Source organism: Cryptotermes secundus, unplaced genomic scaffold (assembly GCF_002891405.2).
Source record: "Cryptotermes secundus unplaced genomic scaffold, Csec_1.0 scaffold22, whole genome shotgun sequence".
NCBI classification, from domain to species: Eukaryota; Metazoa; Arthropoda; class Insecta; order Blattodea; family Kalotermitidae; genus Cryptotermes; species Cryptotermes secundus.
The window spans coordinates 1,557,110-1,701,288 of NW_019742961.1; the positions used below are offsets into that span (position 1 = coordinate 1,557,110).

Consider the following 144,179-nt stretch of genomic DNA (forward strand, 5'->3'; position numbering starts at 1 on the left):
AATAATTGCGCAATTCACAGTAAAAATGAGGAATCGTTTAAATTGTTGTAATTGAAAGGAAAGGAGAACAGAAAGGAATCGTGACTTTTTATGTTTGTTCACGGTTCTAGCTAACGCTTTGATGTTTCATGAAACTCCAGTCCTGGTTAGCTAATTGGGTCTAATTTAGTGTAAATAAGATTTTAAATATTGCATGCACCTCGGTGACTACACGATCAAATTAGATTTACCGCTTCAGCGAATTGTAATGTCCGTACATCGAAGGAACATGTCACCTGTGTAAATTCAAATTAGAAATGTTTTGAGGAGTTTGTATTTCTGTCATTTCCGACAAGATCTGAACACAGGCGTACTCTTTAGTCTGTGACCTACCTGTAAATTGAACACGTTATAATCAGTCTAATATTGTGTTTGTTTCGAATCTACGCAATAAAATTCAGTGTTTTGCTTCGGCCCATTTTGAGTCTTGCAGTTAAATTCTGCTTTCTCTTTCCTACCCTCTGCTTCGTACATACATATTCTGACAATAAAGTCCGCGAACTTATCTCGGTAAAAGTGCTACATGCCTCATTGCTGAATATCACTGTGGTCGCCTTCAAAGCACTCCCCTTGGAAAGACATGCACCGATATTAGCGCCTAGTCGCCTAGTCCACCCTTCAAAACAATTTTGGAACTGGTTTTTTGGAATGACCTTCATACACTCAACTGTTATTTACCTGTTTACCCCAGCGTGGTACTCCCTCTCTCAGCCGAAGTGAAGAAGATAGACGAGGGTGTTTCGAAACAAAATGACGAAGAATCTTTGCAGCTAAGGGAATGGAAGTCAAAAGGCGTAAAGAGAAAATTACACGACATGCAGTTGCTTTGTATTATATTGTGTAAAAGAATTGTTCCTGTACTTATATTAATTAAGAATTATACCATGAAAGTATATGGTGGAGTGGATGTATAGCTCCACCATTCTTGACCTCGGCAGCTTTACCCCTAGGAATTTACCCCCGGTACCCATATGATAGGAGGCTGCGTGGGCCTCAGAGCCGGTGTAGAAGTAATGGAGAACAGAATAATCTCTCCTCTGCTGGGAATCGAAAAAGGCCGCCTAGCTCGTAGCCTGGTCGCTATGCCAACTGAGCTCTCCCTACTCCTCATGTATTGTGATCTTTGTCAAATATTGTTACTGTGATGCAATCAGGGAGAATGAGGTGGGCAGCACATGTAGCACACATACTAAATCGTAACCAAATTTTAATAGGAAACCTGTAAAGAGTAAAAGACAGGGAAATTTAGACGTAAATATGATGATAATATTAAAAGAGCCTAAAATAACTATAGATATAAGTTGTGCTATGTTCTCATCTGGTTCAATATAGGATCTGGTGTCGGACCATTATGAATATGGTAATGAAATTTCGAGTTCCTAAGAAGACGAAGAATTTCGAGATCGACACCCAGGCTCTGAGAAAGAGTTCTGCTCCGTGGAGTTGACCTGAGTCTCCTCCGAGCTTTGTTACTCGTCAGTATTCGAACCACCAATACTGAGACTTAATCAGATGATATCTTAGCCAGAAGTGTAATGCATTCATGGGTTTCGGTCGGCGGCTGGGTGAGACTGGCTTTCCCACTTTCTGTAAAAGACTGAAGGCTCGTAACTGTTAATGCAGTTTATTGCAGGATAAAACAAATATTGTTTAATTTGGAAAACAACATCCGACGTTTATTTAAAAATATTGTAAAAGTAAAGTAAAAGTATCCCTGTTGCATGCCGTAGAGGCCCATAGGGTTTTCAGAAGTTGAGGCTCTCACATTTTATAGGCAATCGGCTCACAGATGGCGGTGAGGTTGTCAAACTTACGCGCCGGCCGCACCTTTACCCCCATGAATATTCCTGGTACTCATTTCTGTTAGAGGCTAAGTCGACCCCAGGGCCATAGCGCAGTTGGAAGGATTAGATCAATTGAAAAAAAAATCCCATGTCATCATCGGGGATTTAAAAACATTAATTCATTTTTAAGATAAATGAATACAATTCTAAATTCATATTTATTTAATTAAACATCCCTTTATTTCGACGACAAATTTGTCTTCGTTTATGATTTTTTTTTATTTCTGTAAATTATTTCTTCAGGATATTATGTTGAACAGAATGGATTTACAACCGCCTGCGGCTTCACACCCCCCCTTCCTATCTTCATGTACCCCTTCCTAAAACAAGATGGAAATTTCTTGCACCTCAATCCGCTCTGGCTTACGGCGTGGTTTCGCAGAAACATTTTCTGCATAATCCTAACTTAATGCGTTGAGTAACCAGGGTGGGATTTTAGCGTTCGCTTCCCAAGTAACACCCCCCGTCTACAGTCCAATCTGTGAACATGGGTGAAGATGTAATTTACATTAGTGGGGCTTAAATGAGATCAAATTATTGAGTGTGATAGTTCCATAGCCACGAAGTTGATCGCTGGTTAGTCTGCGTTTATTTATACTGAGGATTAAATTATTATGCCAAGATTTGCCTTAACTTGGCGAATTATTATTGTTATTGTTCTGATGATATTGCCGTCATTATTTTTACTCCATACGAGGTGGGTCACGTGTAACTGCGGAAAGACATGTTTTCATGTTACGGCCGGAGGGTAGCTGCGAATATATTGAATGAGCAATCGTGGACAGCTGACAATGGGTGGTCCTACGGCTTTAAATTCGGTTTTAAAACGAAAATTCCTCAGCGAAAGATCTAGCACTTTCACGAAATTTTATACAAGAGGAAGAGGCTCATAGAGTGCAGATTTATTGATTGATTGATTGACTGATATGGACCAGAATAGGTATCAACTGTGGATCCTTGTAAAAACCGCGATAAACTTTTGGGTTCAATAAATGTTTGGGAATATTTTCACCAGCTGAGGAATTATTCATCTCTTAAAACCGACTCTGCCCGTGGAATTGTTTAAGTAATTGGGTAGTTATCGCTGTTCATAGTTAATTAAGCATCACGTCACGAAGACGTACCGGGGAGTGGAGGTATAGATGCACGTATTCTTGACCTCGGCACTAATTGGAGGTGAGTGGTTAATTTCATGCCCCGGCCGCTTTCTCGTCGGGGAAAGGGCTCCCAACATCCATGGATAGGAAGCTGGGTGGGCCCCAGAACCTATCTGGATGTCGTAGAGAGAAAACAGTCTTGTCCCTACTGGGGCTCGAAATCCGACCCCTTGTTCGTCCAGCCAGTAGTCAAACGCTATCGCTACTGCAATGAGGTAGTTATTACCCTGCTATTATTTCTATTGTTATGTTACAGTACAATCACATGTTGTCTCATTACTTGTATAGTTACATAAGTAGGTAGTGAAGTTACATAAACCATGCTACTGACAGAATTATTGGGTTTTTGGACTTTTCCATCGTCCGGAAATCTAGGTAATAGAGGACAAGACGTTGCGGAGACTGGATCTGTTTCCGTCCTTAGGTGAGAAAGGAAGACACCTACTCAGTTTGGCCCCTTAGAAAGAGCTAATATCACTCACTTCAGTTGGGGTAAACTGAAATTGCTGCACGCTGGAGACCTGTTCATTAAAAATATGAACCCAGATATTTTTGACAATACTGATATACTGCCACAGTCAATAAGTTCGTGGAATGGCCGCAAAGCGTCGTACGGGAATTTACTGCCAATATGTTTCAGCAGTGTTTTCGACAGCTATATCAACGTTGGTAGACTTGCTTAGCGGTCAACGGCAACTATTTTGAGGGCCGACATGGATCTGCATAAGTGTATGTAAATACCTTGTAATATGATGCGATAAAACCACATTGCACGAAATTAATGATTCTACCACGTATATTTTTTATTATAGTTCTACAGCACTATGTCGGGCCTTGGGCGCTTTTTTACTTTATTGATTCTATACACAGACGATAGGACTCGTTGGACGGGAGATCAGCCCTTCGCAAGGCCTCTACCTACACACAGAACAGCACACACACAAAATAAACGCACACAATACAGACACCCATGCCCTGAGTGGGATTCGAATCCACGATCCCAGTGTTCCAGCGAGAGAAGACCGTTCATGCCTTAGACCGCGCGGCCACTTGATATATAGGCCTTCTCGTATTTCATTGAATTATCTTGTTTTAATATTGCTCACAGAGCAACATACATTATTGTGAGCTTTTGCTGAATGTAATTGAGAGCAGGGGCAGAGTAGGATGTGAATTGTAACCTGTAGGTAGTATAAAGTGAACGTGAAAATTGTTTGAGAAACTTAGTACAAAATTTGGGCTTTAACAGTTTAAAATCACGAACACCATCAAATATATACATCCTTTAATCAGTAATTAATCATGAATCCCCAGCAAGTTTGAGAGCCAAATGGCCATCCCTAAAGCGTCCAAAAATGGAAGCACATTTTAGATAATTTTACGTCAATTATTTAAAATTTTCTTTCAGTATTGCTTGCTGATCAGGGTTGTCTGTGGCATTGAAATATTTTGGGTTTCTCAATTGATTTTTAATTAAATATTACTTAACTAGATGCTTGTATTAATTCTAATATTAATAGTGTAACGGTATTAATTACTTCTTCTAACTGTTGATAGATAACGATTCGTTACAAACGGATTTATGTCGCTGTCTCTCCTCAGATGTTACCACATAAATATCCATTACATTTCTAGAGTTTTCTTTAATATCCACAGCTTTGAAACATTCTATCTTGTTCACTTACACGTGTACTTTGTGGCTATGCAGTTTCCAGCATTTTAACTTCCAACAAATGAAAAATATAACCAGCTAGTTTAAATAAGTTTGCCATTTATACGTAACGGCTGGAGATAAAAAGGAAGCATGTACGAGAAAATATGACTACAAGGATACATGAGTTTGCAACGTACGAACTACAATTCATTTTCCTTCCTCCAATCCCTGGGGCAGAGGAAATCATAATTTCAAAGTTAAGATTCAGTGATAAATGTAACAGGGTTACTGGTCACATTATAAAAAATGAATACATAAGTAGTACGTAATTTGTGTTCGCTTTCCTGGTTCATATTTTGGGCCCAGAGTATGATAAACATAACTGAGGTTTATGACATTTATTTTAATGAATGTATCCTTGTGAAATCACTTTGCTGCCTATCTGTCTGTCTGTGTATCCGTTCGTGTCTGTCAATATAGCTGTATACCTTCCTGTGATTTTTCCTAGGAGGATTGTGGGTTCACTTGCTGTCTATGTGCCCCCCCCCAAGTTTTGTTAGAAAGCTTACGAGATCGCCTTGCTGTATGCGTGTCCCTGTTTCAGGACTAAATTTTGTTAGGAGGCTTATGATATCAGTTTCTGTGTCTATGTGGCCCTTGTATTGTTGCTAGGCAACGGAATGTTGCTAGTTATTAGTATATCTCATCATAATTATTCGGTATGTCTCTATGTCCCCCCAAGTTCTTTCGTTTTATATGCGGCCCATGTCTATTCAAAGGAAAATAGGTCAATAATTCTCCCCAGAACTTCCTGTTAGTCCTTCCAGACGAGCTTGGATATTATGTAAAATGTACCACAGCCTATTCCTTCCACTTTTCATCATTCGTCAGTTATCTTGTTGTTCGATGCTACATTTTCTACATACTGAATAAAACTTTATTATTCCTTAATAGTACGATGGTTGATACAGGTCTGTATGCCATTTGCTTTCACATTAAACAGCTGTGTCTGCCTTTTATCCACACAATACATTTAAGTTCATTGTGATTTTGAAACAAACAGCAATATTTTGCTATAGATTATGAAAAGGTTTATCATGTAACAGAAAAATATATATATATTTTGTGAGGTACAGACTACATTTCTTCCACATTAATTAGATTAGTTCGTTCACCGAACCTGTGACCTAACATGACTCAGAAAATTATTTCTTCGAAAACTCATTCTAATGAGCATTGCTTAGGCCCTGGGTACCTTCCATGCTCGAAACTGACATACCTGTCCATTTGCTTGGAAACTCTCCCGCTCCGACATTCTCCTCTCCATTCCAAACTTTACATAATTACTGTGGTATATAGACCCATTGCTAGGCAACGACCGCCAAATTAGCAAATATACAACAGCCGTTGCTAAGTATCGGCTCCTCAAGCATGTTTCCACGGCAACAATTGTACTGTAACAGTGGAACGGTGTTTTCTATGTGACCCATGCCGAGATGTTATAAGTAGAACAAGCTGGAAACAGTCAGAGAACTGCTGAGATTCAATCATTGTGAGCCATTGCTGTGAGAAGCTGGTAGCTGAGGCCGGCGATAGTTCGAGGAACGCAAATGAAAGGGAACGTCCACCGTGAAAGTCGCTACCAAGCAACGGCTAATGAAGACTGTAAGAGACTGAAAAATATGTTGTGTCCAGTGATTTATGAAGTGCATAAAACAGCGAAAGCATAATCCTTACTTGTTACGATCTGTAATTGGTCAATAATTCCGATTACCAATCCGAACCGCGTCTATATTCTCTCTAAGATTGTGAAAACAATGTACACGTATGATGGTAGGGCATTGGTAGCTGATGTCTGCTGTGGTAATTGTAGATAAAGAGACATCGCCTTTATAGCAGTTTTGTGATAAGGAAAAAATATTAAAATTGGTACGAAACCGATTTAGACTATGTTGTCTGTATTTTATATTTTTCATTAACCTGACGGGTGTTGAAAAACTTATTTATGTAATTTTGTATCGCTAGATATGTTCTGTGACAGTGCACAACCGCCTGTTATTTTCCGATGTCAGTTTGCACCGTGATTTTAATAACATATAATGTTTACTATATATATTGCTATAACTTTATATTATTGAACATTTTCTATCATGGGTAGCCTTTGTACATGATCTATTTGTTTAGCCCTATTCACGTTTATTGAAACATAATATCTGTTCGTAATTTTCCATATTAATATATAAATTATATTCAAATTTTAAGAGGCGGCAGGAGTAGATTTTCACTGATCGTGTCAAAAACTAAGTAAACTCATATCATTTGGGCCAGTAAAAGTAGGCCTACATACAAAGTATATATATGAGAGAACTGAACAGAAAATATGGTTGGTACGCGATTTATTTATCGAGTTTCTGAATATAGAGCATATAATCAGGAAGTTACAATTACTTTTCTCCTCGGTACTCATGATCAACTTTCTTTTTTCCTTAGTCGATGATTATGACTGATATTATTGACACAGTATCTTGAAACAGGGAGCTTTATACATAAAATGTACTGGATTGATATTTTCCGCAAAGGTTTATTATTAGTTTGTAGAGATAATCGACACGTAGGTACATATTGTTACGTGTAGGGTGGTACGCCTGACGAAAATAACGGGATCTATACCGGAATATTGGATTTATTGGCACTTCGGTTTCCCTCTCCCCCCTTTGTTACAATTAATACAGCGTTATCGATGATTTATACAATTTATATTTCACCGCTGCACACGCACTAGGATTCTCCATCTTTACTATTCGTCTCCTGGCAACGGATCTCAACACAGAAACTAAGACTTCAAATCACTATGAAGTCTTCTTTTTATTTCGTCTTCAGTCACTCTGTACTCCTCTGTCCTAATCTGTACTTAATTAATCTTCACAATTCACTAAGGACACGCTCCATTCTCGTTCCTGTACTCTCAGCTGCTGAGCCCTCCTGGACTCTGCAAATAATCAAAGCTACAACAAGTATACGTTATATAGGCTCCGCACGGACAACACAGACAACGCAGTTCTGTTGCTGCGTAGCGCCGACCACAGAGAAAACAAGTCACGTGATAGTTAAGTAATGTTGGATTGTGACGTCATTGCGCCTGAGCGGAAGTATGTTTACCGAGCCGTTGTTTAGAAGCAGTTTGCATAATCTGGTTGTTCCATTGTTACGTGCGTGTAACGCGGAGTATTTGTCTAGCCGTTGTCTGTCAATTATGCGTTGACATATCACAGTATCTACAAATTTCTCTGATAATTCTGCTAACATTTCATCAGTAGGTATTTAAGAGAGATAGTTCAGAACGTGTGACTATGATGTAACATAGAAGGCCGTGCCATAGCTCAGGCGGTTAGTCGCCGGTTTCCCACCGCGGCGACCCAGGTTCGAACCAAGTTCAAGTCATGTGGGATTTGTGGTGGAGGAAGTCGCATTGAGGTAGATTTTCTCCGAGTACTTCAGTTTCCCCTGTCAAATCTCATTCTACCGATTGCTCCACGTTCATCATCATCTACCATCCGAGGCTGGCACAATAGGCCAGTTAGTGGCCGACGCTCCGAGTGGAACCAGTCACCAGAAACAGAACCGGAGACCTAAGCTGACCCGCCACCCCCTTTTCTCGTGTTCCAGATGTGAATTGTCTGCGTCTCAACGAGGTGCGAATACCGATGCACACTGTGCGTGATCAGAACGCGCGTCTCGAGTGCCACTTCGACTTGGAAGGAGAGGCTCTGTATTCAGTCAAGTGGTATAAGGACGGCAACGAATTCTTCCGGTATGTCCCCCGGGATCAACCACCGGCCCAGCTTTTCCCTCTGCCCGGAGTTACGGTGGACGTAAGTATAGCATCAAAACTTGCAGTTAACTGTTTGACCGATATGTCTCATTTTTCTCCCAGTGAACAGATACTAAATTTTGCCTGGCCATTGTATAATTTATTTTAGTTTGAATAATTGTCAGGGTAACAAGAAAAGGTAAAACTATCCTTGTAACAGGCCGTTAAGGCCCACAGGGTTGTGAGACGTTGAGGCTGCTACATTTTCTAGACAATCTGTTCACAGATGGCGCTGAGGTTGTCAGCCTTATGCACCGGCTGCCTTTTACCCCCAGGACGATCCCTGGTACTCATTTCTGTTAGAAGCTAAGTCGACCCTAGGGCCACAGTGCGGCTGAAAGGATCAGGTCAATTGAAAAATACAATGATCACATCGGGACTCAAACCCGCGATCTTCCGGCATGTAGCATATTGCCTCAACCATAATTATCAGGGTCTAAAATGAATGTTTATATGATCTCGTAATATATATCTCACACATATTTTGATTAACCTTCACGCAGCATTTCCCCTATATTTTCATATGTAAGCCGTTTTCGGTTCTCTTTATATTCACTTTACTTCCGGAGCTAATGATAATTTTGCGAATATCTTTTGAATTCTGGACAGATTTTTGTTCCGATAATACATTCTCATAATGCTGGAATTTCATTACTTTTCATTCGACTGAAAATCAATATCACTTTCTAAGTACAATCAGTGATATATCTCGCGAAGTTTTCACCCGGAACAAACAGGGATACTTAAAATATATGTTCTATATCGTATAAAATACTTATGCTTACATAATGCCTATCGATCTGAACAAATTCACTATCATACAACACCTGTTAAGTTATTGGAACTAAAATCGTTGCTAACTTCATATCGCTTTGTCCTTTTGTAAGTTTCATTTAGAACACCGTGTATATATGCTTATATTTACAGCTGTCAGATATGGTAACTTGCGTTATCGAAACGCAGGACCGCATTAACCAGTGTGATTTATATTCAGTTGATATTCCTTTAGAATATGGACCTATAACTATGTAAATTGATCAGGTGTTTTGTTTATTTTGCTCAGATATTCCGTGAAAATCCTTGAATAGTGACATAAAGTTAACTAGAACCTGTTCCTTCCAAACCCATCTAAAGGCGCGTCCACATTACTCATGCTCGTGCTCGTCGGGAGACTCGTTTAGCTTTTACTTGTGCTCGTAAATCTTCGTCCACACTACTTCAGTTGCTCGCCAGGCTTCGGCGCGTAAGGATCCGTATATTTACTCGTAGTGTGTATAGGCTATAGTCATATTTTAATTTATTGGCTTTAGTTTTTAAATTAAACATTTTAAATTTGCTTGTTTCGTGACTTGTCGTCCACAATACTAACGAGCATAGCGAGTCACGCGAGCACGAGTAATGTGGATGCGCCTTTACACATGGTTCATGATATTTATGCTGTATAACTTCTCAACTTTACGTAAAAGCTGATTAGCAAAATAACTCATGAAGTGGCTACAGAATATAGAAAGCTATTATGGGTATTATTTGCTTTGTCTCTTGTTAGGTCTACACCATTGTCCTTTGTTGTCCAACTCCTTGCCAACTTCATTCGAGAAATCATGCTGCTAAGGTTTGGTTTTCATGCTGTAGTAGTTTCTAACAGCAGAGAAAAGGACGAAGGAACTGAGAGCAGTGCCTTACATGAGCATATGCTGCTAGACTCAGCCAGTCCATGCCCTCTGTTGCGCTTTTCGTATTAGACGAAAGCAGCGCCCTCCATCCTCAACTCTTAGATATGCGAGTTGCTATGTTTTTCCATTTGCATCTACAAGTGTGGTTTAGTCTGGGAATGAAGTTGCCTTCACGCATGGTAAGAGGAATAGAGAAACAGGCAAAGTTCTCACACTGTGCGGCACCAGAGAAACCTAACGAATTCTCTCCCCAACTTTCTGCTTTTCTGAACCTTACTGCATCTATAAAACTACTGTACCTCTTTTTCCGCATATTCTTTTCTTCTTGCCAAGAACTTCTCTCCCCCATTCCATTCTTCTACTTCTTCTTTTCCACTATTTTCAATGTCCTACCTAATTCAATCTGACCTCTTTTAGGCGTATTTTCAGTTTTACACCTCCTTTTGCTTTTATTTTTCAGCCGTTTGTGACAACCCAACATTTACTCTTTCCAAGCTTACTCTTTCTTTCTCTCTCTCTCTCTCTCTCTCTCTTCCACGACTTCCTCTTCCCCTTTACAGTTACGGACAACTTGCGTCACTTTTTAATTTCCGGGAACGGAGCTTCGGCCCCCTGACTCCCCGACCGTCTGTCCGTCCAGCTGTCTGCACGTTATCTCTAACCGAATCTGAGACGTCACTAGGTTAGATATTTTATGTATGCATGTTTATTCCAGAGGGGAAGGGGGGACGGGGTAGCGTAGTTACTTGAAGTGCTGTGCTCTAACCGTCTGCTGGCCCTTACGTTGCGGGTTGCAGCTTCTCCTCTAGCCGTTCACTCTCACCTGTTGGTACTCGGAGTTTGCAGTTTGCTGCTGCGTCCTTGTTGTGGATATTTGTTGTTTGCGGGATATTGGCTACTTGAATGCTGGGCCCCAGTAAGCTTGCTATTCGGGGAAAAGGGGGAATGAACCGGAAACTACATGTGATAGGTACTGCACTCGCACTAGAGCGATGAGATTCAGTCTCAGGGTGCATACGGGCCTCGCGTTAGTCGGAAAGATAAGAGTGTTTCTAGCTAGGCACTACCACACACTGTTTAATGGGCACTTTTTGATATTCAGGTAACAGCACTTGTCCTTAATCCCTTAAACAAACTTGAAATCACTCAAACTTTTGCGATCGGATCCCTGGATAGTTATTTAGCGACTGATTTTTAGTACCACACGTAGAAGGGATTACACTTTCACTTAATCTTTTAAGCCAAATTAAGATTCACACTAATTTTTGCGTCTAATTAATTTGCCGAGTAATTCAGAGACTGTTACAGTAACACACTTAAACATAATTTTTGTTTTTGACTTTGACTTTTGAACCAAACTGCCAGTGACGCTAATTTTTCGGCTGTACCCTTGAAGAGTTGTTCAGAGCCCTTTTAGCAGACTGACTCTGCTTTGAAGCAAGAAATCTTCACAGCTTCAGCTCCGCCTCCAAGTTACTACCCTAATTTCGGCTGATTAAAACAAATTTTGGGGGGAGTTTAGCCTAATTCTCACTGCTCCAATCATCTATCTGTAGTTTGGGACTTTGGGCCTTAAAGTCCTAACGTCGTTTTTGACAGCTGCTTGAAAAATTATACCAGTAAGGTAGGTTGAGGGTCTTCCCACTTTTGACTTACGGGGTTCAAAACCTGTCAAGTGTAACTTTACCAAAGGATCCCGCCGGTCAACTTTCGAACTGAATTTCCAGGAAAACTCTGCAGGGATCTTCCTGCCTGGTCTTTGTAGCAGTGAAGCAGGCCCTATTCTTGAAACCAAGAATCGGGCTAAGACACCCTTGAATGTTCCTTACTACATCCTGTGCGTAATTACCATAAAAAGAAATCTTGATTACAAACAAAGCTGGTGGTGTCAGTAGTACGGCTACAGTGCTACAAGCCGGAAGGTCGCGGGTTCGATTCCAGATGAGGTCATTGAATTTTAAAATTGGGGTCGACTCAGCATTAACAGAAATGAGTACCAGGAATGCTCCTGGGGAAAAAGGCGGCCAACGCGTAAGACTGACAACTTCACCGCCATCTATGAGTCGAATATCTAGAAAATGTGGGAGCCTCGACATCTCACACCCCTATGGACCTTCACGGCCTGTTACAAGGATAGCTTTACGTTTTTATGTATATTCTAGATCACTGTCACTAAAAAACAGTTTGGTTTCGCTGAACGCAGAACTAATTACACCCGCAGGAAATACAAGCCACAATTGGGTGGACTGCACAGCCGCTACAGAAATAACGCTAAACATAACACCGTAGCAATAGAACTGAACAACAATAAAATAACTCGTAATGAACACATGTATGAGACAGTTGAGCCACCTCCCATCATTGCAGCCTGCCCGCCCGCTTAACATCGACCGTAAAGCAGATATCGCATTTCCATGTCGGCCCTCCCTGTCCCCCTCAGAATTCTCTATGAATGCCTCGTGTCCCCGATCATTTCCTTGTGCCCAGTGCATCTTGGGCCCATACAGTCACCTATCCTAAGAAGGCCTGCATAAATCATTATTTGATGCTCCAAAATTCTCAGAATGTGTTAGTAATGCTATACGATAGACTGATGGTTATGATTTCTTGAATTTAATTACTGAAATATTAGATATTAACCAACTCCAGTCCTCTTTCAGAGATATAAGTATTTCACATGTATACTTAGATTATATAATATTTATAATGAATCCGGGATAGTTCAATTGGTATACGGACCGAATACGGGATGGACGGCTGGGGTTCAAATCCCGGCACGGGCAACAAATTTTTCTCTACTCCACAGCGTCCAGAACCTGCCCGTTTGTAGACACAAGGTCCTATCCAATGGCTGCCGAGGGTCTTTTTTCAAGTCAAGAATGTCGAAGTTTTAAATCCAGTCTCCCTAATGTCTTCATGACACAGTGCTTCGACTTTACATATATATCATGATCTTTCTATGGCACCTTTAGTATTTGCAACAATAGTTGTTCTCATGTTCTTGTGCAATTGACACAAGTTACGTGCTCATTCAAATTTTCGTTGTATCACAGCGAAAGTTTGCTGTGTGACATGTGTTGCACGTGAGGATCGTCTTCACGAGGTTCTGAAGTGGAGCATGCGCCGTGTCATCCCACTTCAGCTGGCTTCATATTCTGGCTCTATATCTCATTTTCTCCTTCAGGAATTTGTTTCTCCCATCTCTTATGTAGTTTCAACGTGCATTCACTCTTCACGCGTCATTAACCATATCCAGGCGTCTCTTTGAACATTGTTAGTTGCCACTTTTAGTTTTCCTTTCTAACTCCTTAAGCTTACAGCAATAATTTGCCCTTCATGTAATTGCCATTGTGCTTTTCTGTGTGACTTGATTTTGTACGTGGCACCAAACGTACATTGAAATCTCTTGTACTATCTATAATGCCGAGTAATAGGATTATTTAGTGAGTAATGCGTTTGAAAGGATGAGAAATGAAACGGCCTTGACATAAATTGAGGTACTATTCCAGTATTTATCTGGAGAGACTTAGGAAAACCGCAAGAAACCCCAGTCGGTGTAGTAGGTTTTGTGTCCGAGATTCGAACCGGCCACCTGCTAAATACAAGTCAGATGTCTTATCATTCAAGCCAGCGGGTTACATGAGCAGGAACGTTCTATTCCAGTCCAGATGGCTGGTACGTACGAGATTGACGTATTTCATATTTATACTTGTAGTTCCCTGTAAAGGTACCGATAACATATCCGTATGCTTTCTCAGCCAATCCCCCCCCCCTTGCACTACAGCCCCAGTGGGCCTAGGCCTACCTCCATGAACTTCTCCGTTCACTTCGGTTTTTCTTGATCTTACACATTCGGTAGGACTCCTTGGGCGAGTGATCAGCTCGTCGCAAGGCCTCTACCTTCAGTGGGATTCGAACCCACGATCCCGGTTTCCAAGCGAGCGAAGACAGTACATACCTTAGACCGCTACTGCGACCGGCCTCAGCCAATTCCAATGCACCCAAATATTACCTCATCTCATTCGACCCCACGAATCCTCTGTATACCTAATTTGGAACAGTGGACTACCTTCAAGGAGAAGAGTCCTTCTTCAGGAAGTTGTCCCTTAGCAGGTTAAAAAATTCCCCATCTTTCATGAAAGCAGAAGATCCCTTACTGTGTTCACAAAGACCCGCCAGTGGACGCTATCCTGAGCCAGTTTAAACCATTTCACACACCCTCATTCTATGTTGTTACGATCCCTCTTTAGGCCACGCCAAAGCGGTTAGTCGCTTGCTTCCCACGGCTGCGGCCCGGGTTCGATCCCGGGTCTGGTCAAGTGGGATTTGTGGTGGACAAAGTGGCGCTGGGGCAGGGTTTCTCCGAGTACCTCGGTTTCCCCTGCCAATCTTCATTCCACCAGTTGCTCCACAATCACCCTCACCTATCATCTGGGTCTCATACAGTAGGCCAGAAATGGCCGCAGTAGAAGGGACTCGGTCCCACCCCACTAGCAATAATAAATAATGATCGCTTTTTTAACATTAAGCTCACATAACGTCAATATTTCCCACGTGGTGTCATTTAGAGTTTACCAAACTTTCACTGGGGCTCAAATTCCACCTGAACCACAAATTCTGAGGTCAGTTTTTATGAGGTACATATAGGGGAAGGATAGAAGCAAATTATATCCTAAGGCCGATTTTGTGATATTTATAGATTTAATTTAATTTTAAATTATTTAACAACGGTTTTTGAACTGTATGTGACGTACGGTGCCAAACGGTATGATTGCTTCATGAACATTGGACTTGAAATGATCTGAAAGAAAGAAATTTTAGCCTAATTGAAGATACTATCGTAGTATTTCCCTTGACCTACTGAGGAGAAACACAAGAAATATAATTGAGGATAACCAGCCTACAGACCTGGTTTCGAACACTTGACCTCACGAGTTGTAGATGGTGTCTTCTCTGCCCTGGTGTTCTAGAAACAAGAAAACAACGTTTTGGAAACAGATCAAGTTTCCGAAACGTTGTATTTTCTAGTTTCTAGAATACCGGACGATGGACAAATTCGTAAGAACTTTCTAGAATCCGGCAACACATTTTTAAGATCTAGAAACAGGCATTGCGGACAGCAAGCTTTTTTATTCAGGCTTCGGTGTGAAATAAAATATCTAAGAAAACATGGGAAACTATTAAACGTTATTCGGAGAATGAAGAAAAATACATAGATTTGATAGTTAGGTATATTTATAACAGCCTTCTTACAGAATTTCACAGTCGTGGCTCCAATTCCTCACTTGTTAGTTATCACTGTCAAACGGAAATCGAAACAGACCTAGATCATACAAAAAAGAAAACGACAAAACAACACAGCCTTGAATCTTAGGGGCGCACTAATCACGTAAGTGCTGGTTAAAAAAATATACCTATACTGCATAGGTCTGTCTGACACTGCACACTGGAGGTGACCGGGTTGACCAGTCTTCGGTACAAGTAAGGGTTAGAGACATGAAATACCCCCCTGTTCCTCGTGCATACAGACGATATCTCGCCGCAATAAACTACCACGTCTGAAGCCCCAAGGGGTAGGCGCCGCGTGTTCAAAATGGTGCGCAAAACCCCCACAGGCCTTCCGCAATATCGTGCGGCTTCGCAAGAAGAAAACTTGGTGCTTTTGATGCGAGGAGTGCTGAAATGGATATTGCTTTGGCGGTGAGAGGAACTGCCCTCGCATAATGCAGTCTTAGAATGATTGCTATAATACAAGTATGGTCCCTTTTAAAATTCGTGTTTTAGGAAGAAAAGTCAAGGATTGTGTAATTATTATGACATAAAGTGATAGTTTAAGTTCCCATTTTTCACACTTCACTGGTTCATCGCTCGCAGATTTTTTATACCCAGAAGATGGAGGCGATATTTTCCTACGAAACGTCGGTGAAGATAATATCTACAAGACGCCACATCTCAGAAGACGACATTCTTCATAGTCACCGCTGTGAAAACCTCAAAACTTACAAGTTTTCTATTAAGCTGTTATATAGTTAGTAAACAAGATTTTTTTATTAATTTAAGATCTATGCATGAATATAGTTGTAACATCTGAAATGAGCGAGATTTTGTCATAGTTCTGTGATACTGGCCGCTTCCAATTTGCAATGTTAACCCTTTAAAGCGCAGAGATACCACTACCACTTGCATTAATATTAAAGAATTATGTATTTTGCCTAATTTATGTATTTTGCTTTTAATAAATTCACAGAATAAAATACGTTTATTTGCTTATGCAACTTTAAGCAATTGTATTTTTAATTTAAATGGAGGCGCGATGATTTTCGAAATAGGAACACTGTTTTTAATTATTATATAGGTTAAATTTGTGTTCCAAATAATTAACAAGCACAGTAACTTTACTCTCTTTCATAAATAAGCGTGTAAGTAATACTGTGCTGTACATTAATGTTACGTTAATTTTCTTATTGTTAATCGTTGGATGTTTTAAATAATTTTAGAATCAGAGATATTCGTGTGAAATATATTGTCGTAATATCCTATTATTCTCCTTATTTTAAAGTTAGAATAAAGAAAAACAAATTGCCTTATGACAGTCCTTTGTGACCGAAACATACAACATACATATACAAATTAAATCGACTGTATATTTTTGTGGTGACACTTTTTTTTTTTTCATTGGCACTGCAGCCCCAGTGGACCTAGTCCTACCTCCATGAAACTCTCCGTTTCACTTCGGTTTTTATTAGATCTTAGACATATGGTAGGACTCCTTGGGCGGGTGATCAGCTCGTCGCAAGGCCTCTACCTGTACACAAACACAGAAAAACGCACACAAATATCCATGCCCTGAGTGGGATTCGAACCCACGATCCCGGCTTCCGAGCGAGCGAAGACAGTGCATGCCTTAGACCGCTCGGCTACCGTGACCGGCGTTGTGACAGTTTAGCGTAACTATATATACTTCGTGTATTCTTTATGTCATATTAATTGTGATCTTGCCACTTCATTCTGGCAAAATGAGGCTGAAGTCACGAGATGCTTTGGACATAAGTACGGCGGCTGGAATGCAGATTGTTATTATTGGTGTTTCGTTCTTCCTGATCTGCTTACCTTTTCCTTGTGCTGCTGTGTTACAAGATACATAAGGAAGAGTCACGTGTTCGTACATTTCGAAGTTCCACACAAAAAGTTTTATTTCCTACTTGGTTTCAGAAATAAGGATTCAGTCACGATAAAACTTATTTCAGAAGTAACGAACTGTTCTTATTTACCAGAGCGAAGTGTCTTTTTCTTTCCGAGACCAGTTTTTTAATGTGGCTGCAAAGATGCATGCACTTCGAGAACGATTTAAGCTTTATTTACAAATAATAAAAATACAGCCTTCAATAACCACGTTATATACGGATGTCTTTCCGCTACAATTATTGGCATCAAAGGTGGAAGGAACATGAGAAATTATGCGACATCAGAGGAGGCAGTATGAAGTACGTAAAACTGGTTCCTCTTAACGTAGAACACCACACGTATTAACGCTATCGATTTCAGAGTAGATGCAGGTCTGGGTTTTATTTCCGCTGTGAACTTGAGGAAACGAAACAATATGGAAAAGAGAAGAGAAACTGAAGATATTTTTCCACTCTTCAGTCTATATTTTGTAATATTCGAGCATATACGGCCTACAGAATGCACTATATATGTTCTGGTGAACCGATCTATATGTTTTCGATATAAACAATTCTGTCTTACCTCGGAAAAGATTCTCTTATTTATATTCGTATTTTACGTCTTTCTTGCTTCCATTTTCATAAGTTTTCCCTTCTCTTCCTGCTTTTCGATATGGAATATATTGGAAAAAGAGAAATTGTAATATCATAGCATGGTTTTGTTCATTGATGAATTGGTGTATGTTGTGGGATACTGCATTCAGTTTTGTCAATAAAACAAAATCCTTACGTCATGCGAAAACCAATTCAGATCAAAAAGAACTGAGAGAATTTTGTGTTCAGGGAAAGTAAAAGAGGTAATTGTAATATTAAGATTGGGGAAGCGACCTCCATAATCTAGAGGCAACGTTCCCACCTCATGACTCGTAGTACGCGGGTTCAAATACCCGGCGGAGGTCGTCGAATTTTTAAGGGCGGAAAATTTCAGGGAACAAGTCCACCGGGAGGGACTTTAAGCCGTGGGTCCCGTGTCGTAGCTTTACGGCACGTAAAAGAACCTCATATTTCCAAAGGAGGTCACTGAGCCAAATTACGGACGTTTCCCGCCCAACAGCAGTCTCTAATACCTCTGGTAGATGGGGGAAGCATTATAGATACCTCTCAGTTAGTAGAGCCGGTCTCGCTGGCTGGGCGGGACTGATGGTAAGCACCAGTACCGGTAGGATATAGAGACTGGTAGAAATCATAGAGGGAAGCACAGTGGACCAATACAGGTCTCAGTGCATGGGGAAACCCACCCTCTCCAATAACTAACTAACTAACTAAGATTGGAGATTGGGCTGGGGTGTAACATGACGTTGAATAATAGAACACGCTACTCTAGCAGTAACACTTTTGGCTAGCATTCGCGAGGCGATCGGTTCGATTCTAGGCTTAATATGCCGACTGAATTTCATTGTGATTTTCCTCGATCCCTCCAATGAAATAAAGGTCTAATACTGCGATTATGCCGCTGCCTCTTCTTTCCAAATTGTTTCCACTTTATCATACACCAGTCATCCTGCTATTCGACACTATATAGTGTGGACTTCCTCAGGGTCGTAAAATAAGCCGGGAAGAAGGCGACGAAAAGAAGGAAGGGTTGCCAAGTATTAAACAGAGTAAAGTTGTTTTCATGCAAAGGAAACTACTTCTAGATCAGTGTTTACTTTCTTCGAAGATAATAATTCAGTAATCATTTCAAGCTATATACCACGTGCTTTATGAGTCAAATGGGTTGAGATGAGCTAGAGTCATAGAGGTCTCTTGTGAATGGAAGTGGCTGCGCAGTCTTAGGCTAGGAACGCACACAGCGACATCGGTCGTACGGAAAAAGTCGTACGATTTTTTTCCCCGCACGACTTCCTTTTCATACCAGAGCGACCAAATACATTTCTTTGCTCTCCGACTGCCGTACGGTAGATGTCGCATATCTTCACGTATTAAAGCTAATACTACACCTTATATTCTACTACTTGATGCGACATGAACCGTACGGACGTCGTACGACCATGTCGCTGTGTGTGTTCCTAGTCTAAGGCATGAACTACATTATCTTCGCCCACTCGAATGCTGGAATCGTGGATTCAGATCCCACTCAAGGCATGGATGTTTCTGCGTTTATTCTGTTTATGTTGTCCTGTATGTAGGTAGGTAGCGGCTTTGCGACGGGCTGATCCTCCGTCCAAGGAGTTTTACCGCCTGTGTAAAAAAATATTTAAAAAATTTAGGAAGAGGCTAGGGCCCAACAAAGGGCTGTAGAGTCATTGATGAATGAATGAATGAATTGTGAATAAGTTAATGAACCTTCAGGTTTCATAAAAGGCGGAAAATAACTTGAAGAATTCTGGGATATAATGCAGTCCAAATTCCACAGGTCTTCAACGGCCTGCACGGTGTTATATCCCAAGAGACAGAGCTCTCCCTCATCACGGCTGTGTGCACGTTAAACCCTACATGAGACCATTTGATCGAGTTGATGTTACATTCTGAGTAAAACTCGATTCCATTGAGTTAGATTCGGGTAACCTAACTCTGCAGTACCATGCTACTTAGAATATGCGACAAATTATTTTTATCAAGGGGAAAGCGGTAGTGTTGTTGGTTGAGGCACTATGCTACAGAAGGTCGCGGGTTCGAGTCCCAATTAGGTGGACTTTTACAATTGACCTAATCCTTCCAGCCACAGTATGGCCACAGAAATGAGTACCAGGAATAATCCTGGGGGATAAAGGGTGGCCGATGCGTAAGGCTAACAAACTTATATCCGTCTATGAGCCGACTGTCTAATAAAATGTGGGAGCCTCGACGTCTCACAAATTCTAGTAAATATGGGAGCCTCGGCGTCTCACAACCAAGTGGGCCTTCAAGGCCTGTTACAAGGATAACTTTACCTTTTTTTTTTATTACCTTTTACTCGCTGGATTTAGTTTGTAATACCTCTCTTATGGTTATGTAGGAACGACTCCGGGACATTTCATGTCCTCTTCACTTACTGATACTGTAATTTGATCTCACATAATCTTTACACTAATATGATGCCGTCTATGAGTGTGTTAATACACGGGTGTATTCTTCTTGAGAAACTGATTGGAAAAGTCCCTCCCTTTTGTGGAACTCAAATTCCATTACAGTGCTCCGAAGATACCTCTTACCTTATCCTGAGCCAGATGTGTTCTATCCGCACTTCCTAGAGATCAGTGTTAATATTCTTCTAAAACTATATGTGTCTCCCAAGTGAACTGTTCCTCCACGTTTTGGGAGTAGAATATTGTATGTATTTCTCTTTTCTCCTATACATGCTACATTCCCGCTAGTCTCATCCTCCTTCATTTTTTCATCTTTCCTGGTTTATGAGAAGGTCTCCATAAATCAAATTCAAATCTNCTATTGGGCCGTAGAACTGACCCAAAGTTAATTAAAAACAGAGTAGATGGGGAAGTGAACCTTGTTGATTTTGCATAGAATGACCCATTACACGTAAATTTTCTATCACTCCACCACACAAAACCTTGCTTATCTATTGAAGCGTCTTTCGCACTCCCGGGTCACGCGGTAGCCTAGTTGGCTTAGGCACTATTATACAAGCCGGAAGGTCGCAGGTTCGATTCCCATTGTCTCCATTGGGTTTCTAAATTGACCTAATACTTCCAGCAGCATTATGGCCCTGCGGTCGACTCAGCCTATAACGTAAATGAATACCAGGAACCTTCCTGGGGTTAAAGAGCTGCCGTCTCAAAACCGTATGGGCCTCCACGGCATATTAGAGAGATAGCGTTAGCTCAGCACACACATCTGCTGCCTTCCTGACTGGTGCAGCTTGGCCATTCTTCTCCCAAGTATTTAAGCGGAAGAACTGTGCAACATTTTATATCATTCTTAGAACGTATGCTTATTTTAGGATTTGTAGATACTGAAGCAACACTTGGATCGTACGTTCGAATCCCACTCGAGGCATGGATATCTGCGTTTCTTCTGTGTTTGTGTTGTTCTCTGTGTAGGTAGCGGCCTTGCGATGACTGATCCCTTGTTCAAGGAGTCCTACAGACTGTGCATAAGATTAATAAACTGAGAGAAGCGACCAGGGCCCAAACTGGGCTGCAGAGTCATTAACAGTAGTAGTAGATGGTGAAGCTTAAACGATATTGGGAATGTAGAGCTTGCTGCCGTGTGTTGCAGATCCACAACTCGACGGAGAGCCAGGTTGTACTGAAATCTGTGAACCTGTCTAGTACGGGACGTTACCGCTGTGAGGTCTCTGCTGAGGCACCTTCCTTCCAGACGGTGTCCGACCATGGAGACATGACTGTCGTTGGTGAGTTAAATACGCTTATCTACAGAGTATCCTCAAAAGAATTCTGTACATTCACACCTTACTTAAATCATTAATGTAAAAGACGAATATACGGAAGTTATATCAAAGTTCAGGTAAAGTCATCAAAACTTTACAGCCGAAGTGTTCATCACGTCATCTGAAAATACGCACAATGTGTAGTGCGTGAAATTTCCCCTCACATCTTGAAAGTGTAACTACATTCTATGCTCGTAGGCTGCTGGTGTGCCCCTTTGCCACTCTTTTATGAATGTCACTTCTCCGGCATATCGCGACCTTATATGATCATCATCAGGTAGAAACGTTTACGTAATTCCTTCACTGTAATTCTCTTTGGTTCATTTTTCCAAAAGGAACGGTTTTGTTATGTTTAAGGTTTATATAATATACAGCATGGTATTACGTGGCTTACGTGAGTGCTGCATGGTTACTGAGTTACAAGAAGTTGCACTCCCAAGACTTCCCACGCAAATTAAATCATACTAATATTAATATTGATAATGAGAACACGACTGGAAAGCCGAAACTCCTCTGCAAGTAAATTCTCAAAGAAACTATTGTGATAAATGGAGACGGTGTTATAAGAAATATCCTTCTAACAGGTTGTTGAAAAGTTCATAAATTCTATTTGGAAAATGATTGCTGGAAAAGAACCACGTGTAGTAATTTGTGGCGTAGATCTTCCTCCATTATGTTTAAATCAGTTTTATTCTTTGCATTTGCATTTTTATAAACATGTCATGGCAGTAATGTTTGTTTTAAGATTCTATCAGTTTCAATTTGCCTTTGTACTGTCTGAAGTACGTTTCGTGATTTCGCTAAATGTATGAATCGTTACAACTGACTGAGGCACAGGACAGGCAGGTTTCCATTTGTCACGTCCGAGCTGCCTATACACTCGATCCATTCTTTGGTGACAGGGCTGCCAAGGGACATAGAGTGACTTACGTTTATTACCAGACGTCCTTAGAACAAATAAAACATTTTATCTGTTCCCATTGTATGGCCAGAAGTTGAGACAGCTCAGTCGGTATAATGATGGGCCATGGACTGAACGACCCGGCTTTGATTCCCAGCAGTACAATACTTTTCTCTCCTCCATAGATTCCAGATCGAAAATGGGGTTCACACAGCCTCCTATCCAATGGGTATCGGGGGCTCTTTTCCCGGGGCGTGAAGCTGACCACTCACCTCCATCTAGTGCTGAGGTCAAGAAAGTTTAAGCTATACCTCTATTTCGTCATATGTCTTCATGGCATAGTGCTTAACTAATTAAGCACAGGGACAAATTTTACCCACTCTATGGATTGAATTGCAATATCAGGATTAAAAAAAAAGTTGACGGTGACGTTTTCCCCGTGTGTATGTGTGTGTGTGTGTGAGAGAGAGAGAGAGAAGTACAAGCTAGAAACACTGAGGGACCTACCGCTTGAACTTGTCGTTTATTGTAATGCCTACAATCAGCAAAGCGTTTTTGAAACACGACAACCGCTTGCACGAGTAAATTTTTCCCTGGTTATCGCTTTATAAAACGAAACAACCAAAAAATTGAACTGCATAGCTTTTCTGTACGAGGTCTGTGAAGTCTGTTACATGCATTTCTCTTCTGTGTTTAAGTGTTCAGCATCACTGCAACAAATCAAGCATCTGAAACACAGAACCTAATTACATTAATATTAATATGTGTAGGTGTCTACTTACAGCCATTTGGACACAGCGTGCTCCGGAAAATATTTGGAATTAAGAGGGATGATAGGCATAATTTAAAACCATGGATCGTGGGAACTTAGTGATTTATGCCCCTAGTGATCTATTTTATGGAGGTACAATTTAAGACATCACGATTGGCTGAATGTGTAGCTTGGATGGGAAGAAAATAATCCATAAGTACTATACAAGGGAGAACTTCTTGATATGTAGTTGCTTTTTATAGACCGAGGAAGATAGAGAAGGTCATGTTGTCACTTATTTTAGGAAGAAGCCTTGTGAGGACTGGAGGTTGTCTGGGACGATTGGTTGTATTTTAGCAGGTTCTGATATTGGAGAGGTTTTTCATTTTCTTGAGGATCCTACAAGCATGTTCACATACGTGCCGGATTATTACTGAAGAGATAAAGAAACAGCACGGATGGATACATCTTTACACAGAGTTCAGACAACAGACTTGATTTTAAACTCATTGCATATCAAGCGTTCTCTAAGTCTTGTTGGTCCATATTTCTAGTTTCCTTCCTAGACAAGTTTAGTCACTTTATACAGAAGTAAGCCAGTTCACATGAGAAGTGAGCCATCTAAGAGAAAGATTGGTTTCATTTCTATGCAGAAAAGCTTCACCCTGAAAACTTCTTAACGAATGAAACTGCACTAGACAGAGTAATGGAGGTTCTCATGAAGTTGGATGTTCTGTGAGGGCCACTTGAAAAACTTTCAAATATCTCAGTCTCAATTCTGATTTCATTGTGAAGTTTTAGATATAGAGACAATTTCAAGTATCAAGGAATTATATATATATATGACGTCGTTGAAGTAGCTACATAGAACAGGTCAAACAAATCCCGATGCTTAGTTTTAGCTACAGAGAAAATAAATTCATAACCCATGTGTCAGGAAATAGGAGGAGTGTTGGATTTGTTTCTCTTCCACAATGTTCGAGGTGTCACTTTCTTAGAAAATGTATTCTTTGTGTGTGCGTATTTATGTCTCTGAGTACCGTAATATTTCAATATATTGTGTTCATGTTTAAAATTAGTAAGCATTTACAGCGTTGTAAATGATTTTGTATCGCAACAAATATTCTCCAAATTTAATGGATCCATAATTTCTAAGTGAACGTAATTTTGATTTATTTATCTAGTCCAAAAATATTTTAGATATTAGAATATTGTTTTATTTCATTCCGGTACCTTGAAAGTATAGAACTGGATGTTCTGTTCAAGTCAGGCAGGAATGATTTAAGGTGCTGACATTTATAAGGCTACTGAAGAATGAATTTAATGAGAAGCGGAGTGATAAGAATGCAATCTACACACATTTATGGATATGAAGGATGTGAATTATATAACAGTTTTATTGTTTACAGCCTCTTTTATATCTTAGGACTTGTGACTTGACGTCTGCTATATGTGTTCCTTCTTGGGCACTGAGTTCATAGGAATTGAATAGATATACGTGTTTTTATTTTCGTGAGAATGCAGTTTAATCAAAGAAGTGTCCATGATAATTGCAGTCACATTGCAGGTAATCCAAATCCGTTAACGAATTGTTGATTAGTCATTCATAATTTTGATTAATAATTATAGTCCTGTTGCAGTAGTGAGGGCTTGACAGCCGTGAGGGAGCATGTTCCTCTCATGGTTGGTACGTTCTACCAAAATACATGGCGTCACATTCTAGGAGACAGTGATTATAGTCACCGTTGTGTGGATCTCAGACCTCACACTTTCTTAATTTTATGCAACGTTTCTAAATTATTATTTTTAATCCTCATTTACACAGTAAATAACACCGTCATAAGTGGAGACTTTGTGTGTCCGTCTGTAAACCAGTATGAGCCCCTGAGCCGTTGACATTCTTTCTTTTAATTATGGATTGGAGGCTTCACAACAAGATCACATTACATGAAGAGCTACATGCGTAACGGCCCTCAGTTTGACTATGAATTTCCTGTAACTCTCTAATATTTATCAGGGCGAAAATCGTACCACAAAGTAAGTTAAAGGGAATATTAAAACACAATATAGAGACTGTTAAAAATTGATTAAAGGCTTTAAGGGGGCATAGCACTGACATAAGGGAGCAAGAGGTCCCAGCCAACATATGGACAGAAAGCAATGCCTGCTGAGATATGGAAAATATTCGTGTGAGCTATACAGCAGATGTTGCTTGTGAGCTTCCCATGCGTTCAAACAAAACTTTCAGCTTTCCGCCATACAGAGGTGCGTACTTTGCTGGAACCTCCTGACAGATATTCGCAACCGTTTGTGTAATACCACTAATTAATTTACTGGAACCGAATACACCGAAGTTTTTGTTGTTCGGGAAGACAAAAATCCAGACGATAGAGGTCAGGAGATCATGCAGGCCAGTTGACTTGACATCGGCTTCCTATCCACAGTTCGCCTGAAGTTTGTTCAGATGCTGTCTGATAAGGCAAAGAAAATGAGGTGGTTCCCCATCATGCATGAACAACATGTGTTATCATCGATGAAGAGGCACGTGTTCCAAGAGTACTGGTAAATCGTCCAGCAAAACATGACGGTAAACTGCACCTACTAGTCTCTTAGGGAAGACAACAGGTCCCAGGAGTTGATAACCTAAGAGGCTCATCCAGCAAATGACTCTCCCATATCCCAGCAAGCACTGATTTTTGTACGTACTACTTATGTTGACTAGGACGCTCTTGCTGATTTCAGTGACTACTGTATCCCCTTCAAGCCTGTAACCCTTTCTTCAACATCCTGTATAAACAATACAGTTCTTTCGCGAGTCTTATGGATTTCCAGACAAAGACAACGATTTTCTATGCTATGTCATCTCTTGCCGGCAACTCGGGAACAGCCGACTAATTTTGATATTAAGTATATTGGAGTTTCTTGCATAAATTAATTGGAGGTCATGTATACACTTCTGTCTGTCTGTGACGTAGCACCAGAGCAGAAGCTCTTTTTGGGGAACACTGTCTTCTGGGATATAACGCCATGTAGTCCGTTGAAAGGCAACGGACTTTTAGGAGGAACATATTGCCTCCTTCTTCAGGGTCAAAGAATAAGCCGAGAAAGACACCGGCGTGAAAGAGGTGGAAAGCACTGCTCTGCTTAAGTTTTCGGAACTTTGCATATTAGTAGAATATATTATTCTATGGGTAAAGTCCAGAAATGCCGTTCACGGTAGCCGAGCGGTCTAAGGCATGTACTGTCTTCACTCGCTTGGAAACAGGGATCCTGGGTTCGAATCCCACTCAGGGCATGGACGTTTAGTTTGTGTGCGTTTTTCTGTGTTTGTGTGCAGGTAGAGGCCTTGCGACGAGCTGATCACCCGCCCAAGGAGTCCTACCGAATGTGTAAGATCTAGAAAAACCGAAGTGAACGGAGAAGTTCATGGAGGTAGGCCTAGGCCCACTGGGGCTGTAGTGCCAAGGGAAAAGAAAAGTCCAGAAACTCATAAATCTCATCTAATGCTCCTCTGTTTTACTAGACCGGTTTATGATACTAAAACACGTAACCCGATGAGTATCACAGGATATCTTCATGTAGCAGCTATTACTACATGTTATTATCCTCATATGAATAGCAATTCTGTAAGAGTATTGGGTCTTGTTTTCACTGCTGCATACAATAATGCATTTGCTTTTAATTCCGTTCTTTACAGTAAGGCTAGAATTTTCACTGGCATCTATGTACTTAACCCTAGATACGTAACCAATACCACCATCTGTAACCGTACGCATCCTTCACGGAAAGTCTTATTTGTTTGTAAGTAACGGTTAAGTTTAGCTGTAGGAATGAGATGCCCCGGAGGGATCATGGTCCTCTGAACTGGCCTTTTGTTGCGAGGGACTGAAGGGAGGTTGGTGAGTCCATTGCGTTCAAGGGGGAGTAGGTATACCTTCTTTCGTCCGTGCCTGTGGGGGTGGAGGACCTGTGGATCGAAGCTTCGAGAAACTTCTAGAAGGTGTGCAGACCGGAAGGGGTCCGTGTATTTGGTCATGAAAACCTCCCAGTGGAAAGTTCGAGATGGTTAAGAACGTGATTTCTGGAAGCAGCAGCGGGGGTCAGCGGTTAGTCAGTGAGTGGAAGCCGGGGGAGTTAGTGGGTAGAGGCCAGGTAGTGAGGGTGTTCCTGTGGAACCTGTGCTAGGGGGTTAACCGATCGAGCCCGCATCCAAAAAACGACGTAAGCGAGCCAACACCCGTGTACCCCTGGGATTTAAGACTCATTCCGCTGAATTTAGTCGAGGCATACACCGCGTGAAGTTAAGCGTGTGGGGGCGGGTGTACATCATTCTTTGTAAGAAATGGATTTCTGCTAAATGTCGGAAAAATGCAATGCAATTAGTTTAATTACAGAGAGTTTGGACTAACCCTTTGTCATGTTGTTCTGTTACTAAGGTGCCAGCCTTTGGGAAATGGAGTGGTTGAATCCTTATGTTGCCTTTTTAACTATATCAAATCAATTGTATCGTTCTGAGAGTTCCACATATAAAAGGATCATTTTCTTTTTCTTTCCTCTCTTCTTCTACTTCTTCTTCCCCTCCCCCCTACTTCTACTTCTTTTCTTTAAATTAGGCTACTAGCCTGTTCCTTCCAGAGTATGAGTTACTCCATTTTAATGCAGGTTGCGAGTATTAGTTCTATCTGCAGGAGAGTTGTCTCGTACCATTCCAGCAGCTCTCTCCGGCGCCATCCTCCGGGCATATTAATCCCAATCTTACCTCCTCATTATCCTTTCTTCAGTCCCTAGAAATTTACGTCGAGTCTCTCTCTTGCACCTTGACGGATTAGTCTCTCTTGCCTCTTCCCATTCATACTGCAATTGGGTTTTAGCCCGGTGGCAGTAGTACACAATAGGACACAACAGACAAGTAACACACATTACACTAAGTGACAACACGTTCAAACAAAACACAATACACAAAACAAAACAATAAGGACATCCTACCACAATGAATACAAACCAAATACGATTAACAACTACAACAATTACAGAGAAATACAAACAACTGCAACAAATACAACAACAATTACAGAGACAGAGAGAAAAAATACAACACCCAAAACACAAACAAAAGGAAACCAACAGTCATGGATGCATAATGTCATTTACTTCACTTCACTTCACTTCACTTCACTTCACTACAATTTTTTTTTCTTTTTAATTATTTCCACCCCGACTTCACTTCGCCTCATTTATCACTCTCCTAACCCTTTGCCTAAAATTACTTGGTTTACAGGACAGAGTACCTAAAGCATCTGCAGGTAGTTGGTTCCAGAGTTGTATGGTCCTATTTACAAAGGAGATATATCATACCTCAGATTGAAACGCGAGTCGAGACACTTTCTGCACATAAAAGTGTGTTAAAACGGGGAGTGAGAACTCAGAAATTACGCAGTTTCACATTACTATATCGGGTAGCCGGGATAGCTCAGTCTGTGTTGCGACGGGCTACGAGTTGAACGATCAGGGTTCCATTCCTGGCTGGGGAAAATTATCTTTCTCTTCTCCTAACATGCAGACCGGCTCTAGGGACCAGCCAGCCTCCCGTATATTGGGTACCCCTGTTTCCTTGGGTTGCAGCGGCTGGAATTTGAACTAACCACTCACCTCCATCTAGTGCTGAGGTCAAGAATGATGGAGCTGCACCTCCACTTCCCCATAAGTCCTTAAGGCGTTGTGCGTAATTATGTACCTTTACCGTTTACCAGTCTAACTTTAGCATGAATTCTCAGCGTTAACGCTTTGTACAGTGACAAGCTGAATGGCATGTCACAAAAGAGCGAGTAGTCTTTTATTTCTGACATTTAGTGGCTTTCTCTAGAATCAGAGAGCCTGTAACAAATAAGATGCCTCTGTACGGCTGTCTGTTCAGTTTACCGTTGATTTCAACCGATATTAGTAGAATGAATCCTGTCCATATACGCATGTATTTAATTTTAATAATATTTGGCAAGTAAAAATTAACACGATCTTCGGGGGTATATATTGTCACGACTTAAGGGATGTGCGTGATTAGATTTATTGACACCTTATACACAGCACTCGGAACTCTCTCGGTCAGTATAGTTCGCTTGTGAACTCAAGCCACGGAGTTTTTTATTATTAGAGGGATAAAATAAACAAAGATCAGATGTGTTGAACATGTAGAACATATGTATCGCAAGAAATTCATAAATAGTTTAGCTGAAAACCTGAAGATGAAAGAAACGTTGGGTAGTCTACGTATAGTTGTTTCCATTGTGTTTGTCGTATGAAATGAAAAAGGATTATACCGGTTGTGACATGCAATAAGAACCCGACAAATCATACTCACTCCCTTACTGCAGTTTGACATGTTTAATGAAGCTTACGATAATGCAGATATATGGGAACAGTGTAGTACCTCTTTGTGTACTCTATAGGAACGACGTGAACCACAACAAAACATGATTGATCTATCGTGAGCAATACGTTGTGTGAATTTTGATGCTGGTGTTTCTATGTTTCTTGTCAGTGGCATACTTCCAGTTCACTGTTTTGTAGAGAAGTCTTGTGTGATTGGATTATATCGTTCAGTGGAGCTCGCTGCCATAAAGCGAGCTATTGATTGCTGCGATTTAACCCATATTTGTGCGATTATGTCAGCAGTGACAATGCCACACGTGAGATGCATTCCCGTGAAACTCTAAGGGAGTATGTTCTTTATACACTCTGATGTCAAATGAGACCTCTCACAGTATCCCTGTCGAGAAAGTTGACTCAGCCTTATTCCATTAAAATGTATTATGAAGGTAGCCGTTTCGAATATGGAACGGGACGTTTGATATCCTGACCGAAGTTCTTCTACGCAGTTTCCCGTATTCCCGCGAGCCAAATGCCGACATGGTATCTCAAATGAGGCCACGACTATTTCCAAGCACACCCTTTTTTAATTTCGTTACTTATTAACCCAATAATTCAATGTTATGTGGTTTCATATATCCATAGCTTCGTTAAATATACGATAAATGAAAAAATGATATTCGTCCTTCCAGTTATATCACTTCCCGAATTCCTTTTTTTTTTAACTCCAATAATTATACAATCTATCCATTAAGTGTGGATAATAAGTACAAAGCCTTCTTTCACTGTTGTTTGGTGTGTGAGTGATGTATATGAAAATAAGGGGGAAGATGTTGCAGGAACAACATATTTTTCACGCTTATTTAGAAACCCATTTCTTTTTTATGAAATGGTTGGGACAAGTAATACAAGAGCGAGAAATAAAGTATAGGTCTATAATTTAATTAGAAAACTTAAGGTAAAGCGAGCACTTCAGTGAAAGTCGATAATTATTTTTTTTCCTTTCCTTGGCACTACAGCCCCAGTGGGCCTCCAATATATTACGAATTTATAGCATGTAAGCCCATGTTTAAGTTTACTTTAGAGCGTGTAATATCAATGAACACTGAAATCTTAATATTTATTCCCAATACATGCAGAATATTGTTGTAGCTTCTATTATACTTAAAAAAAATCAAGTAAAATACAGCAGTTTGCATGTAAATGTGTTTATTATAATAAGGAAAGTGTTAATTTTTCATTTTATCTAAAATAAGGTACTTTTCTGAATTATAGGATATAACTTCTCTTTCTCACATTAACTACATTTTCTTGGCTCAATATTAATTTGAAAATCAAGAATTTTAACATTTATTCATAAGATAATTCCTTCTGTCGAACACTCCTATTAAGCGTACATTTTATAATTTCATATCACGCAATATAATGCATTCATCGCAGAGTGACTGATTCTGACTTTAAGCGTAATATGTAATTTGTAACCGCTTGGGTAGACTTTCTGTTTGTTGAGAAATTGTAACTACGTTGGTTTTCATGTTTCTTGGAGCACCGTTACTTCCGGCAAGCAGAACAGTAATCCCTTAAACAAATTCGTTACGATGTCCTCGACGTGAGGAAGTTCTGTACATGTCGAGTTGAAAACGTTTCCCACTAACTCAGCATGTTTAAAATCCTAAAAGAGAGAAAATGTTGCCTTCACTGCTGAAAATCTTTTTGCAGTATATACTTATCTCTAAACCTGCGTATGACATATTTCCTTCGTTTCTACATCATTTGATTCTGATCATTGGTAACATATTCCACTGCTCCTAATGGCTTAATATATCATTTAACTATATTTACAACAAAGAAAGAAAAAAGTATTTTCCTCGAAAGGGTTCACAGCCAGATTGTGAACTTCAGGAAATATATCTTTGGCTTTGAGAGTAAACTAATCACTTTTTAGGCATATATTTTAGTCTAAAATATACTTTTGTATCTCACTGCCAAACATGGCTATCTGAAGGACTGCTATTCCCTGTACTTAATACACACTTGGCCGTGCCATAGCTCAGGCGTTAGTCGCTGGCTTCCCACCGCGGCGGCCCGGGTTCGATCCCGGGTCTGGTCAAGTGGGATTTGTGGTGGACAAAGTGGAGCTGGGGCAGGTTTTCTCCTAGTACTTCGGTTTCCCCTGTCAATCTTCATTCCACCAATTGCTCCACAATCACCCTCACCTATCATCGGGGGCTGGTACAATAGGCCAGAAGTGGCCGCAGTACAAGGGACTTAGTCCCACCCCACTAGCAATAAAAGTAATACACACTTCCTAGGGGAGTTTCTAATGATACCAGAAAAGTATGCGTCAAATTTCATACATATCAGACAATGTTTATAGTGGGAACCCTTTCCCCGAGTGGATTTGTTCATAGAATATATTTTGGAGTACAGGAAGCAAGCGGAACTGGAGAAAGGGAGGGGCTAAGATTAGGGGACGGAAAGGAAGAAGTAGTACGTGTGTGTTAAGGAAAGGAGAAAAGAAAAATTTACGTTCGTTCTAGTTATTTAAAGCCGCTGTTTCAAACGCAGGAGTTATGTGACGTCGAAAGAGATGGAAACTCAATTATGAAGGATAAACAGATGCGGATTTTGTAGGCGGTGAACTACTTGAGGGTACTGCCTCCCCCTGGGAGAGACTATTGAGACCAGGACACCTCGCCAAATTCAAACGTACATCGTCACGGGTAAATCAGTGAGCTAGTTTGTACGGATAGAGTATGAAGTGACGTGGGAGCTACCCTGCAGCCTGGCGCCTTGGCCACAGGCTTACGAAACATACTCACATTTCCATTTTCATTCTGCTCATTTGAGAATGTTGTGGACGATGTTGTACAGCGAACATTTTGTAGTTATGTTCATGTATCGCTTTCCTGATATTTATTGTATCATTATCTTTCATTCATTAGCTATCTTGTTTCTATTCGCCAATAAATGACTGAAATGATTTAATTTCTTATTCATTTATTTGAACGCAAGATAAATAAATTCCAGCTCTTAACTATAACCGCCAATAAACTTCTGCCACAAATTAATATTCAGACTGTTATATTTTAGCGTCCTGTTGCCCTGATTTATGTCCATGATTTATTCTGACCGTCTTACAGTGCATACATTTATTCACCTTATTCTTCTCTCTTGCACTACGTGTTTCGGCACTAAAGTGTGTTATATAGTTTAGTTATTTTAGTATAAAGACAACAGGGCATGCAATGAAGTAATTCGACGTACATCGAAAAGCACCTGAAGATGGCACTTTAGTGCCGAAACATGTAGTGCAAGAGAGAAGAGTAAGGTGAATAAATGTATGCACTGTAAGACGGTCAGAATAAATCATGGACGAAAATTTTGAGACACTTGTGCCTTCAGTTTATTAATGATGTTTAAGTTACGTATGATGTGCCATGGTAGGAGCAGGCCAGTCTTTACAGCCCGAAAATTGTCATTCATATCTGCTGGATATATATAATTTACTTATGCATTAAATAATTACGGAAATCTGGCCAATAGCGTGATGTACTTTAGTGCAAAAAAAAACAATATTTCGGAGGAACCTGCTGCAACTGTTTTCAGGGTAGAAGAAAAGTTAGAATCTACGGCGTTGCCAAGAGTACGTATTCTCCATGTGAACGATCAGCGATGGGAAGTACCTATCTCTCTCTCTGTGATTGTACGGCCCTTTTGAACTTTGGCATCTTTTTTAGTTTCTTAATCCTATACACAGTCGGTAGGACCCCTTGGACGGGGGATCAGCCCGTCGCAAGGCCGCTTCCTACATATAGAACAACACAAACACAGAATACACGCACACATGCGTCGAGTAGGAACCGCACCCACGATTGCAGTTTTCGAACGGGCGAAAACAGTTCATGCCTTAGGCCGCGCGGCCACTGTACCTAATTACAGTAAAAAAAAAACAAACTTTAAAACCTAATTTTCCTAGAAGGAGTATTTGGGCCGAAGCGACACGATGTGCTTAATGAGCAGCTTAATAATTTGTACCCATTAGCTGAAATAATTTCAATAATTAAATCAAATAAGTGTAGATGAGCAGTGCATGTAGCATGTGTGGGAGAATGGAAAAAGTAGGCTCGTACATTTTTCTCATAAATCTGCAGGGAAGGGACCGATCGTGAAGCATATAGATAGACATGGTGATAATAATGTGGGTGAAGGTATGGGCTGGATTTAACGTGCCCAGATCCAAGAAATTATTTTAAGCTTCTGTTAGGGCTATAACGTATCTTTGAATTCCACAAAACAGGGAATTTATTCATCGGCTGTGAAAGTATAATTTTGAAAGGATATCCGGTTCTTTTTCGGATCATTAGCTTCTTAATTATGGTATGGTGACACTCTATTGTCCCATCAAGGACACTGCACTCCTTGTTCTCCACGCGTAAATTTTGTTTCAGTTTGAAGACCTGTTGGAAGGAACAGTCCATAAGATCTTTCGTTAACTCTGAATAATATATAGTTTATAGAGAGTAGGCCTTCAGAGGCGTGGGGGAAGAGAAAGGAAATGACCTTGAAAGGACAAATGATTTCCTAAATTATATAACCAGAACATATTCGTAATAGATACGAAGAAAAAGAAATTAATTTTTGTGTATTGGTAAAGGAAAACTGAACTTTGCAAGTAGAGTCAGCCCCATGGTTCGTATCCAATCAAACCCTTCATGCAGATCTCGGAATACCCTTCATAAAGGAAGTCATCAAAAAAAACCCACCAAATATAGAGATCGCATCGTAGACCACGACAACTATCTAATAAATGAACTCGCTGCCCAACCCCTGGCGAACAGAAGACTCCAACGTCATTGGCCGGAAGACCTAACCTAGGAGACGCGTGAAGACCATCAGTGGATGGTTATCACAACAAGCTACTACGGCACTCGAACATTTACTTATTACTCTGTTGTCACTAGAGTAGATTGTAAATTAGCAACCAAATTAAATAATAATAAAAAAAACTTGGTCGTCGACTTGCAACCACCAAAAAATTAAAAATTGAAAGATTATTAAAATGTAAAAGTTTTTAAAAATAAATTATAAAGATGATAAAAGGATTTGGAAGGTTAAAACTACTGTTAATAAATATGTGGCAGACATACGACCAGTTCGACTTACGACCTGTCAGTCAGAATGGAAGTCGGTCGTAAGTCGACGACCAAGTGTATACGGTTAGTTGTCAAGACAACATGCTACGTGTTGGGACACCGGCTATGTAATTATACATTTATAGAGAAAAAAATCAATGTGTAATGTTATGACGTTTCGTTATATCTGTGTCAACATTTCCTAACAGTTAGACGTTTGCTTGACTAGCAACACCTGTTGGCTCAAGTTTTCGGGATGTCGTGTGCTTTTCGTTTTTAGATTTCAGTTATTGATTTCTTGGTTAAACGAACACAAAGTGTTGTAGTATACGAGTATGTGGCGTCATACCTTCGAGTGACCATTAAGAAGGGATGAAATAAAATTTCCGAACTGCGAGACATTATGTATAAAATTTTTGACGCAATTTTAAACTCAGACTAAATGACTGGACGTGCAGGCAGCAGACGGGAACTACTTGAAACTCAATAAAGATCATTGTGTTAACAGAACATATTTGTGTAAAAGGAGGGTAAGAAAAACATAGATGGCCAATGGATGTCCGTGGCAGTTTCCTTTACAGCTGATAATATGTATATATATATTTTTTTTTTAATATTGAATTCAGTGTTAAATTCGGTGAATTCTGAATAGAGAATTTATACATGTGGAAATAAGTAGCCTAACAAATGGCATTCTTTTCATATTTATGTATTTATGGAAGAGGCCAGTTTAAATTTCCTTCCTCTCGTCAGTGTTTTCCCAAATGCCAGAATATATACGAGTATTTCTCCAGGCCCTCTGGCATTTAACTCAATGTCTGAAACATTGGAAATAACCACCTCCTTCATCAGTGAGTAAAACACACAAGCCGTATCGCGTTAGACATGTAAATATTGGTGTTGTAAATATATATAATAAAGGGAAGGCTTGTTCTGATATCATGATTATATTCTCCGCAGAAATTCTAGTAGTAGTTATGGGATTGCCCGTTAGTTAAACGATCAGGTTTCAGCAGAACCGGCTTCGCTGTTTCCGTGTTTACTTCTTTACATTGAATACATTGCAACTGTGATTCCAGTGAAAAATCGTTAATAGTTGATCATTTAGGCAGTTTTAATAAAGCTTGTATGATTAATTTTTCAAAAAATAATATTATCTGCCTATCACAGTGGCCGCGCGTTCTAAGGCATGAACCGTCTTCGCCCGCTCCAACACTGAGATCGTGGGTTCGAATCCCACGTGAAGCATGGATGTGTGGGTGCTTTTATTCTGTGTTTGTATTTGTTCTGTGTGTAGGTAGCGGCTTTGTGACGGGCTGATTTCCAGTCCAAGAAGTCTTACCGACTCTCTGTAGATTAAGAAACTGAAGATGCAGCCAAGGTCCGCAAAGAATATAGAGCCATAGATAGGTAGGTAGAGGGCTAGATAGATAGATTATTAGACAGACAGTCAGAAAGATGAATAGACGGACGAACAGACAGATTTTTTAATGTAATTTATTTAACAAAAATAGTTGACAATAACTTAGATTTTTACAACACAACATTTAAATGAAAGAAAATAAAATAACATATATTTAAAATGTATACTCCATTTTATTAGCAGTTTATGTGTACAGCAGCATTTAGATCTGATTGTTGAGTATAATGCGTCCCTCTTGAATTCTTTCTACTGTGTTTTTGTGTAGCCAGTGCCTCTCGAACGTCTTGACGTCATCTCAGACAGACACATAGACAGTCAGATAGATAGATAATATTAATTATTTTGGACAAAATCAACTGTGTAAAGCGTCTCATTTCAGTACCCATGGCCCGGTCGCAATAAAAACTGTAAAATGGGCTCATTTTCTTCGCCATGTCTGTTCGACATTCCTTCTGCCTATAACAGCAAAAGAAGGGATAAATTATTTTATTGACATTGTATGCAGAGGCTGTGTACAGACTTTCTTCGACATTTCCCATAATTCTGACTAACTACAGACATTCAAAAATATTCGTGGGGGACTTCATTCACTTCAGCACGCAACTCTCGAATAACTGGCTAAATATTTATCAGAGAAAAACTTGTTCCGAGGAAATGTTGTAGGGAAAGAGTAAACACGAGTGTTATGCCCAGTGCACATTTTCCTCAAGTCTTACGGCTATGGGATAGATAAACAACAGACAGCGAACGGACCGGAATTGTTACGCAGTGCGAATATTTCATAACTTTTCGTCCTGACTACATTAAACTTTCTCCCACCGTAATCCGTTCGTGATACTGATCTGCGGCCTTATGAACCTCGAGAGGAATGTGAGGTTTGGGAGACCACTGACTTCTGTTTCTTCTTTCCTTAAAATAATATGGAATTAATGAATATTCCATCCGCTCTGTTAGATGCTTAATTTTTGAAAATACAGACAACTTTTAGTAAAATGTTGTGTATTTTTTATTGCTAGTGGGGTGGGACTAAGTCCCTTGTAGTGCGTCCACTTCTGGCCTACTGTACCAGCGCCAGATGATAGGTGAGGGTGATTGTGGAGCAATTGGTGGAATGAAGATTGGCAATGGAAACCGAAGTACTCGGAGAAAACCTGCCTCAGCTCCACTTTGTCCACCACAAATCCCACTTGACCAGACCCGGGATCGAATCCGGGCCGCCGCCATGAGAAGACAGCAACTAAGCGCTTGAGCTATGGTGCGGCCCCAGAAATTTTGAGTAAAGTAAAGGTAAAATCATCCTTGTGTTTAATTAATAAAATACCACACAATGAAGACGTATGGTGGAGAGGAGTTATAGCTCGACCATTCTTGACCTCGGCATGAGTCAGATGAGAGTGGTCTGCTTCACGCCCAGGCCGCATTACCTCCGTGGAAACAGTCACAGTTGCCCAATGGATAGGTACCTGGGTGGGCCCCAGAGCCTCTCTGGACTCTGTGGAGAAGTGAAAATTTATTGTTCCTTCGGGAATCGAAACCAGGTCACCCAGCCCCACAGATTATTGCTATAGATTGTATAGATGTATAGAACCACATTTTCTTAACTTCGGCACTAGTGTGAGGTGGGTCGTCAGCTTCATGCCCCTGTGATTTACCCCCTGTACCTATTGGATAGGGGGCTGGGTGAACCCCAGAGCTGTTCTGGACGACGTGGGAAACAGAACAGTCTTGTCATTTCCGGGACTCGAACTCTGAGCCTTCTCTCATCTAGCCCGTAGCCAGTCGCTATACCGACTGTGATATTCCGGCTCATCTTATTCGCATATAGAATATTTATTTTAAGTATTATTCAGTATTTATTATAAATATATAACAAAATATGAAAGGGATCAGTTCTGACTGCGCAATACCGTTGCCTGTCAATAATATTACTATATTTTTAGTTTAGGAATGAGATTAGGCGGTGTCCCTTTAAACCTTGGCGTCAAATGGGCCTATTGTGCAAGCTCAATATTACGGAACATCAGTCGAATAATAATTGGCACGGGATTACAGAAGTCCTCCGAGAAAACAATGTCGCAGCGCCAGTTTATCCACCACTGTCTATCTATTCTATATAAGGCTCTACAGCTCTTTGTTGAACCTTGGCCGCTTTTGCAGTTTATTAATCTTATACACAGTCGTTAAGGCTCTTTAGACGGGGGATCAGTCCATCGTAAGGCCACTACCTACACATAGAACAACACAAACATAGAATAAACGCACACAGATATCCATGCCTCAAGTGGGATTCGAACCCACAATCCCAGTGTTCGGGAAGGCGAAGGCGGTTTTTGCCTCAGACGGCGCGGTCACTGTTATCGGCGTTTACCCCCCACTAGACCCATGTAAACTACCGCGTAACTAAACCCGGTCCTTCGAATTGAGCCGCCAGCAAATAATCACCTGTTGTTAGTTTCATAAGAGGTGATTTGTACCAGCAATAGGTTAAAGTCAGGAACAATGAAATATGGATAATATAGAAATAGCATATGGAGTGCACGCCTCTTCACTCTAATAAATTTTCACTAGATTTTATACATATTTTATCCCATTCCTCGTTTACTACTCCACGTATCAGCTCCTACTCTATCATTGAAATCACTAGCCTGTGTGTTTCTCTGTCCTCCGCATGTCTGCATGGACTTAAACTTTTATTAGATTATTGAACAAAGTAGAATATAATATCAAGTAGTGATCGATATAAACACTTCACAACTCTAACGAGCAGATATAGGACTTTACATGTACAATAGAATTCCAGAGTCTTTGTTTCATTACCATCACTTTGTAATCTGTTGTTTTAAATTGCATCTAGACTAGCGTTTTGCGCAGTGAAGTGCTTAACAGAAATAATTACACGGGGCAGTGCCGTATCTGTATATTGCCGTGACAAATTACGTCAATAATTGAGCAGTAGAATATTGGTATGTTGACGTATTACTGCATATTGCATGAATTGAGTATAGGATTACTTGCCCCAGAAGGGTTAATGCGAGGTTGAATACAGATCGGAGCTCACAATTCCCGTTGTATCTCCGAATTAGAAGTCAGTAGAAACTACTAATATTATGTGACGCTTATGTTTGCGGGTGATGATAATAGTTGAGAATCCTTTTACATAGGTCTTCTTCGGATTCTTAGCTTCGAATTAGGTGCCAAGTAATTGAGTTATGTCGTTATAAAATGTTCCAGACACGCCTCTCTTTTTATTACGGAGCTTAAACAGTTTTCAGCCTATGTCCCTTGTTTTAAAAAATGAAAGTGTCTTGTGAGAACATCTGTCTGTGCATCCATCCGTGTCTATTCATCTGCCCATGAATCCACCCTAATTTTTAGGCTTATGAGGCTTGCGATATTACCTTGTTTTCCTTGTATCTCCCTAATTTTTGTTAACAGGCTTGAGAAATTTTCTTGCTCTATGCGTGCCCCCCCCCAAATATTTTGTTTTTCTATGAGATATTTGTCATATCAAAGGAAAGTAGGTTTCAGTTCTTTCCAGAACTTCTGTATATGTTAGATTATCTTGCTGTCTGTGTTTGTGTGTTCCCAATTTTTGGGGCTTATGAAAGCGTCTTGCTGTCTATGGGCCTGTGTGTCCTTTCTGCCGTTGCTAGGCAACAGGCACACACTGTGTCACTCTGTATGCCCCCAGTTTCACGTTTTCTATGCGATCCGTGTTATATGAAAGTAAAGCAGGCAATTATTGTTTCCCATGACTTCGTGTTGATTAGTGTAATTTCTAAACGTATCATCTGTCTTTTAGTTTAAAAAAAAAGCGTTCAATACTGAAGGTACAATTGTCGAGATGTGACTGGCTTTTGCATTTACAGTTGAACGAAAGAAACGGTCACTATTAAGGGATAGGCGCTGTCACGTTTTCAATATGCAAATCTTGTGCTTTAACAAAGGCGGAGGTTATATACACGTATCTGCAAATGAGTGGGGCCAGGATGCTGAATAACAAGCAGGAACAGATTTAGGAGTGGAGGGACAGGAGGCCGTAGCTTATATGTATTAAGGTACGGCGCGCTCTCATTTGTTTCCGCCTAGAGAGACAGAGGGAGCACGAAAAAAAGTAAGCTGTGTGATTTCTTCATTCTCTAAACGGATATTTGATCATTACTGTACCAGGGAATTTAAAGAGAAAGATATTGCAATTGAAAGGAAACGTGACGTATTCATCGCGGATTTATAGCAAGTGTCACGTAACTTCGAACAAGGCCGAGAGTAACCTTGAATGCGCAGAAGAAAAATTTCAGACAAGGGGGTGGGTTCGAGGGTGTGAGAAGTGACAGGCGGCCAGTTGTGCAAACAACTTGTTTGAAGTTACGTGGCACTTGCTATACCCTCCTGAAGGTCACAGCTACTGTCAACACCTAGGTCGGTAATTTGTTGGGTGTGGGACTGGGTTCAATTCCAAGTATAGCTAGAACCCCAACAAATATGGACCTCATAATGCGAAAGCAAGCCATTATTTTCCGTGTGTACACAAAATGAAAATCTCAGATATGTAAGACCAAATATTCCGATTGGTGAGAAGTTGGAGTAGTAAACAGGAAAGTCGCAATATTTTACATGTAAGTTGGACAATAAAGATCTTCTTGAGGAATTAGATTATTAGTAATTACAGCACTCTTCCACTAATCTAAGATTCCATCCATCGACACTTGCACAATGTGTACAAATACACAAACGATCGTCGTTCAATAGTGAAGCGGCGACTGGTAGTGCGCACGCGCGCTGTCTATGTTTACAAGCTCGGTCTCGTTGGTCAGGTCTTGTGGTTGTGTGATAGTGAAGCCTTACCAGTACTTATTGTATGTCATCGCGCTTTGCAGGTTTGTAAATAAGAGTAGTGATATTATGATCCCTAAAATGAAGATCGGCCGGTCACGGTAACCGAGCGGTCCAAGGCATGTACTGTCTTCGTTCGCTTGGAAACCGGGATCGTAGGTTCGAATCCCACTCAGGGCATGGTTGTTCAGTTTGTGTGTGTGCGTTTTTCTGTGTTTGTGTACAGGTAGAGGCCTTGCGACAAGCTGATCACCCGCCCAAGGAGTCCTACCGAATGTGTAAGATCTAGAAAAACCGAAGTGAACGTAGAAGTTCATGGAGGTAGGCCTAGGCCCACTGGGGCTGTAGTTCCAAGGAAAAAAAAATGAAGATCGAAACAAATTCTAAAATCGGGTTTATTAACCTACGAATTGCTGACAACTTTTCAATGAACAAATTAACATAGATTACTTTTCAATGAACAAATTAACATAGATTAAAAGAGGATGTTTGTATGAAAATCGAAATCTTTTAATTCTGTGAGAAAGTTAATATTCTTCCGTTTTGAACGCAATGGCCTTAATGCGTCTATCCACATGGAGTCATACATACATTTGTGTGCATTCTAGTTCTCAGTGTTGTCGGATGGGCCGTCTGGTTACAGTTCCACCGCCTCACACAGGCAGAATTAGCCCCTTTTTGATATAAGTGTGGGTTAACCCCAAAGCAATTTATACAATGTTCCTCCAAAAAATTGATTATAATTTACTGTAAATACAGCTGGTTCGAAACTGTAGATTTTGGTTGCAGTTATGTACTTTACCTTTCATATATTAAGTTCATTACATCACGTTGAATAATCTTCGCCAAACATAATTAGAATGATTGAGTCAAGAGGATGAGATGGCCAGGGCATGTAGCACGAATGGGGGAGAAGAGGAGTGCGTATAGTATATTGGTCGGAAATCCAGAAGGAAAGAGGCCAGTAAGAAGACCAAGACGTAGGTGAGTGAACAATATTAAAATGGATATTAGAGAAATAGAATGCGATGGTATGGATTGGCTTGATCTGGATCAGGATAAGGATCAGTGAATGGCTCTTGTGAACACGGTAATGAACCTTTGGGTTCCGTAAAATTTTGGGAAGTTCTTGAATAGTTGTACAATTGGCAGCTTCTAAGGAATGGCTCAGCTCCGTAATGAGTGAGTGAGTGAGTGAGTGAGTGAGTGACATAATTGTGAATTGAATGCGTACTTTAATATTGTTATTATAGTCTTTGAGAATATGTCACTTTGTAGTCTCATAAGAGGTTACCAACCTTTCGAAGGAATCTGCTAAGTCCATTTTCACTTCTAAACTGCAAATAGAGACAGCACATTTCTTCACAAACCATAGTCAGAATACCGTAATTTAAATTGTCATGTAAAATTGATGCTTGGATGTCGCCCCATTTACTCCCACAATATCATTTGGATCATTTCAATTGTACACCGTCCACGTTAAGTGTAACCGGATTAGCGAGGGTCAGTATGATTGTGACGTTCGGTCCATTTGCTACAATTTCTGGCATATGATAATGATTTAGGTCACTTAAATTGTACAGTTTGCCGGTCACGGTAGCCGAGCAGTCTAAGGCATGTACTGTCTTCGCTCTCTTGGAAACCGGGATCATGGGTTCGAATCCCACTCAGGACATGGACGTTTAGTTTGTGTGTGTTGTGTGTACGTTTTTCTGTGTTTGTATATAGGTAGAGGTCTTGCGACGAGCTGATCACCCGCCCAAGGAGTCCTACCAAGTGTGTAAGATCTAGAAAAACCGAAGTGAACGGAGAAGTTCATGGAGGTAGGCCTAGGCCCACTGGAGCTCTAGTGCCAGGGAAAAAAATTTTACAGCTTATGCAAGAGGGGTTATGGACTCGATGTAGTGTTCCTTATTCAAATTTACCTTGGCCTAAATTCTGCTTTTCTTTTTTGGAAACTGTTGATCTTAGAGCTCCTGTTAAGTATATCAGAGACTACGAGTATTGTGTATTCAGCACCCTGTTTCCTACTAAAAATTTGTTTTTCTCCAAGATGGGCTTCAGCTGCTGACGTTTGTAGAGTCATTAGTGCGTTTTAACCCAAAACTCTTTCTCTTAATCATATTTCATAATTTGCACCCCTTAGTTATTAATTACGAAAATATTATTTATACCGAAGATTAATGTTTACGTATATTTTTTTCTAGCCGTATCATGGTTGCCATGAGAGCACTAATTGGATAGTTATTGTCTCAACTACATACGTTCCGTTGTTTTGTCTTTTGATTGTACGTTTGATTGTTTTGTTTTTTCTGTGCTCCTGCTTACTTTATAATTTTGCCTTTCGGCTGTTGAGTTAGAACCTAAATAATGAACTTAATTATCTTGAACTACGACTTTTTCATGTGACACCTACATTCTTGTGCCTGCATACATTCCGTGGACAGTGTCAGCGAAATATACTTACGATCCTGAAGGAGAACCTAATGTTGACGTAACGAACACTATGATACGTACATTGGTGCTTCGTTGAACAATGATTACCAGCCTTGCCTCCAGACGTATCGCAATTAGTTTTCTGAGTTTTTGATATTACTAAAAAGCAGTTTTTGCGGTTCGATTGAGACGTAACATGTCAGATGTCACATTCAGATTGTGATTAACCAAAAACACATTTAATGAAAATTCTAGATTGGTTTATTTTTGGAAAATCTCTCACGAGAAGTCGCTTTTCTTGAGTCTCCCAACAAGTGAATCCACAATGTTGGCACAGTGCTAAAACTGACGTATGTATCAGATATGAAATGAAAAATGTGTACTACTTCCCTCGTATCCTGGAGGAAAATTTCCTCCTCCACAGATGCCAAGTTTCCAAAAACTGCTCACATGTTTTGTGTTTACCATACAAAGCACCACGTTGTTCTTGTTATTGCGTTCTGTTCCCGAGAGTTAATGAAAAAATCAAAAGGGCATCAGTTGGTTCGATTGGACCAATGCTGCAGGAAACATTCTTCTTTCTCTCGTAAGGTGAGACTGAGTCCACTTGGTACTGTGGGCACTCTTTTGCCTGTTGCACCAGCCCCAGATAAAAGATTATCGTTGAGCAGTCGGTGGAATGCAAATTCGCAAGGGAAACCAGAGTACTCGGAGAAACCCTACCCCACTGCCACATTGTCCACCACAAGTCACACATGACCTAACCCGGGCTCGAACCCCGGGCCCCCGCAGTGATAAGTCAAGCTATGGCCCGGCTCTTCAGGGGCCAAACTCGAGATTTCATTACATTCACCGTCGTGAAAGCTGTGGGTTTTGAAAAATGGTAACATTTCACTATGAAAATCATCTCACAATGACTATATTCACCAGATCGTGGAAGAGTTATTTTTACATGTGATGAAATTTGCTTGAAAAGGGAGTATTGAAAAGGAAGCTACACAAATTTTCTGAAAATACATGCATTTGAAATAAAGAAATATGGAGTAATACCAGACTTGGAAAAATTACTCGTATATCACGATAAACTTCATAACATTGTAGCATGTAGACTCGTTGCTATGCAACAACCACGAAATAACCAACTTTGCCACAGCCGTTTCTAAGTAACGGCTCTACCAACCAGCACGAACGCAATCATTTTATGTCAGCAATCGCACGGCGTCAGGGGAGCGGTATTTTCTACGCCGTCCGTACCGAGATGTTATAAGCGAGACAAATTAATGGGTCTGTAAATCAGCATAGGACAAGGAGAAGCCATAGAAAGTACAAGAAGTTCAAACTTGGAGGCGGTCAAGCTTACGACCGTTCAAGTGTCTAAGCTGTCGTTACAGCACAAGATACGTAAGATAGACATGACCATCCTCTCGTCAGAGATGTCACATAAGGACTATGACAGCAAGGGTTCGGTTGAGAAAAGAAATTTCTGGTCGTGAGCTTCAAGGGGATCGGCCCCTAAACGAACTGATTGGAAGTAAATCTCCAGTCGTAAAGTAAGTCTGACTCTGACTCTGACTCTGGTATGCAGGCAGTGAGTCAGTCGGTTAGTGAGTTAGCGAGTTAACTAGATAACCGATGGAATTCAGTTGTTTGGAGCTGTTGCTGTTAGAAGCTAGTAGCTGAGGCCGAGGACAGTTCTGCAAGCCAGAGGAAGGAGAACGTCCGCCGCTGAAGCCGGCACCAAACAACGGCTAATGAAGACTAACAGACTGAGAAATTTTAGTGTATGCTATAGTGATTTGTGAAGTGTATAGAACAGTGAGAGCATAATATTTACTTGTAATTACGAGCTGTAAGTTTTCAGTAAATGCGATTAGCAGTCCAAACCCAGACTATAGTCACTCATACACATGATAATGTGTAATCTTCATCTGATATTAGAGTGTTTCAATAAAAATGGGTAGACGTGTGAGGTTGCAATACGCACAGAAGAAACTAGATATGCATGCCCTGAATTCTTTGACCTAGGCCTTCGTAAAGTACATGATTTATGCTAACCGTCTTAGAGTGCACACACTTTTCACTTAACTCTTCTCTTTTGCACTACATGTTTCAGCACTAATGTGCCATCTTCAGGTGCGTTTTCTCTATGCACGTCTAACTACTGCATTGCATGCCCTGATGTCTTCATACTTTAAGATTAAAATATATATTCGTCATATATAATAATAGATTTTAAATCTTAAAACTTTTCAGGATTCGTCATCCTTACGTCGCATCTCAATACGCGAGTCACGCCAATCCACCTCTGTGGGAGCACTCTTCCTACGTGCATGTGTGTATTGTGCTCTGTGTTGTGTCTTGCTCCTGTGACTGCGTGCGTTATACTTTACTTCGTAAAGTGATTTTACAATTTATATTAAAGAAACAGTGTGATAGGTACAGATTATGTCGGTTCAGATTCGATTGCTATGACGTGTTGTTTCGAATATGGTAATGAACCTTCTCAGTCTATAAAATAAGTACATTTTATGACGAACTGAACAAATATCACGGAGCTACAAGTTCTCATTAAGTTGTTTCCCCAGTCTGTTACTTACCTCATTAATTTACCGCTAGTTTCAGGCTACGAACTACCTCTCAAACTTCACCACAACACATAAATACTTCCTAACAAGATATATTTATTTCTTAGTGACTATAGTTGCAACTAGTTCTTGCGTATCAAATAACTCTTGAAGACAACTGTACCATTGTTGGTTATTTGCCGCGTTGCAATCTTGACAATTTATTGCCATTAGCTTGGCACTTCGTAGAGAACGCTGACCACCAACAAATCAAATTTCACGATTACGTATTGGGGTTGAGCCTTTTACTGAAGGGGGGAGTGTTTGATTAGAGTTGCATACATTTTCAGCAAGCAATCAGCGCTTCACTTCCTCTGCGTGCCGCTTAACCAGCAGGTTCCATTAGGGAGCGTCATATTATGGCAATAACCGAGACTGCTACATGTTATTTCCGGAGATGGAATTTGAAAATTTATTCCGTTTATAACCAAGAATGATTGTAGACCACGTGACATGTCTCGTAATCAGGACGATCATAGTTATATTTTTCTGTCTATTGTCCTACCTGTACTCTTTACAACAATTCATTTTATACTCTTTATATAACAAATTGGTGATACGGAAATCACGTTCTTCTGTTCTGTCAAAAATACGGAAATTATTATAATTAAGCATATTATTCTTCACTCACAGTGTAAGCACGATAATGAACTTTAAGTTATTGTAAGATATACATATTTGACCAACTGAGCCACTGTTATCTTATCTGAAAGAAGTCTCGTCCATGAAATAAGTGACTGGTTATCTATACTACACTTCAGCCAGAGAATTTAATTCATATTCATATAAATCAGTCTGCAAAAGAGGCAGCTGTAACGCATTTGATTCAGGCACTATGCTACAAGCTGGAAGGTCGTGGGTTCGAGTCCCGATGAGGTGGAATGTTTTTCAATTGACTAAATCCTTCCAGCCGCACTATGGGCCTGGGGTGGACTCAGCTTTAACAGATATGAATATCAGGAATCATCCTTGGGGGTAAATTGCGGCCGGCGCTTAAGGCTGACAGTTTCACCGCCATCTGTTAGCCTCGGCCTCTCACAACCCTATGGGCCTCCACGGCCTATTACAGGGATAGCTTTTTTACATACCTCTTCATAGTGTAGCGGTTAATTTAGCATAAGGACGATTTTACACTTAATCTCTGATGAGTCCAATATAATAACTAATTGATGTCAGACTCGTAACTGTTTCCCAGTATTGTCTCAAACAGGACCATACGTATGTTTCGTAGTGTCAGTACATAGGAACATCAGCTTTCTCGCCAGCGAGTTTGATGTGCATTTAACTACGTAAATTATAAGAGAAATATGTTCTCAATGTGGAATGAGATTCTTTATGCAAAAGTAAAAATAATATTAAAAAAAAATGAACATTCTTGAAAACATGAAGGGAAGTTGTGTTACGGCGTCAGTAGCTCAGGCTATGTAGTGACGAATGGCAGAATGATCAGTAAGTAATAAATTTTGAACGATGTGAAAGAGAGCGACCATGACCTAACTGGAGATATTTGTCTGGAACTTGTTTGAAAGGATGTATGTCTCTCCTAAGTATGGAGAATACTACAGAGACTTGTAGAGCTCCCGCGTTATAAATACGTGAAGACTACTGAGGATAGAGTGAATAGAATAGTGTGTAGGGTTTGTAAATTGTGTAAACCCGCAACAATGTTATAATTAATTGTAGCTACGACTTGTAGGTTGTTAAATAAACCAATTAACAATCCGAACGGCGTCTTCAGCGGTAAAACACGTTAGAATATTAATGAACCTTCGAAGTCCATAAAATGCTCGTAACTTCTTGATTAGATTGTCGAATATAAGCTGATTTTAGTTTCAAAGTATCTGCATTTATTCCGAGCAAATTTGCTGTCTCTCATAACAGTAAATATTCCAAACATCTGCCAGAAATGGCTCGTTATGTGGTCCGACTCATTATCATTACAGCTCTAAAACCTTGTGACCTGCAAGTGAATACACCAAATTTATTTCCAGTGTAGGACACTTCGCTATTGTAGCAGGTTTAAACAACATACCGAATAATCCATATAAGTTTTATATTTTTGGAATATTAGTTTATTATCCGAGCCAATCACAGTGGCCGCACTGTCGCTCGAACACTGGGATCATGGTTCGAATCGCGCTCAAGACATGGATGTCTGTTTGCGTTTATTGTGTGTTTGTGTTGTTCTGTGTGTGGGTAGTGGCCTTGTGACGGGCTGATCCCTCAACCAAGGAATCCTGCTGTCTGTGTATAAGAATAAGAACCTGAAAATTGTCCAAGGTCCACCCAAAGGACTGTAGAGTCATAGGTATGTAGGTTATTATGAACAGTTTTTTAATAGGGCTTGGAAGAATTTATTTACAGTCACAGATGAATGCAACGTAAATATGAAATCATCTCCGTGTACAGATTCTAACAATTATCTAAAGAATTTCAAACTGTAGTAGTATCAAACTTTTTTCCACTCTATTGGTCAGCATGGTGTCAGTAGGGTACACACTGGCAATAATCTATTATTATTTGTTGGGTAGAGAATGGGACAGTTGGGATATATTGTGACGCATTGCTGCAGCATTTTGAAGGATATGTATCGGCTGTGGTATAGCTGTAACTCGGCCTTCGGCTGGGTACAAATTGGAAGGAGTAAGTATAAACTGTGAACGGAGAAGTTCATGGAGGTAGGCCTAGGCCCACTGGGGTTGTAGTGCCAAGAAAAAAATGTAAACTACTTCATTGCTTCATAATGTCATAAGGTGTCCATTATTCTTCACATTACTACATGTGTATTACCGTGGAAACTTTTACTCGTTTGTAATGAAGGAAGTGCTTGAGCACGCATGCCCGGAAGTTTCCGCCTCGGTCCAGATGGGATAGAGAAACTTGTACTTTTCTTCCTTCTCCTGTCGAGTTGCTGTCAGGAACTGATTTATTTCTTACCTACACCATATGAACAGTTTGACCTGAAAAAACTATAGTAACTGCCGATGTGAAATGGAAGCTTGTCCAGAACTAAAATTTATTTCTTTCATAACAAAATTATTACTGCCGTTGTTATTAATAATCAACTTCATCGTGCCCGCTCAGAATAGGGACTAGTGGGAAGCTCTTGTGAACACGGTAATGAAGTTTCTGGTTCGACAAAAGAGGGCGCATATTTTAATTACTTGAGTCACCAATCAAGACCGATTCTACTCCATAGACTTAATTAATCATCATCATCATCATCATCATCATCACTGCAATCATCGTGCCTTAAATTTACCTCTTCAGACACTAGCCAGTAGTTCTGAGAGAACCGTCCGTTGCCTGATCTTATCTTCCCGTAGTACACTGAGCTATATCATTTTGTGACTATCTGGTGATACAGAATTGTAGTAGATAAGACAACTCACACGGTTGTAACAAGTATCTCGAGCAAAATTTGTCCACACTTCAGCATATGCGTAGAGCAGTAAAAAGAACGCTAAAGAATGTAAGAACAAGGGATACACAGATTCAAGTTCATAAGGTTATTACCTACTGTTTTTCCTATGTATGAAACTGGAAACTGGGCTCTGAGTAGATAGGAAAGGGGCGAACCTGACACGGTAGAATTGCACTTTTAGGGCGTGTCTCTCTATACACACCTACAGAACACATATGTAATACGACAATATGCAGTGAATTCACACACACACACACATACATATATATATATATANAGTCTTGTCACGTCTTAAGAACAGACTCTTCAAACTGACCCACAAAATTAAGAATTGCCAACCAGACGGACTAAGAAACTGTAGATAACCCAGAATACGATTGGTGGAGAGTCTTAAGAGGCAGAGCAGGCTAACGAAAGTCTACCGTGGAGTAGATGATTATGATCCAGGAAAGATGGAATTGAAGAAAAAGAGAATGAATAAAAACGAAAATGACAGAAGATAGTAATAAAGAGGCTAAGTAAATAAGCAGTTAAAGAAAATGTATATACAAGGGCCTAGCCCGACTGTGAATATCGTAGAGTACAGTGCTTGGGGTTTGTTGAAATTCACGAGAAAGCTCTGAAACTGTGAAGCGTCTTCTTTCTCTCTGAACTTCGCTCACTACAAATGGCCTTCCACTTCGCTCTTCATCATTCGCCAGTCTCTGAACATTCTACAGCATTGTCTTACAGTTTCTTCACTCATTACACTTTGACCGCATACCGCAGCGCACAATTTGCGACGGATTTCCTCAGCACTCATGTTTTAGCATGAAGAAAGCAGGTAACAACACGAATTTGGCAGCTGGTGTGATCGTCAATCGCAGGATACATCATATTTCCTTCTGTAGAGACAAGAGCAAACACTTAGTGACCAGTTATGTGATAGTTTACAAGGCAATGAGTCATGTGACGCTAACTCGCATGCGCGAGCTCTCCTCCCCTCCAACATTAACTGCCTAAAATAAATGAATATTTCTTTCCGTATGGCCCTCGTAAGAAACAGGAAAAGAAAGAAAGGGAGGAATAAAGAGAGAATTAAGGAAGACGGAAAATTAATTACCTTTAGCGTTCTGCTTCCAATTGACCTCTTGGCTTTTCAAATATACTTCACTTCGAGATTAGCGATTCATAAAGAATTATCGGTGAACATAGTGAAAGGTCGAAGTTTCTTTGTGGTCATCAACTGTTATAACACGTATGCATATAAATTTATGTTTTACGTACTTTATGCAATTATTCGTTAGACGATAAGCGGTTTAAGAATGTTTGAAAGGAAGGGAGAAAGACCCAACGTAGCCTGTTAGAATTTTTCTCTTAGCTTTGTAAACTTGGTTTCACGCTGTCAAATATCTATAACAAATCCCTGACTTATACAATACAGCGAGCGGTAAGATAACTTTGCTGATTATATTTTGGAAGTCTCATTTTCCATGCTAGTATTCATCAAGGCTGGCTACTTTACTGAGATCTGTTTGGCCTTCTTGTCGGCTTCCGAAGGGTGTCAAGAAACTAATTCTTGCAACGGACCAAGACCGCTGCCTATCGAGTATTTAAATACAACGAAGATTTTAGGCTTGTTTCTTCTGTCTCGTTCGTTGCTTCATGGCTACGTTATCGTCATTTTCTATACACTTACCAGTAATATAATATTTTAGATATTTATTTATATATTTACATTACTATTCAAGAGACCAAAAATCAGTTATAGAGGAAGCATTTGCAAAGAGACAAACAAAACAAACATATACACACAAACAAAAGACAGGAAGACCAGTGGTTCTCAACATTCTTTTACTCGTGGCCCACTTCAGAATTTCATTCACTTCTGTGGCCTCCACCCATCATATTGCTTAATTATAATAACTGTAATATTTATGACAAATATGTATTTTACCAGCTGCACTTTTATGTACAACCTGTATTATTTGTTTATATCATAATGAATACTAATAATATAAATGGGATTTATTAAAACCTCCAAGGCGAGAGTGTGTCGGGTGGTGTGATAATTATGTGGAGAAATGTTTTTCTCATTAGTGCCAATAACCACTACAATATTTTCACCATTTATTACACCGTATTTAATTTATGATTACCACTTGCCACATTAAATTAATAGAAAGGGTATAATATTTGAATTAAAAATTTTACAGTTCCAGTAGGAGACAACAGAAACAAAAAGCGGGACAAAACATAGGTATCTATATGTAAGTGTATATAAACCAAGCTCACTGGTCTATGGGAACAAATGATTTTTGGCTGTTTAAAATTTATTTCTAATTTTTTTAAAGATGTTGACAATTCTGGAAGTGAATATCCATAGAAATTACTTTGGAAGCCATTATATTTAAAATAAATACAAAACTGCTGTAATCAGTTCACAACATTTTTCTTTTGTAGAAGGAGGGTATTCAAATTCCTTAAAAGATAATAATCTATTTGTAATGAAATTTCAAATTTTTATGAAATGTAATGCTTAGTTTTCGAAAAAATAACAGCTCGAGATTGTAACTTACCTCCAAAATAGGGAACTGCCACAATAATAGAACTTACGCAGAAAAATATGTTCTTCCAAACTCCTCGAATATTGAGCTGATAACTCCTGAAATTTACTGAAAAGTGGCGATAAATCTCATGAAAGTATGGGAAATATTTAAGAAAATAAAGGATCATCTTTCCAGTTAACCATTTCGTTATAGCTGTGCCCGCTCCTAGAAGGCGCGTAGTACCGCTTTACCTGTACTTGGAGTACACCCAATATCGCTGTACTGCAGCACACATAAAGTCTTCTAAGTAACACGCAAAATCTTCACAGGCCGGCTTCCTGTACTCTCCTGTACTCCTGGTTTCATTTCGGTCCTCCAGCTTAGACTGACTACGTCAACGTCAATGTCATATCGCGACTGACGGTCGGTCAGTCAGTCTAGGTGTCAAGCCCCATCTGGGACTCATGACCAGATATTTATTACTGTTTGACAGTTACAGTCTTGTTACTGTGAGGCACCCCAACTATGCTGAATTCACATCTCTTATAAGCCTTCGGCACGGGCCACTCAGAAAACGCAGCTCCTCTACTGTTGCAGCGGCGTGGTCACGGCGCTCCTACTTGAAGCATAAGGCATCCATGAACTGCTTTGTTTCACTTCAATTTCTTAATCTTAGACAGTTTATAGGACTCCTTGGACGAGGGATCAGCCCGACGCAAAGCTACTACTTACACACAGGACAACACAGACACAGAATAAACGCAGACAGAGATCCATGGCATGAGTGGAATTCGAACCCACGATCCGAGCCAGGCGAAGACATTTCATGCCCTACACCGCGCAGCCACTGTGATCGGCATGTTATCACCAGACACTCGTGTATCTAAAAGCGTTAGAATCAGTTATTACAGGAGTGTCCATAATATATATTTATTACATGTAAATGAACCTACCATGAAACGCACCAATGAAAATTAGAAAGGTATGTTAATTAGACGTAGTGACTTCTCACTAAAAGTGAGTTCTCCCCTTCATTTTTCAGAGCTTAATGCATGTGATACGTAGAGTTCCATGCAGGTTATGCTGTTTAGGTTGCATTAGTATCCTAGCAAATATATTTCTGTCTTATTAGCTTCGTGACGTGCACGCTCATGAGAATCCTTATCCATACGGCGAAATTGCAACGCAAATTTATGCTTTATCTTCCAAACTGAAGTATCATCACTGCTGGAACGAAGTACCCAGTGGAGTGGACTGTACACACGGAATCGCCCAGCGATTTCGGCCAGTTTACAGACACGCAGTGGGCAAAAAGGGAGGTGGGAGTGGCTTTGTTATGATCTTGTAAAGAACCACTGGTTTGCGGCTTGTAACTGGCTTTATATCGCTTCGGGCGTTACGATTCAGCGACAAAAACTGCACTAATTATAACGGCAGGAACAAAGGTATTCGCGAACCAAAGCTTACTGCCTACTGCTGGACAGGATGCGGACCATATTCAGGACTGCTTTCTGAAAACTCTGTATGATAACTTGTTGAAATTTTAAATAAAAATGAAAATTGCACTGTAATTTGTATTAAAATTTTGCCAACGGCTACTGATCAGCAATTAGTAGTAGGAACTTTACTGTACCATTAATTTATTTTGTATAATTGCCTTTCACAAGTTCCGACAGCCGTGAGTGCATGGCCGTGACCCTACACGTCCATTCATAGCTTATTTTGCCCGTGCACTTGACACGCCTTTATATATGATTATAACAATTCTGTTTAATACATACCCTAAAGCGAACTTTTCTGTGTGTGCTGACTCAGGTGGAACTCTCGTACGCTATTGACTTTAAAAGTGGGACACACCCATAACCCATAAGTTAGCTTGGAATCTGCATTTCCTAGAAAACTCATTGTATTTATATGTGGCCTATGACAGGTGTGTCAATCAATTGTACCTGCGAAAACACTGTGAGATGCAGATTATGAAGACATCCATTTTGAAAAGGTTAATCAACTCCGTCCAATGTGACTGATAAAATGTTCTTTCTTTCCCTTTTAATTTTTCATCCTTGACATTTGTCTGTCTTAAAGACCATCGTCAGAAGGATATATCAATATGGACAGAAACTAATATTACATTGTATCTGGTCAATATGGATATACGAGTATGCATACAATGTAATCACAATGCCATGACTATAAAATCACGCTATGAAACACATTGTAATAGCAGTTTCTTCCCGTATTGATATATCCTTCTGAAGATGGTCTCTAAAGGCCCGTCCACATTACTCGTGCGTCAGAAGCTTACTGCTGCCGGAAAATCAGGATCTGGAGCTGACGAAGTGGACGCCCAAGCTGGTTTGCATACAAAGCCTTCGCATTTCTTCACAACAGATATCAGCTCCAGATCCTCATTTTACGGCAGCAGTAAGCTTCTGACGAGCACGAGCAATATGGACGGACCTTAAGACCGAAATATATCAAGGATGAAAGAACATTTTATCAGTCACACTGGACGGAGTTATACTTTTGTAATATTGCTAGTCTGACGGACCAGTATGAACCAAATAAAAATGTACCGGTTTTGAATGTTATCCTTCTCTTCTCAGCAATAGACTTGGACCTACATTTTTTCCACTGTCATAGAATTAACCGGCAAAATATTCATAACTTAAAATGTGTATGATTGCAGGGGGGAGTAATATTGTCGCATTTGAAGGAACCAGCCCACCCCTTCTCTGTAAATACTGAGGATAAAGTGGCAACCTCTCAGAGCTCTCAGGGCAGTTGGTAAGCAGGCAGATGTTCGCATCGGGTGCCTCTCGAATAGAGGTTCAGATTGCTACTCCTACGTCAACATGCTTGGTGGTAGAAGTAGGAGGAGAAGCGGAAATTAATTCTGCAGTGATTTTTTCTGCAACAAGCACAATTGTCTGTTATCCTCTTATAGTCCTTAAGATCCGTATTACAGCTGTTCTAGTGTTAGCCGAAACCAATATTTCGAGCTGTGTACTATTGTGGACCGATGACAGTGGCCGCATTATCTAAAGCATGGACTGCCTTCGCCCACTCAAACACTGGGATCGTAGGTTCGAATCCCACTCGAGGCATGGATGTTTGTGTGCGTTTATTCTGTTTGTCTTGTTCTGTGTCTTGGTAGTGTCCTTGCGATAGGCTGATCCCCTGCCCAAGCAGTTTTACGAACTGTGTATGGATTGAAAAACTGAATAAATTTGTTCAGGTCCACAACGGCTGTAGAGCCATAGATAATAATTTGAGCACAGTCATGTACTTTACGTTGGGAAATTATTCCGAAATAAAGTAGGTCTGTTTAATACAGCTTCAATGATCTGACAATAAATTAAAATGTAAAATAGAATCCATTATGGATTATGCCTTCAGTTATATTTAGGTATATACTGCATGTACATGAGATCCTCTAGAATCAGTGATCTTCAACCTTTGGCATCTTGCGTTCCACCAGTCATTTTATCGAAAAAATATTTTCCCGCCATAGTAAAAACAATAATAAAATGGAAGGCTAATTGGATTGGTCATATCTTACGCGGTAACTGCCTTCTAAAAGAAGTTATTGAAGGAAAGATAGAGGGGCGGATAGAAGTGACCGGAAGACGAGAAAGAAAACGTAAGAAGATGCTGGATGACCTTGGGGACAGAAGAGGATATTCTCATTTGAAGGAGAAAGCTCTAGATCGCATCAAGTGTAACAATTGTTTTGGAAGAGACTGTGGACCTGTCGTCTGACAGATTACTGATTAATGAATGAAGTAAAAACAAAGCTTCTCCTTTTCGAGAAAATGCATGTTTGAAATTATGAACATTTTAATAATTAATAATCATTAATGGATGTTCTTCAATACTTAAAAACTTACTTTTTTAATATTTAGTTTTTAGACATAATTATTTATAAAAATATGCTTTTGTTTCCATTTTTAGAAATATGATTATATTATATTATTTAATAAAACTTATGCTTAAAAAGCGTGAAATGTTTCTTCTCATTGAATTAATTATTCTTTCCGAGACCACCCAATTGACGGGTGAGACGCGTTCAGAGGTTGAGGAACACCGCTCCAGGTAAGGGGAGAGACCCCAAAACGTGTATTGTGCCTCGAGTTGTCATCTGCTCACATAAAGCTTTCTGTTTTGCCAGGACTTCGAGAAACAGAGGATGTTGCGAAGAGTTGAGCTGCGCTGCAGAATAAAAAGAAAACGTTCCCTGTGTTAGTGGGGAAATATCCCGGAAATCCCTCACTTAGGGGAACCAGATCAAGACGGATATTACGAAGTTGGACCGGTCAGAGATGATTGTAAGGTTGGAAAGGAAGTACATGGAACTATCTCAAGGCCCTGTTCAGCTTTAATGTTAGAGGTGCTGAAGAATCGTATTCTCTTTGTAATGTGAAAAGAAAAACCAGTCGCACTCGACGGAACTATTTAACTTCTTCAAAAAAAGTAAGTCAGAGATATATACAGACATTCATGTCCTCCTCTCATCCGTTACAAAAATGTAACCTGAAGTAGTAACGCATCATACATGCATTAGTGAGGTACCTGCTTCGAGTCCTTTAAACCGGTTTAGTGTTTTCGTAGCCAAGGCTGCTTCAACAATTACAAGCTTAGTATTTCAATGTAGCAATTTCGACTTCTGGTCAGGATTTTCTTGTTCTGCGTGCTTAATCTTCTTCCTATTTTTTTATTGCTAGTGGGGTTGGTCTAAGTCCCTTATACTGCGGCCATTTCTGTCCTTTTGTACCAGCCCCAGATGATAGGTGAGGGTGATTGTGGAGCAATTGGTGTAAGAAAGATTGGCAGAGGAAACCGTTGTACTCGGTTGAAAACCTACCCCAGCGCCACTTTGTCCATCACAAATCCCACTTGACCAGACCCGGGATCGAACCCGGGGCGCCGCGGTGGGAAGCCAGCGACTAACCACTTGAGCTATGGCGCGGCCTTAGTCTTCTTCCTAACTCACAGGACTCTGAACAGTAACTCTACAACTTCCCTAAGTTACACATGATCTCTCCTATCTAATGCCTTTGTTTGATATGAAATCTCTTGTCTGGAATTGTCTCCTTTGGCAGTTAAATAGCGAAAATGTGTAGTTCCACACACAAAACAAAAATTCTTACCCTTGTATTTAACTTTTTTTATGATTTACACTTTTTAGAACACGTAAAATTCTTTCCATACTGACTGATATTGGTTTTCCTATTTTACGTAATATTGAATAGTGCTGAGATGTATTTAGCAATTAGATTGGAAAAGACTTTATTTTGTTTTTCAGTTTCAAAAACATTACTAATATTACTACTCACTCACTCACGGATCTGAGCCCTTCTTGAGAACCAGCCAATTATGCAACTACTCAAGAACTTAAAGATATTTTATGGAACCGGAAGGTTCATTACCGTGTTCCCAAGTGCCCTCCATTGATCCCTACCCTAAGCCAGATCTGTCCAATCCATACCATCCTATCCTGTCTCTCTAAGTTCCATTTTAGTATTGTCCACCCAATTACGCCTTGGTCTTCCCTGTGGTCTCTTTCCTTCTAGCTTCTCCCACCAATATCCTTTATGGACTCCTCTTCTCCCCCATTCGTGCTACATGTACTAATATTACTCTGTTTTTAAAGAAATTGAATTTTCCCATTGTTCAATAAATGTACATAGCATCATCTTAATTATGAATATGTAATTAGTTGCCGGATTTATTACAGCCGATGAGTAATGATATGTTGTATATATTTTCTCTCGTTCTTTTGTCTTTATGCCAACCTGACGGGCTGACTAATCCCGTAGGCGATTTGTTTGATGTTCATTCGTTGTATTCGGGCGAGATAAAGGCAGCTGTAGACAAAGGACCGGAAGCAGGATCCCGTCAAGGATGAGCGATACGAAAAATTTTGAAAAGCCCAGCGAGCTATGACAAGAGGCAACGAAGCTCGGATTCTGTTGTGACCTGCGTCTTACTTCAACACTCAAATCGATATCTGTGGAAAAGTCCTGAATGGGGCTAGAAAATGTTATGGCTAAATTTATTTTGGTGGCTCGGATTATGAAAAGCATGTTTTATTACCCAGCGTATTTTAAAATATGTATGTATTGATGAAAAAAATTGCTGTAAGCGAAGAGCCCAAGGAGGTGCAATTATAAGCATACAGGTGCTTTCGAAATGAGAGTTCACAGTGGCATGTTACTGATAATCAACTTTTCATAACGAAAAAAAATATTATATAAGAATTTTATTACATAAATTCGCCATGTATTTTAAAACTAATGTATATCAAAACACATTGTGATAAAAACCAATAAAATACGTAATTGGAGTTTTAGAAAGAAATTATTGAGTCGGTCCGATGAAATTTTCAGTATATTTACCGAGCACAAATAAGATCCACTGGAATTAGATCGTTTAGACTGTCAGCCTGATATATCCATTCAAAATATTCATATATCTGCACAATATGAAAACCGTATTATTATTATTATTACTATTATCTTTATTATTATTATTATTATTATTATTATTATTATTATTACTGTCCAGCATTTTATGGAATCCGAAGGTTCATTACCATAATCAAAAGAGGCCTCCAGCGGTCGCCATCCTGAGCTACATCAATCCAATCTATTTCATCCCATTCTCTCTCTCTGAGATCCACTTTAAGATTGTGGGAAGAGGAGGAGGAGGAAGGAGAAGAAGAAAAAGATGTAGTAGTAGTAGCAGTAGTATTGCCATTACATCCCTGGAACTTAGGGAACGTTTAGCAAGTTTTGAGCGAAAATGTAGTCTTGGTGTTTAAATCACTTTAGAACCTCCTTTAAGAATACTTCTATACCGATGTGTCTTTATATCTGCGTTTAAAATACTCCGTGGCCTGTAGTCCGCAAGCGAACTTACCGACCGAGCGACCACCGCTTGTCGGCGTAATTAGTGCCAACTTTTGGGGATAGAGGGTGTAACGTGGTCAGCGCAACGGATTTCCACGACCGTTAATCTCGGTTCTCTAGACCGGAGCTGCTATTTACTTGAAATAGCTCCTCAATTATCCTCACGACGCTGAGTGAACCCCGTTCGAGACCCACTACTTCTCAGACAATCTGGTACCCCCCCCCCGGGGATCGAACACGGGACCTCTGGATCTGTAGCCAGGAACTCTGACCACTAAACCACAGAGGCAGTTTAAAATACAGTGTTCTTATTACTTCAGCGTTGAATGGGATTTTCAAATGTTTATTGGGACTCAGTTTACGGTTTTGACATATTTTAGTTGTGACTATGTCAGTATACTGATTAAGCTTGTTGCCGCAGTTTAACAGTTCCGAATGATTGTGGTCAATTTATATGTATCAGTCGAATATCGAAATTCATAACCACATGGTTTGTTGGAATAGGAATTCAAAGTACCACTGCTAGGTTTATGATTGATGAGTATACCGGGTAATTTAATACCCACACTGACACGTTTACATCATTATAAATAACTGCATTTGCACTTACCCGTTGACAAAGAATTCAGCTGGTATTTAGTGTACACAGAGCATATCCGATTGATTTCGTCCGTGGATTCAGAAGTCCTTCAGATCTTCTGCTTTTATGTGCCTTCATGTCCTGTATGATTAGATGCTTCATGTTGATAATTTTATGATGGAGTATGTAAAGATACCGTTTGGAGTACGTAATGAGGAGCTTCATAACTTGCATATTTTCCAAATGCGATTAATTAATTTATTCAACAATGGCCGTACAGCACTTTGTTGAACCCTGGCTTTTTCTCCAGTTCCGTAATGTTCTTACACAGTCGGTAGGACTCCCTGGACGGGGGATGAGTCCTACCCAACACAGAATAAAAGTACACAGACATCCACGACTTGAGTCCGATTCGAACCCACGACCTCAGCATTGGAGCGAGCGAAGACAGTTCATGACTTAGACGACGCGGTCACTGTGATCATCTTCCAGATAGAATTAGGACGATCAAATTAAGGTAAATGGGATGAGCCGGACACGTAGCGCACATGGGATTGATGAAAGGTGGGTTCGGAAAATTATTTGGTAAATATGAGAAACAAACACTTTCGGATGATCTCGGCATAAGTATGGACATAATATTGAAATTTAACTTTAAAATATAGAATTTGAGGGTGTACACTACATCCCTTTGACTGGAGATAAGGATCAGCTACGGCCCTTTTAAGCAACGAAAATAATCTTCTCTCTTTATAAAAATAGCGAAGTTTCCAGGCAAATTGACTACGTAGGATTTAAATTCACGCAGTTGTGGTTATGGACATGGTTGACTTTCAGCTGACTACACAACATTATATTCCAGAAGATATAACTCTAGGCTTCTTAAGGAAGACCATATTCTTATCAAGATAAAAGAATGTGAAAGTAAAGTTGTCTCTGTGCTTAACTAATTAAGCAGTACGGCATGAAGACGTATGTGGAAGCGGATGTATAGGTCCGTGTTTTCTTGACCTCTGTACTAGTAGAGGAGTGTGGTCAGCTTCACGCCCCAGCCGCATTTAACACAGTGGAAATAGCCCCAGTACCCATTAAATCGGAGGTTGGATGCATCCCAGAGGCGGTCTGGACGAGATGGAGAAGAGATAATTCTTAACACTACCATGGCTCGAACTTCCACCCCTCGATTGTCCAGCCTCTAGCCAGTCGCTATACCGACTGCGCTATCCCGGCTCATATCAAGTGCAGTAAAAATTACATTTAAGTATAAGCATATGGAATAATTTGGAAATAATACTATGAGAATTTGTCAGAGTAATTTTACTGCATTTGTGTGCAGGAATTTGTGAATGCCATAGGAAATATTTAAAGATAACCATATATACACGGTGCCAAATCCCAGAAGACTGCTTTCTTTATAGTCACCGCCGTGAAAGCCTCAAAAATTTTAACGATAATTGTTTGGACTCAAACCCTAATTTATATATCGCAGCATAGCAATGCTTTCTGGTTTACAGAGTGACTGTGGCATATTTGTAGAAATGTACTAGTGTAAGCAATTGTGTGATTGTGTCGATGTTGACAACATGCAAAAATGTTTCTCCTTGTGGCCCCCTTACCTTCGAGGATCACCGGACTTCTTATGTAGTTGCACCAGCTCGATAATCTGATAACCTACGAGATCCATGAACTACAAGGGACGACGTATCATTCTTTTAAAAATGAGCCTGTTCACGATTTAGTGTTACAGAAATACATTTCTTTTAATCCAGATTTTAAAAATTTATAATGATCCTTTTCTATTTTTAATGGGTGATACAAAACTGACACTAGTCATATCAGAACAGTCTCTCCTATCTGGCGTCATAAGAAGAAGAAAATTCAAATCAGCCTTTTTCCTAAGTACGAATCCATGAAGACGTATGGAGGAGCGGAGGCTCCATACAGTCATAATCGTGGCACAAGGCGGAGGTTAAGGGTTTCACCCCTGAAGCTAGAGCTCCAGGTACCCATGAATAATATCTAGGGGACCCCAGAACCGGTCTGAATGTACAAAGTTACATAGAAAGTACGCAGCTTCATGTCACACGATAACTAACATTCTTGAATAAAACTCACGTAACCGTGTCGCATGCGTCTGTATTGTGAAGACACGTGGTTCGAATCTCGGCAAGTTACAGGCTATCACGTCTGATACGCTTCATATTCCTTTTGATTAATCTCAGGCAGACGTTCCTGAATAAAATCATACTCACACCACGACCGTCTCCTTTCAAATCCTGCCCACAATTCATTGTCATAATCCTGCCCGATTCAATTCTGTAGATACAGTTGCGTTATATAACCTAAGAGATAAAAGCAAATAATTTAAAACGTGAAGATTTATATCCCAAAAATATATCTCTTCATAACCACCGTTGTGAGAACCTCAAATCATACAGACTAAATCTTGACAAATTATGAAAAAAAAAAAGAAAACTTTTCGTCTAGTGTTGTGTTCACCTTGAACTTCATTTTGTATTCGTAAAATGGATATAATTTCTTCGACAATGGAATTCACTGTCATTCTGCCTTCTACGGTAAGGCGTCATAGTCTGAAGCACTTAACTACAACGTTACTGTTGAATCGTGGATCAGTTCTTGCACTGAACATTAAACAAACTGCGCGCTCAGTAATGTTCATTGGGTACCACGAGTACCGTTCAACGTTAAGCTCACTCAGTGCATAGTAATACCTCGTTTTTATAAATGGTACTCTATGAAAGTCTTAACATTTTGCTGCATAATGCCACATAACCATGCCCGTTTACAATTGATACGCCCTATAGCCATTGAAAGCGATGTTTAATGGGCAGGAATCACTTTCAGATTACGACACGTCGTTTTATAGCTTACTTTCAAGAAGATTCAAGCGAGACAAAAGAGAATCTTGCTTGTTTTATGGTTTAGAAATTATCTGGTTTCCAGAGCTTAGTTCTGTGGCCTACTTCTCTTTTGAATATCGCCGTAGAATCTGAGAAGTGAAGACTTGTAAAAAGAGAAGCAAAACATGTATTATGAGTAAGAATGGCATTGCACAGAGCACTACCATCACACGACAGAAAGATTGCGAGTCTTGATTAATCAAATAAGGTACATAGGAAAGTAAAGTTATGTAATGCGTAAAAAATATTGTATAATATTGTGATATGCTGCGTGAAAGCCGGATTATAAGACGTCCATCACTAATCAAAGGCTAGCAATTCCTAGGCGGCGATGCCTAAAATAACGTTGCCCAGGATATTGTGACAGTCCAAATCTTTTACAATTCTCCATGGGGCGTATGTTCATCTTTAGCCATTTCAGAAGGGTGACTGGTTTATTGGGGAGACCGATTTATTAGCATGTTATGGCTTGCTTTTCGCATCTTTACAGAAACAACTGTATTGTTTTGTTACCTGCAGCTTGGGTGACGGGAATGGGACAAGGCCACCACGGGAGGCAAGTCTGTAGTTTGCCGAAGATGTAAATTTTGTTTTACTGATAAGTGCAGCTGTCATAAAGGTGTCTTCGGAAGGGTGTACTTGGACCCTAAACTAAGAAATAATATGTGGGGTTCCGAGTTCTGTATCTTGGGATCTCTTTATTCTCAAAGTTCGTTATGTGATTGTCTAGTGCCGATTGCATGATGAATTTGGCTAGTTAAAATCAGTCAATAGGAAACTATTCTTGCCTGGGAGAGAGGCCATCGATTCAAATCCTTCACAGGGGATGAAGCGACGCTCCCGCAGGATACCAGTCTTCGAAAACTTGGCGTTTTATTCAGTGAAGGCAGGCGCCATTGGACTGCGCTCCTCAAGTTTATCTAAATTTGTCAGCCTTTAATTTTGGTTTGATAAATCTTTGATAGAAATAAAGGGCCACATTGCTCCGTGATTGTTAATGGAGTTATAGTGTTTCGCTTCTGAAATAAACAATTTGTGGAGAGTGGAAATCGTGTCGTTGATTCCTAGCAGTGGACTGGCTTTAAGTGTGCAGTTTTCCGTTGCCTCAGTCATTACCGTAACACGATCCTGATAAGAGTCAAGTGGTCTACCGAAGCCGGCAAATAAGTACAAAGATAGGAAGGGGACCGTTACAATATGAAAGTCCAACAGTCGGGTTTCCACCGTTATTTGTAAAGAAATGCATTCCCGCGGCAACAAGAGATCGTTGCATAGCAGCGGGCGAAACTAAACCCTTCGACAAAGTGTTCCCTATTCAGTCCGAATACAGGATATAACACTTTCGTTTCCGACGAGAGCTAAGTACAGTTGAGCTCCGAGCAGAGCAGAAGACACTTCACCGAGATTAGCGGTGCGAGAGTGTATAACACTGAATAGGAAACGTCCGAAGATGATATGATTGTATTTGTGAGTGCAAAGAGTGGTCGGCCTATAAATATTCGTCCAAATCCGAGACCCACGTAAATTGTCTTGTCGTGTTGCCTAGGAAACACGCGACAATATTTTAGAACCCGTCAATATACTATATGCACTCCTCTTCGTCCCATTCGTGCAACATACCCTGCCCACCTCATCCTCCTTGACTTGATCATTCTAATTATACTTGGGGAAGAGTGCAAGTTATGAAGCTCCTCATTGTGCAGTTTTCTCCAACCTCCTGTCTCTTCATCTCTCTTCGGTCCAAATATTCTCCTCAACACCCTGTTCTCAAACACCCTCAGTCTGTGTTCCTCCCTTAATGTCAGAGACCAAGTTGCACGCCCATACAGAACCACAGACAAAATTATATTTTTATAAATTCTAATTTTTATGTTTTTAGACAGCAGGAGAGAAGACAAGAGGTTCTTGACTAAATGGTAGCAAATATTACCTGAATTCAATCACCTCTTAATTCCTTCCTGAATCGGGCTTTAATTTGCTACAGTTGTTCCCAAATATCTGAACCACATTTTCAAAACACAAAGTCACACTCGAAGAATGCTCACTGGAGCATTACTCTACCCGACATGTTCTTTCTTAGTATTTAAGTCTTAGATTAAGTATTTCATAAGATGTGCTTATAGTCCTTAATATGAACTGAGTGTACATATAAACGGAGATACACAAAAGAAAAAGTTACTTCTAGGTTGGTGACCCCTCTTAAAGTCATTTTTCCCTCTATACAGGTCTCTAATGTTCTTGTTCTTACTGTTTGTTGCAAGCTCGTCACTTTTGTCTTTCAGATATTCCCTCTTTTTATTCCTGAAATGCCTGCTGATTTCACGTTCTATATTGTTCAGGTTACCCCCATTTAATTCGCTTTGATCCTGTAACCACTACAATTTGGCTTGTTTCCTTTAGTCTAATAATTTTATGCATCGTTCATCTAACCACGACTTAAACTAATTCAATTCAAATTAACATAGACTATATTTGGCAGAAATCTTGATATTCTCTCTGATAGTTTCCCAAGCTCTATTGATATTCACCTAGTGTTTTGCAGAGCTGCGAACCTGTTTCAGATTTCAACACGATACTGTTCCTTACCCTCTACCTCGTTTAATTTCTTGAGCTTGAGCCTCTACATATGAACTCTGTGCCTTGTTTGTTTACTCACTGCCAGTCTCTCTCTAACTTTTGCCACCACCAGGTAGTGATCAGTATCACAGTCTTCTGCCCTGAACGATCGTACATCAAGTATACTTGAATGCTGTCGAAACCTGTTTTTTTTTAACTACATATTTGATTTTAACTTTACACCAAATATTAATACAGTTAAATATGGTAATTAGTCATATATAGCAGAATTTCAATACTTTTTATGTCCTCTAATTCTCTGTGAAATATAACTATCTGTTTGTGTTCTGATACAAACATAAATTATTGTCAGTAATTTTGTTAAAAGATTTCGTCTCCGTTTATTTATATTAATGCATTTCGAGAGATATGATTGTTTGTGATTTTGAGAAACCAAATCCGATATGCGGAAGTTGACGTATTTTTAATCATGGCCTTGTGGAACTATTTGCAAAAGCATAGACCCAGCTTCAACACATAGCGACAGTGAGGGAATAGAAAGGCAGGCAGATTACTGGCGCGTCTTCCCTCTATTTAAAATAAAGTCTTGAAAGAAGCGAGTCTGTTTTCTGGGAAGTTTTTCGAAGAATAAAAGGAGGAAAAGAATGGGTTTTAAATCAATCGGACAGGAAAGCGATTCATCACCACCAACTGATGTTTTCTCATGGAAATGAATTCTTTTTTTCCACACCCCTTCTGTTATCTTTTTTTACAACTCCTTCTCTTGCTGTCGAATTGAAAACTGCTGACGAAAGAAGCCTCAACAAAATTGTGACCATTCAGCAGCTTTTAAGAAATTGAGAACTACAGGATTTACTGTGGCCCGCCGACTGCTAAGAAATGACAAATATTGTTAAAAAAAGGCCTTTTGGAAGCAAATTTACCGTCTACGTTTGTTTCTACTGTTTTCTGAGACATGGTTTCTTAGAGATAGGAACCATTAAGTATGTAAAAAAAACAATACATCAGAACTGCATGAAAGATTACATTTCAGCATCTGTTTTATAAGCGGCAGGGCTCTAAAGTAAATTACATGCAGTAAAGACTTGATGGAAAATATGTGTTCAATTTTAGAGCAGCAAATCGGTCTTTCACTAACGCTGTGAGTGTTATCATGATCAACCGTACAGGCAGTCTGCAGATGCTTTCACAGATGTATTTCGCATCTAGAAGACGAACGCAGAAGGAACCTGCAGCTTCTGTAATATTTCAAAGAAAGGAGAAGTAGTTGTGGATACCCCGTGACACCAACAAGCCTTCAGTACCTCCTACAAACTAAGAATGGCATGTGTAGACACGTGTGAATAATTTGTGCGTGTCTTGATGAACTTCCGCCTTTATTTCTGGAACTCTTTCAACCGGAAGGAAACACTTTTGAAAAATATGCTAAATTAACTAGATATATTTATAAAATTGTGTTTGTTAAGGAAAGAATTATTATACACCACATCATTATTTGCCAGTATCGTGGTCAACACATTCTCTTGTCGGCTTTCTACAACTAGTTATCTCTGTGCTTAACTAATTAAGCACCACACCATGTGGCTGTGTGTGGTGCGGGATATATAAATCCACATATTTTCTTGACCACGACGCTAGTTTGAGGTGAGTGGTCAGCTTGACGCCTCGACTGCTTTCCTCCGGAGATAGAGCCCCAAAGGATTGGGGGTTAGGTGGACCCCAGAACCGGTCTTAACGACGTGGAGAATACAAAATTCTTGACCCTACTGGGACTCGAACTCCGACCTCTCGGTCATCTAGCTCGTCGCCAGTTACTATACTGACTGAGCTACACCACTAATGAGAGGTGGATATTAAAATGGATCTTAAAGGAATGAGGAAATAGATTGGATTAGTCTGGCTCAAGATGGGGACTATTATCAGGCTATTGTGAACGCGGTAATTAACATGAGTGTTGCATATAAGGACCAGAATTTCTTGACTAGCTAAGCCATCATAAGCTATTTAGGAAGGATCCTATATTCCAAGAAGAGGGAAAGTTAAAGAAACAATATCCTTGCTTGTGTTGTATCTGCGTCTGTTTTGTGACGGTCATCTTCCTCCAGATTCTTTTTTGCAACAAACTTGAACAATTTGCACGAAGGCAAATATGAACAGAATGTCACTGGATGTCATATCACAGTCGTGGTTTATGTATCATACTCCAAATAACACGAAAAAAATATTCGCTTGGATTCCGCTCTGAAAAGGACAGCACAGATATTAAGTTATGGGTTTCGAAATAAGGTAATATTTGGACTAACTGGTTTGATTAACAGTATGATAGCCTCTCAAATCAAGTGTTATTTTTATTATTTCATTCCGTAAGAAATGAATAATTGCAACCCTTCATATTGCGGTATTGTTCCAAAGAGATGACTCTGTAAACATCAGCCGTTGCTAGGTAATGCCCTCAAGCAACAATACAGAAGGTGTTACTATACGTGACGTGTACAGCTGTTGCTATGTAGCGTCCGTAGGATACTCGTGCACGGTGACGTCACACAATAGGAGATATGATGCAGGCGGTGTGCTCTGTGGGTCTGCTCCAAGCCTATATGACGACCGACCGTGTTGCGTTCAACTAGTGTGTGCAGTGCAGCTGAGGATTCAGCTGTGGAATGTTAACCAGCGAACAACGGAAGCGGAAGAATCTCCATTGCTAAGATTCGTTACCAGGAAACGTCTAGTAAAGACATTGCAAGGGAATAATCATTCCGGAGTGCTGTTTTCAAGTAAAGACTGGTGGAAGTACACTGAGAGGACTTCCTGCTGAGTGATTTTTTATTGTGAGACTCATCAATAATCTTATAATTATTTTTAGTACCGACCTGTATATGGTCAATAAATCTATTCACCAATCCAAACCCCTTCTGTAGTCACTAATGCGCTTGGCAATATATAATACAATCACGTTACAGAAGATGCAGGCCGCGCTATAGTTCAAGCGGTTAGTCGCTGGCTTCCCACCCCGGCGGCCCGGTTTCGATCCCGGGTCTGGTCAAGTGGAATTTGTGGTGGACAAAGTGGCGCTGGGGCAGGTTTTCTCCGAGTACTTCGGTTTCACTGCCAATCTTCATTCCACCAATTGCTCCACAATCACCCTCACCTATCATCTGGGGCTGGTACAATAAGCCAGAAGTGGCTGCAGTACAAGGGACTTAATCCCACCCCACTAACAATAAAAAAATACAGAAGATGCTCATTTTAATGAGATATAAATATATAGTATGCTCTGCTTTATTGCGTGATGTGGATATTGACAGACATACGCAAGCAGAGCGAGTATGGACTGTCATAGAACATAATTTAAAATGTCGGCCTCGGTTTTTTTTTTCATGTTTATTTTATATGATTTTGCTTTGCGAACCTTGGCTTTGTGAACACATTTGTGTTTGCCATTGTAATATCTGTTCTGTTATTCGCTGTCAATTTATCTTTTAGTATTGTTCCATACAAATAAAGTTTATGCTATTGAATTTTATAATACAGTTTTCGATTACGTGCCCGCTGGAGAATTCTATGTGAATTCTGCATAACTACTCATTGTCGGGCTGTTAAATATTTCCACATTTGTCTGCGTCCAATTAAAAAGAAATGCAGGCTGACAAAACAAATGACACTCACTTACGAACGACATATATGCTTTAGTAGTGTTTCATAACGTGGATAGCTCTAATCAATTTCTCTGATGGAACATCAACATTGATCCATGTTTGAAAACGCAGAGAAAGCGCTTAAGATACATGTAGAGACTACAGACTAAGCTTACTTCACAGTTTATTCAGTACTTCTACTGGTGTTTTTTTTTTCCTTGGCACTACAGCCCCAGTGAGCCTAGGCCTACATCCTTGAACTTCTCCGTTCACCTCGGTTTTTCTAGATCTTACACATTCGGCAGGACTCCTTGGGCGGGTGATCAGCTCGTCGCAAGACCTCTACCTATACACAAACACAGAAAAACGCACACACACCAACTAAACATCCGTGTCCTGAGTGGGATTCGAACCCACAATCCCGGTTTCCAAGCGAGCGAAGACAGTACATGCCTTAGACCGCTCGGTTACAGTGACCGGCCCTAGTGATGTAATAGCAGCTGACAATTCAAATGAAAGTATCATAATTTGATATATAAGGTTTCGTACTGTTAGTTCCCCCACCCCCTTCTATATGTCGTCGAGGCCAGTGGTAATCCTCCATCTCCCATGAATAACGCGGACAAATAGTCAGTTTTAAACCACCTGTTTTATATATTTCATACATCCACATCAACATTTTATCGGTACCCACAGAATAGAAATGATATCCTGAAATAAAAAGATTGCTCTCTCATTCGTGACCTACTACATAATTTTCATTTGTACAATGCATAAATTCTCGACATTTCTCTGCCATATACAACCGAAACTGGGTACTTTCAGGCCTTACTAACTGACTAACTTACTAACTTACCGTTACATTATGTATAATAGAGAGATATATATTATTTTTTACTATAGGATTCTGACGATGGTGTATAACACACAGAGATATTGGGGTTTCGGTCTTTATCCATCGTCCTGGTTTTTTAAGATAACTAAGAAAACATGACGTTTCGGAAATTGGATCTGTTTCCGTCCTCAGGTGAGAGAAAAACTCCTATTCTGTTGGGTCCCTTAGAAAGAGCTAGCCTCAATCACTGGACTGTTTTTCTTAGTTATCTTAAAAAAACCAGGACGATGGATAAAGTCCGAAAACCCAATATCACTGTATATTATTTTTTGCTTATTGATTTGTGTTATTTTAAGTATCATTTATTATAAACTTGGATTAAGCCAGCTTCAGAATGTCCACTGTTTTCTTGATCGCCGAAAATGTCGTCCCCCTGTGTTTCTGTATTAAACTGATTGTTTCGGAATTATTGTATCGTAACATGAAAGCTAGAAGAGACAGCCGTTTGCTTAGTAACAGCTTGATAAGCACGTGTCTGCTGCAACGGATACGTATGCAACAATAGAGGAACTGATGGAAAATGTGTTTGCTATGAGTTCGGCCCAGAGTCTATGTAGCGAGGACGAACAAAGTAACTAGTAAAATTGTAAATATACATGATATGTACTGTTGCCTATGAAGCAAATAAATGACAGGCCTGTCCTCTCGTCTCATCGACAGAACCGCAACTCTCTGGCAATCAGAAAATTCTGGTATTGGGCCCCAGAAATCGCTTTACACCAAGAATGACTTGTCGAATGACTGTCGATCGTAATGTAACTTTGACTTACGCTTGAACTTAGTCAGTTGTGGCCATTAGGAGTTGCAAGATAGTGCCCAGCCGGTAAGGACATGAATCCAGAAGCTGAAGAATCTATATCTTTAAAACCGTTACCAAGCAACGACAAGTGATGCCATAAAATTTGGAGTAGTGATTGTGGAGTGTGTAGATCCATCAAACGGTTATATTTATTTGTAGATACAAGTTATTAGAGTCCAATAAATCAGATTGCCTATCCAAATCCCATGTCTAGTCACACGTGACAATATTTTGAAACTTGTCATTGTGATTACCGCTCTTCATGGAATTTTTAACAAAATTATCATTCAAATTATAATTATAAGTAACTTAATTTCATATTCATTCAACCTATCGCCCCTTATAATCTGGAATTTTTTCCTGCAACAGAATGTATTCGCAATTCGATCCTGATGTCTTCATTATTTATGTTGGAAAGACAAGTTACACCCTTTCTCTGCAACTAGAAAAGTAATATAAGCTGCCCGTGTCCGCTTAGATCCTCTCCTTTATTTTTTATTTAGCCATGTTTTCCATGTTTAAATCCTCTCTCCTGTGCGCAGACTTCACTTGCATACAGCAATGTAGAGCAGGGTACCGTTTAAATCCTCTCCTGTGCCAAGACTTCACTTGCATACAGCAATGTAGAGCAGGGTACCGTTTATTGATCTTCACTTTTTCATCATATTTAAATGTCTGTGGAAACGTAAACTTAATTTGATTTTTTTACAATGGAAAATTTTGCCGTTAGCTCAAGTAACTACATAGAAGTACGGGTCTGGACTCATAATTTCTTTCTAACTCTTTGGAGCTGGACCCTTCTTGAGAAGCCACCAGTCGCTCAGATACTCAGAAATGTCCCAAAATTTTATGGAATCCGAAGGTTCATTACCGTGTTCACAAGAACCCTTCACTGATTCCCATCCTGAGGCAGGTCAATCCAATCCATACCGCCCTATCCAATCATCGTTAAGATTTATTTCAATATTATCCGCCGACCATTATTCTGGTCTTCCTACTTGTCTCTTTCCTTCTGGCTTTCCCACCAATATCATATATTCATTCCTCGTCTCCCACATTCGTGCTACATGTCCTGCCCACCTTATCCTCCTTGACATGATCGTTCTAATTATAATTGGAGAAGGGTACAAATCATGAAGCTCCTCATTATTCAGTTTTTTCAGACTGCTATCACTTCATCCCTCTTCTGTCCAGATATTATCCTCAACACCCTGTTCTCAGACACCCTCAGTCTATGTTCCTCCCTTGATGTCAGAGACGAAATTTCACACCCATACAGAACCACATAAGAATTATATAATTTTCTTCACGGTTCATTATAATATGCACGTATATACCAGGAAAGGAGAAAATGTAGTAAAATCACAACATGAAACACTTATCTATCAATTTAATAATTTATGTGCTCTTCAATTAAATATTTCTTCTTGAAGTTTATAACTAATTGCTCACTTACATGATTATAGAGAAAATGATGGCAAACCTTGAGTTGATAATCTACCCAATAATTTTGCGGTGTAAAACTTACGGTAGTATATATTTATGTATAGTAAGCCCATGATTAGGTTTTCATAGCCGGATAATTGGTTCTCCATACTATACTCAGGTTTTCCCTTTGTGCAGGTTTATTAGGTCAGTTTACGAGCAGATTTCGTGCCTCTAACATTGCATTTCAGGTCGCTAATGATGCTGGTAATAATAGTGTGGAACTCGGCTATGAACCTCAGTGATAACTTTATTCAGTGTTTCATTAACAATCCCCAAAGTAGTTAGCCGTTAACAGGAGGACAAACGTCAGAACTGTATGGGTCAGGACAATTATAATTTGAAATTATCTCGCATTTGTTAATGGAGACTTCCACTGCGGTGTTGATAACTCTGTTTACCAGTTTACATCATTATATCATTCTTATTGGAAAATACTCGTATGTTCTGTTTCATATTTGAAGTGTACATTGTAAAGAAAATCCTGCATTTATTGAAATATAAATTTTATAAAATATGCATTGCTGTATCGTTAACCTCTGAATTGTATATTTTTTTTCTGATTATTGGTCGAATTATTGGAACAAAATGTTGTTGGGCTTGAAACTTGGTCTCTGGTATTAAGAGAGGAACATAGATTGATGGTGTTTGAGAACAGGGTGTAGAGGAGAATATTTTGACCGAAGAGGGATGAAGTGACAGGAGGTTGGAGAAAACTGAAAAACTGCATAATGAGGAGCTTCATAACTCGTACTCTTCTCAAAGTGTAATTAGAATTATGAAGTCAAGGAGAATGAGGTGGACAGGGCATGTAGCACGAATGGGGGAGGGGACGAATGTATATAAGACATTGGTGAGAAAGCCAGTAGAAAAGAGACCACTGGGAAGACCAAAGCATAGGTGGGTGGGCTATGTTGAAATGGATCTTAGAGATATAGAATAGGACGGTATGGTATAGATTGGATTTACCTGGCTCGGGATAGGGACCAGCGAAGGGCTCTTGTGAACACGGTAATGAACTTTCGGGTTCCATAAAGTGCTGGGAAATTCTTGAGTAGTTTCAGAATTGGCGGCTCTTCAAGAAGGGCTCGGCACCATGAAAAAGTTGTCTACGTCACTGATAGTAACGTAGGGCCACAAACAGGTTCACGAAGGCAATTTGTATTAAAGTAAAAGGATAATTACTCCCAGGCTTAATTAATTAAACACCATACCATGAAAACTTATGGGCGAATAGAGATGTAGCACCTCCATTCTTAACCTCTTCACTATATGGAGTGGTCTGCCGCGCCATAGCTCAAGCGATTAATCGCTGGCTTCCCACCACAGCGGCCCGGGTTTGATCCTGGGACTAGTCAAGTGGGATTTGTGGTGGACAAAGTGACACTTGGGCAGGGTTTTCTCCGAGTACTTCGGTTTCCCCTGCCAATCTTCATTCCACCAAATTGTTCATCATCATAATCACCCGGGCAGGCTACAATAGGCCAATCAGTGACCGCTGTGCCGCCAAGTGGACCCAGTTGGACTCGAACCCCCACTAAGCGAAATATGGAGTGATCATCTTCACGCTTCTGTTGGTTTGACTCCTGGAATACAGCCCGCGGTACCCATTTTAAGGGAGGCAGGGTGTGCTACAGAACTGGTCTGGAGAGGAGAGGCATGTCTTGCTTCTCCAGGGAATCTTATTCCTATGCATATATCACATGGACAGAGATCACAGGATGTGTTTAAAGTGACAAGAGAGGGAACTAATATAGTGACATAAAATGTCATAAACATTCGTCTTGAACTTCGTGTACACTTTTATCATTCCCGATAAAACAATTAATAGCGACTCAGTAAACTCCCATTATAATTGATCAATAAAATAAATGATTGTGGCAGAATATTCATTTTTCTTTTTTTACATATCAAGAGTGATACTACTGCACCTTGCTGCGGGTTTCGACGCACTGGCCAAGCGGAGGAACGCGTGTACCAATGTTGGTGGAGGATATTTCAAGAAATAAATGTTTTTTCCGGATTCGAATGGCATGTGTTTTAGATTTCACATCCAGAAGTGGCCGATTTTCTGGCCCTTCCTCATATTCTGAAATCGTGAAATAATGTGAGCTCACTAGTACTCGTCTAAGATGATTAATTTAAATATAAGACTGTAATTATAAGGGTAAAGTGAAAAGGTGTGAATATATTTGGCCATGCGCTTAGTTAATTAAGCACCAAGCAGTGAATGTATGTATGGAGTGGAGTTCTAGCTCCACCATTCTTGACCTCAGCACCTGTTTGAGGCGAGTAGTCAGCTTCGCCCACCAGTCGCCTTGCCCCCGGGGAAAGAGCCCCGGTTCTTTTTGTGTAAGAAGCTGAGTGGGCCCCACAGCCGGTCCGGACGCTGTTGAGAAGAGATAAATTCTCCTGCCTCTGCTGGGAATCGAACCCCTGCCGTCCAGCCCGTAGCCCGTCGCTGTACCGAGTGAACTATGCCGGTTCCCATACTTACAGGGGTAAAATTCAATTTCTCGCACTTGTGGTTATAAAGAGTTCTGTATGCACTGACATAACATTTTGCTAGTCATGACTTTCAATGAACTGCACGGTGTTATATCCCAGCAGACTGAACTCTTTGTGTGTGTATATGTAAATTATGTATGTTGGAATCATGACTCTAAACTTATTTTAAGGAATAGTTTCACTGGTGCGGTGATTGTGAATTACTAACAATTACATGTTTATGAACTAATTGTAGAGTAAAGGTAAAGCTGTCCCTGTAATAGACCTTGAACGCCCATAGAGTTGTGAGACGTCGAGGCTCCCACATTTTCTAGAAAATCTGCTCACAGATGGCAACCGCCCTTTACCCCCCAGGAATATTTCTGGTACTCATTTCTGATAGCAGCTGGGTAGACCCAGGGCCATAGTGCGCCTGGAAGGATTAGGTTAAATGAGAAAATCCAATAACCCCGTCAGGAATCGAATTCGGGACCTTCTGGAACTACGCTACAGAGTGCCCCGCTAAATATAGAGTACCCCCTCTTATAAACTCAGAAATACGATCGAGCCCTAAGCCGGCCCACTAGTTGCGGGCTAACATTGTCTTCGACTTACCGTAGCAGATGAGTTTGTGATATGTATTCGTGGTTCCTCACTACACTGAAGTCGCTTACCAGAATATACAAACATAATGTTAATGAAGAGCTGAAATACTAAACATACATACTGTGAATTCTGACATCTTTACTTTCATTTAAGAGTAACTAATTTCGTTCATTAAACCTGTGTGGACGGTTTACACAGCACATGGTCTGTTTAAACGACACAAATCGTGTTTACCGACAGAATGGACATGTCATTATATATGTAAAGAGAGCTGATTTTGTGACTGTGAAACGGGATTGGGTGGAGTTCCATCACAGGAAACATAGAGCTCCTAAATGCGTTGTTGTGATTATAAACAAATTAAAAATTAAATTAAATCCTTACGTGAAATAGTTACATCAGGTATATATGACACATAGATTGCTTTATATGAATCGATATAGAATTTCCCTTAAATTAGTTGATTTGTTTAGGCGTTGTGGTCGAGAAAGAGAAGTCCATATTCGTCCAGACCAATGGACGTAAAACTTAAAACGTCTTTTGACCTTTGTCGCAACCACTTCCGGAACTGGTCGGGCATCAACTGCGACTTCCGAACGTCTTTGAGATAATTTCTCTACCCAGTTGTGAACCGCTTTACGCGACAGTCTCTTCCCACCGTAAGAGAATTATTCTTAATGAATATCCTTTCCCCACAAAAAACAGAATGCTGCTTTTCTGTAGTTCACCCCTCAAGTACGGTCGGTATTTTGACGACCGAAACCAACCTCTGAACACGCGCATGCGCGTCTGCTGCATAGAAGCTGAACTGTTCTGCTACCTAGTGATACGCATAGACCAAGGGTCTCCAAACTACGGCCCGCGATATGATTTTATCCGGCCCGCGAAAGAATTGTGCAGAAATGCGCCAAATGAACTAATTTTCCAATGAGTACTGGTAAAAAAAACTTGTTCATAGATTTCAAATTCATTAATTAAGATTGTGTTTAAAATATATTGATATTCCATATTATGTTAATATTAATATTATTCACAATTTTACTAATTCTGGACCGTATACTACGCGGTATTTCTTCGTACTTGTTCGGCCTCGATCGGCAGTGTCACTTCGTGGCAATGTAGATAGCGCGAGCAGAATTTCCTTTCTCGTTTGCAAATTTAGTCACTTCAGATTTGAAAGAACAATTTCGGAAGCGATTTCCTGATTTGGATGCCAGGGCTCATGATTGTTTCAAAATCCGTTTGACTGTGATGCTGCAATGTCCGAAGTCAAATTCAAATGGAAATTATTGAACTTCAGGAAAATTATCATATTAAAGACAAATACAAGGAGGGAAATTTGATCGAATTTTATAAATTTCTGAACTCTGAGCAATTTCCAAATTTAAAGAAATTTGCTTGTAAATTTATCTCCATTTTTGGAACCACATATCTGTGTGAACAAACCTTTTCCCAGATGAAGTACATCAAGTCGAAATACAGGGCAAATTTATCCGATGAACATTTAAAGTCGCTACTTGTGATTAGCGTTTCAAAATTTGAACCTCAATTTAATCAGATTTTAAGAACGCAAAAAGAGTTCCATCATTCACGTTAATTGTTTTATTATAATTTGTGATGAAAATATGAGCATTTGCTGCTACTGTCTGTTGTCATTATTATATGATAATTTGTTCTCACGTACTTTGTATTTAGTTTATGAAATTCTGTGCTTTCAATAAAACTCATATACCTAGAGTTATTAATTTCACATTTTATCCGGCCCGTTGAAGGTGCTGAATTACCTAATGTGGCCCGAGTTTTGAAAAGTTTGGAGACCCCTGACATAGAAAAACTTTACGTCCGTTACAGCTGTTTAACTTCCATTTGGTACTAATTTACTGACTCACCCTCGTATTTAGGACGTCACATTAATGTTCCATCTAGAAGAATCCAATGTATTGCGTAATTTGTGCGCAGTCTCTCGTGCTTTGTGCAGTTTCCTCAAGAGGCAGCACCGCATAATTTGTTGTAAATTGCTATGTACAGTCAGGAAGTTGTCACGCAGCTGCATGGAGCAGTATCGTTCTTAAGAGGTGGACATTCACTCAGGTGGGCAATACTATCCCAACCTTTCCTAGAACCAGACTAGTTCCTTCCCATGTTCAGAAGGGCACACATCCTCACAAGATTTCTTTCAGCACCATTTAAAATGTTGACCTCCCAAATTTTCTCTGTCCTTCAGTTTGCCATACAAAATTTTGTGTGGATTTTAAACCACTCCAATGCGTGCTACATTGGCCGCCCATATTCCTTCATTAAATAAGCACCCATCTTATCCTATGTTTTTCTGTGTACTGTGTTCCAAAGTACGCACAGTCTTTGTTCTACGCTTAAAGCGAGACCCTAATGTTCACATCCTTATGAACCAGTATGTAAAATTTTAATGTTCGTGTTAAGAGAGAAGACATGACGACATTCTCACAATAAATATCATCTGTAACATAATCTCAATATACGTCAGGTGTTATATGAACGAGGACAGATCTTCAGTTAGTGACGTAGACATTTAGTCATCAGTAGAAAATTACAGATTATTTTTCCAGTATACTTTCTTTAGTCACACACCAATGCGAAATCAAAATATGCCCCTCTGTAAGATTTGAGGCTTTCACGGCGGTGACTATGAAGAAATCAGTCTTCTGGGATTTGGCACCGTGTATATGTGGTTTCAACCGACGTTTCGGAGGAACGTATCGCCTCCATCTTCAGGNCTCCACCCCCCTCCGACACTACTGATTTCACTTGTAGACTTTCCCTTCCCCCTTTCCTTCACTGCTCTCACATAGCTGTGTATATTTCCAACACCAGTCTGCTTTTACCGGTTCTCACGGTCTCTTCGCTTGCAGATTTCTTGTATTTTTCCTTCTACCCTGAAGATGGAGGCGATGCGTTCCTCCGAAACGTTGGTTAAAACCACATATACAGGGTGCCAAATCCCAGAAGACTGCTTTCTTCCAAATATGCCTCTGTTTACATAGGACAGTCTTTCCTGCGGATGTGTACACAAGGTGTCTATGACATATCCTAGTTCGTAGAGTGGATGAACACTACGAAAGGCAATGCACACAGATAATCTGATCCCATTGAAGCTGACGCACTCTGTGATCATTTGATTCTGTTTCTCTTCCATGTCTCGATATCCCACATCTTTGCCCCGTCAACCATGTAGATTTGAGGCGGAAGAAGTAGGGCATAACACGTATAAAGATGGGCTGATACATGTTTCATCTGCACTTTGCGCTCTGAGTAACGACAAGAAAACAAGGTGATGCGTACATGTACAGTGTGACCTACATTATCAGCTTACGTGACCTGGTGTCAGTTAGAAGCTGTGGCCGCCGCTTGCGTACTTTGGTCCGTAGGCAGTAACTTTTCAGTACTATGAACACTCATTCACACCGCATCTGTTGTTCAGCACACCTTTTCGTCTTGTCAGTCATAAACTGTTTTTTCCAAACGTATCAGTGAAGAGTTCTATCCTCTTGGAGAGAAATCTTAATAATCATTGCTGTGAGAGCCTCTAGTTCTGAAAGCATTTCATGTGTGTATTGTGCTTTGTGTTGTGTCCTGCCCAGCAGGCCCAGCAGTATAACACACGCAGTCACAGGAGGAAGACACAACACAAAGCACAATACACACATGAAAATAGGAAGAATACTCCGATAGAAGAAGATAGGTGTGACTCGCGTATTGAGATACGACATAATGATGACAAATCCTGAACAGTTTTAATATTTAAAATTTATCATTATATATGACGAATATATATTTTAGTTATTTTAGTATAAAGACAACAGGGCATGCAATGAAGTAGTTCGACGTACATAGAAAATCACCTGAAGATGGCACTTTAGTGCTGAAACATCTAGTGCAAGAGAAAAGAGTAAGGTGAATAAATGTATGCACTGTAAGACGGTCAGAATAAATCATGGACATAAATCAGTGCAACAGGACGCTAAAATATAACGTTTTTCAAGTCATCTAATATCCACGTTTTTATTTGCCTCATTTTCCTGTATATAATAATTAAAGTCTTGTACTTGTTTAAATTGTTGAGTAGAATGCTATTTCTTGTAATAAATTTCGCATGCTGTTAATTACTTCTGATGCGGTCTTACATTTTAATTTTTTGTCATATTATGTTAATTGACTGTTTAATTATATTAATACCTATTCATCTTCCGCATATTTTCGTCCTTCTATAATGCAGCAATGTTAATATAGATTTAAATTACACTAATCCACGTCACGGTAGCCGAGCGGTTTAAGGCATGCACTGTCTCCGCTGGCTCGGAAGCCGGGATCGTGGGTTCGAATCCCACCCAGGGAATGGGTGTTTCAGTGTGTGTGTGTGTGTGTGTGTGTATGTGTGTTCTTTCTGTGTTTGTGTACAAGTAGAGAGACCTTGTGACGAACTGATCACCCGCCCAAGGAGACCTACCGAATGTCTAAGATGTAGTAAAACCGAAGTGAAGCGGAGAGTTTCAGGGAGGTAGGCCAAGGAACAAGTAGGGACTGTAAAGTCAAAAGGAAAGAAATCCACATTTAACTCACTAAAAATGTCCGTCAAAATGCTTAATATATCATTAAAATACATATACATTCTATGTTTATGCTCTACAGGTTGCGACATCACAAGGAAATCCATAGGCAAAACACTTATTAAGGAATCCATTACAATGTGCACTTTGTCAATAGTATTCTTAATGTGCACCATTATTTTTATGTTATGAATTTTATATTACAAAAATTCATTATATATATAATTTATATATATATAAATTTCATTAAATTCATAAAATTCACATATATTACAAAAATTCAATACTATAAATTGTAATATATATATATACACGCATACACACACAATAGAAATTTATGATTGAAGGGTTTGTGAAAGTTCCTAACTTGTTTAAATCTTCAAAGAATCTTTTTCATACTGTGACTCAAGTATTGCAGAATTAATTAAAATTAATGGAATGTTCTACACAAAATATGTACACGATTGGTGAAGTAATTTGTCTTAAAATAAAAATTACCCTAACACTATTTTTCTTAAAATTTTAAGCTCCATAAAAATAAATAAATGGACTGGAAAGGCCTTCAAGAATACCTGGTTCTCTGTGCCGCTTTCAGTTGCCGGGAACTGCGATCATATAAACCACAAAATGTATTCTGAGTTAGTGAGACTTACGGACAAATAATAGAAGCCCTTGGAGGGAAGAGAAGCTCCTCATAAGATAACATCTTGAGACAAGTTTGAGTGATCCTTAAACCAAGCATCCACCTTATGGTTGAAAATTAATATTCACTTCTTTACATTGCTCATACATTTCTATTAGTCTCAGAGTCTTACTGTCTACGTCAGATAAAAATATCTAAGTCTTTCTTTAGCCCATATTTTACTATTTTCTCGACATGTTTCTTGTAACCCATGTCGATACCATTAGGGATATATCACACTTTTTTATTACTTAAGGCTCTTAATGGCATTGGGTTGGAGATTTTCTCATGAATTCATATTAAAATTTGGGATTTTTAAGATTATGAAATTTAATTTATGTAATTTCTCAGAAGAAGACAAGTATTATTTTAAACACCGTGAAAGACTCAGTTCGCATTAACTATTTATTTTATATAATTAATTCCATCGTATTGTTTGTATAAGACTCTAGAATTTCATACTAGCTTAATATAAAGTCCTTATTTATACCACAAAATCTTCATTCCACAGTCACCCTCGCCTATCATCTGGGGCTGGTACAATAGGCCAGAAGTGGCCTCAGTACACGGGACTTAGTCCCACCCCACTAGCAATAAAAAAATATGCCATAAAATATCCAGTAGTATGATAAATAATGGTTGAAATTTATGTTCATTATAACCATCTTATATTTATACCTGCTATATCCACAACATATTGTCACGTGCATCACAGTGACTAAGACGGGGGTTTGGAATTGTAATTTGATTTAATGGATCTTCACTAGCCTTAACTGCAATTATTTCTTACACTCTCAAGATTACTGTAACTATATCACATGTAACTTCACACACGAAGTCTTCTGTTTCTTCTTGTGGCCACACTGCTATTCCTTTCGAACTTCGGAACTCAAGTGAAGTCCATTCCCTTTCCCGTATTCTCTCATATTCTCTCGGCATGGACCACGATCAGAAAACACAGTTCTACTGTTGCGTAGCGTAGAACACACAGAAAACAAGTCACGTGATAACTATCTCTATTGGCGCGCTGACTGTCGCATAGCAACGAGCTATAAATATTCGATCTATAATAGCGTGCGCGTATAGTGAGGTGTTTATAGAACCGTTGTCTTGCAATGTGTTGACATGTCAGAATATATTTTACTTCTCTGCTTCTTCTTCTTCTTTCCTTATAATTACATTGTAGAACCTTAATTTTTAACATGAAGAAAGCAGTCTTCTCGGATGTGGCGCCGTGTAGATATTGTGTTAACCGACGTTTCGTAGTCACCGCCGTGAAAACATCAAATCTTACAATTTTCAACATGTTCGTTTTTCCACCGTTCTGTACACGCACTTCTCTGTTCTGGCTTTAATTATTAACTTGCATTATTGACATTAATTTGCTAACCATTGTCACGACATCCCTTCTTAATTAAATCTTACATCGCTTCACTCCGTCTTTTCATCAGTCAGATTCATTTTTTGTTTCAGCCAATCATGTAAGTACCATTGTACTGGTTATACTGTTTAACATCTGACACGAATCTGTGGCACAGTTTTGGTAGCCGCTTCCAAATAAATCGCCTGCAGCCGCGAGATTCAATTCTCGTGCTGTTTTTCGTTAAAGGGCAAACTAACCTGCTCTTATATAGGAGTAAAATTGAATCATGGACGGTTGCTTCCCCTTCATGAACCCCAGTGTTTCACATTCAATTTGATAATAAAATCAATATTGCTTCCATTCGGGCGTATGTGTTTGTGTGTTAAAATTTCGACAGACCCAGCACTACGAAGGCTTATTGTCCTTACACGAACTACACTCCATCTATTAATCAGTTTAACGGTATGTATGGAGAAGGGCCTGCAGCATCCCCTACCTTCGAATTGTCATTTTTCACTACACAGGATCCATGAAAGATAAATACTTACCAGCTCTGTATTCCCTCTCTCTGTCCATTAATCTTGTAGCTATGCCGAGAGCAATTTACGTTAATTTTATTAATGTGTAACATACCGAATGCAGAGGAAGCTAATAAGCCAGTTAAATTAACAAAGAATTAGTTGTATCTTGCATCACCGTCGCATTGCTGGTTGCCTTCATTGGCATAGCAGCTGCACCACCTCGCCCTGACGAAGGTTACAATTACACTGACCATGTGGGATTGGCTTCATCCTGCTTCAACATTTGGCGTAGTTGAGGAAACTTTCAGTAACTCCAGTAAAGCAAAACTAAGTACATTCCTTCATTCTTTCCAAACTTATTATAAATATTAGCTATGAAGTCTTCGTTTCCTTAAACTGCTTGTATATTATCTAAATTACCGGCAGCTTTGATGCACGCGGTAGCGTAGTTTTTCCGGGCACTAAGCTACAAGCCTGAATATAGAAGATCCGATTCCTGACGAGGTCATTGGAATTTACAACTAAACTAATCCTTCCAAAAACTCTATGACCACAGGATCGACTCAGTCTCTAACAAAAATGAGTACCAGGAATTTTCCTTGGGGTAAAGGGCGGCCGGCGTTTAAAGCTAACAATCTCACCGCCATCTGTGAGCCCATTTTCTAGAAAATATTGGGGGTTCGACATCTCACAACCCTATTAACCTACACGGCCTGTTACAGGGATAGCTTTACATTTTTACCAGTATCTCTGGATAAGTAGAATTAGCAACCTCAATTCTAATACTTTTTTATGTCTACCATAAAGTAAGAGAACATAATCTGACATCTACTTTCTAGGATTTTAGGTTCTGTAAACATTACAGTTTTCGGGGTACAAAATCTCTTCTGCTCTGAACATGGAGTCAGTGGGTTCCTCCGAATGGATTCTAACCATCTACTGGACCACAGAAGTCACATTTCACAACAGCAATTTTTACATAAGGTGTTACTGTGATCATGTCGAAGTTGAAAATTTGAAATATACGTGTATTGTGCGTCATGAAACGTAAGTAATGTCTGAAGTGGTGAATAGGAATAATAACAAACTACGAGTTATTAAAATATGAATAAATTAATATATCTAATTCATCTGTATGGAGCACAAAATTTTCTTTTAAATTTCCTCATTATTTATAGAACAGCAGATTTTGTCACCTTGCTCAGAACGTGCCGACACAGGATTCTGTCCTGAGTCAGATGAATCCTATTCCTTTAAGATCAATTTTCATGTTAACGTCGTGTCTATGGCCAGGTCTCCCACAAGATATCTCCTCAGATTTCTTCCAGAAATATTACGCATCATATTAATGTCCCATATCTCCTATGCGTGCGACATGCCCTGCCTCTATCATCCACTTGAATTAACCGGCCCAGTAAAGTTTGGTCAAGAGCACAAATCATGGAGTCCGTCATTATGTAATTTTCTCCAACCTCCTCACCTTCTCTATCCTACGTCAAAATGGTCAGGACACTTTTATCGAGGATTCTCACGTAAGTCCTTCACATAAGGTGAGATGCAAAGATTTTCATTAATTCAAACCAAGACAAAAATTATCATCTTATAGTTTTAATGTTTAAGTTTATGCATAAAATATTAACACATACAGAATACTTTAATTGTCATGAACTATACTTTTACACAGTACATACAGACACGTGGGGCATGAGACTTGTTCTGAATCCCTCCTAAATTGATTATATTGAGTTCTGAATTTATGTGTTTTTGCAATACGTAAGAGAGTGCTGGAAGTTCAATCGAAATGGAAGCATTGTAAGCACCGGAAATGCTTACAAGAGTCAGAGTCAGTCAGTGTTTCTTTACGAGTGGCGGTTTATCATTGATCAGTTCGTCTTGGCTCCAAGCTCTTTAAGACCCATGATCGGTAATTTTTTTCAACTGAACACTTGCGGTTATAGTCATTATGTAACATCCTCTCTGACAAGAGGATAGGTCTGTCGTTTATATTTGCTACTGGTCCTCGCCAGCACAATCATTCTCAGATTTGAGAGTCCCCCAACCTGAAGAGCCAGGTCCCTGTATTCATATCCTCCAAGAAGACGGTAGCTCAGTTACACCGCCAAGTTCTGTTTTCGTCGCCTCCTACGACTCGCAGGGCTGCACTGGAGGTATTCAGCCTCGCCTCCACACGGGATTTCTCTCTCTCTTAACAACGGTCATTCCAGCCAGGACCATTAATGTAGTTACTTTTATTGCTAGTGAGGTGGGACTAAGTCCCTTGTACTGCGGCCACTTCTGGCCTATTGTACCAACCCCAGATGATAGGCGAGGGTGATTGTGGAGCAATTGGTGGACTGAAGATTGGCAGGGGAAACCGAAGTACTCGGAGAAAACCTGCCCCTGCTCTACTTTGTCCACCACAAATCCTACTTGACCAGACCCGGGATCGAACCCGGGCCGCCGCGGTGGGAAGCCAGCGACTAACCGCTTGAGTTATAGCGCGGCCCATTGGTGTAGTTACTTAGTACTGTATAGTGATTGTAAAAGTAGAAGAATCTATCAAATTTCGAAAACGCATCAAATAATAGTATGAAAACCGTAGTAACAAGAGTTATATCTTGCTGGATTAATACGCTTTTCATTTTAGTCCAGTACGTGCAACCATGGATACAGAGGAGTTAAATTCCCTCTTCATTCCTGCTAATGCATACATCAGCTTTCGCGTTCATTGCGTACTAAATAATTGCTTAAAATCGTGTTATTTCATGCGTGGTTTAGATACTGTGCTAGTTTCTCCTTTACCCACAGTCATTTCGGGGCTTTTCCTCTCAGTAGCCGTTTTTATGTGTTATTTGCAGAAAGGACATAACATGAATACATATTATGGGAATGGCGTTTAGCCTTGTCATCCTCATGTTTAAATTTCTAAACTACTTGATATATTCAGATGAATTTCGGTATTTGAGTCAACACTGAAAGTTGTGCAAATTTAATTTTCATTTGGAATGGTCTAATATAACTTTCTCTGTATGTCAAGCCGAAATATAAATCTTCTAATTTCTTAAACTACTCTTCATTTATTGAGCTCTTACATTAGATTAGAATTTGAATATAATAAATGTTGATGTGAAACACTCTTTGAAAATTTCTTTCCATTTTGCAAATATTAAAAGGGATCACTTTTCCACATTCACTTCCGTCTCTAATGCATCTCTATTTGCACTATTTTTTTTAAATTAAAATAACATTAAAATCGCAATCAACTGCTGAATGTTTCGGCTTTATTTATCCATCCTCTGACAAGTGTTCACTTGTCGAAATCTGCTGCACTTCATTAGTTTCCACGTTCAGAATTTCCAATGTCACTACATTTTCGTCGTTCACATTAAAATCCATTTGTTTGGGAACATAACTCTTTATTGTTTTCTGAGCCACCCCCCCTTGCCGCAACCACGTTTTCTGTATTATGTAATATATAGTATGTTTATGATCTTCGTTATTATCAAATTTTACAAATTTTGAATTTTGTTAGTTCCTTCAATATAACTTACTTGTGTTGTTTTATTTAACCCCTTTGAACATCGGCATGGTGTCGTCGTTGTTATTTTTATGTCAAATAAGCAAAGATGTTTCATTGATGTCTGTATTTGCTGCCTTATTTTTCTGTGCTAAATAAAACAAAGCCGGTCACGGTAGCCGAGCGGTCTAAGGCATGTACTGTGTTCACTCGCTTGGAAACCGGGATCGTGGGTTCGAATCCCACTCAGGGCATGGATGGTTAGTTTGTGTGTGTGCGTTTTTCTGTTTGTGTACAGGTAGAGGCCTTGCGACGAGCTGATCACCCGCCCAAGGAGTCCTACCGAATGTGTAAGCCTTAGGAAAACCGAAGTGAACGGAGAAGTTCATGGAGGTAGGCCTAGGCCCACTGGTGCTGGAGTGCCAAGGAAAAAAATAAATAAAACAAGACATGCAATTAATATTAAAGCAACTACCAAATTTAAAAATGTATAACACTTGACAACAGGGATCATAAACGTATATTATAAATTACAGACAACACGGACGCCGAAAATGGAGGTTGGCGCAGAGAAGGATAACGAATTATATTCCCAAATAAATGTATTCTAATGTTAACGACGAAAATGTGATGATATTGGAATTTTTAACGCGGAATCTAATGAAGCTGTTTCCGACAGTGAACTGTTGCCTGAGGATGGCCAAATAAGGCCGAAATATTCAGCTGTTGATTGTAATTTTAATATTATGTTAAATTTAGATGAGAGAGTAAACAGAGTTGCATTAAAGGCGGAAGTGAACGTGACAAGTGATACATCACTGTAACAGAATGCTGAAATACAATATTTAACAGAGAACTATAAAAAGTAGTTCATGAGTTCTTGTTAATTTCGCAACACTGGTCAGATTGATAGTTCCAGATAGGTGCTTCAGTCCGCATTGCAATTGTTCCTTCTCCAGGAAACAAATTTCAATTATTGACAAGATGCATGTTGAATAATAATATGATTTAAATGTGTAAGAGTAGATCATTGAAGGTACTGTCTGTTAAAACTGTCCTTAACTCCTTAACTGTCAAACCAATTTCCACGTAACCGCCATAAATCATTTTTCCCACGTATATGTTGCGGTCTGCCCTGCAACAGCACATCATTCTGAATTATCTAAGGTGCAATAAATTGAAGGGATCTTAGTCGTTTCTGTACCGGGCTGTGTCATTTTCTTTCCACCAAAGCGACGAAACAAATTCTGAGATGCACCCAGTTTCCTGTCCATGAAATAAGACTGTCGGTATGTGTGTCTCCTTTTGCTGGATAAAACTGCTGCAGTGTGTATTTGAAGACTTAAAACCATGTGCTGGCGAGGTGTGCAATGCGTGAAGCTATGTTGCTTGGCGTAGGGGCAACTGAACCTGTAGTAATACGACACAACAGATTTTTCCTTTCCCCTTTACCCCTTTAAATGAATGAAATAAATTGCTCTTGACTAAACAGGGTATGCCATGCCCAAAAATTACATGAAATGATAAAGAAAAAGATGTAAAGGTGCGGTCACACAGAACGCTACGCTATGTTCGCTACGTACGCTACGTACGCTGTGTACACTGCGACGCAGCTAACATAGGGAACATAGCGTACATAGCGTATGGAAGTCTGTGTGGCCGAACCTTAAGGCTCACATATGTTTAGCTTTTTGCTATTATTTGGATTCCAGTCATTGAAATGTATAATACCACATATTAAGCAGTTTGAAATAAAGACGTTTAAATGATAGAGCTCAAGTTCGATTCCCAGCAGTATAAGATTTTTCTGTTATCAGAGATTTCGAGACTAGTTCTTGGGCCCACCCAGCCTCCTATTCAATGTTTACCTGGGCCTCTACCCCCGGGCATAAAGCGTCAAGGGCGTGAAGCTGAACGCCCACCTCGCTCTAGTGCCGAGTGCAGAATGGTGGAGTTATACCTACACTCCCCCGATATGCCTTCATGGTGTAGTGTTTAACTGATTAAGCACAAGGAAACTTTGCCTTTTATATCAGAATTAATTGAAAACATTTTCCCTTATGATACCATAACTTTGTTGGGTTATATAACCTCCGATTCTTGTTAGGCCTTTTGTTCGAAACAAACGTTTCACTCGAGAAAAAATATATTTTGTGGTAATACATTCATTCATTCATCAGTAATCTGTCAGACGACAGGTCCACAGTCTCTCCCAAAACAGTTCCTCCACTTAATGCGATCTAGAGCTTTCTCCTTCAAATAAAAATATCCTCTTCTGTCCCCAAGGTCATCCAGCATCTTCTTACGTCTTCTGGTTCGCATACATGGTGTCTCTGTTTTTGGAAAGAGACTATCCAGGAAAAGTGATAATGTGGTAGTTTTTCCATTTGCTTTCCACATCGCAGTACAACAGTCGTTCAAACCACTCTGGTCACGCCTGTTGCTATATGAACTTGAACCATCTCGAGCATCATTTGCTCTGTGCTTCAAGTCGCTGCTGATGACGCTGCTTCCGGCATCAGTTTTTGGTGTCCCTCTTCGTCTGATGCCTACCCTTTGACCTGTCCAGCAAAGGAGGCCCTGCCAGTAGCTACGCTACCGCTGGTATAGCTCTCAGGGTCCTTGGCATACTCAAACCCCCTCACCAGGATAAGGTGGTGGCACCAACGAGGGGGGGTTATCGGCGTTTCGGATACATTTGTGTCTGCGTCTTCAGAGTACGGAGGTAACAAATCCCTCAGAACATTGTACCTAGGTACACGGTATGACATCCAAGAAACTTGAAATCTTAACATTTATCTGCCCCAGAACCTCGTCTCGCGTAAGAAACCTATATTGAATGGTGACATCAAGGCCCACTTTCTGTCTCTGGTGCTCTACTTATGAATATATGCTGACGACTGTTTCTGAAATTAATGCTCAGCTGTCCCCTATTGCTGTGAGGACAATCTAATTTAGTGGCACTCTTTAACAAGGCTGAGGACAGCTCCGTATCTCGTCCTACCAAGTACGTCATTCCTGGATGAATACCACGTACCTCTGCGCTTGCAGTAAGCCTGTCTCTCTTTGTGTGGATTAGTGTTCGTCTGGTTCTGACAGAATTCGTTATCGTGCATGTATATGCAGTAGCAAGCAGCTTTCGGTAACGACATATTTGCGTGGTTCATTAACTTCAGTCATAATCGAGATCAGTAAAACATAACTAATTAACTAGAAATGTAACCACCCATGATAATCAATTATCCATTAATTCCAAGTGATTGCTACTGTATTTTACAAGGGATTTCGCGTTCCACGTAAGCTATTAATTAATTTAAAATTTCAGTACTCAGAAGTTACTCTATGAAGAACTGAAGTAAGTACTCTCGATATAGAAGCTTTAAATTATATTAGTGATGTAATTCAGCACAGAATTTCTGTATATAGAGATTTTAGTGTCTGAGCTCATACATGATTTTTAAAACATACATAAATTATCAAAATAAATTTATAAAATATTTTTCTAATCTTCGATAATGAAAAATTTACACTTCTCATTTAATCAGTTTCGGAACTAAGATATAAATCTATGATTCACACTGCTGACAGATACATTATTTTACATTCTACAAAAGGAAAACTTAATTCCATATTTTACTAAGGTCACCTATAATAAATGATCCACTATTTCAAAATCTTACACCAGTGTTTGTCTCACCTCATAAATACCAATACCTTGTAGAATTTGCTGATGACGTCGAAAGTAGGAATTTTTAAATTACTAGATCGCATATAAAAATCATAATTTTCAGAAATTCGGAAAGCACAAACACACACACATAAATAAATAAATGGATAGATGAATAAATAAGTGAATGAATGAATAAAGGAAGATTGCCTGAATTAAATAAACGAAGCAAATGAGTGATTCAACGAATGAATGAATAAGTATAACATAATTGAACAAAGAAATTATACGAAGAATTTTAAAGATCTTCTATAGAAATAATGACCAATAACCATCAATTATGCCACGCCATAGCTTAAGCGGTTAGTCGCTGGCTTCCCACCGCGGCTGCCCGGGTTCGATCCCGGGTCTGGTCAACTAGGATTTGTGGTGGACAAAGTGGAGCTGAGGCAGGTTTTCTCCGAGTACTTCGGTTTCCCCTGCCAATCTTCATTCCACCAATTCCTCCGTAATCACCCTCACCTATCATGTGGGGCTGGTACAATAGGCCAGAAGTGGCCGCAGTACAAGGGACTTAGACCCTTAAATTCCGTTTTTATCCGTCCCGTTATTCAAAGGTAGTTCTTCCTCCCTCATTTTCTTCTTCTTTAACAAACTTACATGTGTATAGATATACACGTACAATCGAGCCTCGGTATTTAGAACCCATATTAATCAGAATAAAAATAATTTTCAAAGTAAAAAGTAAAAATATCCGTGTAACAGGCCGTGAAGGCCCATAGGGTTGTGAGACGTTGCGGGTCCCACATTTTCTACACAACGGGCTCAAAGATGGCGGTAAGGTTGTCAGCCTTACGCGCCGGCCGCGCTTTACTCCCAAGGAATATTATTTAATTAATTCCTGGTACTCATTTCTGTTAGAGGCTGAGTAAACCCCAGGGCCTAGTGCGGCTGGAAGGATTAGGTCAACTGAAAAAAAATCCAATGACCTCATCGCGACTTGAACCCGCGACCTTCCGGCTTGTAACATAGCCCCTCAACCAACTGGCAGCTTCAAAAATTAACAATTTTATTTTCAGTGCAAATAAATTCTTGGGAAATATAATATTACGTGCTAATGGACCTGCCTCTTTCGGTGTTCAAAGATGTAATTCTGTTACAATTACCTCAAATCCGGCGTGTCATCGGGTTCCGGTCGTTGTTCATGCGTAAAATATACGTCTTATTAAACATTTTAATAAATGAGATTAATAGAAATATAATTATTTCTTCGAATTGCAGTAAACCGAGAGATGCTGTAGCCGGAGTGCACTAGTATTTTAATTAGGTCGGACTATCGAGTTCGCTCCGTGTTACAAAAGCACTGCTCTTTGTAAAGCACTCAATTTCAATTCACATATTCAGTGCTAGTAAAAGGACTTAGGGAGATTTAAGGTCCACATGGAGGCAAATATGAAGATTGTAGTTTTCAGAGAGAGAGAGAGCGCCCCCAGTATAGAATATATTGTTGAATTATAACTTTGTGTACCTTAATCTCCAGTTTTGCTTTGCATTGAAAAACGGAGAAAAATAGCAAAACACTCCTTGATATCCTGCTTCAGATATCCAAACTTTCACTTTTACTTGTCTTATAAATAAGGAAGTAGCCACTTTTCTACCACGTCCAATAGGGTAATCTTTTGTGGGGATTAGCCTCTGGAGAAAAGTGGACACGCTATGCGTGATCCGGCTTTAGAAACCGTTATACTTTATTTTAAGGTTTTTTCCTAGCATTTTATACACGAACGCCACAAAAAGGGATTACTGACCTCAGAATTCCGTAATGCAAATCCCTGCATATAGTCAAATGTGCCAAGCAATGAAAGTGGCTCTCGATACACGACTGAAGTAACAGCAAAAGTTTCATTTCACTTTCCTGTTTTCTTTCCAGGACAAGTGGAAAGAAATGCTCTGACGGATTTAACGGGAGCCATGCTCTTTGTGATATTTTGGATCATTTTGATTCGTTTCACGGTGCCGTTAGTAGCTACACTACACAATATCCTTGAATTGTAGGAGATACATGGATAATGAATTGGAATGAAGTTTAAAACAAATGACGGTGCTTGGTACTTGCTTGAAGATACTAAGAGAAACCATTAAAGACCTCCCGAATGCAAACCTTGAGTATTACCCATTCTGAATTTGTTTGGTCTTTAGAAGTAGCGTTTTCTAACATGTGACAGTGTGTAGTGGTGGTAATTTCTTACAGATATTTATGAAGAAACTAACTGCCTCCATCTTCAGGGCTAATGAATAAGTGAAGAAAGCAAGCATTCTGCTTATTGGATATGCTTGCTTGGCCCACGTTTCAACATTTAAGTTGGAACCTATACATTCATCCTCCGAAACGCCAAGAAACCATGCAAATTAACAGAAAGAATTCAGCTTGATCATTGATTGGCTTATTCTTCAATCCTGAGGATTAAAGCAATCAGTTCCTCCGAAACGTCCGAAAACTTCTTTGAGACTATAAGATGTTAGGCTCTATACGGAAATTTGTATAAAGTAAAATTCTATTTGTGCCCAATAATGCACCACAAGATGAGGACATATTAGGAAGTGGAGGTATAGGTCAACGCATTGTTAAATCCGGTAGTAAATATAGGGGAGTTGCGGTTGTCAGAAGTTAGGGGGATGACTATGTCCCAAATGAAGTCTGGACGCCGTGGAGAAAATGAAGCTGTCTGTTACTACCGGCAATCGAAGCCCTAATCCCTTGTCACCCAGCTGTTAATATAGTCGCTGTGTTGGCTGAGGTCTATATACAAACCCAATCACACAGACATTCAGATAATGCCTGTATTTTGTTTTCCGTTAAATGTGAAAATCCTTGCACATATTTTCATGGAGATTCTACCTAATACAGTTCTCTTTACAGAGATGGTATCGTAAATTGTTGAAGTTCAATCAAAATCGTTACAGCCTTTTCAAGAAAGTCGCCATTCTGTTCTGTAAGAGTCATCAAATATTCATATGAATAAAATTTATCTAATCGTCCTGGCGCCAGTGAGCTGCATGTCCATGTACTGATCCATGCGCACAGAAATGTAGGCACGCAGAGAGGTGGATAGCATTGAAGGGGATGAAAACGCGGAAATAAACAAAAATCTCCAGATGATTTTCTTCACAATCGCAGTACTTTCTCGTATACCTGTACGAGAAAACACGAGAAAGTAAGACGATGCAAGGAAGTGTTGTGTCTGAATAAACTATATATTTCATTAAGTACCAATATTTTTTTTTACTGTGGATCGTTTAATTTTGTTTGTTTGAAAAATAGTAAAGCCTAATATAAGATTCATATAAAGTAGAAGTCATACTTGACCAATAAGAACCAAAATTAAATCCGACTAGCAACTTCTAACCATAAAATTTCCTTAAAATCACTTCAGTAGTTCGGAATGGCACGTGAAGTCCAGTGGACAGATATGACCTTCATGTTATGCTATCATTTCATGCACTTTCTGCAACTTAATATTGCAGTGGGTTACTGTATAAAATTTAGACTGTGATGTGGCTTATTACACCTTGTGGTCTGGCAGATGTTATGGACTGTATAAATATTTACTACTTTGAAAACCACAAATTTCATCTGTTGCATAAAAGTGTGGACCACTTATATTAATACCATCCTCCTATCGACTGCTAGCAAATAAAACTTGCGGGCATACCCAGTGACCTGGAGCAAGACTCAGTTGTTTGTCATGTTCGCTGTATTGGACAGTCACATTTGATTCCTCTGTAGACCGTGTTGAATCTTTGTATGAAAGAGATGGTATCTAGCAGATTTCAGAATTACCATTGTTATTTATAATGACATTAATATAACAATATAAATTCTGAATATTCTAGCCGTATACCAAACACAGGACACACATACTGAGCCATTAGTTACATCATGGACATAATAATAAAACAAAATGGAAGGAAACGAACATATTAGAGATTTACTGTATATATACACCACATAGCAGCACACTCCCACCCAATTTCCTTAAATTAGCACAACAAATCCTTAAAAATCACTACACACAGCATTAATAACTCAACAAGGAGCGACAGCAACACACCACTGAAGAAAACGTAATTGCACATAAGATGTGTAACATAACATTAACAGTTAATATAGAATACACGTACATTTCTGCGGAAAATATTGACACACTGCAGTTATTACGTACATCACAGACATTAAACACAGATGACAATGCGTGCTGCTGGCGATCAGCAAGTACCGGCGATTCATGATTTAAAGTGATAACGCCTTCCATTCCCGACTAAATTTAACTGACAGCGCAGCAATTTTAGTAAGAGTAACTACTCCTGAGGATGGCCGTGAGAGGCCGAAACATCCTGTAGACGAGCGTACGTAGGACAGAAGGTAACGATAAAAGCGTTGCATTTGGAGGGTGGAAACGCTTATCCTCTGAAGATACAATTCCCTCGTTTAAAATGTTAATTAATCTACATGAAAGAGTCGAGATAACTGGTCGGTGTGGCGACTACGCTACGGGCTGGACTACCGAGGAGGCGGGGTTCGATTGAAGGTAGAAGCGAGAGATGTTTCTGTTCTGCACACCGTCCAGACCTGCTCTGGGTCCAACCCAGGCGCCTATCCAACAGGTACCAGGGCTTTCTCCCTGGGAGAAGTCTGTCCATACACCTCCATCTAGCGCCGAGGTCGAAAATGATGGAGCTATACGTCCTCTAGCTGGTCACGGTAGCCGAGCGGTCTAAGGCATGTACTGGCTTCGCTCGCTTGGAAACCGGGATCGTGGGTTCGAATCCCATTCAGGGCATGGATGTTTAGTTTGTGTACAGGTAGAGACCTTGCGACGAGCTGATCACCCGCCCAAGGTGTCCTACCTAATGTGTAAGATCGAGAAAAAAAGCGAAGTGAAAGGAGAAGTTCATGGAGGTAGGCCTAGGCCCACTGAGGCTGTAGTGCCAAGGGAGGAAAAAAGATACGTCCTCTTCCCCATACGTCTTCATGGCATAGGGACTAATTAATTAAGCACAGGGACAACTTTACCTTTTACCTACATGGCTTATTTATGATTGTAGAAATGACTGAGGCCCGTAAATTGATGTAAGGTTACACATTTTTAATGTTGCTGCAAGGCTAAAGCTGGTTGTAGAACCAGCCTTGGCACAATCTAGCCATATCAAATTGCCTTAACTCTGGGTTCTGCTTTGCTTCATTCTGTCGGATTCAGTCAGAGGAATGGTTTGCAGCAGTACAAGCTTGTATGTCTAATTTTGAAAATTATCCGCTCAGTGACCACTGGAAAGAGATGTCCAGTCCATACCCCCCTTCTCACACTCTGATAGTGCTGCTGTTGTAAAGTGTTCTGGTTGAGAGGAATTGCTATGCTCATCCACTGGCATGGACCTTTCCAACGCAATAACTTATTTTTCATTCACCACGGTGTGTTCCCGGTTTACGCACTGCAGTGCAACATTTGTTGTTTCCTATGGGCACACATTTAGTAGTCTGTCCTCATAATATTAAAATGTACGTGTATTTTACAGAAATTGGATGAAGTGTTACGGACATTAATCTAGTTACAATTAATATGTAATACAATTAATATTAATATGGACATAGCCATCATCTTGTCTGTTCTTAAAAACCGTCATGTTTTTTTTAAACACGACGTTTCGGGGACTGGATTCTGTCCCCGTCCTCAGGTAAAACATACTCAGTTGGGTTCAATAGACAGAGCTAGCCTCTGTCTCCCCGAAACGTTGTGTTTAAAAAAACAGGACAGTTTTTTAAGAACAGACAAGATGATGGCTAATGTCCAACAACATATTAATTGTAACAATTTATCATCGCCACGGACTTTTAGATCTTACATTAATCTAGCTCAGTACAGGGACCAGTAGAGAGTTCATGTCAATTCGATAATGGATTTTCGGGTTCCATAAAACTTCGGGGAAATTCTTGAGCAGCTGGGAAATGCGCAACATTTCAAGGATCCACCTCATTGGAGTTAATTAGTTAGTTAATTAGTCAGTCTGTGTCAGTCAGTCCTGCGTCGTATGGAAATCAAGCCGTGCCCATTTAAGAGCCAGAACATAAGACGTCCTTAGTTACGGTAACTCTTTTCTGACATTTTGACCTCTGTTTCAGATGGCATTGCATCACAAAATTCGGTTTCTTTTGAAAATGACGAAGAGAGTTAGGAGTCTGCATCAATGATTTGTACTATTTCAGTACCTCGCTCTGCTGTGACTTCTTTAGGAGGAGAGAATAAAGAATTCTCCAATTCATACTCATCGACCTTGTAAATGCATCGTGGTTTGCGCGGTAGATTAAACGTTTCCATGATAATCTCAGAGGCAGCAAGAAGTACACAGGACAACACAAACACAGAATAAATAGAGAGACAGACGTGCCTTGAGTGAGATTCGAAACCACGATCTCAGTGTTCGAGCGGGCGAATATATTTCATACCTTAGACTACGCAGTCACTGTGATCAGCTACTGATTTCTACACTCTTGCAAAATCACAAGTAAAATGACAGTTTTTCACACTTTAATATTTAATTTTTATATGGGAAATTCAGCATGGTGATATTTAAGCGTTACATTAAGTCAAGTTGCTTGTTCTCATTAAATTATAATCGTTTGGTTTCCCGATGTCTATCTGAAAGCGTATTTCAAAGTAATAAGATTTGAAAGAATGCAGTGCACAAAATTACCAACAGCATTCTTTTAAGTTATAAAACTTACTAAAAATTAGGAAAAAAGAAATTCAGATTAGTGCAAGTTTATCGTTTCGAATTTTAACAAGACTTATATCCAAGTTTATGGGGTACATGGAATATTTCACTAATGGCTTTGTATAAATCAGGCTCCATTATGGATCAATATATTTGAAAAACAGAGTTAACCTATAGGTTTTAATGAAAGTGTTCCATATCGAATATCAACAATATTTGTTGAACGGTTCATACGTTCCATGGAAACGTCCATTTGTCAACTCTAAAAAAAATTACCTCAGTGTAGCCGAAAGGGGGAGTTTCCCACCAACTTCAGTGAAAAGCCCCCCTCCCCCTATCGAATTTGAAGGAAAACCGTCCAGCGATAAAAAAGATGATATTAGACGCCAACAGATATTCCTCAGTATGAGACATTCAGTCTTTCTTTCGAAAACGATTAATTATATACAATTACTGCTAACTTGTTCCCAGAATTTAAGGAGACATATTACAAGGGCGTCTGAGTACAGGATTCTGAGGAGAATATTTTGACCTTAACCCGAAAAAAATAACGGGAGTCTGGTTAAATTTTAGTAATGATGAGCTTAACAATATTTTCTTGTCACCATATTTCGCTTGGATGATCAAATCAAGATAATAAAATTGGACGGAATCGTAACCCGCATGAAACAGATAAGATTTTTTCGAAATATTTCTTGGAACGTCCAAAGCCAACGTCTGCTTCGAAGTCCCTGTTATAGATGAAGAATAATATTAAAACGTATTTTAAATAAATTTAGTGGAAAATTGCGGTTTGCCTTTGTGTGGATCACGGTATGAAATGGCAGTGGACTACTTGAACACTTTTGTATATATTCAGATGCCATAAACTTGAAAAAATTCTTGATTATCTGCGCATCTATTGGTTTCTCAGTAATAAATTTGATTCTTGGGGATAGTTAGTAAAGAATATCAATATCGGTGATGAAAAAAAAGCTTCAGTCGTGATTTCCAGCTGTTATTCAAACTCTGAAACTACTCGAGCTCACCTGCTGAAATTTATTTCGTCGATTAAGAAAGGTCTGTCTCCAGGGAGTTAGTCACGACCTGTCTTTGAAGCTTAATTATATCTCTATCTTGCATTCAGCGACTCTGTAACACGGCGGAAGGGAACAAGCATTTTGGAATGTGCCCAGGACGGTAGGTAGGTGCAATCATACACGTTGTTAATGGGTTGCTGTTCGTATTCATTGCTTGATAAAACATAGACGGAGGGCAAATATGTACATATGGTTACAGTTCTGAAAGTACATACATCAGATTGTGTACACACGGACGGCATGAAGCTTTCATCCCTAGTTATAGCCACGTAACGGGCAGAACATGTTAGTTCTGTCATACGGATTTCAGCATTTCGATTCCCTTTACGCCTAAAAATCACAAGATTAAATAACTACGGTTCTGTAAACTTTGAAAGAAGAAAATCAAATGCGCGATGAAAGATACTGTCTTCATTGCTCCAGCGTAAAGTCAGATTACTGTAAATATTTCTCTTCTGGAGATGTAACCCCCACTTCCCGGAAAGATCGTTGGTTGGAACTATACGTTGTTTAACAACGCTGTATTCACTGCATTCCAATCATATTACAGAATGAATGTGGTTTTCTAAAATCTAAAGGTTAATGACCTTTATAAGGCTATTATTGCGTCATTATTCTTATAGAACTGAGGAAAACCAAGAAAACTTGAGGATAATCTGTGTCCCGTCCGAGATTCGAACAAGCAAACAGAGTTCTGATGTAAATGGCTTCTCTCCTTGCTGCGTGATTAATGATAGTTTCGTATTTGGCTTACTCTTCAACCCAAAAATAGATGCGATGTGTACTTCTAAAATTTCTGATTACTTTCTTTGAAGCACACTCAGTGATACCCCAGAAAATAGAACTCTTTAAATTATAAATAATTAGAGCGTTGCTCGAATATCAAAATTAAATATATAGAATGAAATATATTCCTTTGTTAAATTTACTTTGGTAACTATTTCATGCCAGCCATAAGAACGTGATGTTACGAACTGTTTAATTTTTAAGGAATACGTATGGGTTAAGCTGTAATGTTTGTAGTTGTTTCTGCAAGCGGAGCGGAGCTGCTCGAAGTGGTATGGAGGTGAAGTTACCACAATGTTCCAACATTTATAATGGCGAAATGTAAAGCCTGTGCTAATATTTTATGAAAAATAACAGTCCCTTGCGGTTGAAAAAAAGAAGAAAACTTGCTTAATGTTTCTACATAGCTGCTCGTAGTAAGGTAGAGGGGGCTGTGAAAGCACTTTAAGCTACGGAAGGCTATATGCATCGTGTTCATATAACAGGGATTTACTCTTAAAAGGAGACCAAAGGCAGAACATGGGGGAAATAAAGAAAAACACAACTTTCTCAAGAGGAAATGCAGCGCGAAAGAGTGGACTGGCTGAAATTGTTCATTCGTAATTGAATTTCAAAAGTAAGGTTGTTTCTGATTTTGGAACAAAAACGTAACTCCTAGTCTCTCGGTATGTTTTGTTTATTTTTGTCGAGAATTTAAGCAAATATTGTCGGTGAACCTCTGCGTATCCAGCTTCATCAATATTAAATAGCGGGACTTTAGCGTCACAATAAAGTGAATACTTTAAAATTTAACCACCTAAATTGAATATTGTAACATGCACATAGCCTCTAAGTTAGAGATGATTTACTTTGCTTCTTTATGTAAAATTCTATTCGAATATTTTTTGGTGCGCTGTTGTCAGTTATAAAGAGGTACGATTAATTAATTAATGTTACCAATTAATTGGTTAACGACAGCTGTGTCCTTATGCTGATAAATTAGGAAAATAATTATATACCCAGTATCAGTTTTAGCAATTCCAAATTATATAGTTTTCATGATGTAACAATAAATTACTTAATACTTCATATAAAGTCTATAGATACGTGCTCAAATAATTATATGAAGCCACATAATTTTAATGGCGCTAATAATCACTCAAGAAATTAAGGAATTCTTCTATTCCTATGGTAGTAGAATATTCGTGTTAACCAGCGGACAACGAAAGCTGAAGAAGTGACCGACTCGTAAATCAGAACCAAGTCAGTCACCGTAGGAAGAGAAGACGCTCGTACTCCAGTAAGGAATGGAGCGAGTATAATTGTAATTGTAATGAAGTGACAATAAAACCAGTCATCAAATGCAGCACCCGTTAATATTCGTCACGGAACCCCGGACACGTGACAATATCTTCTAAGTTTTTGCGTAATTTTCTTGTCTCCTAAATTAATACGTATGTTCAATCGTTTTAAATCGTATTAGTTAATTGTCGCACATGGATAAACATAATCATGTTGCATATCGATAATGAGTCGCATTCCACATTGCAGGATATTCGTGCCATTGCATAATATAGCAGAAGAAAGTTTTGCCGGAACTGCGAGTAGAGAGCTCGCATCGGTGTGTTGAGGAACTACGGCAAACACTTGATGTCAGTTAATCGCGGTGAAAGAAAGAACTGCCTTACGTGTATAAATATATAAACCAGCATGAATTATATACAGGCACATAATATTTAAAAAATATCAGCTGAATACTTACATCATATACTACAAAGCACAATGTATGCAATCAATGTGTTGTTGCCAATTTGTTAATGTGAAAATATCAGTATATTTCATAAATCAACCGTTTAGTTCCGAGGTCGAGAATGGTTTAGCAATGCCTCTCACCCATACGTCATCGTGACACAATTACATGGGTAATTTTACATTCTACCTTTAGTACGTTTAATATTTACTTAAACTGATCATAAAAATATAAACAAATATAAGTGCAATAATAATTATCAACGTGAGAGATATGAATTAACCTTCAAGTTGGCCGTGTAATAGCTCAGGCTGTTAGTCGCCGGCTTCCGACCTCAGCGATCCGGTGTCGTTCCCAAGTCAACTCATGTAGGATTTGTGGTGGAGAAAGTGGCACTAGAGCAGATTTCCTACGAGTACTTCAGTTTCCCCTGTCAATTCTCATTCCACCAAAAGTTCCATACTCATCTATCATCCGGTATTGGTACAAAAGGCCAATTAGTGACCGAAGTACCAAGTGAACTCAGTCTCACCCCATCCCACGGAAAAAACAATAAAAATTAAACAAAACTCCTAGTCAGATGTCTTGCAGGGCCCGGCGAGCAACCAGACACTATCACTCCCATGACCGGAATAAACTCTGTTAAGAACATTCTGAAGTTACAAACAAGACCTGTGTAAAATTGAAAACAGTTCTGCCATATACTCGTAGTAGTGGAATTCTTCATCTGCGTCTGCATTCCCTCTGCAACAGTTACATTCTGCACACACGGGGCTTTCTGTGCGGCTGGGATTGTTCTCATCTTCATCGTAAATCATCCCTCTTTTCCACCCCCACACTCTCATTTTCCCCCTCAGGTGTTAGGCGTACGTGTCAGTCCCCCTTCGAGACAAAGTTTGATCCAAAAACTAGACACCGCTATTCGTATATCCACGCTTCGAAATTATTGCCATGATTTGGAGAAATAATGACAAGTTGTCTATTATTTGTCTAATCGCATGTTTATCTTCCTGAAATACTAAATGGATTTAAATTAAGTTTGTTTTTCGTGGATCAGCATTTAAATTTGTTGGCCAATCGTACCTAGGTCTTTGCTGTATAAGGAGGCACACTTGAAGTTCATCTGAATTCTCAAAAGGAAATATATTACGAGAATTATTATTTAGAGTGAACTACAGATATGGTAGAGATGTAAAGCTTATGTTTTAAATAATTTCGAAAATTATTAATATTTACAGCAATGCAGGGAAACTACTGTCTCAGAGTTAAAGTATGACATCTATAGTAGTGCAGTGGATACCTTTATATATTGTAAAAGCAGTAGCTCTACATGGCAGACTCCTTTGTCAGAAACTCATAGGCACACAGCCAGTCAAGAAATTCTCTGACTCTCATGGAATTCCGAACTTCATTACAGTTATCACAAGAGCCTGAAATGGACCTTATCTCCAGCCAGTGGAATTCAGTCCACGCTCTCTTTAATATGATTAACGAATATTAATATTATCATCACATCTATTTCCATGTATGTGAATTTCTCTCTTCCATTTACGTTTTCTGAATAAAATTTATATCCCTTTTTTTTTTGCATCTTCCGCTACGTGCTACATGCGCCGACCATCATCTCTTAATTTTATGGCACTGATACGTTTTGAATCTTTCAAACACATGTACAGAAGAAAGCAGTCTTCTGGGATTTGGCACCGTGTATATGTGGTGTTAACCGACGTTTCGGAGGAACGTATCGCCTCCATCTTCAGGGTAGAAGAAAAAATATAAGAAATCTGCAAGCGAAGAGACCGTGAGNCGTGAAAGCCTCAAATCTTACACATCTACAGAAGTTCTCGAAATATTGTATATATGCACGCAATGTTATTTGCATCTATGGAGGGGGTTGTGAAAATTTACAGATGAAAATAAAGAGAAACTTGGAAGATGAATAAATTAAAAGTAAACATTCAGTAAGAAAGGTAGAGAGAGTAGTATGATGAGACAGAAAGTAGAAGATGTACATCAGTGGAACGGACGTTAACATGCAGTCATAGAGACGAAATTGCAAAGAGCAAGGAAACTATATGGAGCGAGTTGTGTATGTGTGTGTGTGTGTGTGTGTGTGAGTGTGAGAAAGTTTAGGGGAGAGCTTTCAACTCTTGCCATCTACTTCAACTTCTTGTCGCTGCCAGTCCACATAACTTGAAACAAGAAGTTGAAGACTTTGAAGACTTCCTGACAGCTGGATGGTTTTCTTCTTATAAACTGCCTGTAGTTGCCTAGAGCCAGGAGGCAGCTACAGACTAATGTAATGTGAGTTGTGTGGCGGAAACTAAAATATTAAAAGCAAGTTCAGTTTGTTTCGAAACTGGTCCTGGCAGCACTGAAAAGAGACTGATATAAACAATATGGATTTTCTCGCGCTTGGACATTCACACTCTTCTGCGCAGTGACATTACTGCGACAACCACATTGTTTCTACATTGATTGAACACACCAAAGAAGAAGATATATAGTGTTCGTTTTTCATGATCCTAGGTGTGAAACTGCTCGGCTGTATGAGCCGGCAGAAAGTAGGAATAAATGAACAAGTTTAGACCATACGCATTTTGAGTGGCCATCAACTGTAATTCCTTCATTCATCTGTAATCTGTCAAGACGACAGGTCCACAGTCTCTTTCAAAATAATTCCTCCACTTAATGCGATCTAGAGCTTTCTCATTCAAATGAAAATATCCTCTTCTGTACCCAAGGTCATCCAGCATATTCTTACGTCTTCTTCCTCGTCTTCTGGTCACTTCTATCCGCCCCTCTATCTTTCCTTCAGTAACTTCTTTTAGAAGGCAGTTTCTGCGTAAAACATGGCCAATCGAATTAGCCTTCCGTTTTCTTATTTCGTGTAGGATATTCCTCTGCTCACTGACTCTAAATAACACTTCCTCATTTCTCACATAATCGGTCCAACTGATCTTCTCCATCCTTCTCCAACACCACATTTCGAAGCTGTAATATAGATTGAGATATAAATTAATTTACGTATCCGGGATAAACAGGGAATCGATATTCATCAAATGATATCTGAAGTGAGACACAGAGCTGAAAATGTGAGATGAGAGGATTACGTGAGGACCAAGAGGAATCATTTCAATACGATCTATTCAATACCATTGACCATTGTAACAAATGCACTGAAAGACACGAAAATAATGTATGAAATATGATATATCTCACTGCCATCTAAGCTCATAGACTAACAAATATGTATTGTCTGTATGCCAGTGCAGAGTCCGTTTTTCTATTATATCACAGACCAAAATAGACATTAACAATGATTTTAAACGCTTAGCATATGCAGTACAGTCTCACTGGCCCCAATATAAGCTTACACTTATTATCGCAATTTATATTTTAATAAAATGATGTTTAAAAGTAAATATTTTAAAAATCTAGATAGCTTTTCTTCAAAATTAAGTCCTATATCCTTGGAGAAATAATAATAGTTTGGTTGTTTTGTATTGAGTCTGTCGGAAGTACCACATGTTAGTTATTCACACAGTGTTCTGTAACCGAAAATAATTTGGCAAATTATCCCTCTATAAGAGAAATGTGAAGAAGTCCTGGACCATACAAATCAAAGGTTTTCTCTTAGGTTTAGACTTTCAAGAAAAGAAGAGAGTTTTGCCGAGTGTCGTCACTTCCTAATACAAGAGTTCTCTAACATAAAGAAATAACTGAAATAGTGAAAGTGTTATTAGTGACAGTGAATTCTTTGGAATTGTGGAACAAAGAAGTATTTCTTCTAACATTCAGCTCTTTGTAGGCCTTGAATTTTGATCACTAATCCTAAGTAGGCATGTTACTAGAAAGTGTACTCCTTACGAGTCTGAGATTTTCTCAGTACATTTAATGACATTTCCTGAGCTGAACTTTTAATATAACGGCTAAGCCGAAAATGAATGTGATGTATGTAAAGATACAGAATTATCTGTTGTAGCATGGTACTGGGTAATATTAGAGCTCCGGAGGAAGAGCGGATAAAGTTCCTAAGTACACACTACTTTTGTTCTTAGATTTTCTCAATTTCAGTTTAACGGATGACTTCGGCCTTCAGAAAAATTCTGAAGATTGCAACTCCAATACCTGCCGAATCTCAAGGAAACCTTCAATATTCTTTGAGGGGTTTTCCCGAAAACGGAACTTGTATCCTGAGATTAAGTTCTTAGCCATTGTGTTTTATACAAAAGTCAATTTTCTGATAAATACTTTCTACTGGAACATGATCACTTATATTGCGAGTGTTTTTATGGCACTGGTACAAATTTTAAGAGGTTTATAATATGTCATTCTCTTTCAGAATACAATAGGGAGACCATTACGGTAGACTGTTCTCTTCTGGTCGTCTGTAAAGCTAGCAGAATGAAATTTTCATCCATTGTTTCAGTTACTCGGTTGGATACAGGATGCGGTTTTCTGCATAATTACTGAATTTTTATCTCACCACTTTTTCCATATTTATTACAGTTCCTGTGTACTTACTCTGCGTTAGGCACCACAGGGATTTAGAGACTGGACATAAAACGTACAAATTGGGTTTGTAATTCTCAGGGCGGTAATAACTAAATAAACAAGTCCTCCTTTTTTCTATATGTCGTACCATTTTTCTGTTTCTTCCCTTTAGAAGAAGTTACGAAACTGGGTGCCCAACTAGTACAAGCCTACAGCTGCCACTTGTCATCTCTGCAGCATATATTTTGTAATTTAAACACACTTGTCCCTCACATTAGCTACTCGCATTTGCGGAGAAGGTTACTACACAAGTTCGGCCTCTCAAACTCTGGGGTCGCGAATTCGAGTCCTGCTAGGTGCATGGATTATCATTCTCTTTACTTGCCTTTTCATTAATCCTGTTTAAAGAGGCCTTAAGACGTGGCGGCCGGTCACGGTAGCCGAGCGGTTTAAGGCATATACTGTCTTCGCTCGCTCGGAAGCCGGGATCGTGGGTTCGAATCCCACACAACAACTATTGAAGAGGTAGAATACTTTATATGTGCTGCAGTTACAGTGATCTTTAGAGTGTTTAAACCAATGAGGTTGTTATAGTTACTTGCAGTTTCGAATTGTGTGTACAAGTTGTCAATAAATCGTGTCACCAATCCAAACCCCGTCTATAGTCACTCATACACGTGACGATATCATTATGGGTTCGCATCACATGCCTTTCTTAACGATCATATGCCAAGAATCATATAGAGGTTGACGGTGTTATGCGAGAAATGCTTTAACGGAACCCGAGTATGTCGGATTTTAGCAGGAAGAGCGTTTAACGATCATGTAGCTTTCTGGATGGAAGCTGGAGAATATTTCAAAGAAAAACAGCGCTCACACAGTTCCTGAAGGAAGATTCAGTAAGGAAGCAGGAATGAACGCAGTAGGAAGCGACACGAATGCAGATTTAACAAGGATAGAGGCTGGGGTCTGCACTTATTTACAGCACTTGAAACTCGTTATAACGGTATTTATGACACTTGGAGCTTAAGCCAGTCACTTCCGGCTTCCAGCGTAAGAAAGAAAGGAACTGGCATTTTACGATCGCATTTAGTCTCTGAAGAAAGAATTCTTGTCGTCTTTACTCATGAAATTGTTCAACAGAAGAATTCTCTCTTCTGAGATATAACGCTGTGTAGTCCCTTGAAAATTAACCGGCGTTTCGGAGGAACATGTCGCCTCCATTTTCAGGGTCGAAATAATATACAAAATAAGCAAGAAACAGATACGAAGTAAGGGGAATACAGAGGTCTACATTGTGTTACATCCCAGAAGACAGAAATTTTCGTAACAATTTCCGTAAGAACCTCAAATTTTACTTGCTCTTCAGCATGTTTATCAATATTGTAGCGTGTAGAGCCGTTGCTATGTAGCGACCGAGAGAAAGACATATATACCAGAGCAATTTCTAGGCAACGGCTCTGTAAACACTTTCCACAGCAAGAGACATGAACGTAACAATGGTACAGCAACAGGGGAACTGTTCTTTTTCTGTGTGGTCGGTGTCGAGGGGTTATAAGCGAGACGAGGTATAGAGTTTAATTGATAGTCGCGTGGTGAAAAGTAGACCAGGAGGTTGTTGTGAAATGGCCGCGAGTCAGTTGCAAGAGTGCTCAGTTGAAAGTCCGGCTGTGAAGAGAAAATGTTATGTGTGATATTTAAAGTGTGTAATTAAGTGAGACTGTTACAGTTCTTGTTTTAAAGTCCGTTTCTAGGGAACGGCTACTGGAGAATAATAGACTGAGGACACTAGTCTGTATGTGTCAGTGATCTTTAAAGTGTTGTCACGAGTCATGAATATATAAGTGGTCAACAAATCGAGTCACCCATCTAAACTCCCTCTGTAGTCATATACATACCATGTGACAACATTGACACTATTCCCTTACAATTACTGTGCCACGATAGCTCAGTCAATATAATCACTGGCTGATGAATACATCTGTGTTCTTCGATTTTCTGCGGAGGCAGGAGTGTTTCTTTTCTCCTCCGCATTCAAACAGCCTCAATTTTACTCTTAGGCTGGGGCCACACGAGCGCACAAAATGCGTCCGTTGCAACGACGTACTTTATGACGGACGTTGCTGAGGACACCACACAGTTGCAGAATGCGGTGTGTAGTTCTTTGTCTGCAATGGAGCCAGAAGAAAGCTTAGCATTCGCCTCTCTTGTTTATTTCTACAACGGACGCGTTTTGTGCGCTCGTGTGGCCCCAGCCTTACTCAGCGGCTACTGTGCGGGCTTTCCCCGAGTATATAGCCAGCTGGAACATCAAGCTGGCCTACGTCTAGGGCTGATGTTGAGAATGCCGAAAAGCAAAGTGTGGTCAGTAGCGGTCCACCAGATTGTACATAGTATTATATGATATATAGTAAATAAAATAATTGAATTCAAAAGAATTATGACGGATCTTCATTTTAAAATCTTTAAATTTGGAGATATAAAAAGTGGTTAGTTACAACTTAGCCAAATTTTTCTCATATTCGCAGAAAAAAAGAGCAATTATATGCACTTTACGGCTAAGGGGGATGTTATGAGATCTGAATGGTCCGAGCGTCTGCCAGGCGCCCATATAGTGACCCGTAATTGCCGAATATCGGATCCATATACCTGAAAACTTCCCACAAATAAATGAAACGCTGATTGAACCTAACTTCATAAGCAAAGTCTTTCTTTGAGAAGCTAACAGTCGCTCAACTAGGTAAAAGATTATTTACCTTTTATGAGACCCATGGGGCAATTATCGAGTTAACGAAAGCGCAACAGTGCAGCTGAGTTCAGTAGCATAATGAATGTACTTCAGAAAAGAGTTCACGTTCACTTGTACGAAAGTGTACGTAAAGCAAGTTATATTACAATTATTGTCACCGTCTCATCTCATGGTTTCTCCAGTCTTACAAAAATAATTATTATTCGCACAGTTAAACAATAGGCCGCCTCTGTGATCTAGTGGTCAGAGTTCCTGCTTACAGATCCAGAGGTCCCGGGTTCGATTCCCGGCGCTACCAGATTTTATGAGAAGTAGTCGTTCTGGAACGGGGTCCACTCAGCCTCGTGATGATAACTGAGGAGCTATTTCAAGGAAATAGCGGCTTTGGTCTAGAAAATCGAGATTAACAGCCGTTGGGGAACCGTTGCGCTGACCACGCAACACCCTCTAACCGCTAAAGTTGGCACTAACTTCGCCGACAAGCGGCGGTCGCTCGATCGGTATAGTTCGCTTGCGGACTACAGGCCACTGAGTTTGTTTTCGTTTGATAGTTAAACAATTAGACCCCTGGACGACCAGACTTCGACATCCGGCAGGGGAAATGAATTTGTCTCCTATCCACAGCGTCGAGACTGACTCTGGGTCCCACTCAGCATCCTATCCAGTGAATACTTGAGACTTTTCCCAGCGGGGAAGCGGCCGAGGAGGTTTCAGTAATCTCCATCTATTTCAGATGAAGATTGGTGGAGCTACACCTCAAACCCCATACGCCTTGATGGCTTAGTACTTATTTATTTAAGCACAGGGGCAACTTTACCTCTTACCATGAGAGTTCAGGAGTCAGAACACACTGTCTGTCAGTTTGTATGCTGGTATAATGAATAAAACGAGTGGCATAAAGACATAAAGATCATCGATTAGTGGTCGTAAATTACGACAGGAAAGTTAAACATATTTATCACGTGGTATGTTGACTTTGAGAGCAGATATACTAGAATTTATTTTCCAGTAAAATTGGCACCTATATAATTAGATTGTTTACAGCTTGGAATGTATGACTTATCCCGCTCTCGCTGTCATTGAAGACGCTCTGGCGAATAAAAAGAATCTTAACTCCCCCATCGAAGCTGCAACCCCTCTGCAGCAACAGCTGGGGTTGATTTCTCCCTTTATACAATTTATTCCTACTGGTGCGCGGCCTGTTCATAGTGCGATGTTTTGGAATGGATCTCATCCCCTCCTCTTCCATATTTCTTGCGCCAGAACACCTTTTTTTTTTTTTACCGAAATCACCATAAATCTTAATGTTTGGAACACGAAATATACATATGCACTTCTTCATAAGCCCATTACTGGAACAGTCCTCCAATATATCGTGTTTCTTTCTGAAGAATATTGTTATTTTCTGGGGGAAGGTTATTTTAAAAACTTAGGCACCACGTCACAGTAAATGATAAGTTATTTTAATATCGGGGTTGAAACAGATAATCAGAAAAATACTTGGATTTCCACCTCTAGTTGCAGTACCCACAGATAACCCTCCGATTTATCAATTTTTTTATACGTAATAGCGTTCAGTAAGTCTTCACGTTATGAACTTGAGATATTCTGAAAGATGGCTTGAGAGAATAAGCAACGCAGTTGTCTAGAAGTAACATATTACTTCAAAGGTAGAGACAACAGTACCTAATTAAGGGCAGGTATTTTCCACTATCATTATTACTACCATCTTAGTTTTCATCCTTAGCATTCTATTAATAAAACCACGAATAATTCTTGCTTCTTAATTTTTATAATCTTAGTATTATGGAATGGGACCCTTTACAGTAAGGGTAGGTATTACCCAAGGAAGAGAGGGTAGAAGTTGCATAAAAATAAACCAGATTTTTTTTTTTACATGTATGTAATATTCGATTTTGTGTTGGGTAAAATATATTCATGAGTATCGTTAACGTCTGGGAGAAATACTGTCACCATAGCTTTAAACATACCATGAATTTTCACCATTTTTATATCATTAGGTCAACATACGTGTATATATGGAGCCTGAATAAAACGCAGTCAAATTTTACGCGTTGATCATTACCTCGTTCTTTTTATGAAAACTGGCAGTTTCGGAAAGTGTTTCTATTTCGACTTCCCGAAACTTTGTCTTCAAATACATAACTTCTGAAATATCAGAACTTGCGCCTAAACGTTCACAAATTAATTAAGTAAATAATTACAAAATATTAAGATGAATACTCGGTCCTTAATCTCGTCCTTGGACCATTGATTTTATTCACATTCATTGAATTTTTCTTACTCCAGAATTGTCTAACTGAGAGTGTCTCAAGTAACCTTAATAGATGTGCTTTTTTTTTCCTTGGCACTACAGCCCCAGTGGGCCTAGGCCTACCTCCATGAACTTCTCCGTTCACTTCGGTTTTTGTAGATCTTACACATACGGTAGAATTCCTTGGGCGGGTGATCAGCTCGTCGCAAGGCCTCTACCTGTACACAAACACAGAAAAACGCACACACACGATAGATGTGCTTACGTGTAAGTAATATTCCTGGCATAAACTTGAATATATTGAACAAATTGGTTCCAGCGGAAACCCATCTGAATTCTAATCGGGAGGTCCCAGATTCGAATGTTGGCCGGGTCACAGACTGCCCGATTGAAGTTTTTGTTGCTTTCCTTAGCACCTCCAGGTAATTGCCCGGTTAAATTAGGCCACAATCGTTTCCTTCCACATCCCTGTGAATTCTTTCACTAATCATTCTTTTATTCGGCATTAGCCAAGCCTCTATCAGCATAGTTAATTAAACAATAAATTAAAAATAAAGTAAAATAAAGTTGAACATACCGGTCACGGTAGCCGAGCGGTCTAAAGCATGTACTGTCTTCGCTCGCTTGGAAACCAGGATCATGGGTTCGAATCCCACTCAGGGCATGGATGTTTAGTTTGTGTGTGTGCGTTTTTCTGTGTTTGTATACAGGTAGAGGCCTTGTGACGAGCTGATCACCCGCCCAAGGAGTTCTACCGAATGTGTAAGATCAAGAAAAACCGAAGTGAACGGAGAAGTTCATGGAGGTAGGCCTAGGCCCACAGGGGCTGTAGTGCCAAGGGGGGGGGGAGGAAAGAAGTCGAACATACACAGAAAAGCACCGCATCGGGCGCTGGTGGTCTCTTTTGAGGTTAATTTGTCAGGAATCTTACAACTTTTACATTACTTCACTGCAATTTTCTCCATGTTTCTCTCTGTGAACCTAGCCAGTAGAATTTCGAATTTCTTATCACGTTTGGACATTGTACCGTTTAACAAGATAACATTTCCACTCTACCATGTAACCTTCCCTCACAATTAGGCGCATTTTAATGAATATTTGTTGGAGGCTACTAAATTTTTAGCTATATGTCGTAAGATTGATCAGAAGAGATCATCACGTTCTTATATTCAAAATGCGATATAGGCTCGTTCTTGTTGTGTGAACAGAATGCAACCACCTGCAACTTTTCCTATAATTTTTGCTTTTTTGAACACGGCGGCGAGTCTATGTCTATCTAGGCTCTACGGCCCTCTCTTGGGCCTTGGCCGCCTTCTCAGATTCTTGATGATTTACACAGTCGATATGACTCCTTGGACGGGGGATCAGCCCGTCGCAAGGTCACTACCTGCACATAGGACAGTACAAAAACCGAATAAATCCGCACAAACATCCATGCCTCGAATGGGATTCGAACCCACGATACTAGTATTTGAGCGGGTGAAGACAATTTATGTTTTCGACCCCGCGGCCACTGTAATCGGCACGGCGAGGCTTTCGTAACCTAATATTTGAAATTTAAAGCAAGCAGTAAACCAAAATTACGTTGGCCCAGCAGCTTTCGTGTTTCAACGGCTAAACTGGGTTAACAAATCCGTCTGACTAGGAAATGCAATCTTCCAATTTTATAACTAGGCCAATAAGGCATATTTGAAAGAGGCAATTTTTGGTGGAAGCGGACGCTCCGATAAGCTCACTGCTTCAGAGCAGGTCAGTTACAAAAAAACAAGAAGTCTGCTTTCGACTTCCAAAGCATTCAAACACAAAATCTGCCCTCCACAGAATTCTAAATTATTTTTTTCCGCAGCGAATCAAACCCCTGCCATCCAACCCGTGACCCATCTCTGTATTATGGCAAGAAATAAAATGAATATTGATTAATTATTTTTTTGAAATTGTGTTAATGTTGCAGCGTTGCCAGAGGAAGGCCCAAGGATTACGGGAGGTCGCCCCCGCTACCAGATTGGGGATACTGTGCGGGTCAACTGCACATCAGGGCGCTCCAAGCCAGCAGCACAGCTCATGTGGTTCATTAATGGAGAACAGGTGAGTAAGACTCATGGAAGTTTAAAGTGATGTGTTTTGATGCTTCTTGCCATTACTGCACTACTGAAAAATTCGTGGAATATCTTAGAACAACTAAAAATACTTGTATTTTCACTTTTCAGTTCAGTTATTTAAGTTACCTGTAGTTGTGTTGTGGAAACAGAGGGAGAGAGAGAATCATTATCACGTAATTGTTCATTCTGCGTTTTTCCACGAATGATGGTGGAGTTACTGAGGGTAGGTGATGACAGTAGGGAGTGGTTGCAGTATGTAGTACATAATGGAAGGACCCAGTTGCTGGTGAAACCAGGCAATCATTGTTGGCGGTATAGGCTACGTAATGGTAGCAGGTGGCAATAGGCAATGGATGGGTGGTGGTGGTGGTGGTGGTGGTGGTGGTGGTGGTGGAGCATAGTAGTTAGTTGCAGTAATAGGATCGAAAAATTTACAGGTAATATGATTCTCATTTCAGATATCATGTATATGTACCATGGAGAATGAAGGCACAGATAGGTTTATGATATTGTCACGTGTTAGAGTGACTATAGACTGAGGTTGGGTTGATGACTGGATTAATTGCACACTTTGATACAGCGATTGACTACACTTTACAGTTTACTATTACATACACATTAGTGTCCGCAGTCACGTCTTCACTGTCATTGCTTAGCAGCGGCTACCAAAGAAGCACATTCCCCTTCCTCTGGATTCCTGAACGGTACCCGGCCTCAGCTATCAGCTTCTCACAGCAACAGTTCACAACGAGTGAACCTCAGCAGTTCTCGAACTGACTGCAACTGCTAATTGGCACTGGTTATAACAGCTCGGCACGGACCTCGTAGAAAAGGTCTCTTCCATTATTGTTGTGTTCTCTCGTTGCCGTGGAAACAGCTTGTTCACTGAGCCCTTGCTTAGCAACGACTATTTTAATATTTGCGTTTTCTTGGCCGTTGCCTAGCAACGGCTCTGCGTGCCACAATATTAAACTGTGTCATAAGACAGTATCTTTTTTAATGTAGAAGACATGGAAGTAGTTTAGGTTCAGATTTTAAGGAGAATGCTGGATTAGCAATTTTATAGTTTTTGTCATATAAAACTTTTTATAATTTACGAAATGCGATACGACAAGGAACAAGAGGCTACTAACATTTATGTTTCTCCAACAGGCTGACAGCAATTTTCTACGTGGACCTGAAACTGTCTATACAGGAAGAGAAGGATTAGAGACAGCCATTTTGGGTTTAGAGTTTCGTGTCAAACCAAAACACTTTCGTCGAGGTGATATGAAACTGAAATGTCTGGCTACAATCGCAACAGTGTATTGGCGCAGCAACGAGGAGAGTGTTGAGGGGGATAAGCCACAGAAGGCCCCAGTGCTGGAGAGCCGAGAGACAGTTCCCCCCAGCAAGTCAAGAGCTGATCGAGTGCAAGGTGAGTACCATCTAACAGTGCAGTTTCATCTGTCGAAATTGTAATGTCCAATAAGATGTGGTTATAATTAATAGTAAGGTAAGTAAGGATTTAGGCCGTTCACGGTAGCCGAGAGGTCTAAGGCATGTACTCTCTTCGCTCGCTTGGAAACAGGGATCTTTTGTTCGAATCCCACTCAGGGTATGGATGTTTAGTTTGTGTGTGTGCGTTTTTCTGTGTTTGTGTATAGGTAGAGGCCTTGCGACGAGCTGATCACCCGCCCAAGGAGTCCTACCGAATGTGTAAGATCTAGAAAAACCGAAGTGAACGGAGAAGTTCATGGAGGTAGGCCTAGGCCCACTGGGGCTGTAGTGCCAAGGAAAAAAAAAGGTAAGGATTTAGAAGGAATCACATTAGTCTGAGAAAGCTGGTTAAACGAATCAGAAAACTCGGCATTGCAGATAACCCCAATTAAATTCGAAACAGCTGGGCCCTGCCTCCAAAATATGTCCGGATCCATGTAGATAAATAGAGCTGATCTCTTGGACAGTGAACAGGAAATGCATATAGTGAAATAATCTCGTTTGAGGGTTAAATACGGAAGGCTGTGGCTCCTCTTTAACGAATATTGAAGAAAAAACGAATAACATATTCAAATATTCGAATGCAGCTGGTATCATGCCAAGGTGTGGCTCCATCTTCACTGTAACAGTGTAACTACACACTTGATCCCCATCATTTCTGACCAATAGGATGAGTGTGACGTCATCGAGTGTGACTATAGACGCGGTTCGGATTTAATGGACACTTCAACACAGAACTCATGATTACACTTTACAAATCACTATCACACACGGAGTAGTGTGCTCAGTCACTGTCTTCACTGCGTTCCTCTGTAACGTCTTCCAACAGGGGTCGTTTCTCTGATCCAGGCCTCACGTACTCGCAAGTTGGCGGCCGTCTCGCACAAACTTCCTCTTCTTTAACTGTCTACTGAAGAGTCTTCTGTAAAGTGAAGACAACTGGGCCTCGTCATATATCTTCGGCACCGACCATGCAGAGAACACTCTTTACAATAGATTTCCTATTGTTCTCTGGTGTCAGTTGCGGGCTTCACATGACGGCTACTGAGCCATTGTGTAACAAGCAACAGCTGTCTCTTCTGGCTTCAGTTCATACAAGTATTGTTCTTGGACATTATTCATCATCTTGTCTATTTTTAAAAAACCCATCCTGTTTCTGTTTTTAAAACAGAATATTTCAGAGACTGGATTCTGTCTCCGTCCTCAGGTAAAACCTACTCAGTTGGGTTCAACAGACAGAGCTTTCCCCTATCTCCGGACTGCAAGTGGTCCGGAGATAGGGGAGGACAGGGACAGAATCCAGTCTCCTAAACGTTGTGTTTTAAAAAAAATAAACAGTCCTTTTTTTTTTAAATAGACAAGACGATGGATAATGTCCAAAAACATAATACTTGCAGCAATATGCCACCTTCACAAACTTTTAGATCTTATAAACAGTTCCTACTTTGAGCAAATATGCTACAGTATTAAAAAAACACGTTGCTAAATTTCAGCGAGAAATGGCGTCAGCCAATTTGTGCATTGGAGCCTTCGTTTATTCATTATACACAACTTCACATGTCTGGATACAGGAGTTCTTCAAACTCAGTGGCATTATTTGTAAAATTATACGAGCAATGCAGTTATTTCTTTCACATTATAGAAGTATAGTACCTTAAAAACGTAGAATTTTTTAATATCTGCGAAAAAAAGCATCAAATCCGATCCTGAAATTTTGAATGTTACTCCCAGTTTAATTCTTGCACTGCTTGCATGCTGAATTTCTTAAATTTCTTAAGGTTGGAAAAACTTGCATAATGGGGTTCTTAATTTACATACTTCATCAGTTAGCATCGCAAATAATGAGATGTGTGAGCATGTAAACAGCAGAGAATAAGTGAGAAATAACTACACCGTTTTTGTCAGAAATCGTGGAAGGAAGAGACCATTTCAGACCTAGGGCTAGATGGGATATTAACACTGAAATTTGTACAGAATGCGAGTCTGAATAATCAGACGATGGACTCACGTGTTCCCATAAGAAGTAAGGGCATATCTTGACTAGCTAAGTGACTAGTTCCTTCTCACGAAGAGATGTGCTGTAGGAGGTTAATTTTTAGTCAGTAATTTATTAAAGATTTCTTTAAAATTACATTAATAATTTATTATACGTAACTTTTCCTAGATTAATTTTTCAAGATTTTCCTGTTTTCATAAAGAAAAAAAATATATATTTTGGGGGAGGGGGAAGGAAGAATACACTCATATACCACGCGGTACCAACTGGTGGAATGTATACAGCCTTTTGTGTCAAATCAAAATTGCATTCACGAAGAAATGAAGAGCAGATGAATTTCGGAAAATACCTTCTTCCTTTCAGCCACAGAATCTTTCGTCTTCTCGTCTGCTGTANTACAATATTAGTAGCTCCAAAATTACTATAACTCTCCAAATTTTATTAGAATAAAATAATGAAGGAGGATTAATTGGGCGGGACATGTAACACGCATGTCAAAGGAGAGAAATTAAGGCAGAGTTTTGAAAGGAACAACTGAAGGAGAGAGAACACTAGGAAGATCTAGGCGTAGATGGAGGATAATTTTAAAATGGACATTAAAGAAAAGAGGTTAGAGGATTTGGACCTGATTCATCTTGCTTGGAGTTTTGACCAGTAATTGGCTGCTATCAACTTTCAAGTTAAATGAAATGCAGAACATTCCTTGATTGGTTGAACTGCTAATAGTTACTTAATCATGGAGCTGAGCCCTTCTCAAGGAGCCGCCAATTCTGCAGCTACTCAAGAATTTCTCAGCATTTTATGGAACCCGAAGGTTCATTACCGTGTTCACAAGAGCCCTTCACTGGTCTCTATCCTGAGCCAGACCAATCGAATCCATACCATCCCATCCTATCCCTCTAAGATCCTTTTTAATATTGCCCACCCACCTACGTCTTGGTCTGCCTAGTGGTCTCTTTCCTTCTGGCTTCTCCACCAATATCCTACACCCATTACTCGTCTCTCCCATTCGTGCTACATGCCCTGTCTATCTCATTTCCCTTGACTTAATCATTCTAATTATACTTGGAGAAGAGAATAAGTTATGAAACCCCTCATGTTGAACAATAGGATTCTCAAAAAGGACTCAGTTTCATGGCCAGTCACTCAGTTCCTCTGTTGGGCAGTTGGTTGGTCGGTTAGTTGGTTTGGTTAGTCAGTCTCTTAGTTCTTACCTCGCAGGATACAATGCGTTTCCATTAAACAGCCATCCTGTTAATGTTTTTTTAGGAAAATAATAGCCAGTTATTCATGAAAACATCATACGAAACCTGTAAATGTTCTGTATGGAGAAAATTTGGAACTTTTGAATGTTAAAGCAAGCAGTACATATACTTAACACTATGCTTCACAGGGTTAACTTTGATGTAATTCCTGTCTCATTTGTATGTTTTGGGTGTGTTCTGAAGGAATATAAAAATTCCCCTGTTAGAATTGCCGGGCTACATTAATAGTCACTTTACATATCACGGTTATTATACAAAAGCTAATTAACATTCAAAATCAGTACACTACATGTACATTTCCTTATTATCTCACACTGCCGGGAATCGAACCTAGAGCATCCATTCTGTAGCCCTTGTCTGTATTGACTCCTAAATTCGGTATGTAGGTCTACGTATTCCTATGAAGATCTTAACCTATGTCTGAGTAAATTTTATCTGCATACGCTTTATGTTATTTACTTTTACCATTTGTAGAATAAAAAACACGTTATATATATATATACTACCACAGTCAGTAAGTTCGTGGAATAGCCGCGAAACGTCGTACGAGAATTTACTGCCAACATGTTTCAGCAATGTCTTCGACAGCTATATCAACGTTGGCAGACTTCCATAGCGGCCAACTGCAACTATTTTGAGGGCCGATGTGGGTCTGCGTAAGTGTATGAAAATACCTTGTAATATGATGCGATAAAACCACGTTCCACGAACTTAATGACTCCACCACGTATATATGTAATGGTGAAATATATTATTTTATTTTCAGTTGAAAAATGGCTGTCAGAGATTACGAAGAACATGTAATATAGAATCTTTATTCACGGTGTTCTAATTTTCAAAATTAGTTCCTTTGTTATTTAAAAGTAATTCGCTCAAGGCTCGTCTCCAGGCTACACTGATAACTCGATGGATAATTATCTTAGCTCCTTATAGAGTACAAAGGAAATCATAATGAAAGTTCCTCTTCCTTCAGCTTTGTACCTCTTCTAATCCACTTTCTCTGTAACTTGCCTGTCCTCTGTTACTCATTCAAAAGTCAAAAGCCGCATCTTCAAATCAGCATTTTACCTCATCACAGCCACTCGGTTACAAATATGAAATTCGTCATGTCTGTGACTCACATTCACTTTGTTAGTAAATACACCAATAATGCCATGTATGCATTGTATTCAAGACAGGTAAGTATCATAACGAAGAAACTGTATTATTTAAAATTACACATACTGCTATGTGATCATGTACATCAGAAATAATTTTTGTGCACTATTTGCAAAAGTAACACAATGAATCCATTGCAGAAAATCTTGTCTACCCATCCATCTGTCTGCTTATCATTATTAATGATATTATTACATAGATTTTGATTAAATTATGTTCTGAAGTGTTAAAAAAAATATTTGGCAGGTGAATATATTTGTTTATATTGGTTCAGTTTTACCCAAACTTTGAATAACTCTCGAATATCATGAAGAATTAGAACTTTTGAGTAAATTCTATTGGTAGGCCTATTTAAGTGCTTATAGGGAACAATGGTTTTAGAATGCCTATATCATGATAGCTTTACTATGATTGTTTTCACGACACTCAATCCATATCTGTAATAAATTACTCTCAAGGTCAATAAAGAATTAAAATACATTGAGATATATTTTATGTGACGGATGCGTTCCTGAAAACTTTGCACAATTCAAGACAAGTTTCCTCACAGGAACAAGTTCGCATTGTTTTAAACGTAGGCATAACGTGAGACTTTATTTATACTTTTTATATTTTAATATTTCAAATTCACATAATTCAAATTCGCGTAAAATGCGACTGCACTCTAATGTAATTTTCCTTTTCTCAGAACACTCAGACGGTTTTGCTCAAAGCATTAACCTACGGAGCCAGAAAACCCCGTCCATAGATAAACACATTCCTAACGCCTGCAAAAATAGAAGAATGTCATCATTGCTAGGCAACGACTCCGTAAACACTTTCGCGGCAACGAATACGCAACAGTAGGGTGTCCAGTGCAAGGTAATATAGTAATGTAACCGTACGTCCGTCGCCAAAACTATTTAATTAAGGGAATGAACAACTTATGCATCAAGAGTACACGGCGCCAAATCCCAGAAGACGACTTTCTTCATAGTCATCGCCGTGAAAACCTCAAAACTTACAACTTATGCATTGTTTAACACCAGGAGAGACGCTTCTCCGGCGAGATACCATCCCGGGACCGTCTAGCTGTAATTCAGCTATTTTCCTCCTTAGTCTTAGGATGTCACTATTATCCCTAACGTCACCTGTTTGCTCCAAGTATCATAAACCCATGAACTGACCTTGTGCGAGACCGGCCAGGAGGGGTCTTGGGTTCCCTGCTCTTGTGCCTTGAAGACCTAAAAAAGTTTATGGGCATCTCGAAAAATACGAATGTAGGACAGATGCCGGGCTCGACCCTTGGCTTTCTCTTTTTATTTTCTGGTTTTTATGCCCACTGGGGCACTTGTAAAGAGAGGGCAGTTGGTTATAGGGCGCGGAGGAGGACGTAGTTGAAATGTAGACAGAGAACAGAGAAGTGTTTTACAGTAGGGGTAGCGAGTAGGATGGACGGAGCGGCGAGCTTGGAGGACAATGTAAATATTGATCATTGAATGAAACTTTAAATTAAAACTGCAATACACGGTGTGTTCTGGAGATCCCTGAATTATTAACCCCGAAGTGTGCTCCACTCCCATACCCGAAGCTCCAGTATACCTGAGATTAAGAACTCAAGCTCGAGCTACAGTCGTGGCAGCTGTACGTTGGCGGACGGCTACAGTTGTAACACGCCGCTACAACAATTCTGGCAACAGAAGGTGTTTTTATGTGTTTCATGCCCACAATAACAAGACAGTAGCTGTCAAACAGTAATAAATACCTGGTTATAAGCCCCAAATGGGGCTCGACACCGAAACTGACCGTCAGTCGCAATGTGACTTTGACATTGACTTTGACTTGTCGAAGCAGTAGAAAATATAAGAAGCTTATACTTCATGGTGGTCAAGCTTACGACCACTCAAAAGACTAAGCTGTCGTTGTACATAAGATACGTACCTTGTGTATGATCTGCTCTGCAAAGCGTGTATTGACGGAAGACTTATGTATAATGCAAAAGAAAGAATTTTCAATAAAATGTTATGTGCGAATACATTTAACGAAAATTCAAGCATGTCCATAAGAGACAAACTCATATTCTCGTCAGAGAGGATGTTACATAAGGACTATTACCGCAAGAGTTCATTTGGGGAAAATATCTCTGGTTGTGGTCCTCAAGGAACCTGTCACCAAGACGAACTGATGGGCAGTAAACCACCAGTCGTAAAGTAACTTGTACTTTGACTTTGAAGCGAAGCAGTTGAGTACAGAATAGGACAGAAACACAGAATGATTAAAGACGAAATGACAGAACACTTCATAGTGATTGAAGTGATAGTTTCTGTGTTATAAACCCGTTGCTAGGAAACGCATAGCATTCCCTAATAATCCGTGAAGTGAGTAAGTCAGCGGTAGCCGTAGCGCTGACTTACCTGTATTTAAGAATGATTGTAAAGGTGTTAATAAATCCAATCATCCGATCAAGAAGCCGTAATTTTTCTTCACACTACTCTCTCCCCACAGATAACAATATTACGTGCATTTTTTTGGTGGAGGACAACTCTTCACTACATTAATCTTTTCATATCCATCTAACATTACATTTTTTATACGATAAGTTGGAAGAGATAAAACTTAGAGACTAAACATAGTTTTTTTGTTTCAGCTACTGGAAGCTGCGCCCCCCTGCTTCCTTGTGCCCCACTTCTGGCAGTTTGTGGCATCATCGCGCTTGTCACCACCCACTTGTCTCTTGTAAATGCATCTCCAAGCTCAAGGTAACAACGAGAAGTGTTGTCAAACTTCAACTTATCGTAAACTCATACCAGAACATTATATTGAATGGAATGAACAGATAGGTATTGCAGGAGAACACAAAGAAAAAGACGTGATGATGCTGTGATTGAATTGGTCTAAGTGAGCCAAGTCATATGTGTATGAATGTGAAAGAGAAACGGGAAATGCTAATTATGTTTGTCTAAAGAATCAAATGTATATTCTCTGTTCTTACAATGGTATCAATTAGACAATGCTCTTTTTGTTTTGTAATGTATGCAATTTTGATTTTATGGATTACCTATTCTGCAGCCCTTTGTTTAAAATAACATTATTCTAGCACAAATTTGAAAGAAATTATGTTGCTATATATAGTGATATAAGAACATTCATGATATTTGATGTGTATTAAAATTGTTTTGCATATCCGATAGCTTACATATGTCTAGCCTCAAGCCATTTATATTGATGTAAAATATTTAAACAGTTTAAAGCGAAATCTTGTATTTTTAAATTGAAGGAGCATTGTCAGTATTGCTTGCCACAATATTCTAAGTCCTTCTGATATTATACATGATCAACTAACATCAACATTTCCCTTCGCAGAGTCAATCTAGCTCATGGATATCATATTTAATGTCAGATACTTGCCTCCATAATAGAATATGGTCGTTGAGATTAATCAACTGATATATGCTCACGCCAAAAGAAGATTATAGAGAGAATGTTTGCAAGTTGCTTTGTGTGAACCAACATTCCTGAGCCATGTCACTCATCAAGGGTGAATATTGTGTGTGTTTCTGGACATTTCTTTGTATGAATGTGGCACGTAAAGTAGCATTTAAATATTTCTATTGACACTTCTTTATTCCAACTATAATGCAGAAATTATATAGCTGTTATTTAGAAGTTTATACATATTCATTTATATCAACATTGTTTTAATTAAACAATATCAAAATCTTCCACGTACTCGATCTTGAATTAACTTCAGATCACTCTTACAAATCCTTCACATCGAAATCAGCAACATATGGTATAATAAAGAGCAAAGTCCCTACAGTATTCCAGATTAATAATATGAAACACATGACTTCATTCTTGCAATTCTTTCAAAGTTAGTCATAACAGAGCCAAAGATATTCAAGTAAGATCTTACATATGTATTGTATATAAATGTCATTTAATTAAACTTATGCTGATCATAACATGAAATTTAGGTGAGTGTTATACAATGATAGGTTCATACTCTCAGAGTTCTTATATTTTTTAACAATAAAAGATAAAAATTTATATTTGATTTTAAACAATTACAAAAATCGGGTAATTTAATAGATATAAAAATAATAACCTTATCTGCAGAAGCTAGCTTGTTGTAGATTGACAACGATTGAAACGCCAATTTACATAACGTTATAGATCTGTTTTAATTAATATTTTGTCCTTCTTTCAAAACGGGTAGTTATAATCTGTACCTCTCGATACAATAAAATTAAGTTGCTGCATAAGAATATGATAACATAGTGTGCTGACAGAGCGCATAAAGCGGAAGAATTAGTTATATATGATAGTACTCGTTGGTGTACTGAGTCCTAGAGAGATACCGAGAAAACTGTATTTTAATGAAATTTTATAAGGGTGTCTTCTAAACAAGAGATTACACATGGAATCTTAAGCATGTTTATTCGTTGTGTTTTAGATGCTCAGTCAGGCACACAATTATGATGCAAGCAATGGCTTTTTCCTCACATTTCATTCCCAAGACATCATTCATAACTATCATCATCACAACCTGTTTCACAAACTGAAATACTACCGTTAAATGGAACAAGAAACTTTTATCTTTAATTCAGACCTTCTGCATTTAGAGCTTTAATTCAAACCCTTATGAATAAAGAAAAAAATTAAAGTAATTAAGATTGTTCCTCTGCTTAAACAAGAAAATATGTGGGGAAGTAGAAGTGAGTCAGGTCCAGGCTGCGGCTAGTTAGCAAAGGGAAATGATTCCTTGCATGGAATGGTGTAGGAGACTAGATGAGCATGAACGTTGGTTCTGGATGTGGTATCAAAAAAGTATATCCCGAGCTTCGCTGGATTTGAACTTCAGTTGTCCAACCAGTACCCAGTCTGCATTATCCATATGCTTATTTGTGTGTCTGTAAAACCGAAAGCTCTTCCATCAAGAATATAAGACTGTACTTAAAACCAATGTTCTGGTAAGCATGAATTGGTGATAAAGTGGGTTAACATACCATCTCTCTTTTCTGATCAAATAGCATTTATGTAGAAATGATCAGTATCCTTCTTTGTGTTTTATTGTATGATGTATGTACATGTACATGTATTTAATATTATAATTTACTAGTGTAATTTCAAATTTGAAAATTCATCAGAAAATTTCATTCCAGTATTATACCTGAGGTCAAAATCCTCTGCTAGTGCCAGCAAACAAACATAGATCAAACTGGCTCTAATGTACAAGATGTGGAAATATGTAGGAGTATATGTGGTACCAAAAGCTACATCAGGGCCATTTGATAATCAATGCCATTTGTCATATAATGAGGCTGACTACCTCTTGTATGTGCACAAACCTACATCAAAGTGACAATTACATATAAGATAATTTTCATAAGATGCATATATTTTATCCTGAATTGTGAAGCAAGGGCAACCCCTAATTTGCTATTTCTTATAAAATGTAAAAAAGAAAAACGCTACAAACAATTCTTGTCAATTAAAATAACCAAATAACGCCCTCAGAATGTACTCGAGCTAATGTCTATAGGCCTATACCCAGTATGAAATAAATCAAAATTTTTTAGAACAAAGTAAGAAAGAATGATTCATGCGTCATTACTACTAAATTGACTACACAGTATGATTTATATACATTTGAAATATAACGTCGTTATGTAAACCCCACTAGGTGTACATGATGCAGATACTGTAATTAAAATACAGAGCCATCAGGTTTGTAGTCAGGAGAAATAAAAATATACAGTATAAACTAATAAATATATAGTTGGAGGCAAGTAAAATTAACTGGGAAATGAAAACATACCGAAAGGTGGGCTGCATCCCTGCTGTACGATACGCGAACTGTAAATACTTCAGCATCCTTCCCAGTGACATAGTTCTTCTGTTTAGTTGCCCTTAACTTTCCTCAGTGTTTGTGAATATGACCTACCATTTCACATATTGCTTCAGTTACTTTAGTGAGATTATCATCATCATCATCATCATCATCATCAGTAATCTGTCAAGACGACAGGTCCACAGTCTCTTCCAAAACAATTCCTCCACTTAATGCGATCTAGAGCTTTCTCCTTCAAATGACAGTATCCTCTTCTGTCCCCAAGGTCATCCAGCATCTTCTTACGTCTTCTTGCTCGTCTTCTTGTTACTTCTATCCGCCCCTCTATCTTTCCTTCAATAACTTCTTTTAGAAGGCAGTTTCTGCGTAAAACATGACCAATCCAATTAGCCATCCGTTTTCTTATTTCGTGTAGGATATTCCTCTGCTCACTGACTCTAATTAACACTTCTTCATTTCTCACATAATCGGTCCAACTGATCTTCTCCATCCTTCTCCAACACCACAAGATTATATTTGATAGAAAAATGTTTGATATTAATGTATTTTGCCATGATTATAGTCTCATGAACGGAAACTAAGTACAGGTTGGTCTGTGTGTTGCAGCTAGAAAATTCTTGAATTCAACACATTGTAAATATGTATATGTTGAAAGAAGTTTCCTAAATGTGATATAAAAATTTTATCAAACTTTCATATCTCTTGTAGAGATATACATAAGATTATTTGAAAAACTAGTTATGTATTTACCGTTTAAAATTATAATCTTCAACGTTTAGGAAAATTACTCATACAGAAGATATAAAATAACGTTCTTTGGTTTAAAAAACAGTTGCAATTCAAATTATTGTCACCTCTATTTCTGGACAAATCATAACTCATTAATGATGGAATGGTAGTCAGAGTCAAAAAATAAATTGTCGTTCACATGATTCTGAAATCAAATGCTTTCATTTTCCCCGAACTCGTATGTTTATTTCGGCAGATTACGTAATTAAGCTGCACCGCAGTTCCAAACAACACCGTCATATGTCCCACGGAGTCACACTCCTCGTCTCTGATCTCATGATTCGCTTATAAGTTCCGTGAAGCTATGTTTTGGCCCAGTACATAACATTCAAGGCAAATAAAAGGTTGAAATAAAATTTGTACTAATTAATTCTCATAAATTGGACTTTCCAATACTATGGAGTAACTCTATGTCCGATGTATTTTTCACTTATGCTCATAAATATGACTTTATACGTGTGTCCTCACTTGGTGGGGGGGCATATGATCTCTAATCTTTTCGTAACCCAGTACGCACTCTAGCTGGAAGAGGGAAGCCTCTAAAGTCGTTGAGGGAGAGAAAATGAATGACCTTAAGAGGACAATTGTATTTCTTCGTACATTGAATTTTAGTGTCATGTCTTATCACTTAGCCCGTCATAGTGGCCGCACGGTCTAAGGCGTCAACCGTCTTCGCCCCCTAAAACACTGACGTCTTGGGTTCGAATCCCACTCGAGTCATGAATGTCTGTGTGCGTTTATTGTGTCTTTGTGTTATTCTGCGTGTAGGTAGAAACCTTGCGACGGGCTGATCCCTCTCCCAAGGAGGCCTATCGACAGCGTATAGGATTAAGAAAGTGGAAAAGTGACCGAGGTCCAAAAGAGCCACAAACAAAAAATTATCACGTGTCTTAATTTCTATCTATTTGTATTGCTTATTTCGTCAATAACATTGACATAAATGACAGAGTGAGTTTGCTATTAAAGTATTTCTTTTAGTGCACATACAATTGTTTCAATAAAGGCATTGTTAGAAATATAATTGAAGTAAGCTTTGTTTTTGTCAGACCAACAGGCTCTTTTAATTCCAAGTTTAGTTTTTGGGCGGTTTTATTGCACAGTGCTTAATGACTTGTGTCGTTGTTGGTTAAAACGAGGTCCAGGACAAACCCAATCATGCAGTAATATGTTTGAGCGAACCCAGACCAAACACAGTTAGAGTGTGTGCAGCTGTGTGTGTAGTACCACGCACCTCTAATTGAGGCACAACTTTAATTACTTTTCCATCTGCCACTAATGCAGCCAATATGTCGAAAAAGGCACTCCTGGTACACTCAGCACCTTAATAACAATTAAACGAGGAACAGCGCACTTCAGATACGAACACACGATGATATCCGCGATGCTGAATTAGAAACAAGCAGAGAAAATAAGGCACTGAAGCATGTTTCGTTCTCAGTACTTTTCAACTTGCAATCCTCTCTTCAGAAGTTTGTCAGCATAGAGTATGTTAACTTTTGAATATGTATCCACTTGGTTAAAAATTAATTTTACACTTGAAGTCTTAAAATCTAATTGCAACAGAATAAGTCCAAGATGAATTTTGATTGTTTTGCATTATCCCCAACACAAATATATGGCTTTCCGTGCTTATACATTTCACCCACTTACTCTTTTCTTTAACGTGACTGCCACTGTTTTCAAGATCTTTACAAAAATTTCTACAACATTTATCCTTGAAACAGAATTTGAGTTATTTTCATGTTTTTCTTTGCACGAACTGCATACACATAGCGATTTTCCAACAATAAGTCCCTTCAAAATGAGAAATCCTTTTATGTCTCGAGTGCTGTTTTTCAAATGCTACAAAATTATAGGAGTTCAAAAGATTTGAAAAGAAAAAATCGTTGCCGGGGTGGTAATACACATGAACCTGAATTGTTTAGTCGTCCAAATGCCTTAATAATATTAATAATTCAGTTCAATTCTTTATTGTTACGTGCTTGCTCACAATTATTCTATTCGTTTCTTTATTACTTATGTCCTGAGTCAAAAGTTCTAAGGCCACTTACAGAAACTGCACAGTGTGAATACTGTTAGAGGCGCAGCGATCAAAAAAAATCTTCAGCAACAAAACAATAATAATAACAATAAATTGGCTAAGAATAACCGGTGAAAACATTTGCAATTGCTTCAGTAAAACTCGTTTTTTTTAATTAGACCAAGAAACGCAACCCTTCAAAGAGAATACAATATTAATGATAGCCTAACTGAAGAAGCCAAGTCTTGAGAATGGAAAATGCTCAGAGAGTCCCGTAATGAAATTTGCTTGCACTCAGGTTCACAGGTTCGAATCTTGAAATAAGAAGTAAGTTCAGTCTGTAACTGACCGACTGTGTATCCAGCCGCGGATCCTCAGTCTTCACATTGACTAGGCTATAGGTAGTCGACTGGAGTTCGATTCCCGGCAGAGTGCCAACTCATCCAAACAAGCTCTGCTGTCCATCCAGCCTACTGTCCAGTGGGTGGGGGGGGGGGGTTCTTTCTCAAAAAATAAAGTGACTGAAGCTTAAAGATAACCATTCACGTCCATCTAGTATCAAGACTAAGATTGCTTGGCATTATGCTTCCATGTTGCCATACGTCTTCTTGGTGTATTTCTTAATTAAGCACAACGATAACTTTACATTTCTCCTTTACCTTTGTTTCTTTAATGCTCAAAGATATTCCAAAGAACAGATTCGAAAATTTCTTAACCTTCCCTATTCTAGATCACCAGCTAACCCTAAGACAGAAACTCCACCTCTTGTTGGCTTCCCTCAACTGTTTATACAATATCCATCCTCCATAACTTTGGGCTGCCTCATTTGGTGCAGTCCACTAAATGAGATAAGGATCGTACGGTCTGTGTGAGTTAGTCAAAAGCGTCACCCTTCCTCCTTCACACATTGCATATGCAACCAGTGCCGTGCTCCTCACGCATAACACAGAGACCAGGATTAGAACATTGTCTGTACGCTCTGTCACACTATTGTGTATTGGTGCTTCCGAAGAAATTCATTTGATTGATTTAGCGACACTTTTCCGCCATCAGCTTCGCCTAACTAAATTGTATAGCAACTGGAATTCGTGTACCCTTTAGAGAACATAGTATTTTTAATGAGCTAAAATCTTCTTGAGCGACCATCCATGTTAATGTTGAGTTATGAACTAACGTTTCGGAGGTCTTCTCCGTCTGCATTATCAGGGTCGATGTGCTGAATGACTGCATGGAGTCACAAGTCTCTCAACTCGATGCCCAATTCTTACTGAAATAGAATAAGGCATTGAATTGACAGACAAACATTTGTTTGTAACTCAACTTTGACATAGCTGATCGTTCGATATGATTTTAGCCGTTCAGTCGCCGTGAAATCTTCAAATATTACACAGTATTTTAAGGTTTTGCTCACGAACTCTGGACATTTCAGGACAACTATAAGCTATAACAGCCTATCCACTAATATAAAAATATCTCAGGTTAGATACGTTATGCAGACGTAAATAGAAATGTATAATATTAATATTAATACAGCGTGTCTTGCTGATTTCGTTGTGAACATGCCTTGATAATTCGCTATAATTTTTTGGCATAAGAAACCTGTGTATAGTATCTTCTAAAGCAGGCTTTATTGAAGGGTAATATAATTCCACTATTACATCTATTGTTATAACATCTGATAACAAACTTTAACTCTATTGAATTCTTTCAATACTGATAACTTTTATTCAGCATGTTATACATAAGCATCCATTATTTTACTCATACATAGCCTATGTTACCTTCTCATGTACTAAATTCTTTCGTATGTAATTGTGTTTGGATATTTGTGGATGAATGCATATGTTCGAACAGAAAATTTATGTCACATTGTATACAGAAGTAAACATGATAGGGCCTAATTGTTGTCATCTTAATTTGGCCCTACAGGATAACTAATATGTACACAAAAGTGAACATAAAGAGGATAATGCATGTACAATGAGAGCGAGGTATCATAACGCTCAAGCTAATCACGAGATGCAAATGCATAAGACTGTACAAATGCTATGCCTCTTTCTATGTTTCATTATGGATGAGGACGAACCAGAGCTCAGCTTGAATTATTCGAAACGCAGAATCCTCTATTTACGAGTTCTAGCAGCATAAAGTGGGCTGCTAATATTTTCTCTGTGCGAATTGTGGTCTCCCTTTTAGACGTGTGTGAAATTTGTGGGGTCGTGCTTCTAAAATGAAGTATGTAACGAAGCTCTTCAACCATTCATATGAAATCTACGCCTAAGAAAAATATATCCACAGGTTCCACGATATGATCATTCGTTTCTCGTCTTTCGAAAGATAAGTATTTATGCTAGTCGAATTGATTTGTGCTTAACATAAAAGTTCTGCGTGAAGATAATGTCAAACCTAATGTGTTAATGATCCCTAATTAAGAAAGCAGAGAGACTTGTAAAGAACGTAGTTTTAACAAACCTTTAAAATGAAAAGGAATTTTCGGAAATTGTGAACACTTTATTGCTATTATTATTAATATCACTATCTAGTCTCTTGGGTGTAAACCTTAATTTCATATGCATTAGTCGCTGAATAAATATAAGACACATGGTGATAATATTATATTTACCCCCAAGACACATTTATGGTGCAAAGCGCCTAAAGAGAAGAAAATGTGTTTCTTTATTTACCATTTCTTCGGCAATCTCATAGTCATAATTTATAATTAAATATATTTCATATATGCACAAAAACCAAAGACTTTATAAAATGTTTTGTATCTGTTCGAGAACAAAGGAGAACGCTAAAGAGGAAAACATGGAGGGAATATTCAAGAAAATTTTGTATAAAAATGAAAGAAATCAACATTTCCAAATGTGTTGTATGTGTGTAATTTTCACACTTTGCTTATATTTAATAAGACCTCATAAACTCACTCTGACCCCAGTACCGATCTCTCAAAGTTGAAACTTACCACAATCCTTTAGTTATTTTGATTTTCTCTTTTGCTGAAATTCGTTTTCTCTGAACAATGAACCCACTGCACCGCTTGAGTAGAATTAAGAAATAAACTCAGTGAGTTTCAAGGTTTTCGTGGTGGTCATTATTTCAGTTGGGGTATATAAAGGCAGTTCTAGATACAGGAACATGATATTTCGAGTCTGAAAGTGGAATTGGAGGCAGCGTTTGCTCTGAGACGTCGGTACCTGAGGAAAGCACTGCACTGTGTCGCAGCCCGCAAGGCCACAATCGAAATGAATGTCAGTTATAATCTTCCCTTTTCTGTTTATACTGCCAAGATTCGTCAAGTTCTTTCTTTGCTAAATATCTTACTTTCTTGCAGTAATCCGCTAATCACAGCTTTTTGCAGCAACTGTTTTAAAAGGTGTTCAATTTTATAATCACAACAGAGTTGATTGATATTAATTATCAGATTCAGAATAGACTGCACCGCATCAAGTCTGCTGTCTTATGTTGTATGAATATATTTGCCTTTTAATTTCAAATAAAAGGGATATAATTATGATTTTATCATGGTAAATACCATAGATATTTATCAAATTATAGTTTTTCCATATTTTTGATAACTACTATCCCGTTAAATATGCAGTTCCCGTTATTATGAATCATATTTCAGTTAGTTTTCTTTGTAAAATCCATATTTCCAGTTTATTTTTGAAATATTTGTACTTTTATTGTACCTCCATGTTTTTGCTCTTTAGAAGAGAAAGTTGGATTTACATTCGCAGAGCAGTTCTTAACTCGTCGTCACATATTTCTAGAAACGCCTTTCAGAAAGGTCAACATGGCCTGAGATCTTTTATACCTGTAAAATTAACTCTATTGCTTCATTCTAATGTACGAAATTGTACAGAAAATTATGTGTCGAAACTTTGTACATGGTAAAAATAAGTCAGGAACCATAAGGATTCGACGTTATGACATATCAGATAATGATTTTATAGTGAAATAATAACTCAATTTCTGATTTCAAACTGTGCAAGCTCTTGGAATGCTTGTAAGGTAAGTATGAAACTCAGTAACGACCAAAGAAAACTGCCTCCACTTTGCATGTGAAACATGTAAACGTGGAAGAAGAAGGGGGGGTTGAAAATATAGGAATCTTAGCCAAAAATATTTCGAAATAAAGTAATTATTCTACAAGACAAATAAATAGAGAATCATATAATTTGCGAGAATTATAGTGTATATGCAGGTTTCACTTACAAGCCTATATCTGAAAATTTTAATTTTTTTCTCGTAAAATACTTGTATTATGTCCCCATATATAATATATATGGGGCATTACAGTGGCCATTAACGAACCCCTGCTGTATGGTGGTAGTTATAGAATGGGAAGCCAATATTTAAAATTTTCCAGCAATAATTGATACACAAGTGAAACCATTCATGCATGTAAATGCAAGCTTACAGGAAGTGCCGTGTATATTCTTATCACAGAGAGGATATTGAAAACATTATAAATAAACAAAATTTAATGGCATATTCCTAATAATGAAAAGGGTACTCTACCATTATTATACTGTATGTTTCTTGCGTATAGAGCTTGATATTAATTAATTACAAAATATTACAAAAGTCAAAGCAAGAGGTTCGGTTGGCGATATAATTCTTGAACGTGATATCTTTATGGTTTCTAACTTGGAATCCTCAAAATAGTTCTAATTATACTGTGAGTTCTAATGAAATCCTTTACTACACAACCTTTAACCTTAGCACTTACATTAAAACACATGCATAAATGTTGTTTAATTTTTGTTCCAGATCCATTGCCCTCCTGTGTTTCGTAATAATTTTACACCTGTTTTTGTAACAGGTAGCTGTAATACCATAAGCTATTGTAAAACAATCCACGTGGTTTGTCGTAGAAAGTAAATAAGATATATGTAGATACATAGATACTTATGTTTTTGCGGCAAATTCGTGCGAACTTTTTTTTAAGACTTTCATGTTCGTATATTGTACGTATATTATGATATATAAATGATGTTATCTTCACCGTATCAGAAAATATAAACGGACAATTTTTCTTAATAAACATAATTTAAAACTAATCATTATATTATTGGTATATTTCATTGCACTAATGGTAGCCGCTGTACAAATAAACTGTGTTTCCGTTTACCACGAGGGACTTAACTAAATGAAATTTCATACTTTTCTTCAACGGAAATTTTATTTACCAGAGTCTCTCAGTTTCACTCAAAGACGTACTTGTGTTTCATCAAGAAGAAAGGAGAATTGATTTAGAGAAGTCACGTTATGAAAAGATCCTGTGTGCAAGTACAGTCACCTCAGAATTCCGATATAAGAACGTAGGTTTAAATATAAATTAAATTCATTTCTGTAATTAACGTCATTTCAGATTTTTCAGCATCCATCTGTATCCCCTTTCAGTGCCAAGACTATGATACATGATATTTTGAGAGCAGAATTACGAATAAGTATGTCATAACTAACTTTTGAGGTACCCAGTAGAAAATATCTTACGGACGCTTTACGTGTCGTAGCCTGGCGAATGCAGTTAGCAAAATATATACAAGTAATTTTTTACACAAGAAATACTAGTATCTTACAGTAATAGCGTTCATATTGTCCTGGCGGAAGAAACCAGAAATCCAGAAATTTTCCTGTCCTGCGCAGACAGGTACGACTTGCCCTTAGAATTTGATATAAATGCCCTAGTGTCCCTGAATTAACCATTGTATGCATTAGTAATCAGAGATGTTATATATTATCATAAGAACTGTGTCGTGTACATTCGTTGGCATCACTGGGGAAGGAGTCAAGCCACCCCCCCAAAAGCCCACACTGAAATTTTTAAAAAATTAGTATTTTATTAAAGGAAATTACCAAATATTAATTTGAAAATTATCATTGGTTTTAAAAATTTATTATTCTATCCAGAATTTTTCCCTGGGGTACAAGTAAAATTATTGTTAACCAACTGAAATTTAAGTTTTAAAGTAAATTTTCCTGCTTCTCTCCGTATAAAAAATCCCGGCGCCACCTTGTGTGTACGTTGTAGGTTAATGAAACTGTTATGTTGGTCAACGTGCATTGCTTATACATACACGACGTTTTCCGAGCTGCCTCAGCTCTCCCCTTCAGGCGACCGTTATCACTGTAACTGCTTTAGGGGTTAGGGTCGCCCCAGTGCTTCAGTCGTTGGCGTACTGTTACAGTGTTTAAAAGGTCCCGCGATCGATTTCAACAGTCTTCACTAAGAGACCTGTTATTGAAGTAAGGGATAAATTAATAGGATGTTTATCAGTACAGTGTCAGCCACTAACTTGGAGGAGGAAGTAGGTCAAACTCACATAACATCGTGTTTATTAAAAATATTTTACTCAGTGTGAAGTGTCTATTATGATCCTAGCACAAGAAGTTTTGGAAAGAACTAATTGCCTACATTCCTTGATACGACACGTACAGCATAGAACACGGCGCGTCTAACAATTCTATTGTTGCGTGTGTATTCGTGGCGACAGTAACGTTTTTACTCAGCCGTAGCCTAGCAACGATAAGGAGATATGCATACAGACACACAGAGTTGTGGGATGATTGATGAACTACACTGCTGAATTGGGCTCAGGTGCCATGATATAGTACCAAATTTCATAAAAATTGGTTCAGCCACTCAGAAGTTTATAAGAGGGACACTGAGACACATTGAGAGCACAGTGATCGCATAAGCCCCCTTTTATTTTTTTGGGCAGAATAAGGAAAATAGGCTAAAATGAATCCACATATTGTTTTTCTGGACATTATCCATCGTCCTACTCAGTTGGTCCCAATCGATAGAGCTGGTCCCTATCTGCGAATACCTACGCCTTCTATCTGTTGGGCCCAACTGAGTAGGTTTTGCCTGAAGATGGAGAGAGAATACGGCTTCCGAAACGTTGTGTTTTAAACAAAGACAGGACTGTGTTTTAGATAAAAACAGGACAATGGATGATGTCCAGAAACCTAATATCTTTATTAATATACCATCGTCACAGACGTTTAGATGTTTAAAAATAAATATTTGTCGCACACCGCCAAAGGATCCGTTTGCCTCACCAGTTCTATGGATGCTTCATTTTATTTGTACAGCCTAGACAGGCGTTCCTGTATGAAATTTATATTAAGGTCGCAGAAGGAAGTCCCACAGAGGCTGGAGGTTGCGACACTTGAGCCTCACCCCTCCCTGCCTGCTATTTCATTCCCCTCAAACCTACTCAGGTATACGTAAACCAGTCCACAACTCTCGTCATTATTAAAAATGATTGGAACCTTCGTGTGAAACAGAATTGCTAAATGACTGGAAAGGAAAGGGGAAAGTACGCAGAAAGGGGGTAACAGCTCGAACTGGAAGTTATCGATCCATTGGCCTTCTTTCTGAAGCCTCAGATAATGTCTGGCGTGATAGCCTTTTTCTAATTTCGATTGACAATGTAAACTGAACCAGCTACGTTAAATAATTTATGTTATTTGGTATTTACAGGGCCGCCCGTTCAGTGAAACTTGTTCTTCAATCCACAGGATCGTCTCGCCTCGACTAGTTAACAAGTATATCAGTCTTTTTTGACTTTCTGCATATTCGTGTTTTGTTTTTCTTCAGTCATTAACATTTTTAGTTCTATGAACTTCGATCTCTGACGTCCTATATTGTCTTATCATACAAGACGGACCCTTCAGACTTCCTAAGCCCATTTGTGAGAATGAGTTTCATCGTGGTTTCATAAAAACTGCACCCAAATAACGCGATAGTTCCCTCAGCTCCACACCATTACACATCCTCCTTCAAGCGGTCGATGTTCCCATATCGTCACCTTCATTGATTCTGCGGGATTCCCGTTCGACATCGCCACTGTATCTGCAGTATGATGGACTTACCTCTTGTTTCGGGCAAAAAATTCGAATACTAATTTTAGGGAATTGTTGACCACCTCTGTGGTCTAGTGGTCAGCATTCCTGGCTACAGATCCATAGTTCCCGGGTTCGATGCCCGGCGCTACCAGATTTTCTGAGAAGTAGTGGGTCTGGATAAAGATCCACTCAGCCTCGTGAGGATAATTGAGGAGCTATTTCAAGAAAATAGCGGCTACGGTCTACAAAACAGAGATTAACGGCCCTGCGGATGCGTTGCGCTGACCACGTGACATTCTCTATCCGCAATAACTTCGCCGACAAGCTGCGGTCGTTTGGTCGGTATAGTTCGCTTGCGGACTACAGGCCACAGAGTTTGTTTGTTGGTAAGAAGAATCAACTGTGTCCAACAAAAATTTGACATTGTATCCAAATAATTTAAAAAATTACATGTCACAAAAATGTGAAATATAGTTTTATTTTCTTCGCTTCAATTATGTTTCGGAAGTCGTTTTAAAATAAGATCGGTAGAATGCTAAGCCACTAGGCATAAACGCTCTGCCTTAACAAGAAACACTTGTTCTCGCGGATATTATTGAAATTCTTTCTTATGAAATTTCGGTCCTGTTTTATCATCTTCACCAATAAATTTCACGTAATCTTATGGTCCGTTCCGACCCTCAGATTAACTGGTTCGTTCATTATTAATAATTTTCTTTGGGGTCGTAGTGTAAAAGATTATATGTAATTCGGTTCTGATTCATTTTTAGAGTTAAACGCATCAATAACTAATTAACTAGCTCCGTTTCCTTCTTCAGAAGCAAGTAGCGGATCTGAAACTCAAGAAACTTCCATCATTTCCTGAGCGTAATGAGTCAGTTCAGAAGATTTCCAAACTCTTTATTTGAGATACATTTTATCCTCTCGTCTACGTTTATATCTTCCTACTGATCCCTTCTTCAGCTTCCTCTATCAAAACTTCCATGCGTTTATCTCCCACACATCATTCGCGCCCTCTGCATTTCACACTTCTTGATTGGTTTTTCTAACCATATTTGGCGAGGTCTCTAAGTTATGAAGTTCCTCATCATAAGGTCTCTGCACCATCTTGTAAACTCATTCTCCTCAGCATCCTCTTCTCAAAATACCCTCAGCTCATATTCTTCCGTTAATGTGAGGTCAACCGGTAGGTTCAGCCATATTTTTACATTAAACATTCGTCTGATTTCCTCATTTAACTACGATAATATATTTAATAATCAACTAAATATATGAATAAGTTTGCCTCTGAGGTCTTTAGCCCTATATTTTTCAGGCGTTTGAAGGACAGTGCCCAGGACTCGAAGTTACCATAAAAGTGAGAGTTTTGTGAGAAGGAGGAAGATGGTAAGTCAGTGCTCCTTTCTAGCAACCTCCTGTAACATGTTTCTGTTTTCCACTCACTTCTAAGAGCCAGTGCACCCGTTCATCGCTGTGCATACTGAACTGAAATGTTCGTACTAACAGGCCTGCACGTATGTGGCATGCGACTGCAGATTTCTATGTAGGACTTGAATCTCTCACAGCGCTGGTTATGAAGGGTAATATCGTCTTGGACATAACGCCGTATGGTCCGTTGAAAGTCAACGGACATTTCGGACGGATATACCGCCTCCATTTTCATGGTCCTAAAATAAGCCGAACAAGTTACCAGCGTCAAAGCTGGTGGCAAGCAGAATATTGCTGACTTTCAACGGACCAGACGGAATTAAATATCAGAATATAATACTCTCTGTAAATCCCTAGTTCGTAGGGATAAAGATATAGTTATAACTGCGTTTAATTAATTAAGAGCCACGCCACGAGCATGTAAGGGGGAGTAGAGGTGTAGCCCCAGCATTCTTGACCTCGGCACTGCATGAAGGTGCGTAGTTTGCTTCACGTCCCAGCTGTTTTACTCCTGGGAACAGAGCCAGGTTACCGATTGGATAGGAGGCTTTACGAAATCAAAACCTAACATCAACTTCTGGCAGTGGGTACTTGCTGCATATTGCGGTCTGAAACGAGGTGAATGGGCGTAGATCTGTTCTATACTGATAATTCTCAACTTGCAAAGGAAAGAGGCTTATGAGGCATCATTTTTCTGAGCATGAGAAAGTAAATACACCATTCTTCGTATCTGAACAATGAGACGGGACAACGTATACTTTCTAGCCCAGACAATGTCGAAATGAAAGGCTTATCGTCTGGTCTTTATTCTGTTTCTCATGAGAAATTTAAAATTCGATATTATGTAAGAAAAGAAATTAAGGAAGTATCTGACAACGAGTTGATAAATTGATATGAAGTTCGCTTTCCAAAATAGTAAGTATACATAGAAAGTCTCCGTTGTTTCGGATAAGAAACTTGATCACTTGTAAGAATAACGTACCTTGCAAATGACTGAAAAGAAAATGCTCAGGGAAGAATTTAGGAGGAAGAAGGATGAAGTAAATAAGTAGATAGTTTTGTGTACAGTTTATGGTTCATTTTACAATGCTGCTAGTGTTTCTTACTATACAGTATAGATGGAAAGGCTAATTGGTGAAAAGTGCATTAAAAAGGATTTTGAAGAAAATTTTAAAGGCCTGATTGAAATAATTTCTATGAATCTGGCTGAAGGGACTGAAGAAGACCACGAAAAGTCTCGAGATAGCCGTTGTCGCGGCCAGGGGCTGTAATCCTCCCGCATACAAGTCTCTACACCAACATTCAGAGTAGCAATATCGGATTGTTAAATTGGTTACTTAACCACGCTGTTAGTACCAGGAGGATATAGCGTCAGTAAAATGACAATTAATTACTGCACAGCCGGGATAGCTCAGTCGGTATAGCTGCTGGCTACGGGCTGGACGACAGGGATTGGAGTTCGAGTCCTGGTAGGGCCAGAATTTTACCTTCTCCATGTTGTCGAGATCGGCTCTGGGGTCAACCAAACCTCCTATCCAATGGGTAACGGGGACTTTTCCCCCGGGGGTAAAGCGGCAGAGGTGTAAGCTGGCCACTCACCTCCAGATGGTGTCGAGGTCAAGAAAATATGGATCTATACAACACTCCCACATAAGCCTTCATGGCGTCATGCTTAATTAGTTAAGCACAGAGACAATTTTAGCTTTTAGTTTAAAGCAAATGGTGGAATGACAATTGGTAAGAAGAACCGAAGTACTCCGTAATGACCTGACCCAATTCCGCCTTTTCCTCTACAATTGTCATATGAAATTACTTGGGATCGAACATGGTCTGCCAGGGTGGGAAGCCGGAACTAACTCTCCGAGCTGTTGCAACGAAAAGAATATTGGATACTAGACTATGTAACAAGGAAATTCGTGAATCTAATAATACTGCAAAGGTAAAGAATTCTAGACGGCAGTGACAGGGTGAACATAACTCAGACAGGGAGGCATGGAATTCAAATATAAATTTGAAAAAAAGCTATAGGATCGCAGAGGGGAGACGGAAGTATAACACTAAAATGGATTTCATTGAAACAGGTTGTGAGGATGTGGACTGGATTCGGTTACCATGAGGTCGGGTACAGTGACGGGCTCTTGTGAATACGGTAATGAACTTTCGGATTCCACAGTAAGTAATGGATTATTTTACTAGGTGACTTTTAGTTTCTCAAAAATGTTCCTACTTCCAGGAGATGGTGCAGCGCCCTTACGAACACTTGAGAAACTCTGAACTGGCTAGGGTTTCCCATCTGTGCTGGTTGCTGTCTGCTACCTGTTGACTTTGATTCCGAGCGTTTATGTCTGACTTTGCATTGCCTGCACTTCCCACACCTTAACCCTATCACTTCGTATTATTTCTCATCATTCTCATAAAATGAATTTAAAGTAAAAATAAGGAAAAAAACACAAAAATTCATTTTCATAGCCCGGTGAGTGAAATCCAAAGGGACAACAAATGGAGATTATTTCTTGATGTTAACTCAGGTCGAATGTCACACTCTGCGGTAATGGGTGTTTGCTCGATTTCAGTCGAATGTTGCAACAATATGGCTAACTGAAATGTTAGTACCTGGCTTCTTTCTGGTACCTCTATTCTGTTGCTGATTAAGATAAGGTAAAACTATCCCTGTAACACGCCGTGAAGGCCCATAAGGTTGTGAGACTTCGAGGCACCCACATATTCTCTAGACAATCGGCTCATAGATGGAGGTGAAGTTGTCAGCCTTACGCACCGGCCATCCTTTACCCGCAGGAATATTCCTGGTACTCATTTCTGTTAAAGAGGCTGGGTTGAGCCCAGTGCCATAGTGCGCCTGGAAAGATTAGGTCAATTGAAAATTGTAGTGACCTCATCGGGAATCGAACCCGCGACCTTCCGGCTTGTAGCACAGTGCCGCAACCAAGTACGCTACCGCGTGTTCGCTGATGAAGGTTAATTATCTGATTAAAGAATAAGAAGGTGCGCTGAATCACTAATTCTAATTAATGCAAAGTTAATGATAGCGTCATACCTAATTATAGTAACATCCTGCCGATGATCTCAGTGGTGTGATTAGCGTTCGTTTTATGTGTTCGAAGGGTCACGGTTTCGTATCCCTTCCCAGAGGCCGGGTGTTCTGACAGAGTGATGAATTGAAAGAGACCACGACATCTTTCTTCCACATGCTTCTGCGTTCATAGTTTACAGAGAATCCTACAGGACAGTGGAATTGTATTCGGGAGATGATTACTTTGAACCTCGACCGGTACATTTGCTATGCTGTCAGATTTCTTGCTGGTTTTCCACGGAAAATGATGGGATTTTACCTTGATTAGGCCAAGACCACTTCCGGTTCTTTGCAATTTACCATGCGTTTCTTATCTTGTCATCCCACCTTATATGGGGCAGAAAATTTGGGCATCGTTAAATAACCAATACATTATCCTAAGTCAACATAAATCATTGTTACTGATTTACGGAGGCTATGAAATTTTAGGACATATATTCGTATGAAGCAAACTACACTCCGGAAGATATTAGCTCGAGTATGTACTCCTACTGTATTCCGACGAGACTTCGTGGACCGTATTGGCGAGCTATCAATCACTCGTGTGGCTGTGTGGAAGCAGCTCCTTTTGAATCTATGCTTCACTAAGGTACGCCACAAATGCTCGTGGAAAAGGAGCTTTATTGAACCACTGATCAATCGTGTGGCTGGGTGGAAACATCAGTATTTACGTTAATGGTTTGCAACGGTACGCCACGAAAAGTGGCACGCCACAGACGCACCTTGAGGAGCCTAAATTAATATTTATTGTTTCCAGTGGCTTACTTCCAGTTTTCCACGTCATTCAGAAAAGTTTCTGCAGATGTAGTTCAGTACAATTTCTCTATTGCATCTTTCTAAATAAGTGTGTGCTTTTTTTTTTTGTTATCAAATGAATCTACATTGTGACATATTCGCGATATTATTCAGGCATGTTACTCATATTTCATTATCAGATAATATTAATTAGCCCTTCTGATGGTAGGCCTTAAATGTGAGTCAATTTTTTATACATATTAGTGTGACATCCCTTCATAATGCAACACCAGTTTCATTATTTGTTACATAATCTTCCGCACTATCAGCTTCCATGCTTTCTTCTGTATTCCTGTCCGGTCCCACATGTTACTGAATTGTACGTCGATGTTGACTTTTAATAGCATCTCCCACGAATAGAAAGCACAAATAGCCAATCGTAAACCATCCCGTATATGAAATATACTACACTTCACTTTTTTTTTCTTGGCACTACAGCCCCAGTGGGCCTAGGCCTACCTCCATGAACTCCGTTCACTTCGGTTTTTCTAGATCTTACACATACGGTAGGACTCCTTTGGCGGGTGATCAGCTCGTCGCAAGGCCTCTACCTGTAGACAGAGAAAAACGCACACAAACATCCATGCCCTGAGGGGGTTTCGAAACCACGATCCCGGCTTCCGAGCGAGCGAAGACAGTGCATGCCTTAGACCGCTCGGCTACCGTGACCGGCACACTTCATATATTCATACGAAAATATTATCAGTACTCTCAGGATAGTCACGATACAAGCCGCAGCTCCCGGGATTCGATCCTAGGTCAGTTGTTGTGTGATTTATGAAGGACAGAGCAGGACTGTGGTGAGTTTTCTAGAATTAATTCGGTTTTCCCTGTTAATTATCATTCACATAACTGCTACACAATTATTAATTATCCCGTCATTGTTGCTAGATAGTCTAAATGCTGGTGGCGTCGATAGAAAAGAAAAAAAAAGATACACAGAAACCAGAGACTGATCGCTCGCTCGTGACCTGGTACATAGCTTACGTTCATGCAGCGTGTTAACGCTCGAAAGTTCGTTGCTATGATTCCAGGAATTTCATAAAAATGATAAATGTATTTGGATGAATTTTTTATCTGATTTCTTCACAGTAACTAAAGATAATTAGCTTTTCAGGAATTCTGTAACATTTAGAAGGGACCGAAACACAAGCGGTCCTGATAGGATTGATCGCGTCTTTCTCATTCTTTCTAGAAATAGCAGAGAAGGAACAGAGAATTCGATACTTGCCATCAGAGCGGTACAGCAGAGTCCATTATCACCTCTCGTGTCATTAACTGCTATGCAACATCTGCACTTCATGTAATGTCATTATATCCTGCTCGAATTTGGATCGATGTTGTTCCTGTTCTGTGGGACTAGGGGAGCATTTACAGAGTTACATTCCAAGACAGAGACAGCAATAAACAAGTCTGTAAAATTTGTAATCCATGACGTTAGGCGTGAAGTATTCAAGAGTTGTAAGATTTGAGGATTTCACGGCAGTGACTATAAAGAAAGCCGTCTTCTGGGATGTGGCGTAGTGTAGAAATTGTTGTCGCAGTTTGTTGCACCTGCTGTGCTGGTTCGCTCGCGGATTTCTTCTTGTCTTCTACCCTGAAGATGGGAGGCGATACGTTCCTCCGAAATGTCGGTTAACACAATTTCTACACGGCGCCACATCCCAGAAGACAGCTTTCTTCATATTCAAGAGTTCTTTGAAACTTATTAAGTTTAACTTCGGTCTATTTGTAAACTTTAATAAAGAGTACCAAAATTAACGGCCGTAGGGATTCGTTGCGCTGACCACGCGACAACCTCTGGCACTAACTTCGCCGACAAGCGGCGGTCGGTCGGTAGGTATAGTTCGCTTGCGGACTAAAACCACGGAGTTTGTTTTGTTTGTTTTATTGAACGTTTTGAATGGTCGATGTATGTAAAGTTAATAGATAAAGATAACCAAGTAACGGGACGTGAAGACCCATAGAGTTGTGAGACGTCGAGGTACTTACATTTTCTTGACACTTCGGCTCACAGATGGGGGTAAGTTGTCAGCCTTACGCGCCGGCTGCCGCCCTTTACCCCCCCGAAATCTTCCTGAATCGACCTAAGGGCCATAGAGGCTGGAAGGATTAGGTAAACTGAAAAAGTTCAATGACCTAATCCGGAATCAAACCCGCGACCTTCCGGCTTATAGCGTAGTGCCTCAACCAACTACGCTACCGCGTACCCAATGGTCAATGTAGCGTATTTGCTGAAGTAAATTATGTCTTATCACTGATAAGTCTGACAAAAATAAAAGCGATTTCCTGATATTTCTCAGCGAAAACCTCCCGACGTCATATTAAAAGAAATAAAATATTTCCAAGAATTTTGGAGCTAACACTGGTTCGGAGACAAATTGACGGACACAATACGTTAATTTGTATTTTATCAGGAACACCTAGAATTATCTTGGAAGTCATAAGTATCCTCCCCATACGGGAGTATCTCGAAAAACCTGTCAAGCAAATTCTGCAAACGAACACGTATCAGTTTCACGCTGCAGGAAATTCGGTCTTTGTTTGACTGGGAGATTGGTTATTTTTGTATGCGATGACAGACCTTTATGAAAACACTTTTACATATCGTTTAAAAAAAATAAATAATTATGGATCCAAACAATCAAAGGTTGCTGAACGTACGGTACCTAAACGTGATCAACGAACAAAAAATCAAATATGACATCCAATGCTTGTCGGCAAAATAATTAGAGAATGTATTGTCACTGCAAAAAATAACAAACCGACACAAATTAAACCAAGGCCACATACATTTTGACTGTGTTCTAATTAACAAAAGAGTTTTACGTCAACGGAGCAGACAGGACGCCCACAGTTAAAACGGAAGGATCATCATAATCTTGAAGAGGACGGAACAGACCACACTTGGCCTAATTAATGAAGATGATGATCTGTTCATCAAGAATGGTAGCATAAATTGAGCGTGTTTGATCACAGTGCGTTGAGGAGAATATTTAGAACTGAAAGAGAGAAACTGAGCAGGATCGTTTAGTAGTTAAATTCAGTTCGAATCTCAGCTGGGACAGCTGATAGAATTTTCATGCTTCTCGTAAGTCTCTTCAAGTAAATTCCTAGATAAGGCTCCCATTAAGGCATGACCGCTTCCTCCCAAATCTTTTCCAATTCATAATTGATCGGTATTCGTATTTCTCGACGCTGTAGGATTTACATACTGACAGCTCCAGAAAATAAGCACCCGCTTACGGAATGGGAAGAAGTAACACGAGGCTTGAGACACCTTATGGAGGATATCCAGTGTTTGTACGTTTCATGAGAACAATTGAGGCCATAAAACAGAGGAGGATGAGAGTTGAGACATGTAGCACGCATGAGGATAATGGCTATCCAACAGAAAATTGTAGCCAGTTGTCCTCACGGAAGAGACGGCCCGGAAAACCAGATGGACATGCATTAATGGAGTTCAGTAGTTATGTTTCCAAACTCCTCACATTTATTGGTCTCAGGGCAAAAAAATATTCTTTATTACAATGACGCTTTTCCTGTAATTATTGCAAATTAATAAGCCTTATTTCTTCAAATTCATGGGGTGGGGTGAGACTGAGTCCACTTGGAACGTCAGCAACTAATCGGTCTATTATATCGGGACCGGATGATAGAACGAGTATGAAGCATTTCTGGTGCAATGAGGATTGGCAAAGGAAACAGAAGTACTCGAGAAAATTAACCCATTGCACTTTGTCCAACACAAACGCCACATGGCCTGCGATGGAACTCAGGCCAACACGGTGGGAAGCCGGTGACTAACCTCCTAAGCTGTGGAAAAATTTAGTGGTCCTTGACTGCTCTCGTCAGACTCTGTACATTCTCTAGGCATTGGAAGAGTTTCCGAAGTTCCTCCGCTGACTCGAACCCTGGCCATTCGTTTTGTTGACTCAAGCAACACAGTTCTCTCGTGCTTGTTGGGAATGAGTACCCTGTGCCTGCTGTGATGTGTCATTCACTGCTTCATTCAGTAGTACCTTTCGGTCAAATGGTTCAGAAAGTTTGCTCCTGGTCTCTAAAGAATAAGCGAGCCGTAGATAATGTTTGAACGACTTGTGTTTATACGATCGTGGATCTACAGAACAGTGACAGTAGAATGTTTGTGAATGTCAGTCGATTTGCTGGCCAGGCGAGCAAACTTCAGTTGACTACATGCTTCTTGTTTGTGTGACTGTACATTTCAGGACAGTGAAATTAACCCAACAAGGATAATTCCACCAGTTTCATCTAAAGGTAAGGGAAATTTTAAATCATATTTACTTCATTTTTACATTTTTATTTCAAGTTCCATATTGATACACGTATGTACTCTTATTGTGATGTTCTCTCGTACTACTAATTTGTTGAAAAACGTGTCTGGGGGCCAAATAGTTATGTATTTTTTGCTCTTCTGTGTATATGGGTCTGTATATGGTTTATACATAGACCCATATATACAGAGGGTTCCAAAAAATGTATAACCATTTTAATGTATGTTATTTACGGATATTTTCAAAGTTAAACCAATATATATTATATGGTGTGTATTGCAAATGTTATCTCAAATGATGTTAGTCACAATGAATGCCAGAGCCATCTTATCGAATGGCAAGGCGGTCAAGGAAATAGGGCGGAACGGTTGTCATTAGAGCAACGCGAGATAATATTGAAGTGGTATTCGAAATTTGGAAATGTGTGCAAAGTACAAAGTTAGTGTTGACGTGAATTTACAATTACCCCTCCAACAAGATTAATAATTATATATATTCTTGATAAATTTGAGGCCGATGATACAGTGCATGGTGTTCACAAACGAAGGTCTAGGAAGCCTTTCACAACAACGGATCCCGACTCTCTCTGTGATATTGGAATAGTTTACACGATCATCACAAAAGTCCGATAAACAATATGCACTTGAGACAGGAATTAGCATATGAAGCCATTTCACTTTCAACAAAATGGCTCACCACCATACTAAAACGGAGACAACAGAATCTACCTCGATGAAAACC

The 144,179-nt window shown here is 39.4% G+C and overlaps 1 protein-coding gene across 1 annotated transcript; it reads left to right on the plus strand.

Moving 5' to 3' along the window:
• Positions 1-5,652: 5,652 nt before the first annotated feature.
• LOC111873385 lies at positions 5,653-120,112 on the plus strand. Its single transcript, XM_023868050.2, has 6 exons — positions 5,653-5,665; positions 8,361-8,566; positions 21,620-21,755; positions 111,276-111,409; positions 112,576-112,840; positions 119,948-120,112. Exons 1-6 carry the CDS (start codon positions 5,653-5,655, stop codon positions 120,061-120,063), a joined length of 870 nt encoding a protein of 289 aa, XP_023723818.1. The 3' UTR covers positions 120,064-120,112.
• The last annotated feature ends 24,067 nt before the right edge of the window (positions 120,113-144,179 follow it).

Excerpts from the sequence above, each read along its gene's own strand:
- LOC111873385 (XM_023868050.2), top strand. Across the intron at positions 111,410-112,575 it reads GGTTCATTAATGGAGAACAG|GCTGACAGCAATTTTCTACG; the intron begins GTGAGTAAGACT and ends TTTCTCCAACAG. Across the intron at positions 112,841-119,947 it reads AAGAGCTGATCGAGTGCAAG|CTACTGGAAGCTGCGCCCCC; the intron begins GTGAGTACCATC and ends TTTTTGTTTCAG.